The 144,179-nt window shown below is 37.2% G+C and overlaps 4 protein-coding genes and 1 pseudogene across 4 annotated transcripts in view; all 5 read right to left on the bottom strand.

Annotated features, from left to right (window-relative positions):
- The window catches only part of LOC140240561 (uncharacterized), a 6,186-nt gene extending 1,146 nt beyond the window's left edge, over positions 1-5,040 (bottom strand). Inside the window, exons 1-4 of the mRNA XM_072320324.1 lie at positions 4,947-5,040; positions 4,336-4,401; positions 3,654-3,722; positions 1,753-1,885 (exon numbers count right to left, since the gene is read on the bottom strand). Coding sequence (XP_072176425.1) covers positions 1,753-1,885; positions 3,654-3,722; positions 4,336-4,401; positions 4,947-5,040 — 362 coding nt within the window. The remainder of the gene's footprint in view (positions 1-1,752; positions 1,886-3,653; positions 3,723-4,335; positions 4,402-4,946) is intronic.
- A 13,374-nt stretch (positions 5,041-18,414) lies between these two features.
- Positions 18,415-24,040, bottom strand: LOC140240900 (uncharacterized; annotated as a pseudogene).
- Positions 24,041-39,421: 15,381 nt separating this feature from the next.
- On the bottom strand, positions 39,422-46,118 carry LOC140240909 (uncharacterized). The gene is made up of 5 exons (XM_072320687.1): positions 46,025-46,118; positions 44,277-44,342; positions 43,599-43,667; positions 42,269-42,401; positions 39,422-40,556 (listed from the first exon to the last, which is right to left on the bottom strand). Exons 1-5 carry the CDS (start codon positions 46,116-46,118, stop codon positions 39,422-39,424), a joined length of 1,497 nt encoding a protein of 498 aa, XP_072176788.1.
- Positions 46,119-60,437: 14,319 nt separating this feature from the next.
- LOC140240908 (uncharacterized) lies at positions 60,438-65,933 on the bottom strand. Its single transcript, XM_072320686.1, has 5 exons — positions 65,840-65,933; positions 65,231-65,296; positions 64,549-64,617; positions 63,227-63,359; positions 60,438-61,572 (listed from the first exon to the last, which is right to left on the bottom strand). The coding sequence occupies exons 1-5, from the start codon at positions 65,931-65,933 to the stop codon at positions 60,438-60,440; spliced, it is 1,497 nt and encodes a 498-aa protein (XP_072176787.1).
- A 13,050-nt stretch (positions 65,934-78,983) lies between these two features.
- On the bottom strand, positions 78,984-120,032 carry LOC140240907 (uncharacterized). Its single transcript, XM_072320685.1, has 5 exons — positions 119,939-120,032; positions 119,328-119,393; positions 118,646-118,714; positions 117,400-117,532; positions 78,984-80,118 (listed from the first exon to the last, which is right to left on the bottom strand). Exons 1-5 carry the CDS (start codon positions 120,030-120,032, stop codon positions 78,984-78,986), a joined length of 1,497 nt encoding a protein of 498 aa, XP_072176786.1.
- Between the last annotated feature and the right edge of the window lie 24,147 nt (positions 120,033-144,179).

Here is a 144,179-nt window from a genome sequence, read left to right as displayed (position 1 = left end):
TGGGGAAATTGAATTTATGATTTTACGCATGTGACCGTGCATCGGAAAGCCACCAACAAGTCGCCATACATGGATTTTTAGTTAAGAGTAGATTGTGGAATGCCAGAATCTAAGATTTAAAATGAAATATATTCGTCAGTGCAAACAGACTTGCCAAACCAATTTAAACAATGGAAAGACAGGCACACTTTGCAAAAGTGTGTACTCAAAAGAGAGGCTTTAAACTTTAGGGTCTATAGGCAAATGCGTAATTTCCCCCAGCTGTTTACAATGAATGGAACAAAGAAAAAAGATATAAATTTCCATGAAAATCACAATTAAGTGGTTATTAAACTAAACTGAAAGTTTGCTCATCATTAAAGTGCGTTATATTTATGGCCAATATAAACTTCAAATGCAACATTAGTGTGATTTCAATTATTAGAGATGAAAACTGTTTGAAGGGTTTCTAGTGTTATAAATCGGTAAATCTGAGAAAGCCTACATCAGACCGAAACAAAGTATTTGAAAAACTGCAAAAGAATCATGGTGCGCAAACACATAGTACAGTGTCGTTGTATCGACAACGCTTGACGCGTGACCATGTAGTTTAGCGTAATAAAGTCGGAAATCCTAGAGCTGACAAAAAGAGGTATATTCATTTTGCCCTTTCTTCGTGTTCACCCGTGCCACTTTACTTTTGATTAGGTTCATTTCAATTTGAAGGTCTAGTAAGCTTGACTGCCTATTGTTATATCATTCGAGGCTTTCTCCCTGCACACTATTCAGACGACTGGTGAGAATTTTCAATAATTAAAGACTCGGTAGCACTGGAAAATGTGGGTGTCCGATTGAATCGGTCTTAATTCGCTGCCCACCGAGGCATATTCGAAACAACGAAAAGTGCTCGTCAGCCAGTTGTTTTAGGGACGATTCTAGTCAAGATTTTTCTTCTCCCCTCCCCCCCCCTTTTTTTTTTTTTTTAGGCTGAGTATGTACATGCACATCAGTGATCAGTGATGAAACTGTGCACAATTTGTTACGGGGATTTTCGAATATACCCGAACCGGGTCCGCCTTTCGAATCCATGTATCCCCACGATACGGGGTCTTTAAAAGATGCAATTTTTATTTAAAAAAAAATAATATTTACGAGATCAGCAAATTAAATCAAGATGAATGTCTTTTATTGTTTTAAAACAATACCACAAGGCTGACTCAATACTTGGACTTGGACTGGGAGAGATGCTCATCTCCTATGATAAGCCTGCATTCACAAGTTGGCAGTCTAACTACTCACACTCGCTTGACAGCCTCCAAAATTCAACTCCACATCATTTTGTCTTTGCTTGTTTTTCTGTGTTGTCCGTATCCTTTTCTCTAGTTTTTTGACTGTGTATACGTGGCGGCTCCTTGCTATTGATTTGGTGGTGGTTTTCGTAAAATATGTTGAAAGAAATACTGTATCAATGAAAGTTTTGGGCGACAGATGGAATAATAACATGATAAAATGTCTGGCGACCAGTAACTCGGGTTTTCGTGATAATAAGTCCACCCACCAATAGTTATGTAAGAAGACTACAAATCAGCAAACTTACTTCAACATTCATGTGCATTCAGTAATGTACACTCACTTCTGAATATGCTTTATTTGTTTCCTGGGTTGCATACAATGATTCCACACCCTAGATTTACAAACTAGTTTTCACAAAAATTCACACCCCCATTCCCTTACATCCCATATAATAGTTTTTTTTTTTTTTTTAAAAGTCACCTTTTCTTTCGATGTTTCCACCAAGCCATTATCATGGACAGTATGACAAGCACGGCGAAAACAACACCAAGAAGGATTCCCAGGATGTAAGTAATAAAATTCATCTCATAAAGTTCGGTATCTGGTTCGGTATCTGGAAGATAAATCATTTAGTGAGTCCATCGTCACCTTAAAAATCAATGGAGGAAGAATTTGCTCTCGTAGTTTTTTGTTTTCTCTTTTATGATGACTATAGGCACAAATTACGTTTGTTTGTTTTTATAATCAGATCAAATCATTATGAAGAGAAATAGTTCTATTCTGTAACCTGGCAAGATTTCTCACTTTGCTGAATTATCGCAGTATACTAACATTAAAAAAAAATTGTTTTTTGCTGCTGACGAGTGATTGTTAAAGGGAAGATAAACCCCAAGAACAATGTGGATTGAGTGAAAGCAGCAACATGAGTAGAACACATCAGTGAAAGTTTGAAGAAAATCTGACAATCGATGCAAAAGTTATGAATTTTTAAAGTTTTGGTGTTGGAACCGCTGGATGAGGAGACTACTAGAGGTTATGACGTATGAGTGGACTACAATATCAAGAAAATATAAAGAAAATACTGCAAAAATCCATTTTTCATGAAAATTACAAATTCCATCAACTTGATATTGACATATGTTAAGGGTAGCAATTATTCCCCCTGCTTTCTGAAAGCGGTTGGTCCACTGCTCTTTCATAATTCCAGAAAAGTGAATTTTTGTTGAATATCCTTTATATTTTCTTTGTATTGTTGTCCACTCATACGTCATATCCTCTAGTAGTCTCCTCATCCAGCGGTTCCAACACCAAAACTTTAAAAATTCATAACTTTTGCATCGATTGTCCGATTTTTCTCAAACTTTCACTGATGTGTTCTACTAATGTTGCTGCTTTCACTCAATCCACATTGCTCTTTGGATTTACCTTCCCTTTAAGATAGCATGAGATGAGTGACTTCAGAAAATCAGATTATTCGTGCCCTGTTTGAAGTGTTGTACTCATAGAAGTTCACACACTTGACGGAAAGAGCATAGGGGAATTATTACACAAATTCGTATAAGCAGATTCTGAAGTGATTACTGTAGTCGAAATGTTTATCACAACAGTTCCCAAGTCCCTGATTTACATTCAGGCAGAGCATTCAAACCTGACCAAAACTGTAAAGGAATAAAGGATTAACAAAATTTTCTGTAAATGTTTACTTTGCATAGGCAGACGTAATGTACTTGATCGCTTTTGTAAGCCATATTCACGATTGGACCTTTTTCAAGAATATGCATTTCTGTTCGACCAACGCAATGTGTTCTATGACAGTAACGATACTACGAAGACCTGATAAAGTCGCCAGAAATAATATGTTTTCTTCAGTCCCTGTTGAAAAAAAAGCACATTACAACTTGCCATTTCTTCATGGACAATGGGTATTCTGACTTATGAATATGCATCGTCTTTCTGTCTGTCTTGCTTTATTCTCTGCGACTTTCTTCTTATAATGTGTTCATTGTTTAGATATGAACTCAACTCACAAACTTTCATATAAAAAAAGAACTGGGCAAACGCTTTATTGATTCCAATATTATTTTAGTATCAGACTTTTTTGTCATCATAAATAAAGCAGTAGCACTTTCATACCTTGAATTTAAATTCAAATAAAATGATGTCGAATTTACCATGAATTGTCACCCGTGGTTCGCTTTTGCCATAAAAACATGTTAACAAAACGATTACCCTAAAATGTAGATCAATTGCAGCAAAATAGTTTTGACGAAATTACTGCCAGTGAGAAGGGGAAATGCAGTAAAAAAAAAAACAAAACAAAACAAAACAAAACAAAACAAACAAACACTTGCTATATGGGTTGAATCAATTACTAAACTCACGTGACGAAGAAGTTACAGTAACTGTTGTCTCTCCAAATGACGTCAGAACTTGAATAGTCGGTCTATGCCCTGTGCATTTTAATCAAAACACAGGCAATACTGACAGTATATACTAGTACATGTTGATGGGAAATCTCCTAATCAGTTTGTACTTTTTGTGACAGCACTTTTCTGTGCAATATTACAGTTTTCACACTTTCCAGATCGACAATACGTACATGCATATACAGAACAATTCTTGTATCTGTCAGATATCAGATTTATTTGCATGGTGATCAAAGTACAACAGTAACTGTTTGTAGTGTATGAGTGCTCACAAAAGAGAAGTCTGCATTTTATTGAATTCATGTGATTGTCTTTGTTTTCTAACATGTCTCAAATCAACCGTTGCAGTCAAATGAAATAATACCACATTAACGACAACTGAATTTCGAGGAAGATGAACATTTCTCTCTAACTAATATTTTTTATATTGATTGATATTATCTTTGACGTCATCTTTGCTGTTGTTGTCACGGTTTTTCAAAAGCGCTTAGAGGCTGGTCGAGATTGTGCTTGATGAGCATGCTATTATTATCTATTATAATTATCATAATCATGATCTTTCGGACATTTGTTATAACACAAAAATTTTGTTCATGCGGATATGATGAGCTATATAACTGCAAGCCTTGGTACTTACCATTAGACGTGTTTTGCATACTTTGTGTGGGCTTTGTGCTGATGTTGATATCTTCCCACTCATCGTCTGTGAACAAAAGACCCACACACAAAAATAGTGACAACCACATAAACAGAATTCGTCCCATAGCGTAGCATAAAATGTCACTCAGAAACTTCACGGACTTAAAATGTTGTCTTATTGAAACGTTGTGATGAAAGCGCTGTAGTAATCTGTCATGAATCACTTGTTGATATTAAAATACATTTCACCTTTTTGTGTATGTTTTCTAATAAAGGCGGAAAATATCCAGGGGCATTTTCAAAAAAGCATCATTCTCATGAACATAAAAGACCGAAATAAGACTAATCTTTCCCAATGGTTTACATGTTAGGGTATAGGAATCTGTGCATTACGAGTTGTATGATTTTAATTGAATAAGTTTTGAATGATACAAACGCATTTGATTTACTTAGTTCAATTGTCCCATCAGATGTGTAAGTACTAATTCAATGTCGTCACAATCATTTGTCATTGTTCCACACTAATTGGTGGCAGATCACTTTGAAATGCTCCAGTGGTTATCAGAGATTAGGCAAGATTATACTGTAGAATGTATTTGCACGTCACACCGTTTGTCTCCTTTCTAGCTTCACGGCAAGACGGAGTTGAAGTGTTCCAAACAGGGAAGTAGGCCGACCGCCCTGGTTGTCCCATACACTGCATTGTCGCACTCCCGTTCACGACGAACTCTCTGCCACAAGCGAGAGTTATCTTGGACCCGAAGCGTGTGATATTCGAGTCAAAAAGACCGTTAGGCACAATCCCCGGATGATCACAAAACCCAACGGAGACTTTCAATGAATAAAGAAGGCAGGGATTAACTTGCCATAATCAATTATGTATATATATATATATACATATATATATATGCTATTATGCAATCATAATAATAATCAAGGAGAATATATTACAATATATCTTTTTCCTACAACATAATAATTCACTTGTTAGTCCCTTGGACCGACGCGACAATGAAGTACCCGCGGATCTCAGATCAGAAATACCAGCACCCACACACACACACACACACACACACACACACTTTTATTACACGTAAAAGGAAAATGTATGACTCAATCTTATTTTTCCAAGGTATGTATAGAATCACTAAGAAATATGAATAATATACTTACCCATATATTATACATGATAATTAGTCCTTGTAGTTTCTGTAATCTTAATGTATGGTGCCATCAACGAAGATAATAAAAAGTCAGTGATAATCAACTGATCAGTGAACACTTGAAAACAACAATATTAAAAGACTCATGAATTATTAACTAGGGGGTTTGGAATAACTTCTTATTTCAATTAAAAGCAATTGCGTGTAATAACAAACTACATTTTATGCCATCAGTGAGGACAAATTTGTGTCTTTATGATGATCATTGAAGAAGTAGCAAATACAGTAGCCACCGAAAATATATATATATATATGTATATACTGAAGATCATTTTTGATAAGTTATAAACATTTCGAAGTAATGTGGGCATTACACAGGACCAATTAACACCGACTACGTTGACTGATGTTTGGCTGCATTTATTTTACTCTCTATGAAAACAAAAAATACTTCTGATACTCACGGTTAAATGAATAAAATTGGTTGGATTCAAGCTGTGTCCTGAGAGGACATGTCCAATTGTGGGAAAAGCTTCCGCCAGAAAGGACGTTTGTATACACTTCCGACTGGAAACATATGCATCCCTCTTGGTGCATGACAGCAACGCCATTATTTACGGAGTTTTCATAACAGGTAGATATACACTCTTCGTCCGAATGAACGCCAAATCCTAAGTTAGAAACGGCCTGAAATTCCTGTTCGTTATCCTTGTAGCATCCGAGAAATCCGGGTTCTACGCAGTTTCAAAATATGATGAAAACCAGCAAGTGCGGCTTATATAATATCATCCTTATCGTTTTTCATGCAGGTGTCAATGACTTTAGATGATTAAAATATAGAGATAGAAAACATACAGTCAATGGAAATAAAGAGCATATTCAATGTAAAGAACAGGGAATCATCCAACAAAGGGGATTTTGTAACTACATACTGGCATAATGATAAGGGTTTTTTCTCACAGTTTAAACAAAATCAAGTTCATGATATGTGTAAGTAAACGTGTTTGATTATATTGCGAAATATATATTTTTTTTTTTCGGGGGGTGGAATCGTTTCTTTATTCAAGGAAATATTTAGCATACATAACCAGGTCAATTATTTAGATAATTGCAGGTATACATCGAAAGTTACAAATCACAATTGTAAGAACATATAATACAGATGACATCCGTGAAAATAATGCGCCGATTTCAACAATATGATATTTAACACTAACAATCATTATACAATTATATCAATTCCATAAACCAAATATATATTCATACAAACATGTAGACTTTAAAACATTTCAAGGAGGATTAAAGATTAAGGATCTCCATGTGAGGTTTTCTTTCTCAAACAGTAACTCTGTAAATTGTGTCTCTATCTTTTCCTTCCAATATTTTGCAACATCAACTCCGAGTGCCAATGGTACCCTACAACTCGAATCTCCGGACGTACTCCTCTGAAAGTCATGAATATTGTGATTCCGATCTTTTCGATTTCTTTTTCAAAACACGAGCCAAAAGTGTGTTCACAAGTAAAGAGTGTATACGCATAATTATTCATGGATTCTGTATACGGTATGTCTTACCTCGGCATTTCAGCCTAACAGCTCTGTTTGAAGAACACTCGGTGGTTGTCGATAAGCATTCATCCAAACGTAGAGATCCTGTACATTGGTATCGAGGACAATTGAGCTATGCAATAGTTTCTTAATTTAGAGCTCACGATTTATTCAAAGTAATGAAATTCTTGCGTAGAGTTGTTTTTATTGCAACTGATTGACAAATTGCCCTATAATGTACATCGACCTAAATATATGCACGGAATTAATCACTTTTTAGTAGTAGCCACGAAAGAAATCATGGGCATACATACTTGGGCAGGATTTGAAGTTACGACCTTCTGATCACCGTACAGGCGTCTTATCCACTAGACCACTGAGCTTCCGCCCGACAGTTAGTGCTGGTTTTATTACTTATAGCATGCGGTGGGTACTGCGTATTTATTCAAATCAATGAAATTCTTGAGTTTTTGTTTTGTTTTGTTTTGCTTTGTTTTGTTTTGGTTGTTTTTTTTTTTGGGGGGGGGGGGCGACTGATTGACACACATCGACGTGAATATCGTGGCTGCTACTTAACACTGATTCATTAGGTAGTTATCAACGTTTATGTCAGTCAGGTTCCAGAACTCACGATGTTACTAAGAGTCAGCAAGAAATGACCCATGTAATGGAAAATTGTAATGATGTTAACAGTAGTAACCAAATAAGACGGGAATTTTAAAAGAAATCAAGTCATGACAATGAAAATAAATTGCACTATTCGGCAAATATTGAGTGATGAATTTACCGTGTGATTTTAATCGAAATAATCGTGATCTTTCAGTGAGGTATTGTACACCCGAGTACGCATCGAGACCGAGTACTACGAGTATTAATTTCATTGTCAAATTCTGTAGTCACCGTTCGAACACGATAGGCGTTCAACCCTCCTCCCTGCTGCTGTATGATTACTGGTCAAAATCTGACCAGAGAACTCCTTTGCCGCTGGAAAGCCGAGCTCCTCACAGACTAGCTTTGCAGTTGCGTTGTTAAATCCATCAAAGCAGACATATCGGTCTGATCCGGTGACTAGTAGGCCGTCCAGGTGAGAGGGTCCGTCAACCAGCTTCACCGACGGTGTTCCTTGAAGATTGATGAACAGTAGTTTCATGCTCTATTGCTTCAGTTTATTGTATAGTACTGAATGGAATGCTCCATTCAAACATGGTATGAGTATTGAACGAACACTTATTGTATTGAATGAGCACAACGTGTTGCAGGGTATCCACGGAGAATGATGATTACGCGTATTGTTACACAAAGTCATTAAATGAAATTCTCCCTACCATGCCTACTTTGACAAATGTTTTATTTACATCAATTCATCAAAAGAGTCATCGCTGTCAGTTCTATTTGTGATATAATCAAGACCGATGAACTTTACCCTGGGGACACTGTGCGTGTAACCTGAAAATGCTAATCGGAAATGAAAGAACACACTAATGAATATTATAATTATATAGTGTAATAGCTGAAGACCTACTTATGGTACCCAGAATGCCTATTTGTCCAGATAGAATATCAACACAAAAAATGTCTGACAGAAAACTTTTTTGCTAGGTTTCTAGATCTGTCAACAAAGCTTTAATACAAAATTAATTCATGCAAATGACATGTTTTGTAAGTCACACTCTATTCTTACTGTATTCACTCTGCAAAGTGGCAAATGGATGCCTGAATACAAAAACCTTGTCCCCTTTAAGCGACATGAATTTTGTAAAACCTAGGAGGATCAAGAGAAGGAGTCCAACAGAAGGAACCCATGCCTCTATGCAGGCATTAAAGTAAAAGTCGAAGTATGTTCCAAGCTGGGTATACCTCAACCGGGTCTAGGGCAAATACCCCTTGGGCACTTACCCCGGACACTTCCCCTGACCCTAACCCCAATCCTAATCCTGAACCTAATCCTAACCCTAATCCAAACTCTAACCCTATACCCTAACCCTAATCTTTACTCTAACCCTATCACTAACCAGTATTTAGCCTGGAGGGGGGGTAATTATCCTCGGGGGTAATGGCCCTGATACACCTCAGCCACCGTCCACCATCTCTCTATGGAAGATATTTGTTTTAATGATGGTAATAACTTTTCGTCATCCCTTGGTATAAAAATGAGCGACACACAATGGTATAAAGACCAGGGAATGCGCTAACAGAAATTGCGCAAAGATTGATGAAATAAAAATAAACATCACTCGACTGGGCACTTCCGGGCAATCACTTAACGTACTACTCTATAAAGAACTGTACTTGGAGACTATGCCATATTAGTTGAATTTGTCGGAATTAAGCGGAAAAGTGATGAAATCGGTTTTCAAACACTCGTCTTTCACAACACACACAGCTTTGATGTATATTTTTGCGCATATTTCTGGACGGAATTTACTTTCGTATCATACGTTTTATCATAAAGGCGAAATCTAATTTCAGTTAATGAATACTCAGCAATATATCTCCTGCAATATTCTAGAGTTCGAAATGAATCTTAATTGAGATTGCTCAGAAAGATAGTGCTTTCAAACTTCTGACACTAAAGACATAAGCATGACAGTATTCATGTGAACTGGTCTTGTGCGTCTATAGGAAACTAACAGCTGCTTTTATAACTATTAGCCAGGTGGAAATCCAACCTCCCTGGTAAAAACATTTAAAAAAAAACCGTTTTCAAAGTCGTGAACACAGGCTGCTATTGTGGATTAATATTGAATATTGAATAATATTTATATTGCAAGCAATTCATGAGAAATATTATTTCTCTACAATAGTTTTCACTTAAGTAGGTACAGATACTATTGAATGCATAAAGTCAAAATTTATTTAGTTCACGTAGCCACCAAGGAAGAACTTTACAAAGGGAAATAGCCACTGCTATGACGGTCTCAAATCCCTTCAAAGGACCAGGCAATTGTGGTAGAGTGTTTTGTGTGCACAGAACCCGAAGATTTCCGTCCTTCTTAACACACCCAATGTACATAATTATTCCGAATACGCATTTCAGACTTGGGGGGGGGGGGGGGGGTGGGATACCATCGTATCATTTGGTTAAGTGACAAAAACGACAAGACATTATCATATCTATCGACCTGTTCGGTTTGGGCCCTGTTTTCCATGTTAATATCTGTTTCGGCCATAACCGGTAAGCTACGGGATGCCTACCTATAGTTGATTTATGCATTGACGTTTATAGCGATGCATTTAGATCACTGCGTACAAACCATCGAATAGTCTTTTCTTCTCATTGTGGAATCTCGCCAGTTACTGCTGACATAAGTTACAGTGTTTGGATCCCTGAGCAAGTCTCTGGTGAGTGAAAGTTCAATGTCACACACACACACACACACACACACACACACACAGAAAAAAAATCAAATCCCATGAAAAGAATAAGAGAAAAGAGAAAGTAATTTGCGACAGTAGTGAAAATCACATGCAGAATATATAGATAGTCATATTTATATGCAAATAAGGCACTATAACTATACACAGTACTTACCCCCGTAACAAGTCACGTTGATCTTGAATTTGACTGGGTAGGTATATATACTGTATCCATAGCTTCACTCGATGGGTAAGAGATAAAGTGGAGGAAGGCCGGTTTTGACCGATAATTAGGAGAGTAGTCTTCGTGTTTGATATTTCATCGATAATGATGAATGCCGTCGCTCTGTTGTTAATGGACTCCAGGGTAGAGACAATTCGCCATCCAAGAGGTGCCCGTAGAACCCAACTATTACCATTTTTTAAGCAGCTTCTGTCACACCATATCTCACGTTCCAGTGGCGTTCCGGAACAGTTTAAAGGAAATTCAGCTGGAGATTAAAAAACAACAACACGGTGACAAGCAGATCTTGTTGTATTTTGTTTTGTAAAAAAAGAGAGAAAAGCACAATGAAAATATTTCTAGGAATAAGGATACTGTATTCAGCAAAAGCTTTAAAAACAATCTACCCCACTTTCTATTTCTAGTGGTTCTTTCGTCTTTTTAAAAGTCATAAGACAAAAATGATAATAAACTAGAACCAGTGTATCTCAGTGAAAACTGTAGTGCTTTCAGTACTTTTGAAAATTTTCATAAAATGTTAGGTATACATACCTGTTGTTTGTAAGTCTGGCCCTGAAGAATTCACGAAAGGACAGCAAAAGATGAAACAGGCAAACCAAAACGAACCGGACTGCATTCTTCCTTCCATTGCGAGAAAAGCAATATGGAAAAACGATATCTGACTATGGTAATTCTCAGAATACTAATGCCCACGCCAAGGAAGTCTAATTTACAGCATAATGAAGGTATACGGTATATTTGTTGTTCTATTATCCTTCCCTTTGTTGTTAAATGTAGAATTGAGCAGTGTCCACTTCTGCTTATTTTGTGCCTGATGATGCCATTCAAAAAGTAGAATCAGATTTGCTCACGTGAGACTGCGCAACTGCACGACCACTCCCTGCGTTTACCTTTCGAAGTTGAATTGTGATATCTCTTCATGTTTCCAAGGCCTTCAAGGAAGTAGTGCATTAAGAAATGCAGTAACCACTTGAAAATGTCAATCAGATGTTCTCTTTGCATTACAACAGAAACTCCGTCCCTCGATAGATATGATTAGTTTAATTACTTTTGTTTCTGCAATTTTTTTCTGCTTTATAGGGCAATAATGGCTCATGTCCTTTAACAATCTGCATGCCTGATATCTACACTCTTCACTGCGTGTGATTCAAATCATCGTGTCAGATTTTAGTTTTGAACATCAAAGTAATTTATGTAGGATGTTATGATCAGCATTACTTGGAGATGCTTGGGGTGGTTAGAACGTTAAGATGATCTTCTTCCGACCTTCTCTCAAGGCATCTTAAAGAAAGAAAGGCATTTTTAAACATTTTTAGCCCCTGTATGAAACTCAAAACTGTTAGGCAAGTGTGATTTAAAAACAGTGAGTATTAATACAGTTGTTAATTTGAGGTCATCCCAAGAGAATGACACGCACGAGTCATACGGCCCACGAGTTAAGCATTGAAAGAAAGTCCACGGGTCATACAGCCCATGAGCTCGACACTAGGCAAATATTCAAAGACTCATGAAAACAAGGCCCGCGAGTTCGACACTAGGCGAAAAAGCCCACGAACATTAAAGTGAACATTCAAAGAAAATTACAATTTGGTACAGATTTATACGCTGTGTTTAGAATGTAAAATTCATACGATGTCTGCGGTAATGCAAGCACTTTTGGATGAATTCGGGAAAAAATCGGCGATGGTTTTTCTGACGTCAAACAGTAGCAATGCCAGAGAATGCTGACAATGATATTTGGTGTTCGGGGAGGGTAAGTGCCTGAGAGACATGGAATATTACCTTCTATTCGAAGATTATAATATGCTTACTGTTGATGTTTTAAAAACAGATCATTCAAATGAAAGATTCACTTTGCAAATTTTAGATTCACTTTGCATTGGCATGGCATTTATCCCGGATAGATACCAATTAAACGCTCACCAAGGAAAACAGTTACACCTTTGAGACCGGGCGTTTTCTTCTATCCCTCCTCGCCTGTGGAACTTCATCCCATATTTTTTTTTTCCGTGAAATTGACATAGTAAAGCACTTCAAAACCTCACTCAAGACTCACATTTTGTTTAACCAGGCATTTAATTGCTAACCTTCTTGCAGGAATCTGCGCCTTTGAATGTTTCTGTATACAACAGATATTTTGACACTATACAAAATCATCATCATCATCAGCCTGTGCATTATCTATAGGACGTAGTCTGCTCTTGCTTGCTGATTCCATTCAGTGACGTCACAAGTATCAGGCGTATTTTGCGAGATTCTTTAGGTTTTCGAAATAGACAGGAGAATGGTATTCTCTTCGCTTTATATGTTGCACAAATCATTTCCGTGAGGTCGGGAATTGTAATAACTGGAGCGAGCTTTAAAACTCTATTTGCAATTTCACGAAATGTTATTCATGTTTAATATCTTTGAATGGGAGGTTTAAGCCCCGTGATGTAATGAGTGTCGAACTCGTGGGCCTTGTTTATTTAGTGTTGGACTCGTGGACTGTTTTTGCCTAGTGTTGATTCATCGGCCTTTTTTGCCTCGTGTATAGTGTCGAGTTCATGGGCAGCATGGCTCGTTAGGTCTATATGACTCCTGGGCTGTACGACTCGTGGGTGTCGAACTCGTGACGTGCACCCGTGAATTTTCCTTTCCTTTGCAGAAAGCCTTATCATCTATCAATCCAAAGAACGAATCCATTTCCTTCTTTTTTTCTGTTTGATATGAATTTATGATATTTGTTATTATTTCAAGAATAATAATAAATACATCTTATGAATCAAAAGAATAAACGCTCATTTAAAGTATACAAAGCGGGGTCTCTGTTTTTAGGTCCGTTCTTTTCTTTCCCATCATCTAGAAACCCAATGTCTCTGTTTTAAGTTTTTTTGTCATGAAATACTAACATCGACTAAACTGCAAATGTGTAAAGATGAAGAGTCACTATCAATTAAAAAACAACAGAATATCACGACTTAATTTCGGTTAACCCCAAAATGGCGATGAATGATTCATTGTGGAAAAGTACAAACCCGGAAGTGGTTTACCTCTGCAGGGACTTTTAAACTGAAGAAAACTATCATTCAGCAAAACTTTCTGTCAGGAAAATCATTGCACAATCAAACTTATCTTTTACGTGGCCACTAAGACCAGGCGTCCACTAGGGCGCGGACAAGACGTGGAAAGCAAATTTGGTAATTCCGCACTCATTCGGCAACCTAAAGTGGAAGTAGCACTCTTCGCTCCGAGTAAACTTTTTTTTTTTGCGTTCTATTCAGAAATCATTTTCATTTGAGGGATTTTTAATAGTTGCTATATATAGTGCATCTTTTTGTTCGCTTTAAATGTGACCGCCCAACTCAAAATCCACAAAAGTGGAACTAAGTCAAAATCTTATACTGTGTGTGTATATAAAGACGATGAAGACAAACAAGTTGACATAATGCATTAGAATCCAACTTCATTTATTTGTAAACCAAATTTTCGACCCTTGCACGGATCTTCCTCAGGGTAACAGTGATATTTGTATTTGAAGCTCAGCACAGAAAAATAATAATAATAACAAGGAAACGCGCCTGGTTGTCAGCTTAGAGTTTGAGCTACCAACCAACACGCACGGTTGTTAGCTTAAAATTTGCGCTATCTTCATGAGTGCAAAATCCTTAAACTCAATTATGACGTAACAATGTATCATAAAATGCATAAGAAGTAACACATAGACATTTTCAAATCAAACTGCATTCAAATTGGGCCTAAATTGAGGCGCTGAGACAAAGAGATATACTACTTAGAGAAACTATATTTGCCTAGCCATGACAGGTCTCTGTTCAGCCCAGTCTGAAAACTCTTGCTACGAATTATAGCGCGCAGTTCAGCCAATTTTACTGTTACCCTGAGGAAGATCCGTGCAAGGGTCGAAAATTTGGTTTACAAATAAATGAAGTTGGATTCTAATGCATTATGTCAACTTGTTTGTCTTCATCGTCTTCATGCTCTTATTCCAACACGCGGATAATAATACCATTATATATATATATATATATATATATATATATATATATATATATAGCAATAATAATGTCACAACCTCTGTTGTGACATTATCATTGCTATTTCTAGTACTGCCAATACGCGGAGCAACTATATTGTAAATCTGAAAATTCTTGATGTTATCGCAGTTGTTTAGTTTTCTCGTAAGTTTTTTTTTTCTCTCAAGGGCATGGTTCTTTCTTATATCTAAGTTTACATATATACAGGGTTAGACTAACTTTTTTCCCTCTCTCTCTCTCTCTCTCTCTCTGGTGTCCTATATGTAGGAATACTATAAAAACACATACACGCACGAAACGTAGACTGTGCTATACAATAATTATAATTATTAGAAGATAGTTTGTTTTTTATTTTGCATATAAGCCCCTGCTTTTCTTCGTACAATTTTTTATTGCACTGTTATCACAATTACATAAGCATAAATGGTATCTTATGCATTCTGTTCCATGTCGGTAAGCGTAATTGAAACTTAACTCTCTTTCCACTCCTTCATAGACAGCTTAAAAACTTTGTGGACAACGCATTTTTTCCTTGAAAAGAGAAATAATCCTCACGAAAGCAAATTCACCGCACAAAGGCAATAAACAACTGCCTTAATTGATTGTTTGCTATGATAACCAATAATAATGTGATGTTAATGTTAAGTGCATCTATTTTTACATAGGAAATTAGCCTACAAAATAAAATGTCCATTAAGATTACTTGCGATTCTTGAGTTCAACTGACCTCCTCTATCTTACATCTCACGCAAATGTGGACAACCAAGCAAATGATGAAAGATTCGTCACGTATATTTCTGATTCGTCACCACGTTGCAGATATTTAAACAAGCACAGTTCAAATAGGTGATTTACATGACACACAAACTATCACTTCGGAAACCATTCATTCAAAATCTGTACTTCGACGTGTCATACCTGTGTTAGTTCCAAAGTCGTTCGGTATTTGAGCAGAATTATTATCTTTTCTATTTCATTTGCTAGAATGCTAACTCTCATATCATATGCTAAAATGTAGCAAAACTTTCATGTCATTTCTGTTGAAACTGCGTATATGTTATTTACAAGTATTTACAATTTCTTTGCCGTTCTTGTGATGGGTTTGGGTAATGAATATTACAAAATTTTTACCATCGACAAAAATCCAGAAACTGATTAACTCTGTCATGACTCTTTCAGAAAATATACCAAATTAAAGACTGACTATATAGGTTGACTTATGTCACCTATTTTGAGTCCTCACGTAAAGTTGGAAGTGACAACTTTGTGTTGATTTTGTGATTTTTATGCTAAAATATAGGAAATGTCATTTCTGTTTGAACTGTGCATATACAGTCCGACCTCTCTATCCGGACATGTAGGGACCTGAGCTAATGCAGATAAGGGATTTGAGACTCAATGTTTAATACGCGCAGCTGCCGACGAACGATCGCCTGTACCGTGCCTTGATTTAATGATAAATTTTTCTGTCCATGTTCCTACGGTGATTTGGGGGGGGGGGGGGGTAGTAAATGTCCGAATGCATGTTAGAAGAGAATTAGATGTAAATGTATCTTCATTATGTTGAGAATGATATTCAATTCATGTGAGTTCGTCCAGGAATTTTGTTTGAGTTTGAAATTCCCCTTTTCCCCGTAATTATTAGATTGAAAAAAAAATCACGCCGAGATCGCATCCGGATAAAGGGAGGCCGGATAGGAGAGGTCGGACTGTATGTAATTGACGATTTCTTTGCCGTTCTTTTAATAGGATTATGGTAATAATGGGCGCAAACTTTTCATCATTGAAAAGCACTCCAGAAGCTTATTAATGCTTTTATTACGGAACATATATCACTTAAAAACATTACACATATTAATATAGAAAAACAACCATCATACATACAAGCGTGTCCATCGTTACGATAACACGAGATAACATTTCACTCCAGTCCAGTGATGAAGACAATACCGTGAGTGAATGGAATTCTTTAAAATCATACCCTATTCTTTTGGTCTCACGTTATAATTGTTACGGTTTTAGCATCACATACATGTATCAATTTAACGTGAGTTTGATATTCTGTCAAGTTCATACGTTATCTATGTAATCATGAAATCATGGTTTAGTAATGGATTCATTCTGATCTCATTGCGACAATTTGGTTATTAAGTATGAGAACTTGTAAGTTTATTACACACGGATGCATGCATTTTTCTGTGTATATGGTGATTACATCAACAGCGTAATCGTTACTATTTTCACCGAGTACTATTATCATTCATTTCAATTTCTGTTTTGCTCGTGTCACCCATCACCCTGTAACAGATTACTATCACTGACTATAGTGACAATATAGTCTCCAAACTGCGTTTCATTTAAAATTATTACAGACCTGTAATGTACATCTCTTCAGTTTGTTTGGTTGTGTGTTTGTTTGCTTTTGTTTGTTTGTTTGTTTGTTTGGTTTTGTTGTTGTTGTTGTTGTTGTTTTTTTGTTTTTGTTTTTTGTTGTTTTTTTTTTTGGGGGGGGTTGTCAGTTGAGCTGATAATACGCCGTAATCTTTGTACATGTACACTGATGTAAGCACAGTTATTACCATGGCTTAATCCTTGAAAGCATGAAATCTTAGAGGGGCAATTCCGCAGTTAGGTGGACATGACATGGATAAAAATGGATAAAAGAAATGTGCCTCTTTATCTTACCCTTTAATCTAGGTATCAACTAATGCCATGGATGTTCACCAATCATTAGGGTCTTTCAAATTCAGTAGATTTTATTTTTCGTATTCATTGATTTTGTGAGATCTAAAACCCTCATTTAAAATGTACATGTGGGACTGGGGACGCTGAAATTCACTTAAATGCAAATTACAGTGGGTTCCTTTGAAATTTTTTCCTCAAAGTTTTGCTAAAGGGTAAAAGATGAATGCATTTAAATACTCCAGAAGTCATGTGACATTCTGTCAATTACAAAAGGGTGAAATGACCTGCGGAATTACTCCGGACAAATGTAACGTTACTAACCGTAACGTTACTAACCATGCTTTTGGGGGTCTAGCTAAAAAATTATTGGTCGAACTGCTAAAAAAATTTGCATGAACATTTGTAATGATGCAATAATTGAAATTAATGCAACACTTTGTTTGAAGTAACTTGAATTTTTGCACACTTTTTGTTACAAGACATTGATTTTTTTGTCATGTCCTTTTTTCGTAACATTACTAACCAGCCCTTTAAGTTGCTATAGCAATTCTAATATTTCTTGGATTGTGTTCATTCTTTTCTGTATCATAAACCTGGGAAGGATGAACATGTTTTTGACATAATTTTGACTTGAAGTGAATAAATGGTAATTTAGTGGTAAAAACAAATATCTAAATTTGTTCAAATGTAACGTTACTAACCGCGGAATTGCCTAGAGGAAAAAGGAAAAATGTTAATAATAAGCTACTTGGTTGAATTTATACACTATATTACATCATCAAACTTTAAGATATCCATCAACACTGTAATGATACATTAAAAAAAAATTAATCGCTATTTGAATCATTTTGTCTCTTTTGCAATTTTGTCTATTACTTTATTATAAAATGTCGTTCATATACTTAATTTGCATATTGACTTTAGCAATAAATAATTGAAAGATTTCAAAATAACGATCACAATATACTTTCTAGGAACTTGATGATATGTGCTGTTTCGGTATATACATTCTGTGAGAACACATAGTGTCTTCTTTCAAATAGCCACCTACATATTAGTGTAGTTCATATAGATTTCTTCCTGCATCGTTGGCTCAGACTCAACCATAGAAGCTCGACGTGTTTTATCCACCTGTGCATAGAGCTCCTCACACGGTGGCGGTTCTACGATCGAAATGTTACCTACTGTTTTGTTCACCGTCGCGTACATTTCCTCACAGGTTTGGGGAGTTGACGTAAAACTCTCCGGGTTCTGAATCTCAGTGTCGTGACAATCATTGAAGCTGTCCCCTTCTATCATCTTAGAACGAAGATCATTGGCGAAGTCTTTTCCAGGATTCAACAGACTATAATCTCGGGAGTCGAAGGCATCAGGACATCGCGGTTGCTTGTTGGTATCAGTGTCACTTTGTTGCTCCGGATTCAGTTGATAGTAGAAGACGTCTTCAGAAGGCATGGCTGTTATGGCATCCTTGCTGGAACAGGGCTTACTATATTTTCTGTCAGGATAGATCTTATGCTGTGAAGTTTGGCCAATAGGTGACAGACCAGGGTTGCGACTTCCTGTTCTGTCGTCAGGGAAAGCATGATTGAGGCGATCGTACTCACTTTCTGTAGGCATTTCGGATGAATCGTGAAATAACGACAGTGAATTGTAATAACTGTCATCAAACAAGCACGCTTTACCAGTGGATCTAATGGCACCATTCATCATCCCGTCCGATTTACAAAGGTCTACATCCTGGTAGTCATTATCATCTCCATAAGCACACGCTGGTTGGTCCAGCGATGTCTCCTGCAGGCCACAATATTCATTATCAGAAGGAATATTCATTGAGGTCAAAGAAGTTCCGATGCCGGTATTTATGTGACTTTCGTCAGGAACTGTAGAAGGGAAGCCACGATTTATGCTGATAAAGGTAGAAAGCCCCTCGTCTATCTCTTCAGCATCTTGGTAGATGTGACTAGTGTGCCCGAGATGGCCCCCTCTGTCTCCGACGGTGTTGCCCAGAATATGAGGCAAAAAGCTACCAGCTGTTGTAGCATTGGGATTGGTAGCGTCCGACAAAACGGTATGATTCGTCGTGATTGGCTCTTGTACAGAAGTGTCGATGGGATTCATCTGAAGCTGCCCGCCATTTGGGTGAACATTTGGCTGATGCGAGGTTTGGGATCTCCAATGTCTGCAATTTAATGGGGAAATTGAATTTATGATTTTACGCATGTGACCGTGCATCGCAAAGCCACCAACAAGTCGCCATACATGGATTTTTAGTTAAGAGTAGATTGTGGAATGCCAGAATCTAAGATTTAAAATGAAATATATACGTCAGTGCAAACAGACTTGCCAAACCAATTTAAACAATGGAAAGACAGGCACACTTTGCAAAAGTGTGTACTCAAAAGAGAGGCTTTAAACTTTAGGGTCTATAAGCAAATGCGTAATTTCCCCCAGCTGTCTGCAATGAATGGAACAAAGAAAAAAGATATAAATCTCCATGAAAATCACAATTAAGTGGTTATTAAACTAAACTGAAAGTTTGCTCATCTTTAAAGTGCGTTATATTTATGGCCAATATAAACTTCAAATGCAACATTAGTGTGATTTCAATTATTAGAGATGAAAACTGTTTGAAGGGTTTCTTGTTGTTATAAATCGGTAAATCTGAGAAAGCCTACATCAGACCGAAACAAAGTATTTGAAAAACTGCAAAAGAATCATGGTGCGCAAACACATAGTATAGTGTCGTTGTATCGACAACGCTTGACGCGTGACCATGTAGTTTAGCGTAATAAAGTCGGAAATCCTAGAGCTGACAAAAAGAGGTATATTCATTTTGCCCTTTCTTTGTGTTCACCCGTGCCACTTTACTTTTGATTAGGTTCATTTCAATTTGAAGGTCTAGTAAGCTTGACTGCCTATTGTTATATCATTCGAGGCTTTCTCCCTGCACATTATTCAGACGACTGGTGAGAATTTTCAATAATTAAAGACTCGGTAGCACTGGAAAATCTTGGTGTCCGATTGAATCGGTCTTAATTCGCTGCCCACCGAGGCATATTCGAAACAGCGAATATTGCTCGTCAGCCAGTTGTTTTAGGGACGATTCTAGTCAAGATTTTTCTTCTCCCCTTCCCCCCCCCCTTTTTTATTTTTTTATTTTTTAGGCTGAGTATGTACTTGCACATCAGTGATCAGTGATAAAACTGTGCACAATTTGTTACGGGGATTTTCGAATATACCCGAACCGGGCCCGCCTTTCGAATCCATGTATCCCCACGATACGGGGTCTTTAAAAGATGCAATTTTTATTAAAAAAAAAAACATTTACGAGATCAGCAAATTAAATCAAGATGAATGTCTTTTATTGTTTTAAAACAATGCCACAAGGCTGACTCAATACTTGGACTTGGACTGGGAGAGATGCTCATCTCGTATGATAAGCCTGCATTCACAAATTGGCAGTCTAACCACTCACACTCGCTTGACAGCCTCCAAAATTCAACTCCACATCATTTTGTCTTTGCTTGTTTTTCTGTGTTGTCCGTATCTTTTTCTCTAGTTTTTTGACTGTGTATACATAGGCGGCTCCTTGCTATTGATTTGGTGGTGGTTTTCGTAAAATATGTTGAAAAAAATACTGTATCAATGAAAGTTTTGGGCGACAGATGGAATAATAACATGATAAAATGTCTGGCGACCAGAAACTCGGGTTTTCGTGATAACAAGTCCACCCACCAATAGTTATGTAAGAAGAATACAAATCAGCAAACTTACTTCAACATTCATGTGCATTCAGTAATGTACACTCACTTCTGAATATGCTTTATTTGTTTCCTGGGTTGCATACAATGATTCCACACCTTAAATTTACAAACTAGTTTTCACAAAAATTCACACCCCCATTCCCTTACATCCCATATAATAGTTTGTATTTTTTTAAAAAAGTCACCTTTTCTTTTGATGTTTCCACCAAGCCATTATCATGGACAGTATGACAAGCACGGCGAAAACAACACCAAGAAGGATTCCCAGGATGTAAGTAATAAAATTCATCTCATAAAGTTCGGTATCTGGTTCGGTATCTGGAAGATAAATCATTTAGTGAGTCCATCGTCACCTTAAAAATCAATGGAGGAAGAATTTGCTCTCGTAGTTTTTTTTTTCTCTTTTATGATGACTATAGGCACAAATTACGTTTGTTTGTTTTTATAATCAGATCAAATCATTATGAAGAGAAATAGTTCTATTCTGTAACCTGGCAAGATTTCTCACTTTGCTGAATTATCGCAGTATACTAACATTAAAAAAAAAATTGTTTTTTGCTGTTGACGAGTGATTGTTAAGATAGCATGAGATGAGTGACTTCAGAAAATCAGATTATTCGTGCCCGGTTTGAAGTGTTGTACTCATAGAAGTTCACACACTTGACGGAAAGAGCATAAGGGAATTATTACACAAATTCGTATAAGCAGATTCTGAAGTGATTACTGTAGTCGAAATGTTTATCACAACAGTTCCCAAGTCCCTGATTTACATTCAGGCAGAGCATTCAAACCTGACCAAAACTGTAAAGGAATAAAGGATTAACAAAATTTTCTGTAAATGTTTACTTTGCATAGACAGACGTAATGTACTTGATCGCTTTTGTAAGCCATATTCACGATTGGAGCTTTTTCAAGAAAATGCATTTCTGTTCGACCAACGCAATGTGTTCTATGACAGTAACGATACTACGAAGACCTGATAAAGTCGCCAGAAATAATATGTTTTCTTCAGTCCCTGTTGAAAAAAAAAAAGCACATTACAACTTGCCATTTCTTCATGGACAATGGGTATTCTGACTTTTGAATATGCATCGTCTTTCTGTCTGTCTTGCTTTATTCTCTGCGACTTTCTTCTTATAATGTGTTCATTGTTTAGATATGAACTCAACTCACAAACTTTCATATAAAAAAAGAACTGGGCAAACGCTTTATTGATTCCAATGTTATTTTAGTATCAGACTTTTTTGTCATTATAAATAAAGCAGTAGCACTTTCATACCTTGAATTTAAATTCAAATAAAATGATGTCGAATTTACCATGAATTGTCACCCGTGGTTCGCTTTTGCCATAAAAACATGTTAACAAAAGGATTACCCTAAAATGTAGATCAATTGCAGCAAAATAGTTTTGACGAAATTACTGCCAGTGAGAAGGGGAAATGCAGTAAAAAAAAAAAAAAAAAAAACACTTGCTATATGGGTTGAATCAATTACTAAACTCACGTGACGAAGAAGTTACAGTAACTGTTGTCTCTCCAAATGACGTCCAGCTGACGTCAGAACTTGAATAGTCGGTCTATGCCCTGTGCATTTTAATCAAAACACAGGCAATACTGACAGTATATACTAGTACATGTTGATGGGAAATCTCCTAATCAGTTTGTACTTTTTGTGACAGCACTTTTCTGTGCAATATTACAGTTTTCACACTTTCCAGATCGACAATACGTACATGCATATATAAACAGAACAATTCTTGTATCTGTCAGATATCAGACTTATTTGCATGGTGATCAAAGTACAACAGTAACTGTTTGTAGTGTATGAGTGCTCACAAAAGAGAAGTCGGCATTTTATTGAATTCATGTGATTGTCTTTGTTTTCTAACATGTCTCAAATCAACCGTTGCAGTCAAATGAAATAATACCACATTAACGACAACTGAATTTCGAGGAAGATGAACATTTCTCTCTAACTAATATTTTTTATATTGATTGATATTATCTTTGACGTCATCTTTGTTGTTGTTGTCACGGTTTTTCAAAAGCGCTTAGAGGCTGGTCGAGATTGTGCTTCATGAGCATGCTATTATTATCTATTATGATTATCATAATCATAATCTTTAGGACATTTGTTATGATACAAAAATTTTGTTCATACGGATATGATGAGCTATATAACTGCAAGCCTTGGTACTTACCATTAGACGTGTTTTGCATACTTTGTGTGGGCTTTATGCTGATGTTGATATCTTCCCACTCATCGTCTGTGAACAATTGACCCACACACAAAAATAGTGACAACCACATAAACAGAATTCGTCCCATAGCGTAAGCATGAAATGTCACTCAGAAACTTCACGGACTTAAAATGTTGGCTTATTGAAACGTTGTGATGAAAGCGCTGTAGTAATCTGTCATGAATCACTTGTTGATATCAAAATACATTTCACCTCTTTGTGTATGTTTTCTAATAAAGGCGGAAAATATCCAGGGGCATTTTAAAAAACGCATCATTCTCTTGAACATAAAAGACCGAAATAAGACTAATCTTTCCCAATGGTTTACATGTTAGGGTATAAGAATCTGTGCATTACGAGTTGTATGATTTTAATTGAATAAGTTTTGAATGATACAAACGCATTTGATTTACTTAGTTCAATTGTCCCATCAGATGTGGAAGTACTAATTCAATGTCGTCACAATCATTTGTCATTGTTCCACACTAATTGGTGGCAGATCACTTTGAAATGCTCCAGTGGTTATCAGAGATTAGGCAAGATTATACTGTAGAATGTATTTGCACGTCACACCGTTTGTCTCCTTTCTGGCTTCACGGCAAGACGGAGTTGAAGTGTTCCAAACAGGGAAGTAGGTCGACCGCCCTGGTAGTCCCATACACTGCATTGTCGCACTCCCGTTCACGACGAACTCTCTGCCACAAGCGAGAGTTATCTTGGACCCGAAGCGTGTGATATTCGAGTCCCAATGACCGTTAGGCACAATCCCCGGATGATCACAAAACCCAACGGAGACTTTCAATGAATAAAGAAGGCAGGGATTAACTTGCCATAATCAATTATGTATACATACATATATATATATATATATATATATATATATATATATATGTTAATATGCAATCATAATAATAATCAAGGAGAATATATTACAATATATCTTTTTCCTACAACATAATAATTCAATTGTTAGTCCCTTGGACCGACGCGATAATGAAGTACCCGCGGATCTCAGATCAGAAATACCAGCACCCCCCCCCCACACACACACACACACATTTTTATTACACGTAAAAGGAAAATGTATGACTCAATCTTATTTTTCCAAGCCATGTATAGAATCACTAAGAAATATGAATAATATACTTACCCATATATTATACATGATAATTAGTCCTTGTAGTTTCTGTAATCTTAATGTATGGTGCCATCAACGAAGATAATAAAAAGTCAGTGATAATCAACTGATCAGTGAACACTTGAAAACAACAATATTAAAAGCCTCATGTATTATTTACTAGGGAGTTTGGAATAACTTCTTATTTCAATTAAAAGCAATTGCGTGTAATAACAAACTACATTTTATGCCATCAGTGAGGACAAATTTGTGTCTTTACGATGATCATTGAAGAAGTAGCAAATACAGTAGCCACCGAATATATATATATATATATATATATATATATATATATATATGTATGTATATACTGAAGATCATTTTTGATAAGTTATAAACATTTCGAAGTAATGTGGGCATTACACAGGACCAATTAACACCGACTACGTTGACTGATGTTTGGCTGCATTTATTTTAATCTCTATGAAAAAAAAAAAGTACTTCTGATACTCACGGTTAAATGAATAAAATTGGTTGGATTCAAGCTGTGTCCTGAGAGGACATGTCCAATTGTGGGAAAAGCTTCCGCCAGAAAGGACGTTTGTATACACTTCTGACTGGAAACATATGCATCCCTCTTGGTGCATGACAGCAACGCCATTATTTACGGAGTTTTCATAACAGGTAGATATACACTCTTCGTCCGAATGAACGCCAAATCCTAAGTTAGAAACGGCCTGAAATTCCTGTTCGTTATCCTTGTAGCATCCGAGAAATCCGGGTTCTACGCAGTTTCAAAATATGATGAAAACCAGCAAGTGCGGCTTATATAATATCATCCTTATCGTTTTTCATGCAGGTGTCAATGACTTTAGATGATTAAAATATAGAGAAAGAAAACATACAGTCAATGGAAATAAAGAGCATATTCAATGTAAAGAACAGGGAATCATCCAACAAAGGGGATTTTGTAACTACATACTGGCATAATGATAAGGGTTTTTTCTCACAGTTTAAACAAAATCAAGTTCATGATATGTGTAAGTAAACGTGTTTGATTATATTGCGAAATATATATATATATTTTTTTTTCGGGGGGTGGAATCGTTTCTTTATTCAAGGAAATATTTAGCATACATAACCAGGTCAATTATTTAGATAATTGCAGGTTTACATCGAAAGTTGCAAATCACAATTGTAAGAACATATAATACAGATGACATCCGTGAAAATAATGCGCCGATTTCAACAATATGATATTTAACACTAACAATCATTATACAATTATATCAATTCCATAAACCAAATATATATTCATACAAACATGGAGACTTTAAAACATTTCAAGGAGGATTAAAGATTAAAGATCTCCATGTGAGGTTTTCTTTCTCAAACAGTAACTCTGTAAATTGTGTCTCTATCTTTTCCTTCCAATATTTTGCAATATCAACTCCGAGTGCCAATGGTACCCTACAACTCGAATCTCCGGACGTAATCCTCTGAAAGTCATGAATATTGTGATTCTTTTTCTTTTTTTTTCGATCTTTTCGATTTCTTTTTCAAAATACGAGCCAAAAGTGTGTTCACAAGCAAAGAGTGTATACGCATAATTATTCATGGATTCTGTATACAGTATGTCTTACCTCGGCATTTGAGCCTAACAGCTCTGTTTGAAGAACACTCGGTGGTTGTCGATAAGCATTCATCCAAACGTAGAGATCCTGTACATTGGTATCGAGGACAATTGAGCTATGCAATAGTTTCTTATAGAGCTCACGATTAATTCAAAGTAATGAAATTCTTGCGTAGAGTTGTTTTTATTGCAACTGATTGACAAATTGCCCTATAATGTACATCGACGTAAATATATGCACGGAATTAATCAGTTTTTAGTAGTAGCCACGAAAGAAATCATGGGCATACATACTTGGGCAGGATTTGAAGCTACGACCTTCTGATCACCGTACAGGCGTCTTATCCACTAGACCACTGAGCTTCCGCCCGACAGTTAGTGCTGGTTTTATTACTTATAGCATGCGGTGGGTACTGCGTATTTATTCAAATCAATGAAATTCTTGAGTTTTTGTTTTGTTTTGTTTTGTTTTGTTTTGCTTTGTTTTGTTTTTGTTTTTTGTTGGGTTTTTTTTTTGAGGGGGGGGGGGGCGACTGATTGACACACATCGACGTGAATATCGTGGCTACTATTAAAAACACTAATTCATTAGGTAGTTATCAACGTTTACGTCAGTCAGGTTCCAGAACTCACGATGTTACTAAGAGTCAGCAAGAAATGACCCATGTAATGGAAAATTGTAATGATGTTAACAGTAGTAACCACATAAGACGGGAATTTTAAAAGAAATCAAGTTATGACAATGAAAATAAATTGCACTATTCGGCAAATATTATTTACCATGTGATTTTAATCGAAATAGTCGTGATCTTTCAGTGAGGTTTTGTACACTCGAGTACGCATCGAGACCGAGTACTACGAGTATTAATTTCATTGTCAAATTCTGTAGTCACCGTTCGAACACGATAGGCGTTCAACCCTCCTCCCTGCTGCTGTATGATTACTGGTCAAAATCTGACCAGAGAACTCCTTTGCCGCTGGAAAGCCGAGCTCCTCACAGACTAGCTTTGCAGTTGCGTTGGTAAATCCATCAAAGCAGACACAGTTGTCTGATCCGGTGACTAGTAGGCCGTCCAGGTGAGAGGGTCCGTCAACCAGCTTCACCGACGGTGTTCCTTGAAGATTGATGAACAGTAGTTTCATGCTCTATTGCTTCAGTTTATTGGTATAGTACTGAATGGAATGCTCCATTCAAACATGGTATGAGTATTGAACGGACACTTATTGTATTGCATGAGCACAACGTGTTGCAGGGTATTAGAGATAACACGGAGAATAATGATTACGCGTTTTTGTTACAGAAAGTCATTGAATGAAATTCTCTCTACCATGCCTACTTTGCCAAATGTTTTATTTACATCAATTCATCAAAAGAGTGGTCATTGTCAATTCTATTTTGGATATAATCAATACCGCTGAACTTTACCCCGGAGAAGCTGCGCGTGTAACCTGATAGTGCTAATCGGAAATGAAAGAACACACTAATTAATAATTATTATAGTGTAATAGCTGAAGACATGTTTATGGTACACAAAATGCCTATTTGTCTAGATAGAATATCAACACAAAGAATGTCTTACAGAAAACTTTTTGCCAGGTCTCTAGATCTGTCAACAAAGCTATAATACAAAATTAATTCATGCAAATTACGTGTTTTGTAAGTCACACTCTATTCTTACTGGATCCACTCTGCAAAGTGGCAAATGGATGCCTGAATACAAAACCTTGTCCCCTATACGCGACTTGAATTTTATAAAACCTAGGAGGATCAAGAGAAGGAGTCCAACAGTCACATTCCCTTTGAACCCATGCCTCTATGCAGGCATTAAAGTAAAAGTCGAAGTATGTTCCAAGCTGGATATACCTCACCCCGATCTAGGGCAAATACCCCCTGGGCACTTACCCCGGACCCTTCCCCTGACCCTAACCCCAATCCTAATCCTGAACCTAATCCTAACCCTAACCCAAACTCTGACCCTAAACCCATACCCCAATCCTAATCTTTACTCTAACTTTATCACTAACCAGTATTTAGCGGGGGGCGGGGGTAATTACCCTCGAGGGTAATTACCCTGATACGCCTCGGCCACCATTTCTCTATGGAAGACACGTTTCAATGATGGTAATAACTTTTCGTCATCCCTTGGTATAAAAAATGAGCGACACACAATGGTATAAGGACACGGGAATGCGCTAACAGAAATTGCGCAAAGATTGATGAAATGAAAATAAACATCACTCGACTGAGCAATTACTTAACATACAAATCTATAAAGAATGTACTTGGAGACTATGCCATATTAGTCTATTTGTCGGAATTAAGCGGAAAAGTGATGAAATCGGTTTTCCAGGAGGTTTCACTTTCAAACACTCGTCTTTCACAACACACACAGCTTTGATCTATACTTTTGCGTATATTTCTGGATGGAATTTACTTTCGTATCATACGTTTTATCATAAAGGCAAAATCTCATTTCAGTTAATGAACAATAAGCAATATATCTCCTACAATATTTTAGAGTTCGAAATGAATCTTAATTGTATGAGATTGCTCAGAAAGATAGAAGTTTCAAACCTCTGACGCGAGAGGCATAAGCATGACATTATTCATGTGAACTGCTCTTGTGCCTCTGTATAGGAAACTAAGAGCTGCTTTAATAAACGCAGCCATCGCAGGTGGAACTCCAACCTCCTTGGTAAAACATTGAAAGAAGCATTTTCAAAGTCGTGAACAAAGGCTGCTAACGTTGACTAATATTGAATGATATTTATATTGCAAGCAATTCGTGAGAAATGTCATACTCTCTACAATAGTTTTCATTGAAGTAGGCAAAGATACTATAAATGCATAAAGTCAAAATTTGTTTAGTTCACGTAGCCACCAAGGAAGAACTTTACAAAAGGAAATAGCCACTGCTATGACGGTCTCAACTCCCTTCAAAGGACCAGAAAATTGTGATAGAGTGTTTTGTTTGCACAGAACACTACGAACCCGAAGATTTCCGTCAATATACATAATCATTACGAATACGCATTCCATACTCGATACTCGGGGGGGGGGGGGGGTTGAGTAATACTATCGTATCATTGGATAAGTAGCAAAAACGACAAGACATTATTATATCTGTCGAACTGTTCGGTTCGGGCCCTGTTTTCCATGTTAATATCTGTTTCGGCCATAGAAGCTTCGGGATGCCTACCTATAGTTGATTTATGCACTTACGTAGCGATGCACCTGACCCATTGCGTATATAACCTATCGAATAATCTTTCCTTCTCATTGTAGAATCCCACCAGTTACTGCTGACATAAGTTACAGTGTTTGGATCCCCGAGTTTTCTTGAGCAAGTCTTTGGTGAGTGAAAGTTCAGTGTCACACACACACACACACACACACACACGTACACACAAAAGAGAAAGATCACGTTCCAAGAAAAGAATAAGAGAAAAGAGAAAGTAATTTGCGACAGTAGTGAAAATCACATGCAGATTATATAGATATTCATATACTCATGCAAATAAAACTATAACAATATACAGTACTTACCCCCGTAACAAGTCACGTTGATCTTGAATTTAACTGGGTAGGTATATATAGTGTATCCATAGCTTCACTCGATGGGTAAGAGATAAAGTGGAGAAAGGCTGGTTTTGACCGAGAATTACGAAATAAGTCTTTGTGTTTGATATTTCATCGATAATGATGAATGCCGTCACTCTGTTGTTAATGGACTCCAGGGTAGAGACAATTCGCCATCCAAGAGGTGCCCGTAGAACCAAACTATTACCATTTTTAACGCAGCTTCTGTCACACCATATCTCAAGTTCCAGCGGCTTTCCCGAACAGTTTAAAGGAAATTCAGCTGGAGGTTAAAAAACAACAGGATGACAAACAGATCTTGTGGTATTTTGTTTTGTAAAAAAAAAAAAAAAAAAAAAAAAGAGAGAAAAGCACTATAGAAATATTTATAGGAATACGGATATTCAGCAAAACTTTAAAAACAATCTAACCTACGTTCTATTTCTAGTGGTTCTTTCGTCTTTTTAGATGTCATAAGACAAAAATGTTGTAGACTTTAACCAGTGTATCTCAATGAAAATTGTAGTGCTTTTAGTACTTTTGAAAGTCTGAATAAAATGTTAGGTATACATACCTGTCGTTTGTAAGTCTAGCGCTGAAGAATTCACGAAAGGACAGCAAAAGATGAAACAGGCAAACCAAAACCAACCGGACTGCATTCTTCCTTCCATTGCAAGAAAAGCAATATGGAAAAACGATATCTGACTATGGTAATTCTCAGAATAATGCCCACGCCAAGGCAGTCTAATTTACAGCATAATGAAGGTATACGATATATTTGTTGTTCTATTAGCCTTCCCTTTGTTGTAAAATGTAGAATTGAGCAGTGTCCACTTCTGCTTATTTTGTGCCTGCTGATGCCATTCAAAAAGTAGAATCAGATTTGCTCACGTGAGACTGCGCAACTGCACGACCACTCCCTGCGTTTACCTTTCGAAGTTGAATTGTGATATCTCTTCATGTTTCCAGGGCCTTCAAGGAAGTAGTGCATTAAGAAATGCAGTAACCACTTGAAAATGTCAATCAGATGTTCTCTTTGCATTACAACAGAAACTCCGTCCCTCGATAGATATGATTAGTTTAATTACTTTTGTTTCTGCAATTTGTTCTGCTTTATAGGGCAATAATGGCTCATGTCCTTTACAATCTGCATGCCTGATATCTACACTCTTCACTGCGTGTGATTCAAATCATCGTGCCAGATGTTAGTTTTGAACATCAAAGTAATTTATGTAGGATGTTATGATCAGCATAACTTGGAGATGCTTGGGGTGGTTAGAACGTTAAGATGATCTTCTTCCGACCTTCTCTCAAGGCATCTTGAAGAAAGAAAGGCATTTTTAAACATTTTTAGCCCCTGTATGAAACTCAGAACTGTTAGGCAAGTGTGATTTAAAAACAATAAGTATTAATACAGCTGTTGATTTGAGGTCATCCCAAGAGAATGACACGCACGAGTCATACGGCCCACGAGTTAAGCATTGAAAGAAAGTCCACGGGTCATACAGCCCATGAGCTCGACACGAGGCAAATAATGTCCATAAGTCCGACACTAGGCAAAAAGGCCCACGAGACAATAAAGTGAATATTAAAATTTGGCACAGATTTATACTTTGTGTTTATGCTAGAATGTAAAATTCATACGATGTCTGCGGTAATGCGAGCACTTTTGGATGAATTCGGGAAAAACCAGCCAAGGTTTTTCTGACGTCAAACAGTAGCAAGGCCAGCGAATGGTGACAATGACCTTTGGCAAAGTGTTCGGGGCGGGTAAGTGCCTGAGAGACATGGAATTTTACCTTCTATTTGAAGATTATTTGGTTACTGTTGATGTTTTAAAAGCAGATCATTCAAAATGAAAGATTTACTTTGCAAACGTTAGATTCATTTTGCACTGGCATGGCATTTATCCCGGATAGATACCTAAACGCTCACCAAGGAAAACAGTTACATCTTTGAGACCGAGCGTTTTCTTCTATCGCTCCTCGCCTATGGAACTTCATCCCATATTTTTTTTTTCCGTGAAATTGACATGGTAAAGCACTTCAAAACCTCACTCAAGACTCAATATGTTTAACCAGGCTTAATTGCTAACTATCTTGCAGGAGTCTGCGCCTTTGAATGTTTCTACAACAGATATTTGACACTATACAAAATCATCATCATCATCAGCCTGTGCATTATCTATAGGACGTAGTCTGCTCTTGCTTGCTGATTCCATTCAGTGACGTCACAAGTATCCGGCGTATTTTGCGAGATTCTTCAGGTTTTCGAAAAAACAGGAGAATGGTATTCTCCTCGCTTTATATGTTGCATAAATCATTTCCGTGAGGTCGGGAATTGTAATAACTGGAGCAAGCTTTAAAACTCTATTTGCAAGTTCACGAAATGTTATTCATGTTTAATATCTTTGAATGGGAGGTTTAAGCCCCGTGATGTAATGAGTGTCGAACTCGTAGGCCTTGTTTATTTAGTGTTGGACTCGTGGACTGTTTTTGCCTGGTGTTGATTCATCGGCCTTATTTGCCTCGTGTAGTGTCGAGTTCATGGGCAGCATGGCTCGTTAGGTCTATGACTCGTGGGCTGTACGACTCGTGGGTGTCGAACTCGTGACGTGCACCCGTGAATTTTCCTTTCCTTTGCAGAAAGCCTTATCATCTATCAATCCAAAGAACGAATCCATTTCCTCCTTTTTTATCTGTTTGACACGAATTTATGATATTTCTAATTATTTCAAGAATAACTCTACCTTTCAATCTTATGAATAAAAATAATAAACGCTCATTTAAAGTATACAAAGCGGGGTCTCTGTTTTTTCGGTCCGTTCTTTTCTTTCCCATCATCTATAAGAAACCAAATGTCTCTGTTTTAAGTTTTTGGTCATAAAATACTAACATCGACTAAACTGCGAATGTGTAAAGATGTATAGTCACTATCAATTAAAAAACAACAGAATATCACGACTTAATTTCGGTTAACCCCAAAATGGCGATGAATGATTCATTGTGGAAAAGTGCAAACCCGGAAACTGTTTACCACTGCGGGGACTTTTAAACTGAAGGAAACTATCATTCAGCAAAACTTTCTGTCAGGAAAATCATTGCACAATCAAGCTTATCTTTTACGTGAACACTAAGTCCAGGCGTCCACTCGGCGCGGACAAGACGCGGAAAGCGTTCTTGAAAGAGTCCGTTCACTGTCCTAAACATGTCCGGGCGTTTCCGCACCTTCGGGAGAGAGAAAAATTTCCGCGTCCAAATTTGATCGAGACCAAAATTTGGACGCGGGAATGAACTTCCTGACACCTTCGGCAACTTGACGTGAGGACGCCTTTAGGACATCCCGCCTGTCCGAAACCCTTCCGCTCCTTCCGCAAAGGCTCCTGAAAGAATCCCGCCGTGTGGGGAAATTTCGCGAATGAAAGCGGAAGACACCCGGAATGTTTTAGGACAGCGCGGTGCCGATGCGGATCATTTATGCAAGTGTGGACATTTTGGGATCAAGACTTGAAAAAGTCAACACGTTCCACGATCGAAAGGATTTTGAAAGTTAAAAAAATAGATCAATGCAGCATCATGTCAGTGAAACGCAAAAAGACCAATATTAAAGGGAGGCGAGGTCCCCATGCTAGCCCCACAGCCAAATCTCTCTTCCACTGATTAGGAACAGGTAAATATCAGCATTTCCCAGTCCCAAGTTTAAATGAAGAAAGTAAAGCAGAAGGCAGTGGATATTTTGCCAACAGTAACTAGTGGAAGTAGCACTCTTCGCTCCGAGTAAACTTTGTTTCTTGTTGCGTTCTTTTCAGAAATCATTTTCATTTGAGGGATTTTTAATAGTTGCTATATATAGTGCATCGTTTTGTTCGCTTTAAATGTGACCGCCCAACTCAAAATCAACAAAAGTGGAACTAAGTCAAAATCTTATAATGTGTGTGTGTATATATATATATACATATGAAAATTATTTAACTTGTTTGATAATGACCATCCAAACACATTCAAAGGGGACCAGGGCCAAAGTTAATCGTAGCATCTCTCACAGCTGGTATTTGAAGTAATAGGGCAAAGTGAATGTCGGCTGGTGTGACCTCCAGGACGGCTAGCAGTCAAATGAGAAAAATCGAAAGTCGGCTCCCAATTAATAACCTTGCCCTATTTCCTCATACTGTCCGCATATCTAAGTCTTGTTGTCCACAAGTCATCCTGATTTTCCTCGTTCATGATTCTGCCACTCCTGTAATCCTAGATGAGTCCGCGCTGTTCGGCTACGATTAGCATGTTCCGGAGTATTTCGTGCTCTTCCTGAGTGATTCCTAGGACATTCTTAGGACATTCCTAGGAATGTCTGCAGTCAGTCGGCAGAAACTCCTAGGAATGTCCCAGGACAAGCCGATTCGCACACTTTCTCTGCGTCTGACGCGGATAGGATGCCGAAATGACAGAATTTGATTCCACAACCCTGACCTATAGGCTTGTCCGCGCCCTAGTGGACGTCAGCCCAGGAAGCAATCAAGGCAATGATCGTTATTAGCAAGCAACCACGGAATCGACTGCTTTGGTTCTCCTCCGAAGGACTGGGCAATGGGATAAAGTGTCTTGCTGATTGGGCACAATATCGCTGCAGGCAGGGGATTCAAACCAAGTACAGCCTGATTGATAATTCACGGGCTTATCCACTGGGATCCAACAGCTCAATTGATTTCACTGACATTAGCACGTTAAGATGCGATTTAAGCCATTAAAACTTTTAAGGGTTGATGTCAAACAGCATCCCTTTTGTGTCTAAATTACTCAATGGAGAATTAGAAACATTTCGTTTAATGTGAAAAAAAAACCGGAGCTATCAAAAAGGGGCAACAAGAACATTTCCATGGCAATAAGCAACGTACACTCAAACATACGCACACACCTATCTCGTCCTTCAATGATTGACACTTCATAAGCCAAACAATCACTTTAGAAAAGAAAAAATAATCCCAAAACCAATTAAAACAAAAATAGAGCATATGTGCATCTTGTACTTGATGTTCGAACGGTATAGTTGACCACCTATTCAAAGGTAATATCATAATTACAAAAAACACCATATAATACATGTACAAAAGTATCCACGAAATAACTCACAACACTTCCGCATGCAGTTTCACAGGCAAATTACACATACTGCACCGTAGATTACCCCCACCCCCACTGTGTAACATGCTTGTTATCTGCTGTAATAGGTTAACTGTAAAGAAGTATTCCGTTTCAGTTATAATAATTTAATATTGACAAGTATGTAGATTTTCTTCTTCTTCTTCTTCTTCTTCATGCACAATGTGATGTATATGCATGCAAACAAGGTAAATTTCCTAAGTGGACGATAAAATAGAACTGAACTGAACTGAACTTAATAAATTTGTTTAAATATTTTGAATGGCTGATTCAGTTGCATTACGGGATCCCATTTAACAATTTGTTAGTATACGCTCTCTGCATACATACCAAGCACACAAGCCACAGTCATTAGAATTTGAATCAGAACTGTCTTTCATCTATTAATAACACGGCGAGTGAAAAGCAAAAAAAAAAAAAAAAGACAAAAAAAAATGTCCAGCAATTAGAATAGATGTATTAATTAAGACTGCATCCAGCAGGCAGAAATCTGGAGACTCTCATGCCTCTCATGTCTATTTCCCTTCCTATTATTAGAAATTTGCTAGGCACCGAAAGAGTGAATAAAGATTAACATTGCAGAAGGTATACTCTCCACGTTAACATCATGCATTATGTATATATTATTATTAGAGTGCGAGAAGGGGTCCCGACCGTGTCCAGAATGTGCATCATTTCACAGCCCTGATGAAGGTCTAAACAAGACCGAAAGCTCGGCAATAAACTCATACATTGATCACTAGCTACATCCACAAATGCTCTTATCTTCTCGCACTGTATATATATATATATATATATATATATATATATATATATATATATATATATCCTCATGTATGTGTGTAAACATGTTATTCTGGAATATAAGAATGGCCTAAATCCAAATTTGGCTATCATTTTTTGAGATCCCTTCAGAAGTAATGTTAATACAGATCTATACAGTCATTCGTATACATATTTCACATTTTGAAGGGATGGTATAGTTCTGGTTGAGATGGAGCCTGAGATTTTGTGAGATAATAAGAAACCTATTATGATATATGAAAAAGTATAAAAGGAGGATTCAAAGTTTATTTGATGAAAATTGGTTTTAAAATGGCTGAGACATCCAAAACAAAGGGATCCTAATAAAAGGTCAGACCCACCTTTTTATTAGGATCGCGTTGTTTTACTTTGTTTTCGGATCACTCAGCCATTTCAAAACCGATTTTCATCACAAAAAAACTTTGAATTCTTCTTAGAATTGTATACTCTCTAGCATTTCATAAGTGGTTTCTGAGTATCTCGCAAAAAGTTAAAAACTTAACCCTCATCTCAACCAATACTATGCTATCCATTTAATTTGTATACATAACACACCTATAATTTGCAAATCTAAAAATTCTTGATGTTATCGCAGTTGTTTAGTTTTCTCGAAAGTTTTTTTTTTCTTCTCATGGGCATATGATTCTTTCTTATATCTAAGTTTACATATATACAGGGTTAGACTAACTTTTCTCTCTCTCTCTCTCTCTCTCTCTGGTGTCCTATACGTAGGAATACTACAAAAACACATAAACGCACGAAAGAAGACTGTGCTATACAATATTTATAATTATTAGAAGATAGTTTGCTTTTTATTTTGCATATAAGCCCCTGCTTTTCTTCGTACAATTTTTTATTGCACTGTTATCACAATTACATACGCATAAATGGTATCTAAAAATGCATTCTGTTCCATGTCGGTAAGCGTAATTGAAACTTAACTCTCTTTCCACTCCTTCATAGGCAGCTCAAAAGCTTTGTGGACAACGCATTTTTCCTTGAAAAGAGAAATAATCCTCACGAACGCAAATTCACCGCACAAAGGCAATAAACAACTGCTTTAATTGATTGTTTGCTACAATAACCAATAATAATGTGATGTTAATGTTAAGTGCATCTATTTTTACTTAGGAAATTAGCCTACAAACGTCCATTAAGATTACATAATAATAATAACAATAATAATAATAATAATAATAATAAAAGGACATTTATATTGCGCAGCTACTATAATAATATACTCTACTGCGCATTACAAAATGACATGCATACAAAAAAAAAAAAATCAAACATAAAATACATTACTTCAAGAGATGACTTTTTAACCTGGCCTTAAACTCATTAATTGTAACTGCTTGTCTTACAAACAAAGGGAGATTATTCCATAATTTTGGTGCAGCGTACAAAAATACCCTGTCACCAAGAGTAACTTTTGATTTCCCCGATGGATATTTCAATAATGTTTGATCCAGTGAACTTCGAAGATGATAAAATGTTTGAAATGATGTTTTTAACCCTACAATCTACTCTAATCATGCGATTCTTGAGTCATTCAACTGACCTCCTCTATCTTATAACTCAAGCAAATGTGGACATCCAAGCAAATGATGAATGAATGAATGATGAATGACGTATCCTTCTGATTCGTCACCATGTTGCAGATATTTAAACAAGCACATTTCAAATAGGTGATTTAGATGACACACAAACTATAACTTCCGAAACCATTCATTCAAAATCTGTACTTCGACGTGTCATACCTGCGTTAGTTCCAAAGTCGTTCGGTATTTGAGCAGCATAATTACCTTTTCTATTTGATTAGCTAAAATGCTAACTCTCATATCATATGCTAAAATGTAGCTAAACTTTCATGTCATTTCTGTTGGAACTATGTATATGTTCTTTACGATTTCTTTGCCGTTCTTTTGATGGGTTTGGGGTAATTAATGGTACAAAATTTTTACCATCGAAAAAAATCAAGAAACTGATTAATTCTGTTATGACTCTTTCAGAAAATATACCAAATTAAAGACTGACTATGATAAGTTGACTTATGTCACCTATTTTGAGTCCTCGCGTAAAGTTGAAATGGCAACTTTGTGTTGGTGTTGTGATGCACTGTCACATATATGATAAAATATAGGAAAACGTTCATGTCATTTCTGTTTGAACTGTGCATATACAGTCCGACCTCTCTATCCGGACATGTAGTGACCTGTGCTAATGCGGATAAGGGATTTGGCCGGATACGGGAGACTCAATGTTTAATACGCGCAGCTGCCGAAGAACGATCGCCCGTATCGTGCCTTGATTTAATGACAAATTTTCTGTCCGTGTCATTGCTGTGATTTGGGGGTGGTAAATGTCCGAATGCGTGTTAGAAGAAAATTAGATGAAAATGTATCTTCGTTATGTTGAGAATAATATTTAATTGATGTGGGTTCGTCTAGGAATTTTTAAGTTTGAAATCCCCCTTTTCCCCGTAATCATAAGATTTCCAAAAAAAAAAAAAAAAAAATCACGCCGAGATCGCATCCCAATAATAGAGAGATCCGAATAAAGTGAGGCCGGATAGAAGAGGTCGGACTCTTTGTAATTGACGATTTCTTTGCCGTTCTTTTGACAGGATTATGGTAATAATGGGCACAAACTTTTCATCATTGAAAAGCACTCCAGAAACTTATTAATTCTTTTCTAACGGAACATAAATATATCAGTTAAAAACATTACACATATTAACGTAGAAAAACAAACATTATACATATAAGCGAGTCCAACGTTACGATATTAAACACGAGATAACATTTCACTCCAGTCCAGTGATGAAGACAATACCGTGAGTGAATGGAATTCTTTAAAATCATACCCTATTCATTTGGTCTCACTTTATAATTGTTACGGTTTTAGCATCACACACATGTATCAATTAAACAGGAGTGTGATATTCTGTCAAGTACATACGTCGTCTATGTAATCATGATTATAGGCTACTAGTATATGGCTTAGTAATGGATTTATTCTGATCTCACTGCGACAATTTGGTTTATTGCACACGGATGTATGCATTTTTCCTTGTACATGGTGATTACATCAATCGTTACTATTTTCACCGAGTACTACTATCATTCATTTCAATTTCTGTCTTGCTCGTGTCACCCATCACCTGTAACAGATTACTATAGTGACAATAGTCTCCAAACTGCGTTTCATTTAAAGTTATTAAAGACTTATAATGTACAGCTCTTCAGTTTGTTTGTTGTTGTTATTGTTGTTGTTTGTTTGCTTGTTTGTTTGTTTGTTTGTTTGTTTGTTTTTTTTGGGGGGGGGGGGTGTCAGTTGAGGTGATAATATGCCGTAATCTTTGTACATGTACACGGGTGTAAGCACAGTTATGACCATGACTTTAATCCTCGAAACCATGAAATCTTAGAGGAAAAAGGAAAAATGTTAATAATAAGCTACTTGGTTGAGTTTATACACTATATACATCATCAAACATTAAGATATCCATCAACACTACAATGATACATCCACACATAAAAAAAATCGCTATTTGATTCATTTTGTTTCTTTTGCAATTTTACTTTATTATGAAAAGTCGTTCATATACTTAATTTGCATATTGATTTTAGCAATAAAGTGAAAGATTTCTAAATAACGATCACAAGTATATCATACTTTCTAAGAACTTGACGATATGTGCTGTTTCGGTATATACATTCTGTGAGAACTCATAGTGTCTTCTTTCAAATAGCCACCTACATATTAGTGTAGTTCATATAGATTTCTTCCTGCATCGTTGGCTCTGACTCAACCCTAGAAGCTCCTCGTGTTTTATCCACCTGTGCATAGAGCTCCTCACACGGTGGCGGTTCTACGATCGAAATGTTACCTACTGTTTTGTTCACCGTCGCGTACATGTCCTCTCGGGTTTGGGATCTTGACGTAAAACTCTCCGGGTTCTGAATCCCAGTGTCGTGACAACCATTGAAGCTGTCCCCTTCTATCATCTTAGAACGAAGATCATTGGCGAAGTCTTTTCCAGGATTCAACAGACTATAATCTCCGGAGTCGAAGGCATCAGGACATCGCGGTTGCTTGTTGGTATCAGTGTCACTTTGTTGCTCCGGATTCAGTTGATAGTAGAAGACGTCTTCAGAAGGCATGGCTGTCATGGCATCCTTGCTGGAACAGGGCTTACTATATTTTCTGCCAGGGTAGATCTTATGCTGTGAAGTTTGGTCAATAGGTGACAGACCAGGGTTACGACTTCCTGTTCTGTCGTCAGGGAAAGCATGATTGAGGCGATCGTACTCGCTTTCTGTAGGCATTTCGGATGAATCATGAAATAACGACAGTGAATTGTAATAACTGTCATCAAACAAGCACGCTTTACCAGTGGATCTAATGACACCATTCATCCTCCCGTCCAATTTACAAAGGTCTACATCCTGGTAGTCATTATCATCTCCATAAGCACACGCTGGTTGGTCCAGCGATGTCTCCTGCAGGCCACAATATTCATTATCAGAAGGAATATTCATTGAGGTCAAAGGAGTGCCGATGCCGGTATTTATGTGACTTTCGTCAGGAACTGTACAAGGGAAGCCACGATTTATGCTGATAAAGGTAGAAAGCCCCTCGTCTATCTCTTCAGCATCTTGGTAGATGTGACTAGTGTGCCCGAGATGGCCCCCTCTGTCTCCGACGGTGTTGCCCAGAATATGAGGCAAAAAGCTACCAGCTGTTGTAGCATTAGGATTGGTAGCGTCCGACAAAACGGTATGATCCGTCGTGATTGGCTCTTGTACAGAAGTGTCGATGGGATTCATCTGAAGCTGCCCGCCATTTGGGTGAACATTTGGCTGATGCGAGGTTTGGGATCTCCAATGTCTGCAATTTAATGGGGAAATTGAATTTATGATTTTACGCATGTGACCGTGCATCGCAAAGCCACCAAAAAGTCGCCATACATGGATTTTTAGATAAGAGTAGATTGTGGAAGAGCAGAATCTAAGATTTAAAATGAAATATATACGTCAGTGCAAACAGACTTGCCTAACCAATTTAAACAATGGAAAGACAGGCACACTTTGCAAAAGTGTGTACTCAAAAGAGAGGCTTTAAACTTTAGGGTCTATAGGCAAATGCGTAATTTCCCCCAGCTGTCTGCAATGAATGGAACAAAGAAAAAAGATATACTCCATGAAAATCACAATTAAGTGGTTATTAAACTAAACTGAAAGTTTGCTCATCATTAGAGTACGTTATATTTATGGCCAATATAAACTTCAAATGCAACATTAGTGTGATTTCAATTATTAGAGATGAAAACTGCTTGAAGGGTTTCTAGTGTTTTAAATCGGTAAATCTGAGAAAGCCTACATCAGACCGAAGCAAAGTATTTGAAAAACTGCAAAAGAATCATGGTGCGCAATCACATAGTATAGTGTCGTTGTATCGACAACGCTTGACGCGTGACCATGTAGTTTAGCGTAATGAAGTCGGAAATCCTAGAGCTGACAAAAAGAGGTATATTCATTTTGCCCTTTCTTCGTGTTCACCCGTGCCACTTTACTTTTGATTAGGTTCATTTCAATTTGAAGGTCTAGTAAGCTTGACTGCCTATTGTTATATCATTCGAGGCTTTCTCCCTGCACACTATTCAGACGACTGGTGAGAATTTTCAATAATTAAAGACTCGGCATATTCGAAACAACGAATAGTGCTCATCAGCCAGTTGTTTTAGGGACGATTCTAGTCAAGATTTTTCTTCTCCACTCCCCCCCTTTATTTATTTATGTATTTATTTATTTTTTTTATTTTATTTTTTTTTAAGGCTGAGTATGTACTTGCACATCAGTAATCAGTGATAAAGCTGTGCACAATTTGTTACGGGGATTTTCGAATATACCCGAACCGGGCCAGCCTTTCGAATCCATGTATCCCCACGATACGGGGTCTTTAAAAGATGCAATTTTTATTTCAAAAGATAGATCAGCAATTTAAATCAAGATGAATGTCTTTTATTGTTTTAAAACAATACCACAAGGCTGACTCAATACTTGGACTTGGACTTGGAGAGATACTCATCTCGTATGATAAGCCTGCATTCACAAATTGGCAGTCTAACCACTCACACTCGCTTGACAGCCTCCAAAATTCAACTCCACATCATTTTGTCTTTGCTGGTTTTTCTGTGTTGTCCGTATCCTTTTCTCTAGTTTTTTGACTGTGTATACATAGGCGGCTCCTTGCCATTGATTTGGTGGTGGTTTTCGTAAAATATGTTGAAAAAAATACTGTATCAATGAAAGTTTTGGGCGACAGATGGAATAATAACATGATAAAATGGCGACCAGAAACTCGGGTTTTCGTGATAACAAGTCCACCCACCAATAGTTATGTAAGAAGAATACAAATCAGCAAACTTACTTCAACATTCATGTGCATTCAGTAATGTACACTCACTTCTGAATATGCTTTATTTGTTTCCTTGGTTGCATACAATGATTCCACTCCCTAGATTTACAAACTAGTTTTCACAAAAATTCACACCCCCATTCCCTTACATCCCATATAAAAGTTTGTATTATAAAATTCACCTTTTCTTTTGATGTTTCCACCAAGCCATTATCATGGACAGTATGACAAGCACGGCGAAAACAACACCAAGAAGGATTCCCGGGGTGAACGTAATAAAATTCACCTCATAGAGTTCGGTATCTGGTTCGGTATCTGGAAGATAAATCATTTAGTGAGTCCATCGTCACCTTAAAAATCAATGGAGGAAGAATTTGCTCTCGTAGTTTGTTTTTCTCTTTTATGATGACTATAGGCAGAAATTACGTTTGTTTGTTTTTATAATCAGATCAAATCATTATGAAGAGAAATAGTTCTATTCTGTAACCTGGCAAGATTTCTCACTTTGCTGAATTATTGCAGTATACTAACATAAAAAAAAAATAAATTGTTTTTGCTGTTGACGAGTGACTGTTAAGATAGCATGAGATGAGAGACTTCAGAAAATCAGATTATTCGTGCCCGGTTTGAAGTGTTGTACTCATAGAAGTTCACACACTTGACGGAAAGAGCATAGGGGAATTATTACACAAATTCGTATAAGCAGATTCTGAAGTGATTACTGTAGTCGAAATGTTTATCACAACAGTTCCCAAGTCCCTGATTTACATTCAGGCAGAGCATTCAAACCTGACCAAAACTGTAAACGAATAAAGGATTAACAAAATTTTCTGTAAATGTTTACTTTGCATAGGCAGACGTAATGTACTTGATCGCTTTTGTAAGCCATATTCACGATTGGAGCTTTTTCAAGAAAATGCATTTCTGTTCGACCAACGCAATGTGTTCTATGACAGTAACGATACTACGAAGACCTAATAAAGTCGCCAGACAAAATATGTTTTCTTCAGTCCCTGCTGAAAAAAAGCACATTACAACTTGCCATTTCTTCATGGACAATGGGTATTCTGACTTTTGAATATGCATCGTCTTTCTGTCTCTCTTGCTTTACTGTCTGCGACTTTCTTCTTATAATGTGTTCATTGTTTAGATATGAACTCAACTAAAAAAAAAAAAAAACTCATATAAAAAAAGAACTGGCGAACGCTTTATTGATTCCAATGTTATTTTAGTATCAGACCTTTTTTGTCATCATAAATAAAACAGTAGCACTTTCATACCTTGAATTTAAATTCAAATAAAATGATGTCGAATTTACCATGAATTGTCACCCGTGGTTCGCTTTTGCCATAAAAACATGTTAACAAAAGGATTACCCTAAAATGTAGATTAATTGCAGCAAAATAGTTTTGACGAAATTACTGCCAGTGAGAAGGGGAAAATGCAGTAAAAAAAAAAAAAAAAAAACCTACTTGCTATATCCAAGTGGGTTGAATCAATTACTAAACTCACGTGACGAAGAAGTTACAGTAACTGTTGTCTCTCCAAATGACGTCAGAACTTGAATAGTCGGTCTATGCCCTGTGCATTTTAATCAAAACACAGGCAATACTGACAGTATATACAATACATGTTGATGGGAAATCTCCTAATCAGTTTGTACTTTTTGTGACAGCACTTTTCTGTACAATATTACAGTTTTCACACTTTCCAGATCGACAATACGTACATGCATATACAGAACAATTCTTGTATCTGTCAGATATCAGACTCATTTGCATAGTGATCAAAGTACAACAGTAACTGTATGTAGTGTATAAGTGCTCACAAAAGAGAAGTCGGCATTTTATTGAATTTATGTGATTGTCTTTGTTTTCTAACATGTCTCAAATCAACCGTTGCAGTCAAATGAAATAATACCACATTAACGACAACTGAATTTCGAGGAAGATGAACATTTCTCTTTAACAAATATTTTTGATATTGATTGACATTTTCTTTGACGTCATCTTTGCTGTTGTCACGGTTTTTCAAAAGCGCTTAGAGGCTGGTCGAGATTGTGCTTCATGAGCATGCTATTATTATCTATTATAATTATCATAATCATAATCTTTAGGGCATTTGTTGTTACACAAAAATTTTGCTCATGCGGATATGATGAGGTATATAATTGCAAGCCTTGGTACTTACCATTAGACGTGTTTTGCATACTTTGTGTGGGCTTTATGCTGATGTTGACATCTTCCCACTCATCGTCTGTGAACAAAAGGCCCACACACAAAAATAGTGACAACCACATAAACAGAATTCGTCCCATAGCGTAGCATAAAATGTCACTCAGAAACTTCACGGACTTAAAATGTTGTCTTATTGAAACGTAGTGATGAAAGCGCTGTAGTAATCTGTCATGAATCGCTTGTTAATGTTAAAATAAATTTCATCTCTTTTTGTATGTTTTCTAATAAAGGCGGGAAAATATCCAGGGGCATTTTCAAAAACGCATCATTCTCATGAACATAAAAGACCGAAATAAGACTAATCTTTCCCAATGGTTTACATGTTAGGGTATCAGAATCTGTGCATTACGAGTTGTATGATTTTAAGTTAATAAGTCTTGAATGATACAAACGCATTTGAGTTACTTATTTCAATTGTTCCATCAGGCGTGGAAGTATTAATTCAATGTCGTTACAACCATCTGTCATTGTTCCACACTAATTGATGAGAGATTGGTTTGAAATACTTAGTCCATGGGCCAGGCCAGATATTGGTACCATCTGAGGTGGCAAAACCTTTTTGGTGTCATTTTGTTTGTCGGGCATAGATATGCTTATCAAGCTATGATAGCATTTCCAAATGAGTAGTTTAGCCCTAATAAATGAATTTTAACCCGTTTGGTTTCGCTGCTATATCCCTTTACTTCTGAATCGAAACTAACCGCTATAGAAAGAAGAGCACTGTCTTCTGTAGTCCACAGGTGTTCTGTTGTAAACGCGGTGCACTTAGTCTTTATTCAATGCAGCGAAGGGAATGTCCAAGGGTTATGATGTCCACAGCGCTTAGTCTTTATTCAAGACGGCGAAGGGAATATCCAAAGCTAATGATACAGTGTATATCCCTTTATCTAAAAAGCAAACAAAAAAACAATTCCTAGTGGATTTTGCCGTATTTTCCAATTATTCATCATTTTCCGGTGAAAACGCTACGGTGAAAACGCTAATGCCACGCCACTGTCGCTTTATTTCCATCCAACAATGAAAGATAATGCAGAAACAATGTACCGGTACACTACAATACATTATAATAAATAATATTGTACATGAGCAGAGTGATTTTTGTTTAAAACTGATGTATTTGTTGAAAGGGTAGTGTAAAAACAGTATAGATAATCCCTTTTATTAGGAACTTTAGATGTGATAACATCCACGAGTAATTGCTTTTTTGTTTGTTTTTTTTTTTTTAGATAAAGGGATATACACTGTATCATAGGCTTTGGATATTCCCTTCGCCGTCTTGAATAAAGGCTGAACGCACCGCGTTTAGCTCTGGACAGCATCACCCTTTGGATATTCCCCTGCGGCCGCCTTGAATAAATACTAAGCGCACCGCGTTTACAATAGAACACCTGTGGACATACCATGAGCTCCATGGACATACAGAAGACCGTGCTCTTGTTTCTATAGCGGTTAGCCTCGATTCAGAAGTATAGGGATACAAAAACGAGACCAAATTGGTTAAAAATTCATTTATTAGGACTAAGCTACTCATTTGGAAATGCTATCATAGCTTGATAAGCATATCTATGCCCAACAAACAAAATGACACCAAAAAGGTATTGTCACCTGAGATGGTACCAATAACCAATTTTTCGCCTCTTGGCCCATGGACTAACTGTGGTTAGGCAAGATTATACTGTAGGATGTATTTGCACGTCACACCGTTAGTCTCCTTTCTGGCTTCACGGCAAGACGGAGTTGAAGTGTTCCAAACAGGGAAGTAGGTCGACCGCACTGGTAGTCCCATACACTGCATTCTCGCACTCCCGTTCACAACGAACTCTCTGCCACAAGCGAGAGTTATCTTGGACCCGAAGCGTGTGATATTCGAGTCCCAAAGACCGTTAGGCACAATCCCCGGATGATCACAAAACCCAACGGAGACTTTCAATGAATAAAGAAGGCAGGGATTAACTTGCCATAATCAATTATATATATATATATATATATATATATATATATATATATATATATATATATATGTCAACATGCAATCATAATAATAACCAAGGAGAATATATTACAATACTAGTATATCTTTTTCCTACAACATAATAATTCACTTGTTAGTCCCTTGGACCGACGCGACAATGAAGTACCCGCAGATCTCAGGTCAGAAAGACTAGCACCCACACATACACACACACACACACACACACTTTTATTACACGTAAAAGGAAAATGTATGACTCAATCTTATTTTTCCAAGCCATGTATAGAATCACTAAGAAATATGAATAATATACTTACCCATATACATGATAATTAGTCCTTGTAGTTTCTGTAATCTTAATGTATTGTCCCATCAACGAAGATAATAAAAAATCACTGATAATCAATATTGATCAGTGAACACTTGTAAACTAACAAAAGACTCATGTATTATTTACCATGGGGTTTGGAATAACTTCTTATTTCAATTAAAAGCAGCTACGTGTAATAACAAACTACAGTTTATGCCATCAGTGAGAACAAATTTGTGCCTTTATAATGATCATTGAAGAAGTAGCAAATACAGCATCCACCGAAAAAAAGAATATATATATAAATATACTGAAGATCATTTTTTATAAGTTATAAAATTTCGAAATAATGTGGCATTTCAGAATTTAACTATCAGGACCAATTAACATCGACTACGTTGACTGATGTTTGGCTGCATTTATTTCACTCTCGATAAAGAAAAAAAAAGTACTTCTGATACTCACGGTTGAATGAATAAAATTGGTCGGATTCAAGCTGTGTCCTGAGAGGACATGTCCAATTGTGGGAAAAGCTTCCGCCAGAAAGGACGTTTGTATACACTTCTGACTGGAAACATATGCATCCCTCTTGGTGCAAGACAGCAACGCCATTATTTACGGAGTTTTCATAACAGGTAGATATACACTCTTCGTCCGAATGAACGCCAAATCCAAAGTTAGAAACGGCCTGAAATTCCTGTTCGTTATCCTTGTAGCATCCGAGAAATCCGGGTTCTACGCAGTTTCGAAATATGATGATGAAAACCAGCAAGTGCGGCTTATATAATATCATCCTTATCATTTTTCATGCAGGTGTCAATGACTTTAGATAATTAAAATAGAGATAGAAAACATACAGTCAATGGAAATAAAGAGCATATTCAATTTAAGGAACAGGGAATCATCCAACAAAGGGGATTTTGTAACTGCATATACTGGCAGTTTAAACAAAATCAAGTTCATGATAATGTGTACGTAACCGTGTTTGATTATATTGCGATATATATATATATATATATATATATATATATATTTCTTTTTTTTGGGGGGGGGGGTGGAATCATTTCTTTATTCAAGGAAATATTTAACATACATAACCAGGTCAATTATTTAGATAATTGCAGGTATACATCAAAAGTTACAAATCACAATTGTAAGAACATAATACAGATGACACCCGTGAAAATAATGCGCCGATTTCAACAATATAATATTTAACACTAACAATCATTATATATATACAATTATATCAATTCCATAAACCAAATATATATTCATACAAACATGTAGACTTTAAAACATTTCAAGGAGGATTAAGGATTGAGGATCTCCATGTGAGGTTTTCTTTCTCAAACAGTAACTCTGAAAATTGTGTCTCTATCTTTTCCTTCCAATATTTTGCAACATCAACTTCGAGTGCCAATGGTACCCTACAAGTCGAATCTCCTGACGTAATCCTCTGAAAATCATGAATATTATTCTTTTTTCTTCTTTTTTCGATCTTTTCGATTTCTTTTTCAAAACACGAGCCAAAAGTGTGTTCACAAGTAAAGAGTGTATACGCATAATTATTCATGGATTCTGTATACGGTATGTCTTACCTCGGCATTTGAGCCTAACAGCTCTATTTGAAGAACACTCGGTGGTTGTCGATAGGCATTCATCCAAACGTAGAGATCCTGTACATTGGTATCGAGGACAGTTGAGCTATGCAATAGTTTCTTAATTTAGAGCTCACGATTTGTTCAAAGTAATGAAATTCTTGCGTAGAGTTGTTTTTATTGCAACTGATTGACAAATTGCCCTATAATGTACATCGACGTAAATATATGCACAGAATTAATCACTTTTTAGTAGTAGCCACGAAAGAAATCATGGGCATACATACTTGGGCAGGATTTGAAGTTACGACCTTCTGATCACCGTACAGGTGTCTTATCCACTAGACCACTGAGCTTCCGCCCGACATTTAGTGCTGGTTTTATTACTTATAGCATGCGGTGGGTACTGTGTATTTTAATATTCAAATCAATGAAATTCTTGAGTTTTTGTTTTGTTTTGTTTTGGGTTGTTGTTGTTTTTTTTTTTTTTTGTTTTTTTTTTGGGGGGGTCGACTGATTGACACACATCGACGTGAATATCGTGGCTGCTACTTAACACTGATTCATTAGGTAGTTATCAACGTTTATGTCAGTCAGGTTCAAGAACTCACGATGTTACTAAAGAGTCAGCAAGAAATGACCCATGTAATGGAAAATTGTAATGATGTTAACAGTAGTAACCGAATAAGACGGGAATTTTAAAAGAAATCAAGTTATGACAATGAAAATAAATTGCACTATTCGGCAAATATTGAGTGATGAATTTACCATGTGTTTTTAATCGAAATAATCTTGATCTTTCAGTGAGGTATTGTACACTCGAGTACGCATCGAGTACCACGAGTATTAATTTCATTGTCAAATTCTGTAGTCACCGTTCGAACACGATAGGCGTTCAACCCTCCTCCCTGCTGCTGTATGATTACTGGTCAAAATCTGACCAGAGAACTCCTTTGCCGCTGGAAAGCCGAGCTCCTCACAGACTAGCTTTGCAGTTGCGTTGGTAAATCCATCAAAGCAGACATAGTTGTCTGATCCGGTGACTAGTAGGCCGTCCAGGTGAGAGGGTCCGTCAACCAGCTTCACCGATGGTGTTCCTTGAAGATTGATGAACAGTAGTTTCATGCTCTATTGCTTCAGTTTATTGGTATAGTACTGAATGGAATGCTCCATTCAAACATGGTATGAGTATTGAACGAACACTTATTGTATTGAATGAGCACAACGTGTTGCAGGGTATTAGAGATAACATGGAGAATGATGATCACGCGTTTTGTTACAGAAAGTCATTCAGTGAAATTCTCTCTACCATGCCTACTTTGACAATCAATTCATCAAAAGAGTCGTCATTGTCAATTCTATTTCGGATATAATCAATACCGCTGAACTTTACCCCGGGGAAGCTGCGCGTGTAACCTGATAATGCTAATCGGAAATGAAAGAACACACTACTGAATATTATGATTATATAGTGTAATAGCTGAAGACATGCCTATGGTACACAGAATGCCTATTTGTCCAGATAGAACATCAACACAAAGAATGTCTTACAGAAAACTTTTTGCCAGGTCTCTAGATCTGTCAGCAAAGCTATGATACAAAATTAATTCATGCAAATGACGTGTTTTGTAAGTCACACTCTATTCTTTACTGCATCCACTCTGCAAAGTGGCAAATGGATGCCTGAATACAAAACCTTGTCCCCTTTACGCGACTTGAATTTTGTAAAACCTAGGAGGATCAAGAGAAGGAGTCCAACTGTCTTAATTCCCTTTGAACCCATGTCTATATGAAGGCATTAAAGTAAAGTCGGAGTATGTTCCAAGCTGGATAAACCTCAACCGGGTCTAGGGCAATTATCCCTTAGGCACTTACCCAGGATCCTTCCCCGACCCTAACCCCAATCCTAATCCTGAACCTAATCCTAACCCTAATCCAAACTCTAACCCTAAACCCTTACCGTAACCCTAATCTTTACTCTAACCTTATCACTAACCAGTATTTAGCCGGGGGTAATTGCCTTTGGGGGTAATTGCCTTGATACGCCTCAGCCATCATTTCTCTATGGAAGATCTTTATACGTTTTAATGATGGTAATAACTTTTCGTCATTCCTTGGTATAAAAAATGAGCGACATACAATAGTATAAAGACACGGGAATGCGCTAACAGAAATTGCGCAAAGATTGATGAAATGAAAATAAACATCACTCGACTGGGCACTTCCGACAATTACTTAATAATAATAATAATAATAATAATAATAATGATAATAATAATAATAATAATAATAATAATAATAATGATAATAATAATGATAATAATAATTATAATAATAATAATAATAATGATAATAATAATAATAATAATATAGGTTTTCCCGGCCAATTTCGCACTTTTGTCAGTCCATTTGATAAAAGGTTCATTCAATTTAGCAAAAATCCTCGTCACTGCACATTCTGTCATTCAAAATTGCAACTTGTTCGTTCAATCTAGCATTTCTATCAATGAAATTCGCAAATGTACCTTTCGAATTCGTAAAACGGGCATTCAAATTGGCACGTGCTCTTCAGTCATTCAAATTCGCCAGAATTGGCGGAAAATGGTATTTTAGTCATTCAATTTCGCGTATGGGCAGTCAACTTCCAAGCATGTTCATTCAAATTGGCGTAATGTTATTTCTATTTTGAAAAGGTGAGAACCGTGATTTATACGTATTTAAATGTGAATTTTTGTTACATCCACACACTGTTAAGTATATAGTAAAGGTATCCTTGACCCTAAATAACTCTGAAAGTCTGTTGTTCTGTAACGCCCCTCTTCTTTCATACATGTTATCAGAACTTTACATGCACCAGCTGTACCATAGATTCACTTCACTTTCTTATGTCCAGTCATGGCAGCACGAGTTAGATACAGGCGTATCTCTCAAGAAGACAGGGAAAGAATCATAGAAGCATTTGAGGGTAATAACCTTGACAAATCGATGACTAATTGATGGCTAGAGCTGATCCAAGAACTTTATTCCTAATGATGATTAACGCAATACAGCACCCACCAAATGAAAATAATGAAACATGCAGATGAAAGAAATAACCACGATGTACAGTGATGTAAATTGAAACCTCCTTCTCCCAATGAATGTCAAAACAAATTTAAGATTAATGTATCTGTGAATGAAATAATGCTATCGAACATTATAAACACATACACATATTTTGAAAGTACTGTTGCAAAGGTGATATCAGAATAAAGAATGAATACGAAAATATGAAATGTTAAGCTGCTTGCAAACAATACCTATGATGAATGAAAATGGAAAAAAATGGAATAAAAAAAGCACAAACGTGTCTGCTAAATTGACTGCAGTAAATGCGAAATTGGATGCCCAAAAATGAATTCGAATGAATGAGCACAGCGTATACGTGATCATGTGACTATATCATGCTAAACTGAATGAACGATTTGCGAAATGGTGCTTGTCTTACGAATTTGAACTGAAAAAGTGCTGATTCGAATGATGTTAGAGGTAAAATGAATGCTCCAAAATGAATTTGAATGAAAAGATTATAAAATTGAAATACCGAACATGCCATCTAGGCTAAATTGTGCTAAATTGAATGCAGCAATTAGGAATTGGACTGATACAAGTGCGAAATTGGCCGGGAAAACCTATAATAATAATAATAAAAAAAAATAATAATAATAATAATAATAGAGGGTATTTATAATGCGCCAATTCCACATAACTAATGTGCTCAAGGCGCAGTAGGAAAACTGAGTTTTACACAAACATGCACGTGAAAATGAATGCCACAATAATAATGATGGAGAAAAAAAATCATAACATACGATTCTACTGAAAAACGGTTACGAACAAATGAGTCTTGAGGGCAACTTTATAGGAGTCGACATTCGAAATGTAACGGATAGCTTGAGGCAACTGATTCCACAGGTAAGGTCCAGCATGTGCAAATGACCGATCCCCCATGATTTCTTCGTTTTTGGAACAACAAACAATCTACAATCGGATGACCTTAAACATCTGGGAGGATTATAAAATGTCAGCACATTAACATTGTACTCTGGGGCAGATCCGTGTATGCAATGAAAAACAAACAGTAATAATTTAAATACAATGCGAGATTCAATGGGTTAACCAATGCAATGAGGACAAAACAGGGGCAATATGAGTATTTCTTCTGGCAAGGGTAACAATACGAGCTGCTGAATTTTGCAATTTTTGTAACCGTGAAAGTTGAGATTGTGGTAGCTGAAATAGGATTGCATTACCAAAGTCAAGTCGGGACGATATAAGAGCATGAACTATTTTTTCTGTGGCTGAACGAGTTAAATACTTGCGAATAATGCCCAAATTGCGTAACTGATACCTCACGGATTTACAGACAGCAGAGATCTGAACAGACATGGACATTGTAGAATCAAATAATACTCCAAGATTTCTACACGATTTAGATGGAGCGATAACCACATCACTGTCAACCGTTAAAGACGGAAGACTGACCTTATCAAGTAGAACTTTGGAGCCAATAAATAACAACCCTGACTTTTCCTGATTTGACTTCAAATAATGAGAGCTCATCCACTTTTTGACATCATGGATACAAGCCTCAAGTTTCTGAAAGATGTCAACGACATTGGTTTGGGTAGGTAGAAATGATATATACTTGTATATCTGGATATCATCAGCATAGCATACTAATCTATAAAGAACTATACTGGGAGACTGCCATATTAGTTTTATTTGTCGGAATTAAGCGGAAAAGTGATGAAATCGGTTTTCCAGGAGGTTGCATTTTTCAAACACTCGTCTTTCACAATACACACAGCTTTGATCTATACTTTTGCGTATATTTCTGGACGGAATTTACTTTCGTATCATACGTTTTATCATAAAGGCAAAATCTCATTTCAGTTAATGAACAATGAGCAACATATCTCTTACAATATTTTAGAGTTCGAAATGAATCTTAATTGTATGAGATGCTCAGAAAGATAATGGTTTCAAACCTCTGACGCGAGAGGCATAAGAATTCATGTGAACTGCTCTTGTGCCTCTGTAGGAAACTAAGAGCTGCTTTAATAAACGCAGCCAGGTGGAACTCCAGCCTCCTTGGTAAAACATTGAAAGAAACATTTTCAAAGTCGTGAACAAAGGCTGCTAACGTGGACTAACATTGAATAATATCTATATTGCAAGCAATTCATGAGAAATGTCATACTCTCTACAATAGTTTTCACTGAAGTAGGCAAAGATACTATAAATGCATAAAGTCAAAATTTGTTTAGTTCACGTAGCCACCAAGGAAGAACTTTACAAAAGGAAATAGCCACTGCTATGACGGTCTCAACTCCCTTCAAAGGACCAGGAAATTGTGATAGAGTGTTTTGTTTGCACAGATTCACTGAACACTACGAACCCGAAGATTTCCATCAATATACATAATCATTACGAATACGAATTCCATACGGGGGGGGGGGGGATTGAGTAATACGATCGTATCATTTGGATAAGTAGCAAAAACGACAAGACATTATTATATCTATCGAACTGTTCGGTTCGGGCCCTGTTTTCCATGTTAACATGTTTCGGCCATAGAAGCTACGGGATGCCTACCTATAGTTGATCTATGCACTTACGTAGCGATGCACCTGACCCATTGCGTATATAACCTATCGAATAATCTTTCCTCTCATTGTAGAATCCCATAAGTTACTGCTGACATACGTTACAGTGTTTGGATCCCTGAGATTTCTTGAGCAAGTCTTTGGTGAGTGAAAGTTCAATGTCACACACACACACACACACACACGCACACACACACGCACACACAAAAGAGAAAGATCACGTTCCAAGAAAAGAATAAGAGAAAAGAGAAAGTAATTTGCGACAGTAGTGAAAACCACATGCAGATTATATAGATATTCATATTTATATACTCATGCAAATAACGCTATAACAATATACAGTACTTACCCCCGTAACAAGTCACGTTGATCTTGAATTTAACTGGGTAGGTATATATACTGTATCAAAAGCTTCACTCGATGGGTAAGAGATAAAGTGGAGGAAGCCTTGTTTTGACCGACAATTAGGAAAGAAGTCTTCGTGTTTGATATTTCATCGATAATGTTGAATGCCATGATTTGGTTGTTAATGGACTCCAAGGTAGAGACAATTCGCCGTCCAAGAGGTGCCCGTAGAACCCAGCTATTACCGTTTAAAACGCAGTTTCTGTCACACCATATCTCACGTTCCAGCGGCTTTCCCGAACAGTTAAAAGTAAATTCAGCTGGAGATTAAAAAACAACAACGCAATGATAAACAGATCTTGTGGTATTTTGTTTTGTAAAAAAAAAAAAAAAAAAAAAAAAAAAGAGGGAGAAAAGCACTATGAAAATATTTACAGGAATACGGATACTCAGTAAAAGCTTTAAAAACAATCTACCCTACGTTCTATTTCTAGTGGTTCTTTCGTCTTTTTAGATGTCATAAGACAAAAATATTGTAGGCTTTAACCAGTGTATCTCAATGAAAATTGTAGTGCTTTTAGTACTTTTGAAAGTCTGAATAAAATGTTAAGTATACATACCTGTCGTTTGTAAGTCTAGCGCTGAAGAATTCACGAAAGGACAGCAAAAGATGAAACAGGCAAACCAAAACCAACCGGACTGCATTCTTCCTTTCATTGCGAGAAAAGCAATATGGAAAAACGATATCTGACTATGGTAATTCTCAGAATACTAATGCCCACGCCAAGGCAGTCTAATTTACTGCATAATGAAGGTATACGATATATTTGTTGTTCTATTATCCTTCCCTTTGTTGTAAAATGTAGAATTGAGCAGTGTCCACGTCTACTTATTTTGTGCCTGCTGATGCCATTCAAAAAGTAGAATCAGATTTGCTCACGTGAGACTGCGCAACTGCACGACCACTCCCTGCGTTTACCTTTCGAAGTTGAATTGTGATATCTCTTCATGTTTCCAAGGCCTTCAAGGAAGTAGTGCATTAAGAAATGCAGTAACCACTTGAAAATGTCAATCAGATGTTCTCTTTGCATTACAACAGAAACTCCGTCCCTCGATAGATATGATTAGTTTAATTACTTTTGTTTCTGCAATTTTTTCTGCTTTATAGGGCAATAATGGCTCATGTCCTTTAACAATCTGCATGCCTGATATCTACACTCTTCACTGCGTGTGATTCAAATCATCGTGCCAGATGTTAGTTTTGAACATCAAAGTAATTTATGTAGGATGTTATGATCAGCATAACTTGGAGATGCTTGGGGTGGTTAGAACGTTAAGATGATCTTCTTCCGACCTTCTCTCAAGGCATCTTGAAGAAAGAAAGGCATTTTTAAACATTTTTAGCCCCTGTATGAAACTCAAAACTGTTAGGCAAGTGTGATTTAAAAACAATAGGTATTAATACAGTTGTTGATTTGAGGTCATCCCAAGAAAATGACACGCACGAGTCGTACGGCCCACGAGTTAAGCATTGAAAGAAAGTCCACGGGTCATACAGCCCATGAGCTCGACACGAGGCAAATAATGCCCATGGATTAGACACTAGGCAAAAAGGCCCACGAGACAATAAAGTGAATATTAAAATTTGGCACAGATTTATACTCTGTGTTTATGCTAGAATGTAAAATTCATACGATGTCTGCGGTAATGCAAGCACTTTTGGATGAATTCGGGAAAAATCAGCGAAGGTTTTTCTGTTGTCAAACAGTAGCAAGGCCAGCGAATGCTGACAATGACCTTTGGCGAAGTGTTCGGGGCGGGTAAGTGCCTGAGAGACATGGAATTTTACCTTCTATTTGAAGATTATTTGGTTACTGTTGATGTTTTAAAAGCAGATCACTCAAAATGAAAGATTTACTTTGCAAACGTTAGATTCATTTTGCACTGGCATGGCATTATCCCGACTAGATACCAATTAAACGCTCACCAAGGAAAACAGTTACACCTTTGAGACCGGGCGTTTTCTTCTATTGCTCCTCGCCTGTGGAACTTCATCCCATATTTTTTTTCCGTGAAATTGACATATCTAAATCACTTCAAAACCTCACTCAAGACTCACATTTTGTTTAACAAGGCATTTAATTGCTGACTTTCTTGCAGGAATCTGCGCCTTTGAATGTTTCTACAACAGATATTTGACACTATACAAAATCATCATCATCATCAGCCTGTGCATTATCTTTATAGAGGACGTAGTCTGCTCTTGCTTGCTGATTCCATTCAGTGACGTCACATGCGTATTTTGCGATAATCTTTAGGTTTTCGAAATAGACAGGAGAATGGTATTCTCCTCGCTTTATGTTGCACAAATCTTTTCCGTTAGGTCGGGAATTGTAACAACCGGAGCAGGCTTTAAAACTCTATTTGCAATTTCACGAAATGTTATTCATGTTTAATATCTTTGAATGGGGGGCTTCAGCCCCGTGATGTAATGAGTGTCGAACTCGTGGGCCTTGTTTATTTAGTGTTGGACTCGTGGACTGTTTTTGCCTAGTGTTGATTCATCGGCCTTATTTGCCTCGTGTATAGTGTCGAGTTCATGGGCAGCATGGCTCGTTAGGTCTATATGACTCCTAGGCTGTACGACTCGTGGGTGTCAAACTCGTGACGTGCACCCGTGAATTTTCCTTTCCTTTGCAGAAAGCCTTATCATCTATCAATCCAAAGAACGAATCCATTTCCTTCTTTTTTTCTGTTTGATATGAATTTGTGATATTTGTTATTATTTCAAGAATAATAATAAATAAATCTTATGAATCAAAAGAATAAACGCTCATTTAAAGTATACAAAGCGGGGTCTCTGTTTTTCGGTCTGTTCTTTTCTTTCCCATCATCTATAAGAAACCCAATGTCTCTGTTTTAAGTTTTTGGTCATAAAATACTAACATCGACTAAACTGCGAATGTGTAAAGATGAATAGTCACTATCAATTGAAAAACAACAGAATATCACGACTTAATTGCGGTTAACTCAAAATGGCGATGAATGATTTATTGTGGAAAAGTACAAACCCGGAAGTGGTTTACCACTGCAGGGACTTTTAAACTGAAGAAAACTATCATTCAGCAAAACTTTCTGTCAGGAAAATCATTGCACAATCAAACTTATCTTTTACGTGGCCACTAAGACCAGGCGTCCACTAGGGCGCGGACAAGACGTGGAAAGCAAATTTGTTAATTCCACACTCATTCGGCAACCAAAAGTGGAAGTAGCACTCTTCGCTCCGAGTAAACTTTGTTTTTTGTTGCGTTCTTTTCAGAAATCATTTTCATTTGAGGGATTTTAATAGTTGCTCTATACAGTGCATCGTTTTGTTCGCTTTAAATGTGACCGCCCAACTCAAAATCCACAAAAGTGGAACTAAGTCAAAATCTTATACTGTGTGTGTGTATCTCTCTCTCTCTCTCACTCTCTCTCTCTCTCTCTCTCTATATATATATATATATATATATATATATATATACATATATATATAGCAAATAATAATGTCACAACAGAGGAATACATTAAATGCCAATCTTGATTTCAATTAAAAATCCGAATTTTCGGGTGTCCTCTCCCTTCGTCAGGGATGACAGTGCGAATGAATTTTCATTTTCTGCATTGTTCTTTCTTATATCTAAGTTTAAATATATTTGTATATATAGGGTTAGACTAACTTTTTTCCCCTCTCTCTGGTGTCCTATACGTAGGAATAAAAACACATACACGCACGAAACGTAGACTGTGCTATACAATAATTATAATTATTAGAAGATAGTTTTTTTCATTTTGCATATAAGCCCCTGCTTTTCTTCTTACAATTTTTATTGCACTGTTATCACAAATACATACGCATAAATGGTATCTTATGCATTCTGTTCCATGTCGGTAAGCGTAATTGAAACTTAACTCTCTTTCCACTCCTTCAGAGACAACTGAAAAGCTTTGTAGGCAACGCATTTTTTCCTTGAAAAGAAATAATCCTCACGAACGCAAATTCACCGCACAAAGGCAATAAACAACTGCCTTAATTGATTGTTTGCTATGATAACCAATAATAATGTGATGTTAATGTTAAATGCATCTATTTTTACATAGGAAATTAGCCTACAAATGTCCATTAAGATTACTTGCGATTCTTGAGTTCAACTGACCTCCTCTATCTTATATCTCACGCAAATGTGGACAACCAAGCAAATGATGAAAGATTCGTCACGTATATTTCTGATTCGTCACCATGTTGCAGATATTTAAACAAGCACATTTCAAATAGGTGATTTAGATGACATACAAACTGTAACTTCGGAAACCATTCATTCAAAATCTGTACTTCGACGTGTCATACCTGTGTTAGTTCCAAAGTCGTTCGGTATTGAGCAGCATTATTACCTTTTCTATTTCATTTGCTAGAATGCTAACTCTCATATCTTATGCTAAAATGTAGCAAAACTTTCATATCATTTCTATTGAAACTGCGTATATGTTATTTACAATTTCTTTGCCGTTCTTGTGATGGATTTGGGTAATGAATGGTACAAAATTTTTACCATCGACAAAAATCCAGAAACTGATTAACTCTGTCATGACTCTTTCAGAAAATATACCAAATTAAAGACTGACTATATAGGCTGAATTATGTCACCTATTTTGAGTCCTCACGTGAAGTTGGAAGTGACAACTTTGTGTTGATTTTGTGAAGTTTATGCTAAGATATAGGAAAACGTTCATGTCATTTCTGTTTGAACTGTGCATATACAGTCCGACCTCTCTATCCGGACATGTAGGGACCTGAGCTAATGCGGATAAGGGATTTGAGACTCAATGTTTAATACGCGCAGCTGCTGACGAACTATCGCCTGTACCGTGCCTTGATTTAATGATAAATTTTTCTGTCCATGTTCCTACGGTGATTTGGGGGGGGGGGGGGGTTTAGTAAATGTCCGAATGCATGTTAGAAGAAAATTAGATGTAAATGTATCTTCATTATATTGAGAATAATATTTAATTCATGTGGGTTCGTCTAGGAATTTTGTTTGAGTTTGAAATTCCCCTTTTCCCCGTAATTATTAGATTGAAAAAAAAAATCACGCCGAGATCGCATCCGGATAAAGGGAGGCCGGATAGGAGAGGTCGGACTGTATGTAATTGGCGATTTCTTTGCCGTTCTTTTAATAGGATTATGGTAATAATGGGCACAAACTTTTCATCATTGAAAAGCACTCCAGAAGCTTATTAATTCTTTTATTACGGAACATAAATTATATCAGTTAAAAACATTACACATATTAATATAGAAAAACAACCATCATACATACAAGCGTGTCCATCGTTACCATAACACGAGATAACATTTCACTCCAGTCCAGTGATGAAGACAATACCGTGAGTGAATGGAATTCTTTAAAATCATACCCTATTCTTTTGGTCTCACGTTATAATTGTTACGGTTTTAGCATCACATACATGTATCAATCTAACATGAGTTTGATATTCTGTCAAGTTCATACGTTATCTATGTAATCATGAACTACATGGTTTAGTAATGGATTCATTCTGATCTCACTGCGACAATTTGGTTATCAAGTATGAGAACTTGTAAGTTTATTACACACGGATGCATCCATTTTTCCTTGTATATGGTGATTACATCAACAGCGTAATGGTTACTATTTCACCGAGTGCTATTATCATTCATTTCAATTTCTGTCTTGCTCGTGTCACCCATCACCCTGTAACAGATTACTATAGTGACAATATAGTCTCCAAACTGCGTTTCATTTAAAATTATTACAGACCTGTAATGTACAGCTCTTCAGTTTGTTTGTTTGTGTGTTTGTTTGTTTGTTTGTTTGTTTGTTTGTTTGTTTGTTTGTTTGTTTTTTTTTTGGGGGGGAGGTTGTCAGTTGAGCTGATAATACGCCGTAATCTTTGTAAATGTACACGGATGTAAGCACAGTTATTACCATGGCTTAATCCTTGAAAGCGTGAAATCTTAGAGGAAAAAGGAAAAATGTTAATGATAAGCTACTTGGTTGAATTTATACACTATATTACATCATCAAACTTTTAGCAATAAAGTGAAAGATTTCAAAATAACGATCACAAGTATATTATACTTTCTAAGAACTTGATGATATGTGCTGTTTCGGTATATACATTCTGTGAGAACTCATAATGTCTTCTTTCAAATAGCCACCTACATATTAGTGTAGTTCATATAGATTTCTTCCTGCATCGTTGGCTCTGACTCAACCCTAGAAGCCCCTCGTGTTTTATCCACCTGTGCATATAGCTCCTCACACGGTGGCTGTTCTACGATCGAAATGTTACCTACTGTTTTGTTCACCGTCGCGTACATGTCCTCTCGGGTTTGGGATCTTGACGTAAAACTCTCCGGGTTCTGAATCTCAATGTCGTGACAATCATTGAAGCTGTCCCCTTCTATCATCTTAGAACGAAGATCATTGGCGAAGTCTTTTTCAGGATTCAACAGACTATAATCTCCGGAGTCGAAGGCATCAGGACATCGCGGTTGCTTGTTGGTATCAGTGTCACTTTGTTGCTCCGGATTCAGTTGATAGTAGAAGACGTCTTCAGAAGGCATGGCTTTTATGGCATCCTTGCTGGAACAGGGCTTACTATATTTTCTGTCAGGGTAGATCTTATGCTGTGAAGTTTGGCTAATAGGTGACAGACCAGGGTTGCGACTTCCTGTTCTGTCGTCAGGGAAAGCATGATTGAGGCGATCATACTCGCTTTCTGTAGGCATTTCGGATGAATCGTGAAATAACGTCAGTGAATTGTAATAACTGTCATCAAACAAGCACGCTTTACCAGTGGATCTAATGGCACCATTCATCCTCCCGTCCAATTTACAAAGGTCGACATCCTGGTAGTCATTATCATCTCCATAAGCACACGCTGGTGGGTCCAGAGATGTCTCCTGCAGGCCACAATATTCATTATCAGAAGGAATATTCATTGAAGTCAAAGAAGTGCCGATGCCGGTATCTATGTGACTTTCGTCAGGAACTGTACAAGGGAAGCCACGATTTATGCTGATAAAGGTAGAAAGCCCCTCGTCTATCTCTTCAGCATCTTGGTAGATGTGACTAGTGTGCCCGAGATGGCCCCCTCTGTCTCCGACGGTGTTGCCCAGAATATGAGGCAAAAAGCTACCAGCTGTTGTAGCATTGGGATTGGTAGCGTCCGACAAAACGGTATGATCCGTCGTGATTGGCTCTTGTACAGAAGTGTCGATGGGATTCATCTGAAGCTGCCCGCCATTTGGGTGAACATTTGGCTGATGCGAGGTTTGGGCTCTCCAATGTCTGCAATTTAATGGAGAAATTGAATTTATGATTTTACGCATGTGACCGTGCATCGCAAAGCCACCAAAAAGTCGCCATACATGGATTTTTAGTTAAGAGTAGATTGTGGAAGAGCAGAATCTAAGATTTAAAATGAAATATATACGTCAGCGCGAACAGACTTGCCAAACCAATTTAAACAATGGAAAGACAGGCACACTTTGCAAATTAAAGTGTGTACTCAAAAGAGAGGCTTTAAACTTTAGGGTCTATAGGCAAATGCGTAATTTCCCCCAGCTGTCTGCAATGAATGGAACAAAGAAAAAAGATATAAATTTCCATGAAAATCGCAATTAAGTGGTTATTAAACTAAACTGAAAGTTTGCGCATCATTAAAGTACGTTATATTTATGGCCGATATAAACTTCAAATGCAACATTAGTGTGATTTCAATTATTAGAGATGAAAACTGTTTGAAGGGTTTCTAGTGTTTTAAATCGGTAAATCTGAGAAAGCCTACATCAGACCGAAACAAAGTATTTGAAAAACTGCAAAAGAATCATGGTGCGCAATCACATAGTATAGTGTCGTTGTATCGACAACGCTTGACGCGTGGCTTGCGTGAAGCTTGACTGCCTATTGTTATATCATTCGAGGCTTTCTCCCTGCACACTATTCAGACGACTGGTGAGAATTTTCAATAATTAAAGACTTGGTAGCACTGGAAAATGTGGGTGTCCGATTGAATCGGTCTTAATTTGCTGCCCACCGAGGCATATCGAAACAACGAATAGTGCTCGTGAGCCAGTTGTTTTAGGGACGATTCTAGTCAAGATTTTTCTTCTCCACTCCCCCCCCCCCCCTTTTTTTTCTTTAGGCTGAGTATGTACTTGCACATCAGTGATCAGTGATAAAACTGTGCACAATTTGTTACGGGGATTTTCGAATATACCCGAAGCGGGCCCCCCTTTCGAATCCATGTATCCCCACGATACGGGGTCTTTAAAAGATGCAATTTTTATTTCAAAAAATTGTAAGAGTCATATTTACGAGATCAGCAAATCAAATCAAGATGAATGTCTTTTATTGTTTTAAAACAATACCACAAGGCTGACTCAATACTTGCACTTGGACTGGGAGAGATACTCATCTCGTTTGATAAGCCTGCATTCACAAATTGGCAGTCTAACCACTCACACTCGCTTGATAGCCTCCAAAATTCAACTCCACATCACTTTGTCTTTGTTTGTTTTTCTGTGTTGTCCGTATCCTTTTCTCTAGTTTTTTGACTGTGTATATATAGGTGGCTCCTTGCCATTGATTTGGTGGTGGTTTTCGTAAAATATGTTGAAAAAAATACTGTATCAATGAAAGTTTTGGGCGACAGATGGAATAATAACATGATAAAATGTCTTGCGACCAGAAACTCGGGTTTTCGTGATAACAAGTCCACCCACCAATAGTTATGTAAGAAGAATACAAATCAGCAAACTTACTTCAATATTCATGTGCATTCAGTAATGTACACTCCCTTCTGAATATGCTTTATTTGTTTCCTGGGTTGCATACAATGATTCTACACCCTAGATTAACAAACTAGTTATTACAAAAATTCACACCCCCATTCCCTTACATCCCATATAATAGCTTGTATTTAAAAAAAAAAAGAAGTCACCTTTTCTTTTGATGTTTCCACCAAGCCATTATCATGGACAGTATGACAAGCACGGCGAAAACAACACCAAGAAGGGTTCCCAGGATGTAAGTAATAAAATTCATCTCATAAAGTTCGGTATCTGGTTCGGTATCTGGAAGATAAATCATTTAGTGAGTCCTTCGTCACCTTAAAAATCAATGGAGGAATAATTTGCTCTCGTAGTTTTTTTTTTTTCCTTCTCTTTTATGATGACTATAGGCAGAAATTACGTTTGTTTGTTTTTATAATCAGATCAAATCATTATGAAGAGAAGTAGTTCTATTCTGTAACCTGGCAAGATTTCTCACTTTGCTGAATTATCGCAGTATACTAACATTAAAAAAAAAAAAATGTTTTTTGCTGTTGACGAGTGACTGTTAAGATAGCATGAGATGAGAGACTTCAGAAAATCAGATTATTCGTGCCCGGTTTGAACTGTTGTACTCATAGAAGTTCACACACTTGACGGAAAGAGCATAGGGGAATTATTACACAAATTCGTATAAGCAGATTCTGAAGTGATTACTGTAGTCGAAATGTTTATCACAACAGTTCCCAAGTCCCTGATTTACATTCAGGCAGAGCATTCAAACCTGACCAAAACTGTAAACGAATAAAGGATTAACAAAATTTTCCGTAAATGTTTACTTTGCATAGGCAGACGTAATGTACTTGATCGCTTTTGTAAGCCATATTCACGATTGGAGCTTTTTCAAGAAAATGCATTTTTGTTCGACCACCGCAATGTGTTCTATGACAGTAACGATACTACGGAGACCTGATAAAGTCGTCAGACATAATATGTTTTCTTCAGTTCCTGTTGAAAAAAAAAAGCACACTACAACTTGCCATTTCTTCATGGACAATGGGTATTCTGACTTTTGAATATGCATCGTCTTTCTGTCTGTCTTGCTTTACTGTCTGCGACTTTCTTCTTATAATGTGTTCATTGTTTAGATATGAACTCAACTCACAAACTTTCATATAAAAAAAGAACTGGGCAAACGCTTTATTGATTCCAATGTTATTTTAGTATCAAACTTTTTTGTCATCATAAATAAAGCAATACACTTTCATACCTTCAATTTAAATTCAAATAAAATGATGTCGAATTTACCATGAATTGTCACCCGTGGTTCGCTTTTGCCATAAAAACATGTTAACAAAAGGATTACCCTAAAATGTAGATCAATTGCAGCAAAATAGTTTTGACGAAATTACTGCCAGTGAGAAGGGGAAAATGCAGTAAAAAAAAAAAAAATCCCACTTGCTATATGGGTAGAATCAATTACTAAACTCACGTGACGAAGAAGTTACAGTAACTGTTGTCTCTCCAAATGATGTCAGAACTTGCATAGTCGGTCTATGCCCTGTGCATTTTAATCAAAACACAGGCAATACTGACAGTATATACTAGTACATATTGATGGGAAATCTCCTAATCAGTTTGTACTTTTTGTGACAGCACTTTTCTGTGCAATATTACAGTTTTCACACTTTCCAGATCGACAATACGTACATGCATATACAGAACAATTCTTATATCTGTCAGATATCAGACTTATTTGCATGGTGATCAAAGTACAACAGTAACTGTTTGTAGTGTATGAGTGCTCATAAAAGAGAAATCGGCATTTTATTGATTTCATGTGATTGTCTTTGTTTTCTAACATGTCTCAAATCAACCGTTGCAGTCAAATGAAATAATACCACATTAACGACAACTGAATTTCGAGGAAGATGAACATTTCTCTTTAACTAATATTTTTGATATTGATTGACATTATCTTTGACGTCATCTTTGCTGTTGTTGTCACGGTTTTCCAAAAGCGCTTAGAGGTTGGTCGAGATTGTGCTTCATGGGCATGCTATTATTATCTATTATGATTATCATAATCATAGTCTTTAGGGCATTTGTTGTTACACAAAAATTTTGTTCATGCGGATATGATGAGGTATATAATTGCAAGCCTTGGTACTTACCATTAGACGTGTTTTGCATACTTTGTGTGGGCTTTATGCTGACGTTGACATCTTCCCACTCATCGTCTGTGAACAAAAGACCCACACACAAAGATAGTGACAACCACATAAACATAATTCGTCCCATAGCGTAGCATAAAATGTCACTCAGAAACTTCACGGACTTAAAATGTTGTCTTATTGAAACGTAGTGATGAAAGCGCTGTAGTAATCTGTCATGAATCGCTTGTTAATGTTAAAAATACATTTCATCTCTTTTTGTATGTTTTCTAATAAAGACGGGAAAATATCCAGGGGCATTTTCAAAAACGCATCAGTCATTCTCATGAACATAAAAGACCGAGATAAGACTAATCTTTCCCAATGGTTTACAGGGTATCAGAATCTCTGCATTACGAATTGTCTGATTTTAAGTTAATAAGTCTTGAATGATACAAACGCATTTGAGTTACTTAGTTCAATTGTTCCATCAGGCGTGGAAGTATTAATTCAATGCCGTTACAACCATCTGTCATTGTTCCACACTAACTGATGAGAGATTGGTTTGAAATACTGTGGTTATCCGAGATTAGGCAAGATTATACTGTAGGATGTATTTGCACGTCACACCGTTGGTCTCCTTTCTGGCTTCACGGCAAGACGGAGTTGAAGTGTTCCAAACAGGGAAGTAGGTCGACCGCCCTGGTAGTCCCATACACTGCATTGTCGCACTCCCGTTCACGACGAACTCTCTGCCACAAGCGAGAGTTATCTTGGACCCGAAGCGTGTGATATTCGAGTCCCAAATACCGTTAGGCACAATCCCCGGATGATCACAAAACCCAACGGAGACTTTCAATGAATAAAGAAGGCAGGGATTAACTTGCTATAATCAATTATATATAATCCATGTTAATATGGAATCATGATAATAATCAAGGAAAATATATTACAATACATCTTTTTTTCCTACAACATGATAATTCACTTGTTAATCCCTTGGACCGACGCGACAATGAAGTACCCGCGGATCTCAGATCAGAAAGACCAGCACATACACAAACACACATACATACACACACACACACACACACACACACTTTTATTACACGTACAAGGAAAATGTATGACTCAATCTAATTTTTTAAGCCATGTATAGAATCACTAAGAAATATGAATAATACACTTACCCATATATCATACATAATAATTAATCCTTGTAGTTTCTGTAATCTTAATGTATGATGCCATCCACAAAGATAATAAAAAATCAGTGATAATCAATTGATCAGTGAACTCTTGTAAAATAACAATATTAAAAGACTCATGTATTATTTACCAGAAGGTTTGGAATAACTTGTTATTTCAATTAAAAGCAAGTACGTACAATAACAAAGTACATTTTATGCCATCAGTGTGGACAAATTTGTGCTTCTGTGATGATCATTGAAGAAGTAGCAAATACAGTAGCCACGGAAATATATATATATATATAATATTGAAGATCATTTTTGATAAGTTATAAACATTTCGAAGTAATGTGGGTATTACAGATTTTAACTATCAGGACCAATTAACACCTACTACGTTGACTGATGTTTGGCTGCATTCATTTCACTCTCTGTTAAAAAAAAAAAAAAAATACTTCTGATACTCACGGTTGAATGAATAAAATTGGTCGGATTCAAGCTGTGTCCTGAGAGGACAAGTCCAATTGTGGGAAAAGCTTCGACCAGAAAGAATGTTTGTATACACTTCCGACTGGAAACATATGCATCCCTCTTGGTGCATGACAGCAACGCCATTATTTACGGAGTTTTCATAACAGGTAGATATACACTCTTCGTCCGAATGAACGCCAAATCCAAAGTTAGAAACGGCCTGAAATTCCTGTTCGTTATCCTTGTAGCATCCGAGAAATCCGGGTTCTACGCAGTTTCAAAATATGATGATGAAAACCAGCAAGTGCGGCTTTTATAATATCATCCTTATCATTTTTCATGCAGGTGTCAATAACTTTACATGATTAAAATAGAGATAGAAAACATACAGTCAATGGAAATAAAGAGCATATTCAATTTAAGGAACAGGGAATCATCCAACAAAGTGGATTTTGTAACTGCATACTGGCATAATGATAAGGGTTTTTTCTCACAGTTTAAACAAAATCAAGTTCATGATATGTGTACGTAAACGTGTCTGATTATATTGCGAAATATATATATTTACATTTTTTTTTTTGGGGGGGGGGGTGGAATCATTTCTTTATTCAAGGAATTATATAACATACATAACCAGGTCAATAATTTAGATAACTGCAGGTAAACATTGAAACTTACAAATCACAATTGTAAGAATATATAATACAGATGACATCCGTGAAAATAATGCGCCGATTTCAACAATATAATATTTAACACTAACAATCATTATACAATTATATCAATTCCATAAACCAAATATATATTCATACAAACATGGAGACTTTAAAACATTTCAAGGAGGATTCAAGATTAAGGATCTCCATGTGAGGTTTTCTTTCTCAAACAGTAACTCTGAAAATTGTGTCTCTATCTTTTCCTTCCAATATTTTGCAACATCAACTTCGAGTGCCAATGGTACCCTACAACTCGAATCCCCGGACGTAATCCTCTGAAAGTCATGAATATTGTGATTCTTTTTTTTTTTCGATCTTTTCGATTTCTTTTTCAAAACACGAGCCAAAAGTGTGTTCACATGTAAAGAGTGTATACGCATAATTATTCATGGATTCTGTATACGGTATGTCTTACCTCGGCATTTGAGCCTAACAGCTCTGTTTGAAGAACACTCGGTGGTTGTCGATAAGCATTCATCCAAACGTAGAGATCCTGTACATTGGCATCGAGGACAATTGAGCTATGCAATAGTTTCTTAATTTAGAGCTCACGATTTATTCAAAGTAATGAAATTCTTGCGTAGAGTTGTTTTTATTGCAACTGATTGACAAATGTGCTATTGCCCTATAATGTACATTGACGTAAATATATGCACGGAATTAATCAGTTTTTAGTAGTAGCCACGAAAGAAATCATGGGCATACATACTTGGGCAGGATTTGAAGTTACGACCTTCTGATCACCGTACAGGCGTCTTATCCACTAGACCACTGAGCTTCCGCCCGCCAGTTAGTGCTGGTTTTATTACTTATAGCATGCGGTGGGTACTGCGTATTTATTCAAATCAATGAAATTCTTGAGTTTTTGTTTTGTTTTGGTTTGTTTTGGTTTGTTTTGTTTTGTTTTGTTTGTTTGTTTGTTTGTTGTTGGCTTTTTTTTGGGGGGGGGGGGGCGACTGATTGACACACATCGACGTGAATATCGTGGCTGCTACTTAACACTGATTCATTAAGTAGTTATCAACGTTTATGTCAGTCAGGTTCCAGAACTCACGATGTTACTAAGAGTCAGCAAGAAATGACCCATGTAATAAAAGAAATCAAGTTAAGACAATGAAAATAGATTGCACTATTCGGCAAATATTGAGTGATGAATTTACCATGTGATTTTAATCGAAATAATCGTGATCTTTCAGTGAGGTATTGTACACTCGAGTACGCATCGAGACCGAGTACTACGAGTATTAATTTCATTGTCAAATTCTGTAGTCACCGTTCGAACACGATAGGCGTTCAACCCTCCTCCCTGCTGCTGTATGATTACTGGTCAAAATCTGACCAGAGAACTCCTTTGCCGCTGGAAAGCCGAGCTCCTCACAGACTAGCTTTGCAGTTGCGTTGGTAAATCCATCAAAGCAGATATAGTTGTCTGATCCGGTGACTAATAGGCCGTCCAGGTGAGAGGGTCCGTCAACCAGCTTCACCGACGGTGTTCCTTGAAGATTGATGAACAGTAGTTTCATGCTCTATTGCTTCAGTTTATTGGTATAGTACTGAATGGAATGCTCCATTCAAACATGGTATGAGTATTGAACGAACACTTATTGTATTGAATGAGCACAACGTGTTGCAGGGTATTAGAGATAACACAGAGAATGATGATTACGCGTTTTGTTATAGAAAGTCATTGAATGAAATTCTCTCTACCATGCCTACTTTGCCAAATGTTTTATTTACATCAATTCATCAAAAGAGTCGTCATTGTCAATTTTATTTTGGATATAATCAATGCCGCTGAACTTTACCCCGGGGAAGCTGTGCGTGTAACCTGATAATGCTAATCGGAAATGAAAGAACACACCAATGAATATTATGATTATATAGTGTAATAGCTGAAGACATACTTATGGTACACAAAATGCCTATTTGTCCAGATAGAATATCAACACAAAGAATGTCTTACAGAAAACTTTTTGCCAGGTCTCTAGATCTGTCAGCAAAGCTATAATACAAAATTAATTCATGCAAATGACGTGTTTTGTAAGTCACACTCTATTCTTACTGCATCCACTCTGCAAAGTGGCAAATGGATGCCTGAATACAAAACCTTGTCCCCTTTACGCGACTTGAATTTTATAAAACCTAGGAGGATCAAGAGGAGGAGTCCAACAGTCAAATTCCCTTGTTTAACCCATGTCTATATGCAGGCATTAAAGTAAAAGTCGAAGTATGTTCCAAGCTGGATATACCTCACCCGGATCTAGGGCAAATACCCCCTGGGCACTTACCCCGGATCCTTCCCCTGACCCTAACCCCAATCCTAATCCTGAACCTAATCCTAACCCTAATCCAAACTCTAACCCTAAATCCATACCCTAACCCTAATCTTTACTCTAACCCTATCACTAACCAGTATTTAGCCTGGGGGGGGGGGGGGGTAATTATCCTCGGGGGTAATGGCCCTGATACACCTCAGCCACCGGCCACCATCTCTCTATGGAAGATATTTGTTTTAATGATAGTAATAACTTTTCGTCATCCCTTGGTATAAAAATGAGCGACACACAATGGTATAAAGACCAGGGAATGCGCTAACAGAAATTGCGCGAAATCTCATTTCAGTTAATGAATAATAAGCAATATATCTCCTACAATATTCTAGAGTTCGAAATGAATCTTAATTGAGATTGCTCAGAAAGATAGTGCTTTCAAACTTCTGACACTAAAGACATAAGCATGACATTATTCATGTGAACTGGTCTTGTGCCTCTATAGGAAACTAACAGCTGCTTTGATAACTATTAGCCAGGTGGAAATCCAACCTCCCTGGTAAAAACATAAAAAAAAAAAAACGTTTTCAAAGTCGTGAACACAGGCTGCTATTGTGGATTAATATTGAATGATATTTATATTGCAAGCAATTCATGAGAAATATTATTCTCTCTACAATAGTTTTCACTGAAGTAGGCACAGATACTATAAATGCATAAAGTCAAAAATACAGCTCACGTAGCCACCAAGGAAGAACTTTACAAAGGGAAATAGCCATTGCTATGACGGTCTCAAATCCCTTCAAAGTGTGCACAGAACACTACGAACCCGAAGATTTCCGTCCTTCTTAACACACCCAATGTACATAATTATTCCGAATACGCATTTCAGACTGGGGGGGGGGGGGAATACCATCGTATCATTTGGATAAGTGACAAAAACGACAAGACATTATTATATCTATCGACCTATTCGGTTTGGGCCCTGTTTTCCATGTTAATATCTGTTTCGGCCATAACCGGTAAGCTACGGGATGCCTACCTATAGTTGATTTATGCATTGACGTTTATAGCGATGCATCTAGATCACTGCGTACAAACAATCGAATAATCTTTTCTTCTCATTGTGGAATCTCGCCAGTTACTGCTGACATAAGTTACAGTGTTTGGATCCCTGAGCAAGTCTTTGCTGAGTGAAAGTTCAATGTCACACACACACACACATACACACACAGAAAAAAAAATCAAATTCCATGAAAAGAATAAGAGAAAAGAGAAAGTAATTAGCGACAGTAGTGAAAATCACATGCAGAATATATAGATATTCATGTTTATATACTCATGCAAATAAGGCACTATAACTATACACAGTACTTACCCCCGTAACAAGTCACGTTGATCTTGAATTTGACTGGGTAGGTATATATAAGTACTGTATCCATAGCTTCACTCGATGGGTAAGAGATAAAGTGGAGGAAGGCTGGTTTTGACCGAGAATTAGGAAAGAAGTCTTCGTGTTTGATATTTCATCGATAATATTGAATATCGTCACTCTGTTGTTAATGGACTCCAGGGTAGACACAATTCGCCATCCAAGAGGTGCCCGTAGAATCCAACTATTACCATTTTTAACGCAGCTTCTGTCACACCATATCTCACGTTCCAGTGGCTTTCCCGAACAGTTTAAAGGAAATTCAGCTGGAGATTAAAAAAACAACAACGCAATGATAAACAGATCTTGTGGTATTTTGTTTTGTAAAAAAAAGAGAGAAAAGCACAATGAAAATATTTATAGGAATAAGGATACTGTATTCAGCAAAAGCTTCAAAAACAATCTACCCCACTTTCTATTTCTAGTGGTTCTTTCGTCTTTTTAGATGTCATAAGACAAAAATGTTGTAGACTTTAACAAATGTATCTCAATGAAAATTGTAGTGCTTTTAGTACTTTTGAAAGTCTGAATAAAATGTTAGGTATACATACCTGTCGTTTGTAAGTCTAGCGCTGAAGAATTCACGAAAGGACAGCAAAAGATGAAACAGGCAAACCAAAACCAACCGGACTGCATTCTTCCTTCCATTGCGAGAAAAGCAATATGGAAAAACGATATCTGACTATGGTAATTCTCAGAATACTAATGCCCACGCCAAGGCAGTCTAATTTACTGCATAATGAAGGTATAAGATATATTTGTTGTTCTATTATCCTTCCCTTTGTTGTTAAATGTAGAATTGAGCAGTGTCCACTTCTGCTTATTTTGTGCCTGCTGATGCCATTCAAAAAGTAGAATCAGATTTGCTCACGTGAGACTGCGCAACTGCACGACCACTCCCTGCGTTTACCTTTCGAAGTTGAATTGTGATATCTCTTCATGTTTCGAAGGCCTTCAAGGAAGTAGTGCATTAAGAAATGCAGTAACCACTTGAAAATGTCAATCAGATGTTCTCTTTGCATAACAACAGAAACTCTGTCCCTCGATAGATATGATTAGTTTAATTACTTTTGTTTCTGCAATTTGTTCTGCTTTATAGGGCAATAATGGCTCATGTCCTTTAACAATCTGCATGCCTGATATCTACACTCTTCACTGCGTGTGATTCAAATCATCGTGCCAGATGTTAGTTTTGAACATCAAAGTAATTTATGTAGGATGTTATGATCAGCATAACTTGGAGATGCTTGGGGTGGTTAGAACGTTAAGATGATCTTCTTCAGACCCTCTCTCAAGGCATCTTGAAGAAAGAAAGGCATTTTTAAACATTTTTAGCCCCTGTATGAAACTCAAAACTGTTAGGCAAGTGTGATTAAAAGCAGTGAGTACTAATACAGTTGTTAATTTGAGGTCATCCCAAGAGAATGACACGCACGAGTCATACGGCCCACGAGTTAAGCATTGAAAGAAAGTCCACGGGTTATACAGCCCATGAGCTCGACACGAGGCAAATAAGGCCCATGAGTCCGACACTAGGCAAAAAGGCCCACGAGACATTAAAGTGAACATTAAAATTTGGCACAGATTTATACTCTGTGTTTATGCTATAATGTAAAATTCATACGATGTCTGCGGTAATGCAAGCACTTTTGGATGAATTCGGGAAAAATTAGCGAAGGTTTTTCTGACGTCAAACAGTAGCAAGGCCAGCGAATGCTGACAATGACCTTTGGCGAAGCGTTCGGGGCGGGTAAGTGCCTGAGAGACATGGAATTTTACCTTCTATTTGAAGATTATTTGGTTACTGTTGATGTTTTAAAAGCAGATCATTCAAAATGAAAGATTTACTTTGCAAACGTTAGATTCACTTTGCACTGGCATGGCATTTATCCCGACTAGATACCAATTAAACGCTCACCAAGGAAAACAGTTACACCTTTGAGAATGGGCGTTTTCTTCTATCGCTCCTCGCCTATGGAGCTTCATCCCATATTTTTTTTCCGTGAAATTGACATGGTAAAGCACTTCAAAACCTCACTCAAGACTCAATTTTCTTAACCAGGCATTTAATTGCTAACTTTCTTGCAGGAATCTGCGCCTTTGAATGTTTCTGTATACAACAGATATTTTGACACTATACAAAATCATCATCATCATCAGCCTGTGCATTATCTATAGAACGTAGTCTGCTCTTGCTTGCTGATTCCATTCAGTGACGTCACAAGAGGTTAGTATCAGGCGTATTTTGCGAGATTCTTTAGGTTTTTGAAATAGACAGGAGAATGGTATTCTCCTCGCTTTATATGTTGCACACATCATTTTCGTGAGGTCGGGAATTGTAATAACTGGAGCAAGCTTTAAAACTCTATTTGCAATTTCACGAAATGTTATTCATGTTGAATATCTTTGAATGTGGGTTTAAGCCCCGTGATGTAATGAGTGTCGAACTCGTGGGCCTTGTTTATCTATCTATAGTGTTGGACTCGTGGACTGTGTTTGCCTAGTGTTGATTCATCGGCTTTATTTGCCTCGTGTAGTGTCGAGTTCATGGGAAGCATGGCTCGTTAGGTCTATGACGCGTGGGCTGTACGACTCGTGGGTGTCGAACTCGTGACGTGCACCCGTGAATTTTCCTTTCCTTTGCAGAAAGCCTTATCATCTATCAATCCAAAGAACGAATCCATTTCCTCCTTTTTTCTGTTTGACATGAATTTGTGATATTTCTAATTATTTCAAGAATAACTCTACCTTTCAATCTTATGAATCAAAAGAATAAACGCTCATTTAATGTATACAAAGCGGGGTCTCTTTTTTTCGGTCTGTTCTTTTCTTTCCCATCATCTATAAGAAACCTAATGTCTCTGTTTTAAGTTTTTGGTCATAAAATACTAACATGGACTTAACTGCAAATGTGTAAAGATGAATAGTCACTATCAATTAAGAAACAACGGAATATCACGACTTAATTTCGGTTAACCTAAAAATGGCGATGAATGATTCATTGTGGAAAAGTACAAACCCGGAAGCGGTTTACCACTGCAGGGACTTTTAAACTGAAGGAAACTATTATTCAGCAAAACTTTCTGTCAGAAAAATCATTGCACAATCAAACTTATCTTTTACGTGGCCACTAAGACCAGGCGTCCACTAGGGCGCGGACAAGACGTGGAAAGCAAATTTGGTAATTCCGCACTCATTCGGCAACCAAAAGTGGATGTAGCACTCTTCGCTCTGAGTAAAGTTTTTTTTTTGTTGCGTTCTTTTCAGAAATCATTTTCATTTGAGGGATTTTTGATAGTTGCTATATATAGTGCATCGTTTTGTTCTCTTTAAATGTAACCGCCCAACTCAAAATCCACAAAAGTGGAACTAAGTCAAAATCTTATACTGTGTGTGTACATATATATATATATATATATATATATATATATATATATATATATGTACATATTATATATATATATATATATATATATATATATATATATATATATATATATATATATATATATATATATATCAAAGTACTATGTTATAAGCTTGGAAAATTATTTAACTTGTTTGATAATGACCATCCTAACACATTCAAAGGAGATCAGGGCCGAAGCTAATCGCAGCATCTCTCACAGCTGGTATTTGAAGTAATAGGCATGATAGGGCAAAGTGAATGTCGGCTGGTGTGACCTCCATGACGGCTAGCAGTCAAAATGTAATGAGAAAAATCGAAAATCGGCTCCCAATTTATAACCTTGCCCTATTTCCTCATACTGTCCGCATATCTAACTCTTGTTGTCCGCAAGTCATCCTGATTGTCCTCGTTCATGATTTTGCCACTGGTGTAATCCTAGATGAGTCTGCGCTGTTCGGCTACGATTAGCATATTCCGGGGTTCGCGCTCTTCCTGAGTGATTCCTAGGACATTCCTAGGAATGTCTGCAGTCAGTTGGCAGAGATTCCTAGGAATGTCCCAGAACAAGCCGATTTGCTCACTTCGTTCGCGTCTGATGCGGATAGGATGCCGAAATGACAGAATTTGCTTCCGCAACCTCTCCTAGGCTTGTCCACGCCCTAGTGGACGTCAGCCCAGGAAGTAATGATCGTTATTAGCAAGCAACCACGGAATCGAATGCTTTGGTTTCCCTGCGAAGGGCTAGGCAATGGGATAAAGTGCCTTGCTGATTGGGCACAATCGCTGCAGGCAGGGGATTCAAAACAAGTACAGCCTGATTGATAAATCACGGGCTTATCCACTGAGATCCAACAGCTCCATTGATTTCACTGACATTTAAAGCACGTTAAGATGCGATTTAAGCCATTAAAACTTTGAAGTGTTGATGTCAAACAGCATCCCTTTTGCGTCTAAATTACTCAATGGAGAATTACAAACATTTCGTTCAATGTGAAAAAAAAAAACACCGGAGCTATTAAAAAGGGGCAACAAGAACATTTCTGTACCAATAAGCAACGTACACTCAAACATACGCACACACCTACCTCGCCCTTCAAAGATTGACACGTCATAAGCCCAACAATCACTTTAGAAAAGAAAAATTTAACCCCAAAACCAAACAAACAAAAATAGAGCATAATTATGTGCATCTTGTACTTGATGTTCGAACGGCATAGTTGACCACCTACGCAAAGGTAATATCTATAATTAAAAAAAAAACCAACCACACACACACCATTATGATACATATACAAAAGTATCCAAGACATAACTCACAACACTTCCGCATGCAGTTTCACAGGCAAATTACACATACTGCACCGTAGATTACCCCCACCCCCACTATGTAACATGCTTGTTATCTGCTGTAATAGGTTTTACTGTAAAGAAGCATTCTGTTTCAATTATGATAACTTAATATTGACAAGTATGTAGATCTTATTCTTCTTCTTCTTCTTCTTCTTCGTGTACAATATAATGTATATGCATGCAAACAAGGCAAATTTCCTAAGTGGACGATAAAATAGAACTGAACTGAACTGAACTGAATAAATTTGTTTAAATATTTTGAATGGCTGATTCAGTTGCATTACGGGATCCCGTTTAACAATTTGTTAGTATACGCTCTCTACATTCACACCAAGCACACAAGCCACAGTCATTAGAATTTGAATCAGAACTGTCTTTCATCTATTAATAACACGGCGAATGAAAAGCAAAAAAAAAAAAAAAAATGTCCAGCAATTAGAATAGATGTATCAATTAAGATTGCATCCAGTAGGCAGAAATCTGGAGACTCTCATGCCTCTCATGTCTATTTCCCTGCCCATTATTAGAAATTTGTTAGGCACCGAAAGAGTTAAAAAGTGTCATATATATATATATATATATATATAATATATACATTAGAGTGCGAGAAGGGGTCCCGACCATGTACAGAACCAGAACCGTGTACAGAATGTGTATCATGATTTTCAAACCCCTGATGAAGGTCTAAACAAGCCCGAAAACTCGGCAATAAACACTTACGTTGATCACTAGCTACGTCCAAGAATGCTCTTATCTTGTCGCACTATATACATATATATATAGCAATCCTCATGTATGTGTGTAAATATGTTATTCTGGATTATAAGAAGGGCCTAAGTCCAAATCTGGCTATCATCCTTTGAGATCCCTTCAGAAGTAATGTTAATAGAGATCTATACAGTCATTCGTATACATATTTCACATTTTGAAGGGATGGTATAGTTTTGGTTGAGATGGAGCCTCAGATTTTGTGAGATAATGAGAAACCTATTATAATATAATTATGATATAAGGGATCCGAATAAAAGGTCAGACCCACCTTTTTATTATAATCGCGTTGTTTTACTTTGTTTTCGGATCACTCAGCCATTTCAAAACCGATTTTCATCAAAAAAAAAAAACTTTGAATTCTTCTTAGAATTGTATGCTCTCTAGCATTTCATAAGTGGTTTCTGAGTATCTCGTAAAAAGTTAAAAACTTAATCCTCATCTCAACCAATACTATATATACCATCCATTTAATTTTTATATATAACACACCTGTGATTTGAAAATCTAAAAATTCTTGATGTTATCTGCAGTTGTTTAGTTTTCTCGAAAGTTCTTTTTTTTCTCATGGGCATATGGTTCTTTCTTATATCTAAGTTTACATACAGGGTTAGACTAACTTTTCTCTCTCTCTCTCTCTCTTTCTCTCTTTCTCTCTGGTGTCCTATATACGTAGGAATACTATAAAAACACATATACGCACGAAACGTAGACTGCTATACAATAATTATAATTATTAGAAGATTGTTTTTTATTTTGCATGTAAGCCCCTGCTTTTCTTCGTACATTTTTTCATTGCACTTTTATCACAATTAGGCCTACATACGCATAAATGGTATCTTATGCATTCTGTTCCATGTCGGTAAGCGTAATTGAAACTTTACTCCTTCATAGACAGCTCAAAAGCTTTGTGGACAACGCATTTTTTCCTTGAAAAGAGAAATAATCCTCCACGAACGCAAATTCACCGCACAAAGGCAATAGACAACTGCTTTAATTGATTGTTTGCTTTAGTAACCAACAATAAAGTGATGTTGATGTTAAGTGCATCTATTTTTACATAGGAAATTAGCCTACAAAATGTCAAATAAGATTACGTGCGATTCTTGAGTCATTCAGCTGACCTGACTATAATAGGTTCACTTATGTCACCTGTTTTGAGTCCTCACGTAAAATTAGAAGTGGCAACTTTGTGTTGGTGTTGTGATGCACTGTCACATATATGATAAAATATAGGAAAACGTTCATGTCATTTCTGTTTGAACTGTACATATACAGTCCGACCTCTCTATCCGGACATGTAGTGACGTGTGCTAATGCGGATAAGGGATTTGGCCGGATACGGGAGACTCAATGTTTAATACGCGCAGCTACCGAAGAACGATCGCCCGTACCGTGCCTTGATTTAATGACAAATTTTCTGTCCATGTTCTTGCGATGATTTGGGGGTAGTAAATGTCCGAATGCATGTTAGAAGAAAATTAGATGTAAATGTATCTTCATTATGTGGAGAAAAATATCTAATTCATGTGGGTTCGTCTCGGAATGTTTGAGTTTGAAATCCCCCTTTTCCCCGTAATCATTAGATTAAAAAAAAATCACGCCGAGATCTCATCCCGATAATAGAGAGATCCGAATAAAGGGAGGCCGGAGAGGAGAGGTCGGACTCTTTGTAATTGACGATTTCTTTGCCGTTCTTTTAATAGGATTATGGTAATAATGGGCACAAACTTTTCATCATTGAAAAGCACTCCAGAAACTTATTGTTTTCTGACGGAACATATCGGTTAAAAACATTACACATATTAACGTAGAAAAACAAACATTATACATACAAGCGTGTCCAACGTTACGATATTAAACACGAGATAACATTTCACTCCAGTCCAGCGATGAAGACAATACCGTGAGTGAATGGAATTCTTTAAAATCATACCCTATTCTTTTGGTCCCACTTAATAATTGTAACGGTTTTAGCATCACACACAATATGTATCAATTAAACATGAGTGTGATGTTCTGTCAAGTTCATACGTCGTCTATGTAATCATGATATGCATGGTTTAGTAATGGATTTATTCTGATCTCACTGCGACAATTTGGTTGCTGGTGCTGTTTCGGTATATACATTCTGTGAGAACTCATAGTGCCTTCTTTCAAATAGCCACCTACATATTAGCGTAGTTCATATAGGTTTCTTCCTGTATCGTTGGCTCTGACTCAACCCTAGAAGCTCCTCGTGTTTTATCCACCTGTGCATACAGCTCCTCACACGGTGGCAGTTCTACGATCGAAATGTTACCTACTGTTTTGTTCACCGTCGCGTACATGTCCTCTCGGGTTTGGGATCTTGACGTAAAACTCTCCGGGTTCTGAATCTCAGTGTCGTGACAACCATTGAAGCTGTCCCCTTCTATTATCTTACAACGAAGATCATTGGCGAAGTCTTTTTCAGGATTCAACAGACTATAATCTCCAGAGTCAAAAGCTTCAGGACATCGCGGTTGCTTGTTGGTATCAATGTCACTTTGTTGCTCCGGATTCAGTTGATAGTAGAAGACGTCTTCAGAAGGCATGGCTGTCATGGCATCCTTGCTGGAACAGGAATTACTATATTTTCTGTCAGGGTAGATCTTATGCTGTGAAGTTTGACCAATAGGTGACAGACCAGGGTTGCGACTTCCTGTTCTGTCGTCAGGGAAAGCATGATTGAGGCGATCGTACTCGCTTTCTGTAGGCATTTCGGATGAATCGTGAAATAACGTCAGTGAATTGTAATAACTGTCATCAAACAAGCATGCTTTACCAGTGGATCTAATGGCACCATTCATCCTCCCGTCCGATTTGCAAAGGTCTACATCCTGGTAGTCATTATCATCTCCATAAGCACACGCTGGTGGGTCCAGAGATGTCTCCTGCAGGCCACAATATTCATTATCAGAAGGAATATTCATTGAGGTCAAAGAAGTGCCGATGCCGGTATTTATGTGACTTTCGTCAGGAACTGCACAAGGGAAGCCACGGTTTATGCTGATAAAGGTAGAAAGTCCCTCGTCTATCTCTTCAGCATCCTGGTAGATGTGACTAGTGTGCCCGAGATGGCCCCCTCTGTCTCCGACGGTGTTGCCAAGAATATGAGGCAAAAAGCTACCAGCTGTTGTAGCATTAGGATTGGTAGCGTCCGACAAAACGGTATGATCCGTCGTGATTGGCTCTTGTACAGAAGTGTCGATGGGATTCATGTGAAGCTGTCCGCCATTTGGGTGAACATTTGGCTGATGCGAAGTTTGGGATCTCCAATGTCTGCAATTTAATGGGGAAATTGAATTTATTGTTTTACGCATGTGACCGTGCATCGCAAAGCCACCAAAAAAATCGCCATACATGGATTTTTAGTTTGTGGAAGAGCAGAATCTAAGATTTAAAATGAAATATATACGTCAGTGCAAACAGACTTGCCAAACCAATTTAAACAATGGAAAGACAGGCACACTTTGCAAAAGTGTGTACTCAAAAGAGAGGCTTTAAACTTTAGGGTCTATACGCAAATGCGTAATTTCCCCCAGCTGTCTGCAATGAATGGAACAAAGAAAAAAGATATAAATTTCCATGAAAATCACAATTAAGTGGTTATTAAACTAAACTGAAAGTTTGCTCATCATTAAAGTACGTTATATTTATGGCCAATATAAACTTCAAATGCAACATTAGTGTGATTTCAATTATTAGAGATGAAAACTGTTTGCTGTTTGAAGGGTTTCTAGTGTTTTAAATCGGTAAATCTGAGAAAGCCTACATCAGACCGAAACAAAGTATTTGAAAAACTGCAAAAGAATCATGGTGCGCAATCACATAGTATAATGTCGTTGTATCGACAACGCTTGACGCGTGACCATGTAGTTTAGCGTAATAAAGTCGGGAATCCTAGAGCTGACAAAAAGAGGATTATTCATTTTGCCCTTTCTTAGTGTTCACCCGTGCCACTTTACTTTTGATTAGGTTCATTTCAATTTGAAGGTCTAGTAAGCTTGACTTCCTACTGTTATATCATTCGAGGCTTTCTCCCTGCACACTATTCTGACGACTGGTGAGAATTTTCAATAATTAAAGACTCGGATAGCACTGGAAAATGTGGGTGTCCGATTGAATCGGTCTTAATTCGCTGCCCACCGAGGCATATTCTAAACAACGAATAGTGCTCGTCAGCCAGTTGTTTTAGGGACGATTCTAGTCAAGATTTTTCTTCTCCCCTCCCCCCCCCCTTTTTTTTTTTTTTTTTTTTTTTTTTTGGCTGAGCATGTACTTGCACATCAGTGATCAGTGATAAAACTGTGCACAATTTGTTACGGGGATTTTCGAATATACCCGAACCGGGCCCGCCTTTCGAATTCATATATCCCCACGATACGTGGTCTTTAAAAGATGCAATTTTTATTTCAAAAAATTATAAGAATCATATTTACGAGATCAGCAAATCAAATCAAGATGAATGTCTTTTATTGTTTTAAAACAATACCACAAGGCTGACTCAATACTTGGACTTGGACTGGGAGAGATACTCATCTCGTATGATAAGCCTGCATTCACAAATTGGCAGTCTAACCACTCACACACGCTTGACAGCCTCCAAAATTCAACTCCACATCATTTTGTCTTTGCTTGTTTTTCTGTGTTGTCCGTATCCTTTTCTCTAGTTTTTTGACTGTGTATACATAGGCGGCTCCTTGCCATTGATTTGGTGGTGGTTTTCGTAAAATATGTTGAAAAAAAAATACTGTATCAATGAAAGTTTTGGGCGACAGATGGAATAATAACATGATAAAATGTCTGGCGACCAGAAACTCGGGTTTTCGTGAAAACAAGTCCACCCACAATAGTTATGTAAGAAGAATACAAATCAGCAAACTTACTTCAACATTCATGTGCATTCAGTAATGTACCCTCACTTCTGAATATGCTTTATTTGTTTCCTGGGTTGCATACAATGATTCCACACCCTAGATTTACAAACTAGTTTTCACAAAAATTCACCTTTTCTGTTGATGCCTACACCAAGCGATGGATAGTATGCCAACCACAGCAAAAACAACGAGAAGGGTTCCCAGGATGTACGTAATATAATTATCCTCGTCACTCTCAGGAACTGGAAGATAGAGCATTAACTTATTTAAGATATAAATACACAATATTTATATAGATGTACACTGTATATTCCTAATGTCACATTTTATTTCGATACAATTACTAAAAGATACATGTCATTATAATGTTTAATAAAACATCTATATTGAAATGAATTATAGATTATTTAAACATACATACTATGAAAATAGTTTCGATAGTAAAGTAGTAAAGTGTATTACATCAAAATCTGATCTATATAGGCAGCGGGTTTAGAATTTCCAAAATTATAAAAGAATAACGGGGGAACAAAATATGGTCATTGATATTGCTTACTTTATACTTCACAGTATCACTTGGCCCTTTTGCACAATGACAAAGATGTAATTTCATTGCACTTGTAACCTATTTTCCCTCATTAAGCTTTTTTTTTCAGGAAAATGTCTTTTCATTGGATCACCGAATATTTGCGTTATGATAGTTGCATCACCACGAAAATCTGACAATCGATGAATAACAGTTTTCTATTTAGTTCCTGTTGAAGAACGGTGCTTTGCAACATTTCTTCATGGACATTTTTGTTATTCTTGTATAAGAATTAAACACTTCTTCTCTCTGAGACAGTAACAACTTCAAAATTTGAATCCAGTTCATTGATTCATGATGAATTCACTATGAACAAACGATGAAGAACCAAATCTAGTGTGTTTCCATCTAAACAAAGTGGTGAAACAAAAATGTATTTTAGGCAATAATTGCGGAGTAGTCCTAATGTAATTATGCGTATGCAATTAATGCGTTAAGAGGTAAAAGTGGAAACACTAGAAGCTAAAACATATATATATTTTATTTTTTACTATCATACGGGTCGAATCAATTACTTAACTCACCTGACTGAGACGTTTCAGTTGTCACTCGCAATGGCGTAATGTCTTGGGTAGTCTGCGTCTGCCCTGTGCATTGAGATACAAACCTACTGCAATCATTGATGGTATACATGCTGATGATATAATGTCCTGAACTCCTATTCTCAAGACGGAAAATACGTTCATCATATAATTTTATCTATCTGTAAGATATCAGACTTTTGTACGTGGTGATAAAAGTATGAAATTTGTAGACCGTGAATGCTCATAATGAAGATGTTGACATTACACAGGCCGCCGAACCTCACCCCACCCCCCCCCCCCAAAAAAAAAAAAAAAAAAAAAAATCTGGCTCTCCCGAAACAAAAATAAGGGGAAGAGGACTCAGAAATCCTCATAGCAAAACATCAAAACAAAACAAAATCCAAAATTCCGCCATAACATTCTTCCCCTCAAAGGGAAATATATACACTACACAAAAAATTGAGCCTCGACCATGGCCTCGACCCTCTTTGGCGCAATCATCGCCCTATCAATGCCTGCGAACTTCATAGTAGTAAATTACCATCTTTTTTGTTGGTGGTGATGTTTATTCCAAGCGCATAGGGGCCTTCGAGCTTACACTCTAGAAAATTCCAGAGAGCAATTACTGTTAACATTGCGATCACTTTATCATTGCACACAAAGTTTTGCTCATATTATGTTACACCGTACTTGCCAATGTAGTACATACCCTGAGCAGTGCTTTCTATACTTTGTGTAGGCATCGTGGTGATATTGCCATCTTGCCACTCTGCGTCTGTGAACAAACATTCCCATCCACAAAAACAATGACAAACTAATGAAAAGATGTGTGAAAGCACAGCAAAGAAAGGATGAATTTCAGTAACTTCATGGGGTTCAAATCAGTGGTGCCTGTGGTGTCGTAATCTCACGTGATCAGGTGGTAAAAATGCCTATCTCTTTGGTATATTTTCAAATTAAGAGAAGGAAGACATGTAGTGAGCATTTCAGAGCACGTATCCTGCTCATGAAGAAGATATACCGATTATAAAGATATATTGATATTTCCCGATGAATTACTTGACGGGATATAACACGATTGTGTATAATTCCGAGAAATGGGAAATTTTGTCGGTAAGCATTGTCTCATGTCGATGCATTTGAATGACTACTAGTAATTTCATTTTTTCTCCTATCATGCCTATCAAATATGCCAGTATTAATTCCCACTGGTGCGCTCTACGTGATGTGTTTTAGGTGAAGGCTCAAATGGCACACGTTTTTATCATCCGCACTCAGATGACGATAACTCTCGGAAAGTATAATGCTTACACACACACAAAAAAATAAAATCCGCAAAAAAAAAAAAATAAAATATCATTTGCAGTTCCTCCCTTTCAGGTATAATGTAAAATGCTGTCTTTTCATTTCTCTTAAACTACTGCATAAAGCAGAGATTTTTAAAATCATAATCACTGATGATATATTGTCAAATTAATTTCAGGAGATGCCGTTTGTTTTACTTTCGACTGCTTGGCAAGAAGGGACTGAAGCGTTCCAAACTGGGAAGTAAGTCGACCATCCTGGTAGTCCCACACACTGCAGTATCGCACTCCCGTTGATGGTGTAACCTTTGTCACAGGTGAGAGTTATCTTCGACCCGAAGCTCGTGATATCCGAGTCCCAACTCCCATTGGACACAACCCCAGGATGATCACAAAATCCGACAGAGACTTTCAGTAAAGGAGACATGTATAGGGAATTCCCATGAGCCATGAGGGAAAACTTGAAATAATCATATCATTACGATATGTTACATGGAATAATTATTATGAAGAAAGATACTATAATTATGTAAACAGATTCACTTTTGTATCTCTTTTGGTAAGGTTCAGATGCCTGTTCATCTGCCAAATTAAAAGACTAGCTGACTAGCACAGAACGTAAACATAATTATAAACATTGATTGTATACGATAACAGTAAATAATTATATATGATGAAGTTTTTTTTTTTTTTTTTTAATAAAACATGTTAAAGGTTTGAACCTGACAAAGCATATTACAGGTATTAACAGTCGCTGACAAATTATACTGTCGTCATTATCATCACTGATGCTTGCCTACATTTATTTCACTCTCTGATGTCAAGAAATCTTTGCTTGTCGAATTACTCACGGTTAAATGAATGATGTCGGTTGATGGAGTCAAATTCTGTCGCAAGTGGACATGCCCATCTGTGAGAAAAGTTTCCGCCAGAAATGATCTGCGCATATGTTTCAGACTGAAAACAGGTGCACAATTCTCGATGCATGACAGCAACGCCATTGCTTTCGGGCTTTCTTCTACAGGTAGACATGCACTCGCCGTCCGAATCAACGCCAAATCCGGTGTTAAATGCTGTTTGAACGTTTAGTTGGTTGTCTTTGTAGCATCCAAGAAATGCAGGCTCTACGCAGTGACAGAATATTATGATTATTTCAACCTTCCAATGCCTGATACTTTGAAGTGTGCATTATGGCCAATATATTTTAACAACAGCTAGTCACAAATCATCCCTGAAATTACAGTTTGATAAATGATAAGTGTTTCTGTTTGAATACAGGTTAATCACTTTACGTAGCGCCTGAAAATATCAAACACATACATACATGCATACATACATACATATATGTGTGCATGTGTCTGTGTTTGCGTGTGTGTGTGTGTGTTGACAGCGGAATCTATGGTTTTTAACAGTGTCGAGTTTCACTCCACCGTACACAATTAGCGTATAAAAGAACACTATGTTCGTATACATCAAACACACTAATTCACTCTTTCTATGCGACGTATAATTATGTAGAGTCACGCAAAATCATAAGAATAGATATCAATATGTTTGCGAATGTCTGAACTTTATGATTTATGAATGATAAAGAATATATAAATGTTTTCATATGACATTTGGAATCTCTTACCTCGGCATTGGAGTCTAACAATTCTGTTTGAGAAACACTCGGTTGCTGTCATTAAACAGTCCATTACACGCAGCGAATCTGTGCATTGATATTGTACAAATCGTTCATGAAATCGATAAAGTTTAAACGCCGTTTTTCTCATAAAAGTTTGATACACAGATAACGGTTCTCATGTGTAATATGTATGTAAAAAGAAAATAGATACAAAGTAACAAAACATAACGACAATATCAGTAATGATTTGGGCATTAATAAGTTTGTGTGTAGAGAAAACGAATCTTATTCTAATGAACGTTTGATTGCTGCATTTATACCATTAAGTTCTGTCATCCAACTTCAAAGAACGTAGTCATTTGTAAGTACTATTTTCCATCATTGTGTATGTCTGTAGCAAGAAAACTTGCGTATAGTTTGAAAAGATAGTTTATTATATAGCCTAAGGAGTTTTGAAATATCGGGAAATTAAAACTGTTGCACGTTCAGAAAACGAACCATCGCAAAGACAATAGGCCTTTCCAATTGGTAATTAGCTTCTAATCTGTATGCATATTATTCCGCTGTTACCTTCACGACATGACAGCACTTGAGCTTTTTTTCGTGTTGTCGTCGCAATTGAGGCCAAACTCTGACCGGTATAATCCTTTGCCGTCGGGAAGCCGAGCTCTTCACAGACCAGTTCAGCTGCTTTGGGGGTAAATCCATCCAAGCAGACGTATCGGTCTGATTCGATGACCAACAGGCCTTCAATGGGAGAGGATCCATCAACCAGCTTCACTGTTGGTATCCCTTGAAAATTAATTACCCAGGTTCGAAATATTACTTGGCAAATGGTTTGGGGGTAACTAATAATCTATAAGCAATCATTCACCATGTTCACGTCGTAGCTCATCCGAGGTGAAGACGATTATCAGAATTATGGTCTAGACCCTTCTTCGAGTTATACGCTGTTTCCCCTAAACGGTTTCTCAAAAGGAACAGAAGAAGCAATGCGATTTATAATTTTCTGTTGTTGTTTTTGACGCAGATCGCACTCTACTTTATTTCTCCTCCCCACATTATTTTGGGAACAATATGACGAAACTGAATAAACTTTCGTGAGTCAACTGGCATCATCATGCAATTCATATACGTGACCTAAAGATCAATAATAATGCTTATTATTCTAGAGATTATTACCGAATGTCGAGATATCAATTTATTAACTAATAGTCGGTAAGCCTACTTGACGGCTTTCTGTTCATCCGGTATTGGAATAAACATTTGTACCAATTTGAGTACAATATACAGTACAATAATACATTATGACAGATAAGGATATAGAATAATGGCTATTATGTGAATTGACTTTCACAACAACACTCATGGGCAACAACACAACACATGGTCAAGGACATTAATAAACTCTTTCTGTTTTGCATTTTTTAAAAGAATAATGGCCAGGATATCTACCAACGAAGTATAAAAAAAAAAAAAAAAAAAAAAAATGTCAAATTTGCCGGATACTCCCCATTGCAATTGCCGTCGAGTATCTTCCAGGACAAAGTACTGTCGCAAATTTTATTTCGTATGTTTCTCTTCCCTGAGCCATATCAATCCCATGAAATAATTTGATTTAGTTTAATTCAGTTCATTTTCATATTTTTGAATGAAGGAATGTACATCAAATATGATAAGATAAAGTGAATCAAATTATCCAGCTAGGATGCACAGTAAATTATTGTAAACATGTTGCATCATTTGATTTGAAAGATTGATTGTATTGTGTGGTAAATGTATGCCATTCGTCGTCTGTCTTTTATTTTCGATAACAAGACCCGAATAAACTGACAATAAATGTTCAATGTCTACTCTGATCTCGATGTAAGTTCTGCTGTTGCTTTGCTTGCTGCCTGAATAATCAACAGTAGAACAATTCAATTTGTGTAATGATGATTCAGTTTTGCAGTCACGTCTAATAAAGTATGTAAATAAACACCATAATATGCACATAAAAAAAATTATTGTAAACATAATCATTAAAAAAAACATGGCGGTCACTCTTCGTAAATTTGGCTCTCTGTATAAATGCTAGAGAAAAATGATGGAACCTACTTAAAAGCAAGCTTGTTAAGCGTAGGTCCCAAATTCTGAACAGAGGGTACAAAAACACATTGGGAGCACGGGTGCAACATAGGACCAAAATATAAAAAAACAAAACTGAAAGGCAAGGATATCTGGGAAATAATAAATTTTTCTCAAATACATATAGCGAAAACAAACAAATAACCACATTCTGCAGATGTATATGAACAGTTGTTTTAGGGATGTTAACAATATGGTGTGACAATACGATTTGAACAATACTGTAAACACTCGACATGTGGGTCCTCAGAAGAGACATGGGAAGCCTTTGTAAGGGAGAGAGAACATGCATGTACCAAGGAGGTTTTATACATTGGAGTTCCAACTGGGTGTAATTATTCCAACAGTTGTCAGATTTCTATTGATGTACAAAAGAATTCCACAGGCATGACAGGTGCACTTGTGCCTTTGATGATCGATGTTTCAAGCCGCCGTCTTGCTGAGCAATCTGAAGATTCATTTTGAACGTTATCATAATGTTGGTCATATTTTGCTTATTTATTTATCAAATGAAATGAAATTTCACTTAATGATAAAGCATGTAAAACAAAAGTCAATCCCTTTCAGAAATTTGTGCAAAAGTGTAAATCAGAGTTGTATCATATGAAAATGTTTAAAACTGTAGCATCCTGGAAAGCTGGTTTTATCACTTTTCCGCATAATTTCCACAAATGAAACTAATATGGAATAATCTTCAAGTATAATTCTTTATTGAGAGGTATATCAAATTAGTGCCCGGGCATGCCCAGTCGAGAAATGTTCATCTTTATTTAAGCATTTTTTGCTCCATTTCTATTCGCGCATCCTCGTGTCTGTACCACCTACCTTTTATAAGAAGGAATAGTGAGAAGTAATTACCATCACAAAGAAATATCTTCCTTTGAAAATGGCTGGTGATTATGCAATGAGACACGAGTCAATTGTCTTCGGCATGTGCGCGGTAGATCCTGGTTGGCACATGCTTCAAATATTTTTTAGCGGCGGCTTCGAACATCTAGCAAAGGAAATAAGACGGTTGTGACTCCATTCTCTAGAACCTCCTTGCATGTACTAACAAAAGATTTACCAGCTACTATCAATGACGTGAGTACAACCAAGGAGGTTCTAGAGAATTTAGTCACAACCGTCTTATTTCCTTTGCTAGATGTTCGAACCCGCCGCTCAAAAATATTTGAAGCATGTGCAAAACAGGATCTGCCGCGCAGATAGGAAGACAATTGACTTGTGTCTCATTGCATGATCACTAGCCACTTTCAAAGGAAGATATTTCTTTGTGATGGTAATTACTTTTCGCTATCCCTTCTTATAAAAGGTATGTGGTACAGACATGAGGATGCGCGAATAGAAATTGAGCAAAAAATGCTGAAATGAAGATGAAAATTACTCGACTGGGCATGCCCGGGCACTAATCTGATATATCTATCAATAAAGAATTATACTTGAAGATTATTCCATATTAGTTTCATTTGTGGAAACTAAGCGGAAAAGTGATAAAACCAGCTTTCCAGGATAGTAGGTTTTAAACATTTTCACATGATACAGCTCAGATTTACACTTTTGCGCAAATTTCTGGACGGAAATGTCTTTTGTTTTACATGCTTTATCATTAATTGAAATTTCATTTCATTTAATAAATAGATAAGCAAAATATGGCCAAAATTGTGATAACGTTCAAAATTAATCTTCAGAATGCTGAGCAAGACGGCGGCAAGGAACATCGATCATCAAAGGCACAAGTGCACCTGTGGAATTCCTTTGTACATCAATAGAAATCTGACAACTGTTTGAATAATCACAGCCAGTTGGAACTCCAATGTATAAAACCTCCTTGGTACAAGAAAGCCAGCTGTTAACGAGTTCCAAAGTCTGTACATTAGGAAGAAGTATACTAATGTGGAGGAATTAAAGAGCGCAAACAGCGAGGCTCAACTGATTTGAATGACAACAACCAAGCACAGCAGCAAAACGCGCATAAACAAGATAGAGAGAAATTTCATTGGACTTACGCAAATGTAATGATTCAATAAATTGTGTCCTAATTTGTATTGGGAGATCGTTCCAGTATTTCTGTCCTGTATATATAATTGTTTGTCAATCACTGAATATTTGTATACTGTACATAAAATGACATTTTGATACATTGCAGTATGGCTTCGATGAAAATGAGGCATATGACACGGCATTCAATTACTTTGTATACTTTCACTTTACTTCTATTTTATGTCACTGTTTCATCGCGTCTTTTACGTTTTAAGACTTGAATAATTTATTGTTTTTAATAGTAATGTGTGTCAACGGAGTGCGTCCTCGCTGTAGATTTTCATGTTTCACTCTTTTAAAAACACGATGATTAAACCACACGTCTTTTTTACAATTATTGTCAACTCATCCCTATATAGATCTTATGTTCTGTCATGCAGATTGAAACATCTGGTTTCGAATAACGGAGGGGAAACAAGTGTTGGAGTAACAGTCAGTGAACAGTTGTGTTCATGATGTGGAAACTACACTTACCTTCGTAACACTTCACGCTCATGTTGAATCTCACAGGGTAGATATATATACAATAACTGTAGCTTCGTCTGATGGGTGAGCGATAAAAAGGGAGAATACTCTGAGCCTTTCAATATCACATTCCGAGATTTCTTGTTTGCTATTTCGTCAAGTCTGTCGAATCCCACCACATTATTGTTGATGGAATTGAGGGTATAGAGGATTCTCCTTCCACGGGGTGCCTGCAGAACCCAACTATCACGATTGTCAGCGCAGGTTCGGTCACACCGTATCTCCCGTTCTGGAATCCCCGAACAATTTAGACTGAAATCTGCGTGATGATAAGGATAACCATGGGATAACAAAGGGTTCACGTAAATCAATGAATTATGAGAATAGTAATAAAAGGAACAATGAAACATTCCTCAAGTATTCGAGCTGATGTCAGTTTGGTGACATGATTGAAATCACCGAATCATATACTATTTCTTACCAAATTCTTTGAACGCATTCGTCTTCATTATTTAATAAGTTATATAATGCTTTTCTTTCAAAAGCGTAGCAGATTAAAAAAAAAATGATAAAGGTTAACTTAATAGAACCTAATTACTCGTGGGAATTGTTAGAACAGAGGTTCAAGCATATCTGATATAACATTCCATTCTTGTGTAAAGACTGACATGCAATAAGAACTGAGAAAGAGAGAAATGTGCGACATATGTCAATGATGGAAAGAAAATTGAAAGGTATACCTACATGTATTAGTTCCCAATGCTGAGGACTTCATAGAAGGATTGCAAAACGTGAAATGAGCAGAAATCCATACAAGGAATATCATTCTTTCCTCCATCGCGAAAAAGGGGGAATCATAGCACATCCACTGCAGATAACTCCGAAATACCAGCACGGTATTATACGAAAGACTGAAAGTCGGTGTAATGTTCCCTTGAAACCCTACATGCAACCGGTACGTGGAATAGGAATGAACGATAATTGCAGTTGATGGTACTGAGCTGATTGATGACGTTGGAGTATTATAAAGTCTGAGTGCGCATGATAAGAATGCGTTCGAGCATAATGAAATTGTAATTATCTCATAAAGCTGCCTGGGCTTTCAAGGAAGCGATACAGGAGGATCCACAGCACACAGTCACTCGAGAATGCCAATCATTATAGTTTCAGTAATATAACTCCCACTCTATCGTTTGAGATATTGTATTGTCATGCTACTATCATAGATCTATTATCATATTTCTGTGATAGTTACAGACTTTCATGAGATACTTTCGGACTACATTACTGGCTAAGTGCTTCCAGCAAGCTGAACGACTCCATAAAGAATTGTGCTGTACTATGATGCATGTTTTGAACACGAAATATGTAAACCAAAGTGATAAGCAAAACTCTTGAGGGTAGAAAACTACTTTCGACCCTTAACAAGTTCACAAAGCATTATCTCTTTTCTCCCCCTCCCCCCCCCTCTCTCTCTCTCCCTTTCTCTATCTCTTTGGCCTGTGCATTTTATATCATTTTAAATGTTTGAAAGTATTGGTGCAAGAAGCTGAACCCGCCTGTTTTGCTTTTTTCTTTTGTGAGTGCTGGATTCAAATCATTTCTGGATGATAAAACTCTTTTACAATTGAGGGCTTTGAAATATCAAAGGACAAATCCACCTTCATGAGGATTGAGTGAATGCATGCAGTACAGCATATCAGTGAAAGTTTGGGGGAAATCAGACAGTCAGTTCAAAAGTTTTGAATTTTTAAGTTTCTGCTCTGTCACTGCAGGGTGAGAAGACTATTACAGCTAGTGATGTTACATGTATAGAACAATGTTAAGAAAATATAAAGACATTTCAACATTATTTTCACTTTTCTCGCATCATTAAAAAGACCACTTGACTTGCCTCTTTCAGAAGGCAGGGGGATAATATAGGTTTCCCGCCTTATTTCATCAGATTTGCATTCGATTTCACGGACATGAGTGAGCACCACGGACACGAGTGAGCACAATTCTAAGTGCCCCTTCATCGTCACATATACCAGTGATCACCTCATCAAGTAGGAAACTGACCTACAAGAAACTGAGAGGGATGAACGTCGACAATCTTAAAGTCGTGCCAAATTTAAGTAATTCTTTTGTAGAGTCCAATTGTAATGTCTGTTTATGGAATGCACACTCTAAAAACGCAAATGTTGAATCAACATTTAAAAGGGCCGAGGAGTGACAGCATTTTTTGAAGTGTTGCATCCAACTTTTAAGATAACATTTTAAGTGTTGAATCTAGCAGGAAAACCAACACTTTGAAAATGTTGTCACTCCTCGGCCCTTTTAAATGCTAATTCAACATTTGTGTTTTTAGAGTGCACATTCTGTCAGAAACAAAACTATATGCATTGCTGAATATGTTCACGAACATGACTTCGATATCATGTTTATCACAGAAACCTGGCTTAACTCCAAGGACGATGTTGCGACACGGATTGTCGCCCCTACACGGATTGTCGCCTCCTGCTCGGGGCGACAATCCGTGACGGGCGTTGGCGGCACGGATTGTCGCCCCCTACACGGATTGTCGCCTGGCGACAATCCGTGTAGGGGGCTGGCGGCACGGATTGTCGCCCGCCCTCGAAGCACACTTTGCTGGGTAATATCGTTCTGGACATAATCATTAAAATACATTGAAATACTAACACATAACTTACATGGCTACATCAATGCAAACATGCCATGTAAAAAGTCATGGTGAGGTTTCAAGGAAGTGTGTATGTGCGCGTGCACATGATAATTTAGTATCCGTTTGTGCGCGCGTGTGTGTGTGTGTGTGTGATGGAAGAATGTGATTATTATGTCATTTTTTGCGTATGTGTTTTTTAGCTGCGCGTGGGGAGGGATACCTAGTAAGCTGCTGTTGCTGGCATAAACGTTGATATTGATTTTATCAGCAGCTTTGAATTTGATGAGTTTGTTTGGCAGATTTGTATAAAAATGAATTCGGAGTGGAGCTTGCGTGCGGGCAGATGCTGCTTTTCGGCTTACGGTCCATTATGTCTTATTTATCAACATTGGGAAATCGTTTCATCAGGAAGGAATGTGGTATCGGTTCGGGTGTGCGTCGGTATGTGGGAAGGGGGTTACATTTCGTTATTGCAAAAGTTTGTTACTCTGAAGGCTCATTCGTCCGAAGGCTCATTATTCCGAAGGTTCGTTATTCCGAATTTCATTTTTGGATCAACGAACCTCTAGGTATAGGGAATTGTGTGTTTCGGATATTAAAATGAAGCCTCGGAAAAAACGAAACTTCGGAATAACGGAACCTTCGTGTGTGTGTGTGTGTGTGTGTGTGTGTGTGTGGGTGTGTGTGTGTATGTATTTGGGTTGGTGAATGTGGGTGTGGGATGATTTAGGTTTTGTTTAATCAGGGGTTGGTGGGTTGGGGATTGGATTTGAAGAAGGATAGTTATAAATGGTATGACAGATGTTGGTAGGATTTAATATTTAGGATAGATGTAGGCCCTAGATTTGTTTCGGATGGGGAGGGGAGGGGGTGGTCGGGTTTTTTATGACTGATTTCATTCTAGATTCGTGTAATGTATATGTGTGTTTTTTTAATGTATATGCCCTTGTAAGTAAGAAGGTGTTACATGATCCAAACCAATGTATTCAAGGAATATAGGTTTGGTAGGGCCCTACATGTCAAAACTTTCTCGTGAAGAAATTATAATTAGGGTTGGTCTATAATCGAGTTATCTATGTTGAAGTGAGATTATTTGTGGTATAAATTGACAAATTGATTTGTTTCTGTTTCGAATTGCCATTTGTAACTGTTACACCCAGAATGAGTCGATTTATGAATGATTTGAATGAAATCAATTAATATCAAGGAAAAAAGTGTTGAGTTGGTTTATTTGCATTATGAGGATTTGTTTGAGTGTTTGTTGGTGTTTGTTTGTATTACGTATGTATTAGCGGTGTGCAATGGCAGTTCGTTTGTGCTAAAATCAACTAACGATTGACAATTTTTTTACGGCGTGTGGAAATTATTCGCTCATGCATAAAGCATGCCAAACCTATTCTGGGACAAAGAATAGTGGTATGGACGTTCTAGTTTATAAGACTGATGGAAGAAAATGACTGCAGTGAAAAATGAACAAAGACAAATAACATTTGGGGAGGGTACCTCCCTCGTATGTATTTTCTCTCGGTCTCTCTCTCGCCTAGCCTGCCTCACTAGCTCTCTCACTGCTGATATTGGTTCACACACCCATACTATTTTTAAATCAACGCTGGTGCGATTTTTTTAAACACGTGCTCATACATTCTGAAGGCGTTTGTATTGCCACAGTAGCGCCGCTATATTCCACATACACACGTAAGCATACAGGCACACGTATACACACAGACAAACAAACCACTACCACTATGACCACCACACATGCACAGTTTCTACATATTGTATTATTATACTCCAAACACACACAAATACACACATTTACACATACACACACACACACACAGACGCACAACAAATCATACACATCACATATCATGCAGCTCACAATACACACACACACACACACACACACACGCACACACACCCACACACACACACACATACGCATAACTTACCAGTCATACCCATCCCACCAAAGCTTAACACCGGAGGAACCACCCCGAGCCTGGGGCGACAATCTGTGACGGGGCGACAATCCGTGTCGCAACAATTTTTTTGCCAACACGGATTGTCGCCTTCGAGGTCAAAAACTGGGAACTGCACAAGCGTCACGGATTGTCGCCAGGCGACAATCCGTGTAGGAGGCGACAATCCGTGCCGCCAGCGCCCGTCACGGATTGTCGCCCCGAGCAGGAGGCGACAATCCGTGTCGCAACAGACGATGTGATAATTGGGGAGTTGACTCCTAGAGGGTATTCTTTTGTAAATTCACCACGAAATACAAGTACACGTGGGGGGTGGAATTGGTGTATTGTACAAGTCTACTCTTAAGTTGATGATGAAAAATTCTGTTCTGTCTTTTTCCACTTTTGAGTATGCACACATTACTGATTTGTCATGTTCGGTCAATTTTTTCATTGTGATAGACCACCACCCTCTTCAGTAAATAGACTCACATCTTCTAAGTTTCTGAACGAATTCGATGAATTTGTAAGTGAGATATCCTTGTATCCGGGGAAATTGGTGTTATTAGGCGACTTCAATATCCATTGGGAAGACATGTCTAAAAGCGATGTGCTCCATATGAATAATAGTATAGCATCTGCTGGGTTTATCCAACACGTTCAAGGTCCAACTTATAATCTGGGTCACACCTTAGATTTAGTTTTTACCCAAGATGATTTAGTAATATCAGATTGTAATACAGTTGAAACATGTATCTCTGATCATCATATGATCTGTTTCTCACTGGCTAAACAGAAATCAGAGTTAATTTCTATTACTTCTTCATCAGGGGCCGCGGAACGTTTTTCAGTGTGGGGGGGGGGGGGGGGGCTGCGGGACCGGGGGGGGGGGGCAGTGTCGTATATTAAGAGAGTCTGGCCAACTCATAAATTGGACGCCATGTCGTTACCCAGCGTACAGTGCGCTTATGGTTTTAGCGTGTGCGCTTGGAGGGTTAAGTGTGTACGCTCAGGCGTCCCAAAGGCACGGTGTTCAGTGCCGTTTGAAGTTTGAAGTTTGAAATTTGATTTATTACTCAACGACCCTCATGGGGTATGGGAGTACAATGTCAATTGAAAATACACAAAATAGAAAATTTCAAACAAGAATGAACACAATTATATACAAATATAATACAAATATATACAAGATATCAACATACTTTTCAAATAAAATTTGCATAAAAGTATGTTATAAATAATATACTATACAAATGTAAATCTATCACATGAATTACGCACAATGCAGGCACTGCCTGATGCAAATAATCACGCAAAGGGTATATAAAATAAACTAAATCCAACGAAATAATAAAGTGCAGTAACTAACTAAAAAAGGACATTATTACCTTACAAAACCTCGAAATGTTTGACAAAGTCTTTTTCTTAGTGGAATTAAACAATTGATCACATTTGAATGTGTTAGGATACTTCCTATAATACTTTTCGAGAAATCTTTTACGTTCTGACATAAAGAAGGGACATACAAACAAATAATGAAATCCATCACCAATATCATTTTTAGAACAATAGGTACACAAACGTTCAATTCTTGGAATGTCTTTGTAACGCCCAGACACTATTGGAAGCTTATGATTAAGGCAACGAAAACGTGTTAAAGATTTCCTATCATTTTCATTCAGACGAATCAGATACTTTTCAAAGCATAATTGCTGCTTAAAAATTCTATAAACAGTGCATTGATTGTTTAACTCAACATCACTGTGCCACTCCTGTTGACTCATATCTTTAATTTTTGTATCTATCATTCTTTTGAATGAAGATAAAGATAGATTGCTTGCTTGACTCTTCCACACGTCAGAAAGGCCTAAGCTATCAAGAGTATTCTTTACTTTGAAAATCCAACCCATCTGATTTTTGCCCTTCAAAAAGGAGAAAAATTCAAAGCTATAAATGATGCTTGATAATTTAGCTGATTTCCCATTTACGAGACGATACCAGAACATAAGCATTCGACTAGTGACAATTTTTTCTAATTTGTAGTGCCCAAGTTCACCGTAAGTCATGCAATTGGGAGTTCTCTTGTTCAGACCAAGCAATTCTTTACAGAACTTCAAATAAAACGTTTCAATTTGAATTACATTTTCAAAACCCCAAACCTCACATCCATATAACAGAATCGGTAATATCAATTGATTAAATAGCTCAAGTTGAATATCAACAGGTAGACAAAGGGGTGCAATTTTGCTCTTCATTGAGTACATAGCTCTTTGTGCTTGAGTTACTTGTTTATTTATAGCTTTTTTGAAGCTATTGTTATAGTTGAAAATTGTTCCTAAATACACATACTCATCAATTACACTTAAAAGTTCATTGGCAAAATAAAACTTTGGAATATTTCTAACTTTTCCTCTAGAAAAAATAACAACCTTCGTCTTTGTGGTATTAACAGTAAGATGCCACAATTGGCAATAATCAGAAAGAGCGTTAAGAGCATCTTGTAAATCATTCGCACTTTCAGCAAGTACAATAGTATCGTCAGCGTACAAAAGAGTGAATAAATTTATATAAACATCCATTTCATTCTCATAAAAGCAATCGTGAATTGATGTAGACAGAGAGCTCAGACCATTGTATCTCTCTTGTAAAAAAGATTCAAAATCATTCAGATACAGTGCAAATAAGATTGGAGACAAATTTTCACCTTGCCTTACTCCTACGTTACTCTGAAAAAAATCGGATTTCTTACCACCATATGAAATACAAGATTTAGCGTTGTCGTATATTTTGACTATTACACGCAATAATTTTCCATTAATCCCGTCCTTCAATAATTTAATCCAAAGTGAACTTCGATCAACTAAATCAAAAGCTTTTTTATAATCCACAAAAGCACAATACAATTTTTTCTTTTTTTGTAAATGCCAATCAACAATTGTGTGCAATGAAAAACTATGATCCATCGTAGAATAACCTGACCGGAAACCGGCTTGAACTTCACCAAGTAGATCATAAGAGTCAATGAACATAGTAATGCGTTCATTTAGAATAGCAGTGAATAGCTTACCAACACAACTTAAGAGGGTGATACCCCTGTAGTTATCAGCAGCATCGGGTGAGCCTTTACCTTTGAATAAAGGTTTAATCAAGCCTACCACCCAGCTTGAGGGTATTATACCTGTGTCAAGCACTACATTAAACAGTTTGGTAACAAGTTTCAAAAGAGATTTAGAACTATTCTTTAACAATTCGTTCAGAATCATATCATCCCCAGGAGCCTTGTCATTTTTAAGACGTTTAAGCTGCTGTATCACTTCGGACTCATCAATTCTTCGATTCAATTCATAATTCATACCAATGCCATAATCAAATTCTACGACATCAGTATTCGAAGCTTGATTGTTTAAGCTTTTAAAGTGTTCAAAGAAATCTTCTATTGAAATGTTCGAAGGCGCTGTAGTTCCTTTTTTGTTTCTACTTATAATATTCCAGTAATCTTTGGGATTTTTACTTTTCTAACTCCTTATGTTAGTATGTAAGTCAGCAAAGTATTTTCTTCTCTTTGATCGTACAAAGTTTTTATAACTCTTGCCAATTGCTCTCTTTTCATCCATATAATCTGATCTATTTTCTCGACATTTGTTTTTAATTTGCATGAATTTTTTCCTATTATTCTTTGCACTCTTTATCAAACCATGGCTGTGAACTAGAAAAAGTCGTTTTGCTAATACGCGATTTGCTCTTCATCTCGTGCAGCATTCCAGATGAAGAAGCCGCATTAACATACACTTCTTGCAATAGATTGATCGCTTTGTCGATGTCCTCTTGACCAACATTATCAACATTTATGGACTCGATAAAGGAATCTAATTCGGATAAAGCAGAAGCGTTCAGACCATTTACAAACTCAGACTTCCTATCGTTATTCCATTTAATCCTTCTCATATTTGTGTTATAACTGTTATCATCCTTTTCGGAACTATTGGCCGTTTTGTCAACACTTTTCAAACAAGGAACAGTTGATGACGTTTTTGCATGTATACTTAAGACGATCGGGCAATGTTTGTCGGACAAGAGTTCATCAAACATATCCACATAAAAATTACTGAGGTTCATAAATAGTTCAGATGAGGCTATTGCGTAGTCAATGGTGCTAACATCTGCACATGTAACGCTACCTTTACCTTTATCATCACCAACTCTACCGTTAACAATATGTATATCTAAACATTTACACAGTTCTATCAATTTAAATCCATTGTTATTGGTTATGTGATCCATATTGTATCTGTCGGTGCAAATACCAAGAGACTCAAGCTCATTTCTTGCATTAAAGATCGAATCATTCATAAAATGCAAACCAGTTTCATTTTGAATTTCATCTTCAATAGTAACAAAATCTTGGAGACAAGCCGTCCTAGAATTAAAATCACCAACCAACAGCAAAGGAATGTCATACTTGGTTTGGATATTGATGCAATCATTTATAATGGTATCAAATACATCACTATCAAAATATTTTGAACCTTCATGCGGAACATAAACTGCCCTATTAGAGCTGAAAAACCAGGTAAAACAAGTTTTATCCATAAAACTGAGTCTGAATTTGTTTCATCCAATATCTCATAATTACTTTTATACTTATCTGAAATGATTATTGCGAGACCATGAACACCACCAAGAGCATGGGAACTTTTCAAATTCTTTTTCTTTGCAGTTATACAATGAAAGTCAGGGAAGTAAACCGGATCAATGGAGTCAGTTTTAGTTTCGGATAAACATACTATATCAAAATTCTTTATGTATTCTGTAAAAATTCCGTAATCACACTTTTTCTTGAGACCGCATAAGTTCAGGCCTAATATTCTAAGATTGATTGTAGACAAATTGCAATAATTATGGTCCTGTAACGCAAGATGTCCTTGAACTTCGCAGGCACGTGCCTCGAGTTCCTATAGCTCAAGGTAAATACCAAGCTCTCTCATTTTGCGCTCATCCCACCCAAGCTGCATCATGACCTTATCAAGAGAGTATATTAAGAGAGTCTGGCCAACTCATAAATTGGACGCCATGTCGTTACCCAGCGTACAGTGCGCTTATGGTTTTAGCGTGTGCGCTTGGATGGTTAAGTGTGTACGCGCAGGCGTCCCAAAGGCACGGTGTTGCTTGACTTTTCTTTCTCTTGCCCAGAGAGGGAGAGAGAGAGAGAGAGGGGGGGGGGGGGGGGAGAGAAAGGGGGTAGGTTGAGGGAGGAACATTCTTTCATTCCATCCATGTTGAACAAAGCCAACAATCAATCATTTTTACACATTCAAATAGACACCAAGCACACAGGTATACCGTATAAATAATAGGGAAGCTGTCTAAAGGACATAATTCCTGAATATAAAAAATGATGAATTATTGCTGTGAAAATAAAAGAAGAATTCACAGTAAGTCGTATCGTAAACTTTCACTAGACTGTATGCTATCTATATTGTATTTAGCAAGTTGTCCAGGGAACAAGAATATTGTATAACAACATGATGTATTATATAAATTTACAATTCTAGCTGTGCAGAGGATAGACGAATTCCACAGTTATTACTGTTTCCCACGTAAATACATTGTAATCATCAATTACCATAGTCCCATCTATATATTATTATGTATGAAACTGACATGTAGGCAAATTAGTATGTAAAAGGAATACACCTATAAACAATGTACAACATGAAAAAGTGACGTCACCGATATTAAGGTACATGTAAAATGATCTAAAATTATTTAAAAATAATATCTAAAAAAGACGTGTTGAACGAAAGCACAAGTACTTTACCTGGATAACATAATATGAGGAATATCCTCAGTGACATCTGTACCAAATAAAAAAAAACAAACAAAAAAACACACAAATAAAGATGTCCTAATGGCGACCGGTATTCCTCCGCCATATTACATTGTTCTCTTAGCAGGTGTAGAGTACGTCTTGACAATGTTACACGACAGTTTCTCATAATTGGCAGAAAAAAATGGCAAATTTGTCACTAAATTTAATGCGTCGAATGTTTACTTTCCTTGAACTAGGTATGAATGGATGTCATTTATTGTTTAAGAGAGCAAGACTTAGTATTAAGGAATTTGAGCATTTTTACTTTTGCTTACTTCTTCTCACTACTTTGTACTTACTATTATTTTCATGGCAATACTTTCAACGGTTATTTTAAAAGTATATAGAAAATTCTGTCATTTTAGTATTTTCACCTACCTTTGACCATCATGGCCAAAATCTTTCCCTATCACGCGTCATTGTGTAGTACTGATGGCATGCAAATACGTGTACCATATTTGGTTTTAAGTTTGTGAATTGGGTAATTTCCAAGGTATTTAGGAACTGCATGGCTAATAGTATTTCAACAATAGAGAGTAGCATTTTAATATTACATTTTACCTGACATTGATCCTTTACCCTTACCCCCTCCCATACCCTCCCCCCCCAAAAAAAAAAATAAAAAAATAAATAAATAAATAAAATAAAATCACGAGAAAATCACGGTCCTAAAAGCCCTATAAGCTAAAAACAAAACTTCGTCCACTCACACAAGCATACATGTCAAGTTTCATTACCTCAAACGGTGTCCACAATATTGATTGCGATATGAAGGACAGACGGAAGGACGGACGGACGACCAAAAGAAATGCCTCAGGCGACACTTTCGTATGTTATGGCGGAGACATACAAATGTGAATCAAAACTTGGATAGTCTGAAAGACACCGCGAGGAATCCAAAGAAAACAAATCAGATATATTTTTCCCGTCGCACTCTGATTTCCCGCTTTTTCCTTTGTTTTGGATCTGTCGGAAAGCGGTGCATCATTACACTAAGAGCCAGGTCGGTTCGCGCAACGCCATGCTGCGCAGGAAGGCATGACTAATCTTCAGTTTATATCAAAATATCTTTCGTGTTGTACCTTCTATATACTTAAATAAAGTTGACAACCTTACGGCAATGACATATCCCCACTGCACCATGACTGATATTCAGGGGAAGTCCCCAAGGCAAGCAATATTAGCGCGTAGCTGCGCGTAATGAACAATGGGCACTGCGTATGAGCTCTGCTCGCGCCCGCGTGATTGACTTTGGTAACGACATGGCGCCTGTAGGTCACGGGACCAGCTTTTGACCAATCACAGGCTTCAAAACACCTAAGCCGAAAACCGAGTTGGCCAGACTCTCTTAATATACGGCACTGACGGTGTTGCTTGACTTTTCTTTCTCTTAGAGAGAGAGAGAGAGAGGGGGGGGGGGGAAGAGAAAGGGGGGGGGGGTAGGTTTAGGGAGGGACATTCTTTCATTCCATCCATGTTGAACAAAGCCAACAACCAATCATTTTTACACATTCAAATAGACACAAGCACACATGTATACCGTATAAATAATAGGGAAGCTGTCTAAAGGACATAATTCCTGAATATATGAATTATTGCTGTGAAAGTAAAAGAAGAATTCACAGTAAGTCGTATCGTAAACTTTCACTAGACTGTATGCTATGTATATTGTATTTAGCAAGTTGTCCAGGGAACAAGAATATTGTATAACAACATGATATATAAATTTACAATTCTAGCTGTGCAGAGGATAGACGAATTCCACAGTTATTACTGTTTCGCACGTAAATACATTGTAATCATCGATTACCATCCTATTTAGTCCCATATATGTATGAAACTGACATGAAGGCCGATTAGTATGTAATTCAAAAGGAATACACCTATGTACAATGAACAACATGAAAAAGTGACGTCACCGATATTAAGGTAAAATGATCTAAAATTGTTTAAAAATAATATTTAAAAAAGACATGGTGAACGAAAGCACAAGTACTTTACCTGGATAACATAATATGAGGGATATCCTCAGTGACATCTGTACCATAATAATTTTTAAAAAAAAGCACACACACACAAATAAAGATGTCGTAATGGCGACCGGTATTCCTCCGCCATATTACATTGTTCTCTTAGCAGGTGTAGAGTACGTCTTGACAATGTTACACGACAGTTTCACATAATTGGCAGAAAAATGGCAAATTTGTCACTAAATTTAATGCGTCGAATGTTTACTTTCCTTGAACTAGGTATGAATGGATGTCTTTTATTGTTTAAGAGAGCAAGTATTACGGAATTTGAGCACTTTTACTTTTGCTTACTTCTTCTCACTACTTTTTACTTACTACTATTTTCATATTGATGGTAACACTTTCAACGGATATATAAAAAAAAATATAGAAAATTCTGTCATTTCAGTATTTTCACCTACCTTTGACCATCATGGCCAAAATCTTTCCCTATCACGCGTCATTGTGTAGTAATGATGGCATGCAAATACGGGTACCATATTTGGTTTTAAGTTTGTGAATTGGGTAATTTCCAAGGTATTTAGAAACTGCATGGGTAATAGTATTTCAACAATGAGAGTAGAATTTTAACATTACATTTTACCTGACATTGATCCTTGACCCTTACCCCCCTCCCATACCCCCGCCCCCCCCCCCAAAAAAAAAAAATAAAATAAAATAAAATAAAATCACGAGAAAATCACGGTCAGGCAGTAAGTGTCGTTTGGAAATACCTGTACTTATACCTCCAGATATTGCATATAGATACGGGGGAAATAGTGATATTTTAAGAATTTAACCATTATATACATGATTTTGACCTTTCACTTTGAGCGCGTGTACACAAAAGTTTAGGCCCTATAAACTAAAAACAAAACTTTGTCCACTCACACAATTAGCATACATGTCAAGTTTCATTACCTCAAACGGCGTCCACAATATTGATTGTGATATGAAGGACAGACGGAAGGACGGACGGACGACCAAAACAAATGCCTCAGGCGACACTTTCGTATGTTATGGCGGAGACATACAAATGTGAATCAAAACTTGGATAGTCTGAAAGACACCGCGAGGAATCCAAAGAAAACAAATCAGATATATATTTTCCCGTCGCACTCTGATTTCCCGCTTTTTCCTTTGTTTTGGATCTGTCGGAAAGCGGTGCATCATTACACTAAGAGCCAGGTCGGTTCGCGCAACGCCATGCTGCGCAGGAAGGCATGACGAATCTTCAGTTTATGGCAATAAGATATCAAAATATATTTCATGTTGTACCTTCTACTTCAATAAAGTTGACAACCTTACGGCAATGACATATCCCCACTGCACCATGACTGATATTCAGGGGAAGTCCCCAAGGCAAGCAATATTAGCGCGTAGCTGCGCGTAATGAACAATGGGCACTACGTATGAGCTCTGCTCGCGCCCGCGTGATTGACTTTGGTAACGACATGTAATGAAGAGAAAATTGGCGATGAATTTCACTACCTTTTTCAGTGTAGACTCTTTAATGAACAACGAAAGAAATACTTAAAAAAATATCACTGGAAATACCCAAACACTATGAAGATGCATTGTCAAAAGAAAACAGTCCTTTCCAATTTAACCAAGTTTTGTAATTATATAATGACACATGTTTAGATTATTAGTATTTTTATCCTTTTTGCAAATACTACATGCCTTTTTTACAGGCTGTGCCTTCTTTACAATTGATATATAACTTATTTGTCTTTTCACTCTCTCCTCCTTTTTTCTTCCATCTCTCTACTTCTTCTTCTTCTCGTTCCCGTCTCCATATTTCTTTCATTCTTGTTCACTTAGCGTATGAATTCATTTCCGTATGTCTTTGCGTTTTTCTTTTTTGTTTTTTTTTTCTTTTTTTTTCCTGAACCAAAAGTCACTCGTATATCTTTTGTTAATTCACCAGTCTTGTGTCCTTCTCACTCTCCCTCTTCACCTCCATATCCCTTTTCTCTCTCTCTCTCCTCTCTCTCTCTCTCGTCATATTTCCCTTTTTTTCCTTTTTTTTTTCTTTTTTTACCATATATCGTGTATATATTGTATATTTCTGTACATTTTTTTCTTTTCATCAATCGCTTTTCATTCTTTTTTTTTATAGTTGTTTTGTACACTTTTCAGAGTTATTTGCAATTATTATTTATTGATATTATAATGTGCTATATGTTTTTCATTGGACTCCGATACCCAGAGTTTGGGTTGTGAGTAAATAAACTTTCAACTTTCAACTTTCAACTTTCAACTTTCAACATGGCGCCAGTAGGTCACGGGACCAGCTTTTGACCAATCACAGGCTTCAAAACACCTAAGCCGAAAACCGAGTTGGCCAGACTCTCTTAATATACGGCACTGGGGGGGGGGGGGGGGTGTGACAAGGTCAAGACGAACCAAAAGTGTGGGGGGCTGCAGCCCCCCCAGCCCCCCCCCCCCCCCCCGCTTCCGCGGCCCCTGTTCATTACGCCATTATCGCAAAATTGATAAAGTTCAATTTGCTAATGCTTTGCAGGATTTAGTGTCGTCTCAACCCGCAGGATTGGATAGCGAGTCCTTGTTTGATTGGTATGTTTCTGGAGTTACTAAGGTACTCGATACCTATGCTCCATCTGAGACAAAATCTCGCCCTTTGAAATCACGTATGCCTTGGTTTAATGAGTCCACACTTGTAGCTCGCCAACTTCGTCGTAAAGCAGAACGAAAATGGCGGAAAACAAGGCTTGATTCAGATCGTAAACTGTTCATTGCAGCAACTTAAACAGAAATGCATGTCGGGTTATTAATGTCTCTAAAGAGAAATCTTTGAAAGACAAGTTGAGTTCATGCACTGTCAAGGAGGTATATCGCATTATCCACTCACTTTTGAATAAGAAAGCAAGTCATCGCCCCTTGTATGATTCTGCATCCATATTAGCTAATCAATTTTCTTTGGGTTTTTTTTTTTGTCGGAAAGATAAGAAAAATTAGAGATGAAGTAGATGCGTGCAACAGAATCACTGTAAACCAGTTTTGTGATACTGTAAACGTAAATATTCCTCTTTTTGAGAATTTTCAGTTGCTTACACAATCAGATTTGTCCAGAATCATTATGTCATCTGCTACTAAATCTTGTCAACTTGATCCCATTCCAGCATGGCTGAAAGAGAACCTCAATCATGTATTACCATTGCTTACAAATATAGTCAATCAATCTCTTTCCACAGGTGTTTTTCCCAAAGGAGCACACTCGGCAATAGTAAATCCACTTTTGAAGAAACCCAGCCTGGACCAAAACGAACTTAAAAATTATAGACCAGTGTTAAATTTAACATTTCTAGGTAAACTTATCGAGAAAGCAGTTTGTAAACAGTTAGTTCATCACATTGAATCTAATAATCTTTTTGATTCTTTTCAATCTGCTTACAGGTCTCGGCACAGTACTGAGTCAGCTTTAGTAAAAGTGAAAAATAATAACATTGATTCAAACAAGGTTGTTTTTGCTGTACTTTTAGATCTGTCAGCCGCATTTGACACGATTGACCATCAAATTTTTCTTTCCCGTTTATTATAAACGAACAGGTGTTAGGTCAACAGTCTTGTCCTGGTTTCATACCTTTTGGGATGGTCTTCTCAAGTTGACATTGCCGGCAATTTGTCAAACCCCACAATGTTAGAGTTTGGACTTCCCCGGGGATCAATAGTAGGACCCATAGGATACTCAATTTATACTCTTCCAGTTGGCGAGATAGCCCAACATCACGATGTTAATTACCATCTTTATGCTGATGACATACAGTTATATATTTCTTATGACCCGAAGATTGCAGGAGCTTCTTGTAATGCCATTACTAAACTTCAAACGTGTATTTTAGATATTAAGAAATGGATGGTAGCAAATAAGTTGAAACTGAATGATTCGAAGACTGAGTTTTTTTTTTGTTGCAGCTTCAGCCCCACAATCTGCGCGGTCTTCCAAACATTCAGCTCAATGTTGGTTGCACACTAATTAGCCCCTCAGAAACAATAAGAAATCTTGGTGTTATTTTAGATCGTCGAATGTTAATGTCTCAACATATTTCTCAAATTTGTAGTACTGTAACGTTTTATCTAAGAAATATTGCTAGAATTAGGAGATTTATTGATCAATCTGCATGTCATAACGCAGTGCGTTCTTTAGTTCTATCCCGTATAGATTATTGTAACGGGTTTCTCTCTTCCATTCCTTCAACTCAATTGGATCGTGTGCAGCGACTTCAAAATTGGGCAGCCCGATTAGTGTTTCAGGTTTCTAGGGACGACCCATCTCAGCCACTTCTGAAGTCGTTGCACTGGCTTCCTTTGAAGCAACGGATAATTTTCAAATTAGTTTTGTTACGACCAAAATCACTCTGAGAATGATCGCACAAAAGAAACAATCAACTAATGTCCAGGCGGTTTATTAACAGTGATATTGTGGGTACAGACTCGTAATCAGTTTTCACATCAGCACAATAATGATCAATAGAAACAATTACAAATCGGTAATAGAATCACTTACATATTATGTTATCAAGTAGTCCTTTGAAAATGTTCAGATACGATGTTTGATGCACCGATGAATGATCCTTGACGCACCGATGAATGAGTCCTCCGATGTAACTCCAAAGGCACAGGTTGCATTAATCCACAGTATAAATCCGGGGTAAAATCCACGATAGATGTTCACGGCGAAACTCGCAGAATCCAAACGTTGTGACGACCACGTCCAGTTGATGTGTTGAATGATGATACACTTTATAATGTCCAGCAAGGAATCCAGCCAGTCACAGCTTTGCCGTAATAATGTCCGTTGACACTAAAATATGGAGTCTATCTCCAACGTAGGCAAATTAATTCTCTGCAGGCAAAAATGTCTCCCAGGCCTTATCTCCACAAACACAGTTTGTATAGCAGGTCAGCAGGTAACACAGGACTGACTTTAACAAGTCGCTTCAGAGCCAGAAGTGACGTAACTCTCAGAGCAGAGGTGTTGGGTACTCTGCCTACCTCAGAATTTCTCCTGCTTATATACTATCCATTCACCCCTTTCTAGTACATTCTGTAATTTTCTCCAACCTGGGGCTACATACCTGAACATACTAGCAAGTCCAAATTCCAGGAATCCTGGATGACTCACTGCCTAATATGTGCATAACATCATTGCCAAAATTAACTACCAATCACATTGGGCTACAAGGGCAGTGCCTCACTCAGCCAGCACTTCCTAGAATTTTCTGGAATGGGTGAAATCATTCTAGATTGAATGAGCTATAATGTATTTCCTGTCACATGCATACATGTACTGTAGCTACATTGTATACCATGTAGAAAATTCTCCACTGATCTGGTCAGCCTGTATGTACTATATCTATATCATATAGAATGTTCTCCATTAATCTGGTCACCCTGTGTACATACACATTAAACAACCATGCATACAGCCTTGATACATGTACATAACTACTTGTGTGTACATTTGTGACAGTTTTGTTTGTCTATAAAATCCTCAACAATCAAGCTCCGAAATATATAGACGTCTGTTTGACTTTATATACACCTACTAGAAATTTAAGGTCATCTAGTGATCCGCTTCGTCTCACATACTCTGTTACTCGCACCTTAGTCGGTGATAGGACATTTACTGTGTCTGCTTCAAAGCACTGGAACAATTTACCACTTACCGTTAGACAGTCTCCATCAGTCAGTGTTTTCAAAAAAGCCTTGAAAACACATCTTTTTAGTAGCAACTAGTTCGTAGCTGTAACATCGATTTTATCCAATTACACATACTGTCGTACATGTTTTGAATTGATTGTAAGCGCTTTGGGCCTTGTGGGAAAAGCGCACTATAAGTAATAGTAATAGTAATAGTAACAGATTTTAAAATGTGATCATTCAAGTTCGAGTGAATTTTTGAATGATCACAGAGATCAGCATTCAAGAAAGTAACTGGTTTATTCAATTTGATTTAATCAACATACAATTTCATGAGTTTCTCAAATAAACATGTAAAAAGGGCGTTAGAAGAAGGTTAAGGAATTCAAATTCACGATAAGCAATAAGGCAAACATTTGCAACATATGGACAGTCTTTTTCGTTGTTTCTTATATTCCTTGTAGTTACTCATCTATTTGAATATGCACACTTAATGTATATTCTGAAATGAGACTTTTGCCTTGTATAGGGCCTATGAAAGCTCGTATAACTCGTCTTTGAATCACTTATTATGTACATTACATTCATACACGACCTTAACACTGCTATAGAGAAGAGTATACATGAATATCTCGAATACGGACAGAATTCATGGGCGAAGCTTTTGACAACTAGCAATACTATATCACTGGCGAAACCATTGGGTGAAACAGGTCTACAGTTGAGCCAACTGTGGCAACTTATGGTATGGACACGGGGAAGATGGGAATGGAATCAAAATGTAAATTTGAATGTAGACAAAATTTTGAGATATAGCCATTCCCTTAATGTTACATCAACACTGTAAGGAAGTACATATTGTAATTTGAACGTGGAAGACGAGATTATTCACACAATACAGTAGACTAAACTTGAATAAACGAAACTTTGAAATTAAAATGTAATTGTATGTATACACCAATCATATATATTGCAGAGAGAAACAAGAAAGGACCCGTAGAAACGCATGGGAACTTCTTATGTTGATTGAATTTGAAATTTCAAAGTGCGAAGTTGTATTCCTGTAAATGAAATTGAAACTGGTAATTCTTAACTTTTGAACGAATTGTCCGATTTTCCCCAAACTTTCAGATGCTCTCTACTAATATTGCTGCATTCACCCGATTCACACAGTGGCGAATGCAGAGGGGGTTGCACCGGGTGCGCGCTACCTCTTCATTTGTTGTTAAAACAAAAGAAATAAAAAGGAAAAATGAGATGAAACCCGGAAGTAGCACCAAAAATATTGTTTGCGCCCCCTCCCCCTTTACAGAATTCCTGGATCCGCCCCTGCCACATGCCTATGAAGGTGGACTTGTCCTTTAAAGATGGTAGCCAAAATTGCCGCATAAAATGACGTCTTGCCACATTTTCTTTTAAATTATTGAAAAGAGAGAAACAAAAATTAAAGATTTTCTTTACATTTTTAATCTCGAGTTAGCTGAACCTGTATCTGGATGTAGCAACTTTTGCATCCTTGAGAATTATGAGATATTCAAGATTCAGAATGCATGTAGTACCAGTTTGTTTTAAGTTATTTTATTTTTAGCATGATTATGTTGAATTTATGATAATATATGGATACTCAGGCCCGTTCCCCCTCGAAATGGAAAATGTCTGCAGAACGGATGACGTTTCCAGATCTTTCCTGCTCTGTAGAGTTATGTGAACACATATAATATTCCTGCTCTGCCATTGTCGAGGAAGATAAGGGCTCGAGTACACGTCATGAGACCTCTTCAGCTAATCGGCCACTCCCTGCGCGTGCGTAGATGTCCAATCGAAAGCGTACTAGCCGATTCCCAAGGCTTTTAGGAAAGTGGCACGAGCGAGTACTTACATTGTCGATCATCTTTCAATTCGTTTTTACCACGACTCACACACACACACACAAACACACACACCCTCGTCCTGTACTATCAATACACACATGTACACACGTACATCTATTACACTTCAGTTAATACTTGATATTTATCAAACCTTCCTGCTTACATTGAGATTATGACAGCTATATCCACACACACACACACACACATATATATATGTATATATATATATATATATATATATATATATATATATATATATATATAAATGTATATTGTCTTTAGAATCTGAAGGAAAATATGGTATATGCCCCCTTATGTAAGTTATGAGGTGACACGAAATTCGCTCCTGCAACAATTGTTCCCTTCTCATTATCTCCTAGGACTTAGGGTTCGGGTTTGGGTTGTGATAGTATTTTAGGTTTAGTTTGATTAGGATTAGGGTTAGGGCTATGTTTGTGGGTAGAATTTATGTTTGGCTTACCGTGCAAATATGTCATGGCAGCAATTGTCGCAGGAGCAAATGTCAATGAACCAAATAATAAACCTTCCCATTTCCTCATTTCCTACTTTTTGTGACAGCATTATTTCTTTTTTCTTTTCCCTATAATATAATTGCTGTTCTAACCTCTTGCAATAACTCAACAGCTGATTTTGACCTTGCCTGACAAACAATATATTATGTACATGTAATTATAAAAACTGCTGTTATTGCATATGTTAATTATTTGAAAGGTCCCTTCAATACTATGTACAGTGTAAGTGTACATACATTCAAACACTCACACACAAACTCTCTCACACACAGGCGTAGCTTGCATATACACATCCATACAATCACAAATACAATGTATTGCACATCCATACATTGTCTAAGTGCAAATGAAAACAGATGATATCAGTCACAAGTCAAGAGGAATTAAGACACACATTTGATAAACTGAAAAGATTCACCAGTACACCATGGCTGTGGATGTAAAGACACATAGTTTTTAATAGAAGCAGGAAGCTTGTAGCAATCCTCTGACCAAAAGTTCATTTGGATATCATGTTCCAATATATCAAAAATAAGTTAGTTCGGAATACTGTTCAGTGTTGCACATTTAATAACCTTTAAAGTCCAAGCATTTGCTAGACAACTTCTCACACTGGAGATTAGAGGGGAAAAAATCTACACTACATCATCCGTACAACACTATTAATAAAACACTATCAGACGGGCTAATTTTGGCACAAATTACTTTACGCGCACAGACAATACTATGAAAACTGACAATGTCAACAACTCAAAAAATGCCACTAAGTTACACTAAGAAGTTACACACTAAACTGCACTATTTTCTTCTTCTTCTTGATAGTGTGTACTTCCACTAAATAACGGCATCAGTAACTAATGTTTCTTGTTATTAAGCTTCTTGTAATTGTACGAATATGATACAATGTATTTTCAGTATCTTTATAGGACATTAAGAAGTAGCACTGCAGACACTAATTATCTTTGTTACAATATCATCTAATGATTACTTATTACCAGCGTTGCTTTCATTATTCAAAGTCCGGAATTTTAGCTGTGGATGTCTTCTGGTCATGAATGAAATTGTGCCAGGTATTTCCTGATAACACGAATTCCGGTACTGCATAACATCAGACAAACTATTATTTCCTCTGTTTTCAATCCAAAGAACGATGACTTATTTGCCCTTAATTCGATTTGACAATATTACATGTGAAATTCATACCTGAAATTACTTTATACAATGTCCCATTGAGATTACCAAGTACCATAGTTATGAACATTGTGTATACAACATTCTGGGTTAGTTGAGTTATCAAATGTCCCTCGCAGGTCCTATTAAAGCTCTCAATAGTGTTTGTTGCTTTCTTGTATTTCTTATGTTAGCTCACTTCCTCCCTTTCACCGTAACTTGTTAACTTGTAACTTGTTTCACAGATATCACCGTAATGATGATAACTTATAGTAAACATTTATAAACATTGGAATTATCCGAAAGATCATGCATTATTATGAAATATTGTGAGACATTTTATGTTCTTAAGCATATTTCTCATTTTTGGTTGTTTGTTGTTGTTGGGTTTTTGTTTTGTTTTGTTTTGTTTTGTTTTTTATATTTTAATACACAAAACCAGCTTCTTCAGAAATATAGCAAGGCACTTGCGATATCTGATTAATCCAGCCTGGCACGAAGAACGAAATGCCAGAAAACCTTTTTATAATTCACTAGCAAATACGTGTGCCGTCTACATTGATACCACTGAAGTCTGACGACGTATTTACCTTAGATTATATTATATATATTTTTTGATAGTAGGGTGGAAAAATGAGACTATTTAAATGATGAAATGTCCTAGTCCAAGCTAGAAACATGATGAAGTTCGTGCGTTCCTATAATTTTAAATTGCATTCATTTACCAATGTACTTCGGTAATTATAACCCAACACACCTGATCTTCGTGCATACACAAACGTCCTGGTAGGTGTTACGAATTTGCCCATGTAATCACTTAACAATGTGGTTTTCAGGTTTTATGATCATGTGTATGCGATCACACGTGCACGATCGCGAATGTTTGTAAACACCACCAGTTACGTAATCTCCTTTTGAGTCATTCGTTTTGAACCGCAGCCTTACACACTTCGCCCAGGTTGAGTTTAATGTTATGAATGTATTAAGCTTTATGGGCGTGCCTGACGGAATTTTCCATGTATGTAATAATGTTCATGTTAAAAATACATTGGTCGTGTCAGTCGACAATCGGACTCCGGTTAGAGAGGACCGTTATCACTTTCTCGGCGTTCCCGTCTACAATCTTGGGAGGAATTGCTTTCCCCAAGGAACGTGCTCTGCTAGGTGAATTTTAAGTACTAAGAGGCGAGATAAACCAGGACATGCCGATTTGCCTCTAGCCCGTTTTCTTTCGACGACGACGGCGACAATAAGTCTTCGCCGATTTCCAGGTGAACCACCAGACGGTCTTGAGCCAACGCCCACCTGTGACTGCTGCACGGTGACTAGTGGGAGCCGCGCCGAGGTCGATGCAGGGTGCCGAGACGCTGTGAGGGACCACGCGCACCCAGCGGCCAACGCCCTTCTGTCTGGCATAGTCACAGCGCTGCAAACTGTGCTGAGATAGCGTCGCCCGCTGATCCAACGACGTCCCGTGTATTGACGCGTTCTCCACGTGGTACTTTTGTGGTAGCGTCTTACGTCGCCTCCCCGCCACGTCGCAGATGAGTTGGGCCCCGACGTTGACTCTCTTAGGGTGAAACCGTGGCCAGGTATTACACAATCTGTACTTATGTTTTCTTAGTTGAAACGATCCCGTCTATCTTTCATTGTTATGGTTGATTTCGCTGTAATGTGTTAAACAACAATTTTGTTATTCCGGTTGGAAACTGATTGTTAAATAATTTCCTAATAAAAACCCGGAAGATTTGTTCATTTCAATTCACTGAGACCGCCTTGCATTCATTTGTGTGAACTTGACCGTAACAAAGGAAACAGGTATCTTCAATGAGGTATAAAGATAGATCATGTACCTTTGCAGCGTATCGAGAAAACACTCCAAAATAACATCCATTATTACTGTGTATAAACATGAATGTGATTTGTCCTGTCAAGGATTCCACTTGTTGCTATGAGTCCTAAGTGTATTTACAAATCAAGTTTATCTTACACATCTTATAGTAACTCAACCAATATGAGTTTTCACAAAATGGAGTTAATGTGTCACTAACACGAATATTGCAAAGAACGGGTTTTGAATGATGACAATGATGCTTCATGTATAATATTCATCAGTGGATTATGATAAACATCACAGGTTATAATTATTTTGCTTTGCGTTCGTTCATAAATATCACTTTTGCTTTTCACTTGAATTCAACCTGTTAAGGACGAAGGTCGAATCCTCTTTGAAGGCCCTCTTCAAAAAGTCATTTGTTCTCATACTTCCGGGTTATACTGCATGGTTGTAATTAGGTTTATAAAGCTTAAATGATTCCCTAACGCTCCATGACGAATAGTTCACCGATAATTTAGCCAAAATATAAGCTGATATATTGGAAGTTTTGTTTGTGCGCACCTTCTTATTATTTTCGGATTAACAAACCTTCGGAATAACAAACCTTACAATATTTTTGGATTAACGAACCTTTGGAATATCAAACTGTTTTTCAATTTGAGATTGACGAATTTCCGGACGAACGAACCTTATGATCAACAAGCCTTAGGAAATCTGAAATTTATTTAATTTTCGGATATTCGAATCTATTATATGTTAGGATTAACGAACCTTCCAAATTCCAAATTTCATATCATTTTTAGACCAACGAACCTTCTGAATTACTCCGCAAATTTTCGACTTAAGGAACCCAATTTAATTTTTAGAATAACAAACATTTATTTATAGGGAATTTGCGTGTTATGGAATAACGAACATCCCGAATGACGAACATCGTATATTCGTCGTTGTTGTGAAATTATTTACCAGTTTGCAAAATATGTATAAAGGCATCTTTACAGTTCTGGTTCGCGAGGAATACTCTCATACACTGTTGAATTGAAGTGATCTTCTGTTTGGGGGGAAATTTCGTTTTCGTACAAATCTATCTTTGTGGAAGACAAGCTGTTGTGGCTCTCACAACCATCATTGACGCTTTCACCAGGATCTGCTTCTAAAACGAGATAGCCATGTTCATCCATCTCATGCTCCACTCGTGACCTGCCAGGACAGATAGATACCGCATATAAAGGATCGTCTCGGGTCATTGCATAAGGGCCAAATTCGGCATTTCCCTCGATATTCCAGTAGGTAGGACAGTACTGCGGTTCTGGAATAGACGCGGATTGTTCGGAAGCTGAGGGAATTTCGTGGTAAATTGACGATTGGCATTTCCCACATTGACTAGCGTCATCTACACCTCTGGACTGAATAGATGACGCTATGCTGATTTCTTTACCACATGGTGAGACACTTGCTTCAGGTTGAAATCTTGTAGCTCTGTGCAGACTGACATTGGAAAGGAGGTAGCCGTCTTCATCAACATTTTCTTCCTCTTTATGAAAATGCCTCGATAGAAGAAATATTACCTTCTTCTTCCCTTTCTTCTCTGAACCTGACATGTCCATGTATAGTGCTTTCGTGTTATCCGCTGCCTCATTATTACACTCGTGTTTACCACCCTGGTGTATGACGTCATGAGGACATGATCTAGTGTATGCTGAACCTCTCCCGCTCCTCTGTCTAGTTTCACGAGATCGGTCCGTTGAAGATGACGTATGACCCTGTATCAGGAAACCCACAAAAAATCGCCAGGAGGCATATCTATATGAGGATAGCTTCTGAAAAGGGAAATATCATTACTCAGCAAACTTTCATGTTTCCTCATCATCAAAATACATGATTAGAAATCAAAACAAACAGGAATGATGTTATAGAGAAAAGGAGATCCGAAAAATACCGTCTATTCTAGTGAGTGCAATGAGTCAACTTATGTCGACGATTTGTGTGTGGACTAAGTTGACATTCAAAGCTAAAAAGCAACTACAGGTACAGATTGTCAGATTGTCAGATAGACGTAGATCTCGGGGCACTTAGTTGCATTAGTTTAGCATGATCATATCAAAATATCAAAGGTACCGCTGACTGAAATATACAGTGGACTCCCGTTATAACGAAGTCCTCGGGACCGGCAGTTTTCTTTCGTAATATCGAAATTTCGTTGTAAACGAACAAATAAACAATAAAATACATATAGTGGATAATTTTGCGGAATTGTATCATAACCGTGTTCGATATAACGAGCGTGCAGTGCACTGTAATCACCTACGTCTGCTCGATGGACCGAGATAAAAGAATTTGCTCTATACCAAAGCCCGCAACACGCTCTGAATTGAAACACAATCACACACACACACTTACACACACACATACACACACACACACACACACACAAGTTGAGGGGTTTCTTGCTTTCTGTTCCTTTTTGAAGCCTGCTCACCCCCTTAAGATATATATATATATATATATATATATATATATATATATAACATTTTCACTTGTAAAACCACAACCTGCGAACCCGAATTCATGTGTCGTTAATCACCTCTGCTGAGTTCTCATACGTGTTCTCTCGGTGACCGATAGCGCCTCCAGATTTGTTGCCTGGATGTTGAGGCAAAACCCGGCCTGCTGAGTAAGTGTCGATACTGGTAGAGTGCAATGAAACAACACCGTCTGTTGAGCCTGGAGTCGAAGTGTTTAGAGGATTCAGCTGCGACTGCTCTTCACTTGAGTTGACATTTGACTGACCAGAAGCCTCTGGACGCCTATATGTATCACATCGCATAAAATAAAGAGGAAAAACGTTGAGAAGTGACTGCATACTGTCAAACTGGAGGAGATGTAATTATAGATCTCTTAAAAAAATAAAATAAAAATCAAAAAGTTATGAGACATTATTACTACGTAACCATAAATTAGCTAGTATAGTTTAATACAAAAGAAAGTTGTAACTTTTTGTTGAAAGTTTTGATGTGATTAGAATTCAATCGGGGTTTAGCTTTCCTCCTTTTATTTTCAGTTTAGATTTGATTATTGTCATTATCAGTATGTTACAAAACATCATCAGGAGAATGCACCGATAGGTAAAACAGCAAAATCTAGCCTAGATATTTTCTCCCCTATTTGATACCTTGATTTTCCTATTGTGATTTCCTAAACCGGTCTTCTCAAAGGTATGTTTGTTAAGTGTTCACCGTTGTAATCAATTGGTGGTGAGATTTTGCGAAATAAGTAACAAAAGTATCGTTATAATGACAGAATTACAAAATCAGAAATTCGATTCTCGGCGACTTTAATCATATGTTCGTGATGATTCGGTTCCACTAAATAAATAAACCACCCCATTCCCTTTCCCCATATAATAGTTTGTATTAAAAAAGAGTCACCTTTTCTTTTGATGTTTCCACCAAGCCATTATCATGGACAGTATGACAAGAACGGCGAAAACAACGCCGAGAAGGGTTCCCAGGATGTACGTAATAAAATTCATCGCATAAAGTTCGGTATCTGGTTCGGTATCTGGAAGATAAATCATTTAGTTATTCCATCGTCGCCTTGAAAGTCAATGGAGGAAGAATTTGCTCTCGCAGTTTGTTTGGGTTTTTTTCTCTTTTATGATGACTATAGGCAGAAATGACGTTTTATTTATATATATATATATATATATATATATATATATATATATATATAATCAGATCAAATCATTATGAAGAGAAATAGTTCTATTCCGTAACCTGGCAAGATTTCTCACGTTGCTGAATTATCGCAGTATACTAACATAAAAGAAATGAATTGTCTTTGCTGTCCACGAGTGACTGTTAAGATAGCATGAGATGAGAGAGTTCAGAAAATCAGATTATTTGTGCCCGGTTTAAAGTGTTGTACTCATAGAAATTCGCACACTTGACGGAAAGAGCATATGGGAATTTTGATATTACACAAACAACGAATGACACGTGAATAAGGGATTAACAAAATGTTCTGTAAATGTTTACTTTGCATAGGCAGACGTAATGTACTTGATCGCTTTTGTAAGCCATATTCGCGATTGAAGCTTTTTCAAGAAAATGCATTTCTGTTCGACCAACGCAAATGTGTTCTATGACAGTAACGATACCACGAAGACCTGATAAAGTCACCAGACTTATTATGTTTTCTTCAGTCCCTGTTGAAAAAACGCACATTACAACTTGCCATTTCTTCATGGACAATGGGTATTCTGACTTTTGAATATGCATCGTCTTTCTGTCTGTCTTGCTTTACTGTCTGCGGCTTTCTTCTTATAATGCGTTCATTGTTTAGATATGAGCTCAACTCACAAACTTTCATAAAAAAAAAGAACTGGGCAAACGCTTTATTGATTCCAATGTTATTTTCGTATCAGACTTTTTTGTCATCATAAAGCAGTAGCACTTTCATACCTTGAATTTAAATTCAAATAAAATGATGTCGAATTTACCATGAATAGTCACCTGTGGTTTGCTTTTGCCATAAAAACATAAAAAACACCCTAAAATGTAGATCAATTGCAGCAAAATAGTTTTGACGTAATTACTGCCAGTGAGAAGGGGAAAATGCAGTTAAAAAAAAACAAACACTTGCTATATGGGTTGAATCAATTACTAAACTCACATGACGAAGAAGTTACAGTAACTGTTGTCTCTCCAAATGACGTCAGAACTTGAATAGTCGGTCTATGCCCTGTGCATTTTAATCAAAACACAGGTAATACTGACAGTATATACTAGTACATGTTGATGGGAAATCTCTTAATCAGTTTGTACTTTTTGTGACAGCACTTTTCTGTGCAATATTACAGTTTTCACACTTTCCAGATCGACAATACGTACATGCATATACAGAACAATTCTTGTATCTGTCAGATATCAGACTTATTTGCATGGTGATCAAAGTACAACAGTAACTGTTTGTAGTGTATGAGTGCTCACAAAAGAGAAGTAGGCATTTTATTGAATTCATGTGATTGTCTTTGTTTTCTAACAAGTCTCAAATCAACCGTTGCAGGCAAATGAAATAATACCACTTTAACGACAACTGAATTTCGAGGAAGATGAACATTTCTCTTTAACTAATATTTTTTATATTGATTAACATTATCTTTGACGTCATCTTTGCTGTTGTTGTCACGGTTTTTCAAAAGCGCTTAGAGGCTGATCGAGATTGTGCTTCATGAGCATACTATTATTATCTATTATAATTATCATAATCATAATCTTTAGGACATTTGTTATAACACAAAAATTTTGTTCATGCGGATATGATGAGCTATATAACTGCAAGCCTTGGTACTTACCTTTAGACGTGTTTTGCATACTTTGTGTGGGCTTTGTGCTGATGTTGACATCTTCCCACTCATCGTCTGTGAACAAAAGACCCACACACAAAAATAGTGACAACCACATAAACAGAATTCGTCCCATAGCGTAGCATAAAATGTCACTCAGAAACTTCACGGACTTAAAATGTTGGCTTATTGAAACATTGTGATGAAAGCGCTGTAGTAATCTGTCATGAATCACTTGTTGATATTAAAATACATTTCACCTCTTTGTGTATGTTTTCTAATAAAGGCGGAAAATATCCAGGGGCATTTTCAAAAACGCATCATTCTCATGAACATAAAAGACCGAAATAAGACTAATCTTTCCCAATGGTTTACATGTTAGGGTAAAGGAATCTGTGCATTACGAGTTGTATGATTTTAATTGAATAAGTTTTGAATGATACAAACGCATTTGATTTATTTAGTTCAATTGTCCCATCAGATGTGGAAGTACTAATTCAATGTCGTCACAATCATTTGTCATTGTTCCACACTAATTGGTGGCAGATCACTTTGAAATGCTCCAGTGGTTATCAGAGATTAGGCAAGATTATACTGTAGAATGTATATGCACGTCACACCGTTTGTCTCCTTTCTGGCTTCACGGCAAGACGGAGTTGAAGTGTTCCAAACAGGGAAGTAGGTCGACCGCCCTGGTAGTCCCATACACTGCATTGTCGCACTCCCGTTCACGACGAACTCTCTGCCACAAGCGAGAGTTATCTTGGACCCGAAGCGTGTGATATTCGAGTCCCAATGACCGTTAGGCACAATCCCCGGATGATCACAAAACCCAACAGAGACTTTCAATGAATAAAGAAGGCAGGGATTAACTTGCCATAATCAATTATGTATATATATATATATATATATATATATATATATATATATATATATGTTAATATGCAATCATAATAATAATCAAGGAGAATATATTACAATATATCTTTTTCCTACAACATAATAATTCAATTGTTAGTCCCTTGGACCGACGCGACAATGAAGTACCAGCGGATCTCAGATCAGAAATACCAGCACCCCCCCCCCACACACACACACTTTTATTACACGTAAAAGGAAAATGTATGACTCAATCTTATTTTTCCAAGCCATGTATAGAATCACTAAGAAATATGAATAATATACTTACCCATATATTATACATGATAATTAGTCCTTGTAGTTTCTGTAATCTTAATGTATGGTGCCATCAACGAAGATAATAAAAAGTCAGTGATAATCAACTGATCAGTGAACACTTGAAAACAACAATATTAAAAGACTCATGTATTATTTACTAGGGGGTTTGGAATAACTTCTTGTTTCAATTAAAAGCAATTGCGTGTAATAAAAAACTACATTTTATGCCATCAGTGAGGACAAATTTGTGTCTTTATGATGATCATTGAAGAAGTAGCAAATACAGTAGCCACCGAATATATATATATATATATATATATATATATATATATATACTGAAGATCATTTTTGATAAGTTATAAACATTTCGAAGTAATGTGGGCATTACACAGGACCAATTAACACCGACTACGTTGACTGATGTTTGGCTGCATTTATTTTAATCTCTATGAAAAAAAAAAAGTACTTCTGATACTCACGGTTAAATGAATAAAATTGGTTGGATTCAAGCTGTGTCCTGAGAGGACATGTCCAATTGTGGGAAAAGCTTCCGCCAGAAAAAATGTTTGTATACACTTCCGACTGGAAACATATGCATCCCTCTTGGTGCATGACAGCAACGCCATTATTTACGGAGTTTTCATAACAGGTAGATATACACTCTTCGTCCGAATGAACGCCAAATCCTAAGTTAGAAACGGCCTGAAATTCCTGTTCGTTATCCTTGTAGCATCCGAGAAATCCGGGTTCTACGCAGTTTCAAAATATGATGAAAACCAGCAAGTGCGGCTTATATAATATCATCCTTATCGTTTTTTATGCAGGTGGCAATGACTTTAGATGACTAAAATAGAGATAGAAAACATACAGTCAATGGAAATAAAGAGCATATTCAATGTAAGGAACAGGGAATCATCCAACAAAGGGGATTTTGTAACTGCATACTGGCATAATGATAAGGGTTTTTTGTCACAGTTTAAACAAAATCAAGTTCATGATATGTGTACGTAAACGTGTTTGATTATATTGCAATATATATATATATATATATATATATATATATATATATATATATATATATTTATTTTTTTTTTTTGGGGGGGGGGGTGGAATCGTTTCTTTATTCAAGGAAATATTTAACATACATAACCAGGTCAATTTTTTAGATAATTGCAGGTATACATCGAAATTTACAAATCACAATTGTAAGAACATATAATACAGATGACATCCGTGAAAATAATGCGCCGATTTCAACGATATAATATTTAACACTAACAATCATTATACAATTATATCAATTCCATAAACCAAATATATATTCATACAAACATGGAGACTTTAAAACATTTCAAGGAGGATTAAAGATTAAGGATCTCCATGTGAGGTTTTCTTTCTCAAACAGTAACTCTGAAAATTGTGTATCTATCTTTTCCTTCCAATATTTTGCAACATCAACTCCGAGTGCCAATGGTACCCTACATCTCGAATCTCCGGACGTAATCCTCTGAAAGTCATGAATATTGTGATTCTTTTTTTTTTTCTCGATCTTTTCGATTTCTTTTTCAAAACACGAGCCAAAAGTGTGTTCACAAGTAAAGAGTGTATACGCATAATTATTCATGGATTCTGTATACGGTGTGTCTTACCTCGGCATTTGAGCCTAACAGCTCTGTTTGAAGAACACTCGGTGGTTTTCGATAAGCATTCATCCAAACGTAGAGATCCTGTACATTGGTATCGAGGACAATTGAGCTATGCAATAGTTTCTTAATTTAGAGCTCACGATTTATTCAAAGTAATGAAATTAGAGTTGTTTTTATTGCAACTGATTGACAAATTGCCCTATAATGTACATCGATATGCACGGAATTAATCAGTTTTTAGTAGTAGCCACGAAAGAAATCATGGGCATACATACTTGGGCAGGATTTGAAGTTACGACATTCTGATCACCGTACAGGCGTCTTATCCACTAGACCACTGAGCTTCCGCCCGACAGTTAGTGCTGGTTTTATTACTTATAGCATGCGGTGGGTACTGCGTATTTATTCAAATCAATGAAATTCTTGAGTTTTTGTTTTGTTTTGTTTTGTTTTGCTTTGTTTTGTTTTGTTTTGGTTTTTTTTTGGGGGGGGGGCGACTGATTGACACACATCGACGTGAATATCGTGGCTGCTACTTAACACTGATTCATTAGGTAGTTATCAACGTTTATGTCAGTCAGGTTCCAGAACTCACGATGTTACTAAGAGTCAGCAAGAAATGACCCATGTAATGGAAAATTGTAATGATGTTAACAGTAGTAACCAAATTTTAAAAGAAATCAAGTTATGACAATGAAAATAAATTGCACTATTCGGCAAATATTGAGTGATGAATTTACCATGTGATTTTAATCGAAATAATCGTGATCTTTCAGTGAGGTATTGTACACTCGAGTACGCATCGAGACCGAGTACTACGAGTATTAATTTCATTGTCAAATTCTGTATTCTAGTCACCGTTCGAACACGATAGGCGTTCAACCCTCCTCCCTGCTGCTGTATGATTACTGGTCAAAATCTGACCAGAGAACTCCTTTGCCGCTGGAAAGCCGAGCTCCTCACAGACTAGCTTTGCAGTTGCGTTGGTAAATCCATCAAAGCAGACATAGTTGTCTGATCCGGTGACTAGTAGGCCGTCCAGGTGAGAGGGTCCGTCAACCAGCTTCACCGACGGTGTTCCTTGAAGATTGATGAACAGTAGTTTCATGCTCTATTGCTTCAGTTTATTGGTATAGTATTGAATGGAATGCTCCATTCAAACATGGTATGAGTATTGAACGAACACTTATTGTATTGAATGAGCACAACTTGTTGCAGGGTATTAGATATAACATGGAGAATGATGATTACGCGTTTTGTTACAGAAAGTCATTGAATGAAATTCTCTCTACCATACCTACTTTGACAAATGTTTTATTTACATCAATTTATCAAAAGAGTCGTCATTGTCAATTCTATTTCGGATATAATCAAGACCGATGAACTTTACCCCGGGGACACTGTGCGTGTAACCTGATAATGCTAATCGGAAATGAAAGAACACACTAATGAATATTATGATTATATAGTGTAATAGCTGAAGACATGCCTATGGTACACAGAATGCCTATTTGTCCAGATAGAATATCAACACAAATTCAAATTCAAATTCAAATTCAAACTTTATTTTCACTTTCTTCCTTCAACAGAATGTACAAGAAACATTATTATGAATTTGACATGCGAATCGTTGAAAATGTATATAATCAAACAGGATTAACAACATGTTCATGTCTACATGATCAGTACAATAAAGATACACACACTCTATATGTGACCGTGCACCTCAAAACGAACATAAAGTCGCACCCACTGATTTTGCGGGAGGACTGAAAATAAGTGAAATGGGTCAACCTAGCCGAACTTGACTTTTTCAGATTTTCTGAAAGAGCGGGTCTTCTTTTACAAAATGCTAAAATTTGGTATCATAAAACGGGCAGGAAAGTGCGTTTTTTTAGCAGTTTATCTCGAACATTTTTGGTAGAATAGTGTGATTAGGTGTGTCTTTAGAATCCTTTTTTCATTTCTGAAAAACCTTGTCCACACTCTTCACTTTCAACTCTAATAACTTTTGAAAGGATAGCGCTACTGCTTTGAAATTTGGCATTAATTATGGACAGAATGTGTTAATGAAGCGTGCTTAATTTCAGTTTAATTTGATAATCCCTTCATTGTTGTTACTCTGGTGGTTTACTTCCTGTTTTTTGTCTCATTCATTGCACAGCCAGCACGGTTTGGTAAAGATTAAGCGCTTGAATAGACATTGTACTTCAAAGCCTCTTTTCTCAGTTCACACTTTTCCTGAATTTGTGCTTTCTTTCCAATATTTAGATAGGTTAGGAGAGTCCATTTCATTTGAATTATACATCATTTTAAAGCTTAAAGTCTGCTCTTTCAGAATATGGTCTTAACTGAAAATTCATGCCTGGCGACTTTTTGTTTGTTTTGAGGTGCAGGGTCACATATACACCCTGAGAAAACAAAAAGTGGAGGTACCCACTCAAAAGACTAAGCTTGTAACATGTGGATATCTCTGAGGGAAAGAGGGAAAATGGGGTGAAAACTTACAACTACAAAGAGTGCGGGAAACTGGGGAAGTGGGGAATAGAGAAAAAAAAAAGAAAGCAAAAGTATGAATAAAAGGGAACAAAAAACAGGGAAAAGAGGAAGAGAGAGAGAGAGAGAATCCAAAAAATTGTTGATATGCATACACCAAGGGCGAAAGCCCACAGAGACAATCAGCCAAGTGTTTTCGAAAGTGACACATTGTCGAGCAGCTTTCCAGCGGAAGAGATTCAACTGTGAGGACGAGAGGACGAGAGCACGTATAGAATACTACCAGGTAGTAAAAATAATTGGTGCCTCGAGAGAACGCAACCTTACAGTGAAAGAAGAGAAGATGATATCGTGCTCACAAAAATATTACAAAATTAAATAAATTCAGTCACATTATAAGACTTCAAAAGAAACATTTTCAATCTCTTTTTAAAAGAATTCAATGAAGGTGCATTTTTTATATCCATAGGAAGGGAGTTCCAGAAACTTGGACCTACATAAATAAAAGTCTGTTGAGCTAGCAAGGTTCTTAACAGAGTAACTGAAATTAATTTGACTGTCTAGTTGGGTATCTATGGAATGTCCGGTTACGCATAAACATGAAGTTAAATACAAACGGGAGGCAATTATTATTATAAGTATACATAAACTGCCCTAATTGTAATAAAAACAAAAATCTTTAATTTTCAGAATCTTGTTATCAAAAAACAAAGGATCTGTATGTGAATATGGAACAGTATTACAAATAATGCGAAGAGCCTTCTTTTGTAACAGTAGAATCCTATCCAATAATAATTGATTCGTGTTTCCCCATACCAAAATTCCATAATTTAAATAAGGCAATATCAAAGATGAATACAATGTTAACAACCAACGGCGTAAATCCGTACTGAGGAGTGGGGGGATGGTCACCATCACCACGATTACAAGCCCATAACCGGACCGGGGGGGGGGGGGGGAAGAAGCTTGGTGCCCCCCCCCCCCCCCACACACACACACACTTTAGGACCGGATGTCCCACTCTTTTGCATGAAATATAAAGTGAGAGGAAAGTGGCAGCAAAAATATGAAGACTATTTGTTCTTGTTGCTTTTTAGGTGATACGCTATCAGCGTATCACCTATTGTGATTGTCAAAATCTCTCTTTATTTCTTTTTATTCTTCTTTCTTTCTGGACAATTTTGTGTCATCAATATCTCAAGAATGACATTACGGAATAACATGACATTTTCAGGGAACATGTCTCATGACAATATCTAGCCACAATAAGGTTTTCATGACAGTAACATATCTATGACGTCATGTAGGCGCCATTTTGTGATTTTCGGACCATGTTACATGATCGATCATAACTTCATAAATAAAGGTCATTTCTGTATCATTTTCGGTGGACATTAAGTTCAGGTCACGCTCTATCTTACATTTTAATGCGAATTACCTAGGACATTATTACGTGCGCGTACGTGCGCGTCAAACTTTTAAAAGGCTCAAAACAACTTACCAATGGGAAATCTCGAAGTTTCAGACAATTTTAAGCGTTTCGCGCGTTCGCGTCCGTTCGCACATTTTCGCGCGTAGTGCGCGTAAGCAAAATCAAAATGCACATTTTTTGACAGATTTGGATTCCTGATACATTAAGTAACAATATCCATTGATTTCCGATCAATTTTGACCTATAACAAAGGAATGCGTTGGCGTCAAAGTTGAAATTTCGTGTGCGCGTCTATGTGCAAATATAGCGAAAAACATGTCTTTGTTTATTTCGCCATAGCTCTTTAAAACGTCTGGTTACCCTATGTTTTTATTGCATATTACAAAAACATATGAATTGGAAATAACGTTTCAAGTAGCAATACCTCCATGAATACATTATGACGTCATCATATCATCATCTGAAATCAAAAAAGTGGAATTGATTTTTTTAAGGTACTGTTTCTGAGATTCATTTGCTCGTATCTCTGTTGTTTAAGCTCAATATTATCCCAAATTCAGATATGTTGTACTTTGAACATTTGCCTTTCAAGTCCATGTCATAGTTTTGAAATTTGATGACGTCATCATGCTTTAAATTGTGTTTAAAGGTAAAGACGCAAAATCGGACAAGTTTACGTGTTATGTCTATGGGAGGTGATTTTTTTAGAAACCATGCATTGACTTGACAACGTTTAAGCACCTTTATCTCAGCTGATTTTGCTTCATTTCCTCTGAAACTTAAGTATGTTGTAGCTGTGACAATAAGCTGCAGTAATCATGCATTTTATTCTTTGAAATCTCCTCATGAGGTTGACAATTTTGCAATTTAAAACTGAAAATGAGAATGGAATGCGGACCAAACGATTCCTGATTCATCTTTCACGTACATAAGTTTACGTTCCTCTAATTTTCTCGTCGAGACGTATGGCCGAGTGGTTAGAGGCGTCGTCTTAGAAACGTGAGGTTGCACACGTACGGGTTCGATCCTCACAAGAGCACTAAAGAAAATAATAATTTTTTTATACTTTTTTTTGTGCAAATCACGTTTGCATGTAAACACACCTATACGCACACACTCACACAGTATACCTTTGTTTTGCGTTGGAGACTGCATTACTTCGATTGCTGCAAAATTTTGCAGGCTGGGCTTTTCAAACTGATATAGTATATTGTAACAAAATGAAATTTGTTCATATCAATTCAGTAACACAATGTAGTCGTGGTTACTTTGTGCTGATTTATACATGTAACAAGCTATACATTGTAAAAAGGTATTCAGTCTTCTGTATTGATGATTATTTGTCAATTAGTGGTTTTTGTGGAGTTTCAGATAGTGATAAAAAGTATGGATGATAAGTGCAGCGATAATTCCTACAGTTTATATAGTTCAAAGTTGTGTTACAGATGTTTGATACATACATTTAGCATTGTGTGTGTGTATATATACGTGTGTATACAGGTTGGCCATATGACACATTCTAGACAATTAATCTTAACTGATTAGCAAACGTGATCAGCTATGGAACTGAATATGGAACTAATGTATGATGTTAATGATTCTAATTAAACTGTTAAAAGTTTAAAGGGATAGCATAACTGTGTGTAAAAATAAGGCAATTATAAGGAAATTTTAGGGCAATTTGATAACCATGCCTATAATAATTTCATACAGGTACTAATACCTGCCTCATAGTCGTGTGATAGATCGTCATGTCAATAGCAAACTGACAACGTACGATGAATGTGTTATATATTGAACAACTGTCTTTCAAGTTCATAACGTTCCCCATATTTTCCCGTCGAGACGTGTGGCCGAGTGGTTAAAGGCGGCGTCTCAGTGACGTGAGGTTGCGGGTTCGAACCCCACAAGATCACGAAACAAAATACTTAGCTACTTTACTGTTTTATTTTTCTTCAATTTTGTATTACATATTCGTCCATGTAGAAATCACGTTCGTATATAAACGCACCTATACACACACACAGACACACACACACGCCATATCCCTCTTTTTTGTGTGTTCGAGACCACATTGCTTCGACTGCAGCAAATTTTGCAGGTTGACTTTGTCAAACCGATCATAGTATGTAATGACGACTGAGGTGTTGTACTTTGAACAATTGTCTTTCAAGACGATGTCATTGTTTTGTAATTTGATGACGTCATTACACTGAAAATTGTGATTAAAGGCAAGGTATCAAAACCAGCCGATTATAGGTTTTATGTTTACGGCACGTATTTTTCCCAAGTTGCCAGAAATGGCATAGCGACATCAGTAGTTACAAGGCCGCATTTCCGTCTAGCAATGCAATACATGTTCACGCGGCCACGTTGGTTGAGTGGGCATTGACTTTTCTCCCTGTAATATCTATACATTTCTTTTTTGCCTTACCATTTCCGTGGATGTCCCGTGGCCGAGAGGTTAGGGAAACGGTTTTGCATGCAAACTCAATTATAACTTCAAGGTGTCTATATCACATTCTTTTCTTTGTCGATCACAGATGACCGACATCTGATAACCCCAAGCGTATCACCTAACTCGTCAGTCTGACGAGTTTCATATCTCGTTTTTTTTGTGCTTGTCAGATGACTTTCGGCGGAAAATCAGACCTTAAAAGTATGAAGACATTTTTTTTTTGTTTTTTAAATATCTGTGAGAGGGAGCGGAGCGACCGAACGGGGGGAGGGTGTGTGGGGGGGGGGTATCCCTCTCCCACACGAGGAAGATTTTGCATTTTCAGACCTGAAATTCAGCGATCTGGTGCACACTTTTGGTGAAAATTTTCTTTTCTTTTCTTAAAGAAAAATAAGAAAATGAAATATTCACAATATATTACTGAAAGACGAAATCGTGGTATTTCAGCTCTTGCTCCGCCTGTGCGACATCACTGTGAAGGCCTACTAAATAATGGGGCCTATTACCGGCGTAGACAGGATTTGACCTATAGGAGGAGCGGTTATGTGAGGGAGCGAAGCAAACGGGGGGGGGTATAAATCTTTTTGCATTGAAAATTTTGACATTTTACAGTCCAAAAACTGCCGTTTGTAGCTATATTTTCGCTTTGGAAATTAAGGGGGACACACCGGGTGCAACTGCTGTCAACCACTGGCAGCAACATCAGGAGAATGGCCGCTATTTGATAGCAATTAGATGCGAGCGAGCTTGAAAATTTTGACATTCTACAGTCTAAAAACTGCCGTTTGTCGCTGTATTTTTTCGCTTTGGAAATTAAGGGGGACACACCGGGCAAAACTGCCGGCAATTACTGGCAGCAACATCAGGAGAATAGCATAACGAATACTAAGAGTAAATGCGAGCGAGCGGAGCGAGCGAGCTTGAAAATTGTGACATTTTACAGTCCAAAGACTGCCGTTTGTGGCTGTATTTTTCGCTTGGGAAATAACGGGGGCGCACCGGGCGCAACTGCTGTCAATTACTGGCAGCAACATCAGGAGAATGGCATAATGATTAAATGCGAGCGAGCGAAGCGAGCGAGCTTCAAAATTTTCACATTTTACAGTCCCAAAACTACCGTTCGTAGCTATATTTTTCGCTTTGGAAATTAAGGGGGGCGCACCGGGCGCAACTGCTGTCAATCACTGGCAGCAACATCAGGAGAATGGCATAATGATTGAATGCGAGCGAGCTTCAAAATTTTCACATTTTACAGTCCCAAAACTGCCGTTCATAGCTATATTTATCGCTTTGGAAATTGAGGGGGGCGCACCGGCCGAAAACTGCTGTCAGTCACTGGCAGCAACATCAGGAGAATGGCATAGCGATTAAATGCGAGCGAGAGGAGCGAGCGAGCTTGAAAATTCGGACATTTTAGAGTCTAAAAACTGCCGTTTGTAGCTATACTTTTTCGCTTTGAACATTAAGGGGAGCCGCACCGGGCGCAACTGCTGGCAATCACTGGCAGCAACATCAGGAGAATGGCATAGCGGTTAAATGCGAGCGAGCGGAGCGAGCGAGCTTTAAAATTTTGACATTTTACAGTCCAAAGACTGCCGTTTGTCGCTGTATTATTTCACTTTGGAAATAAAGGGGAGCGCACCGGGGGAAAACTGCTGGCAATTACTAGCAGCAACATCAGGAGAATGGCATAATGATTAAATGCGAGCGAGCGAAGCGAGCGAGCTTCAAATTTTTCACATTTTACAGTCCAAAAACTACTGTTCGTAGTTATATTTTTCGCTTTGGAAATTAAGGGGGACCGCACCGGGCGCAACTGCTGTCAATCACTGGCAGCAACATCAGGAGAATAGCATAGTGATTAATTGCGAGCGAGCGGAGCGAGCGAGCTTGAAAATTGTGACATTTTAGAGTCTAAAAACTGCCGTTTGTAGCTATACTTTTTCGCTTTGAAAATTAAGGGGAGCCGCATCCGGCGCAACTGCTGGCAATCACTGGCAGCAACATCAGGAGAATGGCATAATGATTAAATGCGAGCGAGCGAAGCGAGCGAGCTTCAAAATTTTCACATTTTACAGTCCCAAAACTACCATTCGTAGCTATATTTTTCGCTTTGGAAATTAAGGGGGGTGCACCGGGCGCAACTGCTGTCAATCACTGGCAGCAACATCAGGAGAATGGCATAATGATTGAATGCGAGCGAGCTTCAAAATTTTCACATTTTACAGTCCCAAAACTGCCGTTCGTAGCTATATTTTTCGCTTTGGAAATTGAGGGGGGCGCACCGGCCGAAAACTGCTGTCAGTCACTGGCAGCAACATCAGGAGAATGGCATTATGGTTGAATGCGAGCGAACGGAGCGAGCGAGCTTTAAAATTTTGATATTTTACACTCCAAAAACTGCCGTTTGTAGCTATATTTTTCGCTTTTGTTTGTCCCACTTTTATGGGAGAACCATCCCCCCCCCCCCCATCGACGCCTCTGCATATGAGGGTGCTTTTGTTAAGTGAAAGATCTGCTGCACACTCTTTGATGAATTAGGGATATATACGTCAATGTCAAAAGTGTACAAAGTTTATCGAAAGGGATCCTGTATAGCGGAGCTTTTGCATGCTTATGATTGCAATACAACGATCTGGTGCATAGTTCTGGGGATATTTGGACAATTTTCCATTAAGAAAGTTCGAGATTTGTCCTCATCTCGGGAATTGCTTGGGGGATAAATGATTTGTCTGCCTAAACACTTCCAGAGGGGTGGGGCAAATGCTCTTTGCCCCCCCCCCCCCCCCCCGAGATACATTTGACGCCCCTGATCTTCCCTGGGAATGCCCATAGATGTATCCTGACTGAGTAATCAGTCACTGTCGTTTCTCAGGAATGATTCAGGAAATGGAGGGGGTTCATATGACGATATAGTTTTTGTTATTGTTTGTTTGTTTGTTTGTTTGTTTTCGTACATATTTTGCAGATGGTCCCCAGTTACTCGCGTCATAGCATGTTTACATGTAGGCCTATACTATTTGACGTTGTCAACGTCTGAGCCATACCTTACAGTGACTGTATGTCGATGTTACTTTCTTCGCAAGCGAGCGAAGCGAACGAGCGCTTGAGAAAATTATGTATACATTCTCCTACAAGATAGAATACTGTTCAGCTATGTTACCTGTCTGAAGGCCGGCGTACAAATGTCATGCAATAATTATGTCAAAATTGTTACAATCACATTTCTGCTTCCTCCATTTTTCCCTCAAAATTCAGGGGGGGGGGATGATTGTACAGGCCATCCCCCCCTCCTCCATTTCAGGGGGGGATATATCCCCCCATCCCCCCCGGGATTTACGCCCATGTTAACAACGAATGCTGAGGAATAGACAGTTTTAATCTATTAATAACACCTATGTTACGTGAAATTTTCTTGCAGACATTATCAATATGAAATTTCCAAGAAAGTTTGTTATCAACTATATGACACCGAGAAATTTTATATGGGAAACACTTTTAAGACAGCGTCACCAAAACAAATGTCCATATTTAAATTATCTAAAGTGTTACTAAAGAGCATATATTTTGTTGGTTTTTTTTTTTGGATATTCAAAGACAACTTATTTGCTTTTATCCACTCACATAAATTTTCTAATTCGGAATTAACTGTCTGCACAAGAATATTATTACTTTAAGTGAGTAAAAAACATTTGAATCGTCGGCATAAAGTATGAACGCTAACACATCTGACGAAGCACAAAAATCATTAATGTAAACAATAAACAATAGTGGGCCCAATAAACTACCTTGTGGCACGCCACACTTCAGTTCTCTCATATCAGAATTATGATTGTTCAAAAATACATATTGTTTGAGATCAGTTAGATAACTAATGAACCACTCCAAGGCCCTCCCACGTATACCATAATGAGACAACTTGTAGAGTAAGATATCATGGTTTATAGTGTCGAAGGCCTTGGAGAAGTCCAGGAAGATACCAATCAAATGTGAGCGATTGTCTAAAGCATGTGCTACTTTGTCAACAAAATTAAGCAAAGCGTGACAGGTGCTATGCTTTTCTTGGAATCCAAACTGCGAATTTCTAAAAACATCACACATCTTTAGAAAATTCATCATTCTTTTATATATAATTTTCTCTAAAATCTTGAACAAACAAGATAATAAAGAAATAGGTCTGTAATTACTAACATCTAACTTATCCCCATTCTTATATATGGGAATAACTTTAGCTGTTTGCATTTGCTCCGGAAACACACCCGTTAACATTGACAAATTAAAAATATGTGCCAAAGGATCCGCAACAGAAGATATAACACTTTTCAAAATCATATTGCTTATGTCATCATAACCGGAACTTTTTTTGTTTTTCAAACCAGATACAATATCAGTAATCTCGTACTTCGTGGTAGGGGTAAAAAATATTGAATTCATATTATATCGATTTAAAAAATCAGAGAAATGTTTATTAGTATCGGGAATTTCTTGACCAAGGTTTTCTCCGATTGTTGTAAAATATATGTTAAAAACACTTGCTATATCAACATGATTATCAATAATTTCATCATTAAATCTCATTTTCGAAATACTTAACTTTTCATTTGAAATATTCATTGCTTGTTTCAATACGTTCCATGTACTTTTCATATCACACTTATATCTCTCTAATTGTTTATGATAATATTTTTTCTTTTCAATACGTATTATCTTAGTGAGAGTATTCTTATACAAAGTATATTCAATTCGTGCTTGTTCAGTTTTTTTTTTTTCATTTTAGATACATAAAACAGTTTATTTTTCCTATTTATGGAACGTAAAATGGACTTGGAAATCCATGGAAGCTTTGGAATTGTTGTATAATTCCTCCGTTTATCCTTTCTTTTAGGAATGTGAATATCCATATGATTATCAAAAATTTCCAAAAAATTATTCAAAGCCAAATTAATGTCATCAGTATCAAACACACAATCCCAATTAACATTATCCAAGGAAGCACAAAAAGAAGACAACTTTTCTTGGGTTACTTTACGCCTCAAATATCGCTGGGATGAATTATTACTAATAATTTATGGCTACATTTAAGGTGCGTCATTATTGGAAAATGATCGGTAATATCTGATAAGATTATCGACGAATTTGGAAGGGTTAAAACGTTACTAAAAATATTGTCAATCCGAGTGGCTGACTGACGTGAAACGCGTGTCGGTTTCGAAATAAGAGGTAAGAAAGAAAAGGATAAGAATGTCTCAAGAAATTCTCCCGAGATGTTGTCCGTTGTATGCTTTAACAAGTCAATATTGAAATCACCGAATATAAAAGAGTTTGAGTTTATAAATAAAGGGTTTGTAAGCACCTCGGTGAGATATCATAAAAAGTCTCTGTTGTTGGAATTTGGAGGTCTGTAAATAATACCTATTACAATGTTTTTATTACCGGGAACAGTAATCTCAATGAAAAGTGACTCAATAATGTCATTCATTTTGCTAAGCTCATCAAGGACAGTGCATTCAAAGCAGCAAAGACAAAGACTGTCTTACAGAAAACTTTTTGCCAGGTCTCTAGATCTGTCAACAAAGCTACGATACAAAATTAATTCATGCAAATGACTTGTTTTGTAAGTCACACTCTATTCTTACTGCATCCACTCTGCAAGTGGCAAATGGATGCCTGAATACAAAACATTGTCCCCTTTACGCGACTTGAATTTTATAAAACCTAGGAGGATCAAGAGAAGGAGTCCAACTGTCTAATTCCCTTTGAACCCATGTCTATATGAAGGCATTAAAGTAAAAGTCGGAGTATGTTCCAAGCTGGATAAACCTCAACCGGGTCTAGGGCAATTATCCCCTGGGCACTTACCCAGGACCCTTCCCCGACCCTAACCCCAATCCTAATCCTGACCTAATCCTAACCCTAATCCAAACTCTAACCCTAAACCGTTACCCTAACCCTAATCTTTACTCTAACCTCATCACTAACAAGTATTAGCCAGGGGTAATTGCCTTTGGGGGTAATTGCCTTGATACGCCTCAGCCATCATTTCTCTATGGAAGATCTTTATAAGTTTCAATGATGGTAATAACTTTTCGTCATCCCTTGGTATAAAAAATGAGCGACACACAATGGTATAAAGACCAGGGAATGCGCTAACAGAGATTGCGCAAAGATTGATGAAATAAAAATAAACATCACTCGACTGGGCACTTCCGGGCAATCACTTAACGTACTATTCTATAAAGAACTGTACTTGGAGACTATGCCATATTAGTTTTATTTGTCGGAATTAAGCGGAAAAGTGATGAAATCGGTTTTCCAGGAGGTTGCACTTTCAAACACTCGTCTTTCACAACACACACAGCTTTGATCTATACTTTTGCGTATATTTCTGGACAGAATTTACTTTCGTATCATACGTTTTATTATAAAGGCAAAATCTCATTTCAGTTAATGAACAATAAGCAACATATCTCCTACAATATTTTAGAGTTCGAGATGAATCTTAATTGTATGAGATTGCTCAGAAAGATAGTGGTTTCAAACCTCTGACGCGAGAGGTATAAGCATGACATTATTCATGTGAACTGCTCTTGTGCCTCTGTATAGGAAACTAAGAGCTGCATTAATAAACGCAGCCATCGCAGGTGGAACTCCAACCTCCTTGGTAAAACATTGAAAGAAACATTTTCAAAGTCGTGAACAAAGGCTGCTAACGTGGACTAATATTGAATAATATTTATATTGCAAGCAATTCGTGAGAAAAGTCGTGATCTCTACAATAGTTTTCATTGAAGTAGGCAAAGATACTATAAATGCATAAAGTCAAAATTTGTTTAGTTCACGTAGCCACCAAGGAAGAACTTTAGAAAAGGAAATAGCCACTGCTATGATGGTCTCAACTCCCTTCAAAGGACCAGGAAATTGTGATAGAGTGTTTTGTTTGCACAGAACACTACGAACCTGAAGACTTCCGTCAATATACATAATCATTACGAATACACATTCCATACTGGGGGGGGGGGATTGAGTAATACTATCGTATCATTTGGATAAGTAGCAAAAACGACAACCCATTATTATATCTATCGAACTGTTCGGTTCGGGCCTTGTTTTCCATGTTAATATATGTTTCGGCCATAGAAGCTACGGGATGCCTACCTATAGTTGATCTATGCACTTACGTGGAATAGCGATGCACCTGACCTATTGCGTATATAACCTATCGAATAATCTTTCCTTCTCATTGTAGAATCCCATAAGTTACTGCTGACATAAGTTACAGTGTTTGGATCCCTGAGTTTTCTTGAGCAAGTCTTTGGTGAGTGAAAGTTCAGTGTCACACACACACACACACACGCACACAGAAGAGAAAGATCACGTTCCAAGAAAAGAATAAGAGAAAAGAGAAAGTAATTTGCGACAGTAGTGAAAACCACATGCACATTATATAGATATTCATATTTATATACTCATGCAAATAACACTATAACAATATACAGTACTTACCCCCGTAACAAGTCACGTTGATCTTGAATTTAACTGGGTAGATATATATAGTGTATCCATTGCTTCACTCGATGGGTAAGAGATAAAGTGGAGGAAGGCTGGTTTTGACCAAGAATTAGGAAAGAAGTCTTCGTGTTTGATATTTCATCGATCATGTTGAATGCCATGATTTGGTTGTTAATGGACTCCAAGGTAGAGACAATTCGCCATCCAAGAGGTGCCCGTAGAACCCAGCTTTTACCGTTTTTAACGCAGCTTCTGTCACACCATATCTCACGTTCCAGCGGCTTTCCCGAACAGTTAAAAGTAAATTCAGCTGGAGATTAAAAAACAACAGCGCAATGATAAACAGATCTTGTGGTATTTTGTTTTGAAAAAAAAAAGAGAGAGAAAAGCACTATGAAAATATTTATAGGAATACGGATATTCAGCAAAAGCTTTAAAAACAATCTAACCTAAGTTCTATTTCTAGTGGTTCTTTCGTCTTTTTAGATGTCATAAGACAAAAATGTTGTAGACTTTAACCAGTGTATCTCAATGAAAATTGTAGGGCTTTTAGTACTTTTGAAAGTCTGAATAAAATGTTAGGTATACATACCTGTCGTTTGTAAGTCTAGCGCTGAAGAGTTCACGAAAGGACAGCAAAAGATGAAACAGGCAAACCAAAACGAACCGGACTGCATTCTTCCTTCCATTGCGAAAAAAAGCAATATGGAAAAACGATATCTGACTATGGTAATTCTCAAAATAATGCCCACGCCAAGGCAGTCTAATTTACTGCATAATGAAGGTATAAGATATATTTGTTGTTATATTATCCTTCCCTTTGTTGTAAAATGTAGAATTGAGCAGTGTTCACTTCTGCTTATTTTGTGCCTGCTGATGCCATTCAAAAAGTAGAATCAGATTTGCTCACGTGAGGCTGCGCAACTGCACGACCACTCCCTGCGTTTACCTTTCGAAGTTGAATTGTGATATCTCTTCATGTTTCCAAGGCCTTCAAGGAAGTAGTGCATTGAGAAATGCAGTAACCACTTGAAAATGTCAATCATATGTTCTCTTTGCATTACAACAGAAACTCCGTCCCTCGAAAGATATGATTAGTTTAATTACTTTTGTTTCTGCAATTCGTTCTGCTTTATAGGGCAATAATTGCTTATGTCCTTTAACAATCTGCATGCCTGATATCTACACTCTTCACTGCGTGTGATTCAAATCATCGTGCCAGATGTTAGTTTTGAACATCAAAGTAATTTATGTAGGATGTTATGATCAGCATAACTTGGAGATGCTTGGGGTGGTTAGAACGTTAAGATGATCTTCTTCCGACCTTCTCTCAAGGCATCTTGAAGAAAGAAAGGCATTTTTAAACATTTTAGCCCCTGTATGAAACTCAAAACTGTTAGGCAAGTGTGATTTACAAAACAATAAGTATTAATACAGTTGTTGATTTGAGGTCATCCCAAGAGAATGACACGCACGAGTCATACGGCCTACGGTTTAAACATCGAAAGAAAGTCCACGGGTTATACAGCCCATGAGCTCGACACGAGGCAAATAAGGCCCATGAGTCCGACACTAGGCAAAAAGGCCCACGAGACATTAAAGTGAACATTAAAATTTGGCACAGATTTATACTCTGTGTTTATGCTATAATGTAAAATTCATACGATGTCTGCAGTAATGCAAGCACTTTTGGATGAATTCGGGAAAAATCAGCGAAGGTTTTTCTGACGTCAAACAGTAGCAAGGCCAGCGAATGCTGACAATGACCTTTGGCGAAGTGTTCGGGGCGGGTACGTGCCTGAGAGACATGGAATTTTACCTTCTATTTGAAGATTATTTGGTTACTGTTGATGTTTTAAAAGCAGATCATTCAAAATGAAAGATTTACTTTGCAAACGTTAGATTCACTTTGCACTGGCATGGCATTTATCCCGACTAGATACCAATTAAACGCTCACCAAGGAAATCAGTTACACCTTTGAGACCGGGCGTTTTCTTCTATCGCTCCTCGCCTATGGAACTTCATCCCATATTTTTTTTCCGTGAAATTGACATGGTAAAGCACTTCAAAACCTCACTCAAGACTCAATTTGTTTAACCAGACATTTAATTGCTAACTTTCTTGCAGGAATCTGCGCCTTTGAATGTTTCTGTAAACAACATATATTTTGACACTATACAAAATCATCATCATCATCAGCCTGTGCATTATATATAGGACGTAGTCCGCTCTTGCTTGCTGATTCCATTCAGTGACGTCACAAGTATCAGGCGTATTTTGCGAGATTCTTTAGGTTTCCGAAAAAACAGGAGAATGGTATTCTCCTCGCTTTATATGTTGCACAAATCATTTCCGCGAGGTCGGGAATTGTAATAACTAGAGCAGGCTTTAAAACTCTATTTGCAATTTCACGAAATGTTATTCATGTTTGATATCTTTGAATGGGGAGGTTTAAGCCCCGTGATGTAATGAGTGTCGAACTCGTGGGCCTTGTTTATTTAGTGTTGGACTCGTGGACTGTTTTTGCCTAGTATTGGTTCATCGGCCTTATTTGCCTCGTGTAGTGTCGAGTTCATGGGCAGCATGGCTCGTTAGGTCTATGACTCGTGGGCTGTACGACTCGTGGGTGTCGAACTCGTGACGTGCACCCGTGAATTTTCCTTTCCTTTGCAGAAAGCCTTATCATCTATCAATCCAAAGAACGAATCCATTTCCTCCTTTTTTCTGTTTGACATGAATTTGTGATATTTCTAAATATTTCAAGAATAACTCTACCTTTCAATCTTATGAATCAAAAGAATGAACGCTCATTTAAAGTATACAAAGCGGGGTCTCTGTTTTTCGGTCTGTTCTTTTCTTTCCCATCGTCTAGAAACCCAATGTCTCTGTTTTAAGTTTTTGGTCATAAAATACTAACATCGACTAAACTGCGAATGTGTAAAGATGAATAGTCACTATCAACTAAAAAACAACAGAATATCACGACTTAATTTCGGTTAACCTAAAAATGGCGATGAATGATTCATTGTGGAAAAGTACAAACCCGGAAGCGGTTTACCACTGCAGGGACTTTTAAACTGAAGAAAACTATTATTCAGCAAAACTTTTTGTCAGAAAAATCATTGCACAATCAAGCTTATCTTTTACGTGGCCACTAAGACCAGGCGTCCACTAGGGCGCGAACAAGACGTGGAAAGCAAATTTGGTAATTCCGCACTCATTCGGCAACCTAAAGTGGAAGTAGCACTCTTCGCTCTGAGTAAACTTTTTTTTTTTGTTGGGTTCTTTTCAGAAATCATTTTCATTTGAGGGATTTTTAATAGTTGCTATATATAGTGCATCGTTTTGTTCGCTTTAAATGTGACCGCCCAACTCAAAATCCACAAAAGTGGAACTAAGTCAAAATCTTATACTGTGTATATATATATATATATATATATATATATATATATATATATATACATGTATATATATATATATATATATATCAAAGTACTATGTTATAAGTTTGGAAAATTATTTAACTTGTTTGATAATGACCATCCTAACACATTCAAAGGAGATCAGGGCCAAAGCTAATCGCAGCATCTCTCACAGCTGGTATTTGAAGTAATAGGCATGATAGGGCAAAGTGAATGTCGGCTGGTGTGACCCCCATGACGGCTAGCAGTCAAAATGTAATGAGAAAAATCGAAAATCGGCTCCCAATTTATAACCTTGCCCTATTTCCTCATACTGTCCGCATATCTAACTCTTGTTGTCCGCAAGTCATCCTGATTGTCCTCGTTCATGATTTTGCCACTGGTGTAATCCTAGATGAGTCTGCGCTGTTCGGCTACGATTAGCATATTCCGGGGTTCGCGCTCTTCCTGAGTGATTCCTAGGACATTCCTAGGAATGTCTGCGGTCAGTTGGCAGAGATTCCTATGAATGTCCCAGAACAAGCCCATTCGCTCACTTTGTCCGCGTCTGATGCGGATAGGATGCCGAAATGACAGAATTTGCTTCGGCAACCTCTCCTAGGCTTGTCCGCGCCCTAGTGGACGTCAGCCCAGGAAGTAATGATCGTTATTAGCAAGCAACCACGGAATCGACTGCTTTGGTTTCCCTGCGAAGGGCTAGGCAATGGGATAAAATGCCTTGCTGATTTGGCACAATCGCTGCAGGCAGGGGATTCAAAACAAGTACAGCCTGATTGATAAATCACGGGCTTATCCACTGAGATCCAACAGCTCCGTTGATTTCACTGACATTTAAAGCACGGTAAGATGCGATTTAAGCCATTAAAACTTTGAAGTGTTGATGTCAAACAGCATCCCTTTTGTGTCTAAATTACTCAATGGAGAATTAGAAACATTTCGTTCAATGTGAAAAAAAAACCGGAGCTATTAAAAGGGGCAACAAGAACATTTCTGTACCAATAAGCAACGTACACTCAAACATACGCACACACCTACCTCGCCCTTCAAAGATTGACACTTCCTAAGCCCAACAATCACTTTAGAAAAGAAAAATTTAACCTCAAAACCAAACAAACAAAAATAGAGCATACATGTATGTGCATCTTGTACGTGATGTTCGAACAGCATAGTTGACCACCTACGCAAAGGTAATATCTATAATTACACAAAAAAAAAAAACACACACACACACACACACCATATGATACATTACAGAAGTATCCAAGAAATAACTGACAACACTTCCGCATGCAGTTTCACAGGCAAATTACACATACTGCACCGTAGATTACCCCCACCCCCACTATGTAACATGCTTGTTATCTGCTGTAATAGGTTAACTGTAAAGAAGCATTCTGTTTCAATTATGATAATTTAATATTGACAAGTACGTAGATCTTATTCTTCTTCTTCATGTACAATATAGTGTGTATGCATGCAAACAAGGCAAATTTCCTAAGTGGACGATGAAATTAGAACTGAACTGAAATGAACTGAATAAATTTGCTTTAAAATTTTGAATGGCTGATTCAGTTGCATTACGGGATCCCGTTTAACAATTTGTTAGTATACGCTCTCTACATTCACACCAAGCACACAAGCCACAGTCATTAGAATTTGAATCAGAACTGTCTTTCATCTATTCATAACACGGCGAATGAAAAGCAAAAAAAAAAAAGACAAAAAAATGTCCAGCAATTAGAATAGATGTATTAATTAAGATTGCATCCAGTAGGCAGAAATCTGGAGACTCTCATGCCTCTCATGTCTATTTACCTTCCTATTATTTGAAATTTGTTAGGCACCGAAAGAGTTAAAAAGTAACATTGAAGAAGGTATACTCTCCACGTTAACATCATGCATTATGTATATATTATTATTAGAGTGCGAGAAGGGGTCCCGACCGTGTACAGAATGTGTATCATTTCACAGCCCTGATGAAGGTCTAAACAAGACTGAAAGCTCGGCAATAAACTCATACATTGATCACTAGCTACGTCCACAAATGCTCTTATCTTCTCGCACTGTATATATATATATATATATAATAATTGCATTTATATGGCGCTTCATACTGACGTTTCTAAGCGCACTTTGCTACTCATACAAATAGATTAGAAAACACAATAACATTAACAAAATCAGCGTTAACAGTAACAAAAGAAGAAGAAAGAAATATATATCCTCATATATGTGTGTAAATATGTTATTCTGGAATATAAGAAGGGCCTAAGTCCAAATTTGGCTATCATCTTTTGAGATACCTTCAGAAGTAATGTTAATACAGATCTATACAGTCATTCGTATACATATTTCACATTTTGAAGGGATGGTATAGTTTTGGTTGAGATGGAGCCTCAGATTTTGTGAGATAATAAGAAACCTATTAAGATATATGAGAAAGTATATAAGGAGGATTCAAAGTTTATTTGATGAAAATTGGTTTTAAAATGGCTGAGACATCCAAAACAAAGGGATCCTAATGAAAGGTCAGACCCACCTTTTTATTAGGTTCGCGTTGTTTTACTTTGTTTTCGGATCACTCAGCCATTTCAAAACCGATTTTCATCAAAAAACAACAACTTTGAATTCTTCTTAGAATTGTATGCTCTCTAGCATTTCATAAGTGGTTTCTGAGTATCTCGCAAAAAGTTAAAAACGTAATCCTCATCTCAACCAATACTATGCTATCCATTTAATTTGCATACATAACACACCTATAATTGGCAAATCTAAAAATTCTTGATGTTATCGCAGTTGTTTAGTTTTCTCGAAAGTTATTTTTTTTTTCTCATGGGCATATGATTCTTTCTTATATCTAAGTTTACATATAAACAGGGTTAGACTAACTTTTCTCTCTCTCTCTTTCTCTGGTGTCCTATACGTAGGAATACTACAAAAACACATACACGCACGAAACGTAGACTGTGTTATACAATATTTATAATTATTAGAAGATAGTTTGTTTTTTATTTCGCATATAAGCCCCTGCTTTTCTTCGTACAATTTTTTATTGCACTGTTATCACAATTACATACGCATAAATGGTATCTTATGCATTCTGTTCCATATCGGTAAGCGTAATTGAAACTTAACTCTCTTTCCACTCCTTCATAGACAGCTCAAAAGCTTTGTGGACAACGCATTTTTCCTTGAAAAGAGAAATAATCCTCACGAACGCAAATTCACCGCACAAAGGCAATAAACAACTGCTTTAATTGATTGTTTGCTATAATAACCAATAATAATGTGATGTTAATGTTAAGTGCATCTATTTTTACTTAGGAAATTAGCCTACAAAATGTCCATTAAGATTACATGCGATTCTTGAGTAATTCAACTGACCTCCTCTATCTTATAACTCAAGCAAATGTGGACATCCAAGCAAATGATGAAAGATTCGTCACGTATCCTTCTGATTCGTCACCATGTTGCCGATATTTAAACAAGCACATTTCAAATAGGTGAATTAGATGACACACAAACTATAACTTCGGAAACCATTCATTCAAAATCTGTATTTCGACGTGTCATAATTGCGTTAGTTCCAAAGTCGTTCGGTATTTGAGCAGCATAATCACCTTTTCTATTTTATTAGCTAAAATGCTAACTCTCATATCATATGCTAAAATGTAGCAAAACTTTCATGTCATATCTGTTGGAACTACGTATATGTTCTTTACGATTTCTTTGCCGTTCTTTTGATGGTTTTGTGGTAATGAATGGTACAAAATTTTTACCGTCGAAAAGAAATCAAGAAACTGATTAACTCTGTTATGACTCTTTCAGAAAATATACCAAATTAAAGACTGACTATGATAAGTTGACTTATGTCACCTATTTTGAGTCCTCGCGTAAAGTTGAAGTGGCAACTTTGTGTTGGTGTTGTGATGCACTGTCACATATATGATAAATATAGGAAAACGTTCATGTCATTTCTGTTTGAACTGTGCATATACAGTTCGACCTCTCTATCCGGACATGCAGTGACCTGTGCTAATGCGGATAAAGGGATTTGGCCGGATACGGGAGACTCAATGTTTAATACGCGCAGCTGCCGAAGAACGATCGCCCGTATCGTGCCTTGATTTAATGACAAATTTTCTGTCCGTGTTCTTGCTGTGATTTGGGGGTGGTAAATGTCCGATTGCATGTTAGAAGGAAATTAGATGTAAATGTATCTTCATTATGTTGAGAATAATATTTAATTTATGTGGGTTCGTCTCGGAATTTTTGAGTTTGAAATCCCTCTTTTCCCCGTAATCATAAGATTTAAAAAAAAAAATCACGCCGAGATCTCATCCCGATAATAGAGAGATCCGAATAAAGGGAGGCCGGATAGAAGAGGTCGGACTCTTTGTAACTGACGATTTCTTTGCCGTTCATTTGACAGGATTATGGTAATAATGGGCACAAACTTTTCATCATTGAAAAGCACTACAGAAACTTATTAATTCTTTTCTGACGGAACATATATCAGTTAAAAACATTACACATATTAAGGTAGAAAAACAAACATTATACATACAAGCGAGTCCAACGTTACGATATTAAACACGAGATAACATTTCACTCCAGTCCTGTGATGAAGACAATACCGTGAGTGAATGGAATTCTTTAAAATCATACCCTATTCTTTTGGTCTCGCTTTATAATTGTTACGGTTTTAGCATCACACA

The sequence above is a fragment of the Diadema setosum genome, chromosome 17, assembly GCF_964275005.1.
Source record: "Diadema setosum chromosome 17, eeDiaSeto1, whole genome shotgun sequence".
Classification (NCBI taxonomy): domain Eukaryota; kingdom Metazoa; phylum Echinodermata; class Echinoidea; order Diadematoida; family Diadematidae; genus Diadema; species Diadema setosum.
Note: the sequence above shows the minus strand (reverse complement) of the source record. Positions and strands in the feature narration are given on the sequence as shown.

Bases quoted from the DNA above. Each gene is read 5' to 3' on its own strand.
- LOC140240909 (XM_072320687.1), bottom strand. From the start codon at position 46,118: ATGCAGTGTATGGGACTACCAGTGCGGTCGACCTACTTCCCTGTTTGG. The intron at 44,343-46,024 runs GTGTGACGTGCA...TTTTGTTCACAG, and splicing joins AGCCAGAAAGGAGACTAACG to ACGATGAGTGGGAAGATGTC. The intron at 42,402-43,598 runs GTGAGTTTAGTA...TTTATCTTCCAG, and splicing joins TACTGTAACTTCTTCGTCAC to ATACCGAACCAGATACCGAA.
- LOC140240908 (XM_072320686.1), bottom strand. From the start codon at position 65,933: ATGCAGTGTATGGGACTACCAGGGCGGTCGACCTACTTCCCTGTTTGG. The intron at 65,297-65,839 runs GTGTGACGTGCA...TTTTGTTCACAG, and splicing joins AGCCAGAAAGGAGACCAACG to ACGATGAGTGGGAAGATGTC. The intron at 64,618-65,230 runs GTAAGTACCAAG...TAAAATGCACAG, and splicing joins TATGCAAAACACGTCTAATG to GGCATAGACCGACTATGCAA.
- LOC140240907 (XM_072320685.1), bottom strand. From the start codon at position 120,032: ATGCAGTGTATGGGACTACCAGGGCGGTCGACCTACTTCCCTGTTTGG. The intron at 118,715-119,327 runs GTAAGTACCAAG...TAAAATGCACAG, and splicing joins TATGCAAAACACGTCTAAAG to GGCATAGACCGACTATTCAA. The intron at 117,533-118,645 runs GTGAGTTTAGTA...TTTATCTTCCAG, and splicing joins TACTGTAACTTCTTCGTCAT to ATACCGAACCAGATACCGAA.